General features: G+C 35.1%; 7 protein-coding genes and 2 pseudogenes across 7 annotated transcripts; 6 read left to right on the top strand and 3 right to left on the bottom strand.

Annotated features, from left to right (window-relative positions):
• Positions 1–15,394: 15,394 nt before the first annotated feature.
• Positions 15,395–16,206, top strand: LOC137826596 (phytohormone-binding protein). The gene is made up of 2 exons (XM_068632622.2): positions 15,395–15,585; positions 15,666–16,206. Exons 1-2 carry the CDS (start codon positions 15,405–15,407, stop codon positions 15,956–15,958), a joined length of 474 nt encoding a protein of 157 aa, XP_068488723.1. The 5' UTR covers positions 15,395–15,404; the 3' UTR covers positions 15,959–16,206.
• Positions 16,207–27,283: 11,077 nt separating this feature from the next.
• On the top strand, positions 27,284–36,288 carry LOC137808236 (sugar transport protein 10 pseudogene; annotated as a pseudogene).
• Positions 36,289–52,723: 16,435 nt separating this feature from the next.
• LOC137810732 (disease resistance protein RGA2) lies at positions 52,724–55,887 on the bottom strand. The gene has a single exon (XM_068612145.2). It carries the CDS (start codon positions 55,719–55,721, stop codon positions 52,770–52,772), a length of 2,952 nt encoding a protein of 983 aa, XP_068468246.2. The 5' UTR covers positions 55,722–55,887; the 3' UTR covers positions 52,724–52,769.
• A 96-nt stretch (positions 55,888–55,983) lies between these two features.
• LOC137810393 (uncharacterized) lies at positions 55,984–57,416 on the bottom strand. Its single transcript, XM_068611633.2, has 2 exons — positions 57,080–57,416; positions 55,984–56,945 (listed from the first exon to the last, which is right to left on the bottom strand). Exons 1-2 carry the CDS (start codon positions 57,309–57,311, stop codon positions 56,152–56,154), a joined length of 1,026 nt encoding a protein of 341 aa, XP_068467734.1. The 5' UTR covers positions 57,312–57,416; the 3' UTR covers positions 55,984–56,151.
• An 18,198-nt stretch (positions 57,417–75,614) lies between these two features.
• On the top strand, positions 75,615–77,124 carry LOC137832968 (uncharacterized). The gene is made up of 2 exons (XM_068641373.2): positions 75,615–76,033; positions 76,168–77,124. Exons 1-2 carry the CDS (start codon positions 75,802–75,804, stop codon positions 76,959–76,961), a joined length of 1,026 nt encoding a protein of 341 aa, XP_068497474.1. The 5' UTR covers positions 75,615–75,801; the 3' UTR covers positions 76,962–77,124.
• Positions 77,125–77,225: 101 nt separating this feature from the next.
• On the top strand, positions 77,226–80,387 carry LOC137832960 (disease resistance protein RGA2). Its single transcript, XM_068641367.2, has one exon. It carries the CDS (start codon positions 77,392–77,394, stop codon positions 80,341–80,343), a length of 2,952 nt encoding a protein of 983 aa, XP_068497468.2. The 5' UTR covers positions 77,226–77,391; the 3' UTR covers positions 80,344–80,387.
• Positions 80,388–101,061: 20,674 nt separating this feature from the next.
• On the bottom strand, positions 101,062–102,424 carry LOC137831751 (uncharacterized). The gene is made up of 2 exons (XM_068639559.2): positions 102,151–102,424; positions 101,062–101,975 (listed from the first exon to the last, which is right to left on the bottom strand). Exons 1-2 carry the CDS (start codon positions 102,380–102,382, stop codon positions 101,185–101,187), a joined length of 1,023 nt encoding a protein of 340 aa, XP_068495660.1. The 5' UTR covers positions 102,383–102,424; the 3' UTR covers positions 101,062–101,184.
• Positions 102,425–120,537: 18,113 nt separating this feature from the next.
• On the top strand, positions 120,538–122,592 carry LOC137821818 (phytohormone-binding protein CSBP). Its single transcript, XM_068626587.2, has 2 exons — positions 120,538–121,179; positions 122,187–122,592. Exons 1-2 carry the CDS (start codon positions 120,999–121,001, stop codon positions 122,471–122,473), a joined length of 468 nt encoding a protein of 155 aa, XP_068482688.1. The 5' UTR covers positions 120,538–120,998; the 3' UTR covers positions 122,474–122,592.
• A 15,352-nt stretch (positions 122,593–137,944) lies between these two features.
• LOC137825723 (G-type lectin S-receptor-like serine/threonine-protein kinase At4g27290) lies at positions 137,945–142,120 on the top strand (annotated as a pseudogene).
• Positions 142,121–144,179: the final 2,059 nt, after the last annotated feature.

The raw sequence follows: 144,179 nt of genomic DNA, 5'->3' as shown, positions 1-144,179 counted from the left end.
CACAAATGCCCAAAGCTAAATGCGTAAAAAATATTTGGATGCGCTATACGATAATATGAGAAGAACATTTAAAGCATGAGCATTACATAGGGCAAACGATGATCAAATGAACGTGGCAGACGATGATTATGTGTTGGGCGATTAAATGTCAGGGAAGTTTCCAAACTTAATCATTTCACTTTATATGTGCTTAAATGTTTATCAAATGTTTTCTGAACTCGTTTTGACTAAGCTAAATCATATAAATTATATTTGCATCAAAGCGCAACTTTTAAGTAAGATCTAAAAGGTTTTCAAATGAACTTCATCGAATATATCATGTGACTAAATTGTCTAAATATTGAAAAAATTCTTTGAAACACACTGAGCAAAATTAATTTGTCTTGAATGTTAGATGAAGAATATTTTGTACAAACACATGTGTGCTTAATTAGATATTCCAAATCTATGTTTGAAAAAGACTTCAAAAAAACAGAGCACACACGTGTCCTATTCATTTAATGTTTTTTTGAAATACATTTTATGGAATTTATTCAAGAAAAGTTGTGATTATATTTGTTCTTAGTAAACTTGAATATAGTGAATTGAATTAATATCTAAGAACGGAAAGTATTGATGGTACATTTGCTCTCACATATTGAAAATATTAATAATCACAAAGGTTTCAAAATATGATTTTAGGAACCATAAAGACGTAAAGGAGAATGTGCACAAGTTTTCTTATAGAGCATCCAACGGGCTTAATGAAGTTATTGCAGAGCATTCAAAGTTGTTGCAAATAACGAAGAGAAAGAGAATTTCTAAGAAATACAATTAAAAGAATTCAAATAAGAAAAATCATTAAAGACACAAGCCAAAACCTTTCTTGATCAATGTCAAATGCAACAGAGCTCAAGTGGAGATCGAGATTCAAAGCAAATCCAAGATTACATCCAATGTTCAAATTTACAACAAAGTTAGAAATAACTTAAGAGAACATTCTGGCAAATTACAGATGGCAGAGATGCATAGTTGATGACAAAGTCAAGAAAATTGTTGAATGATCGAAATCAATTACCGAAAAATGTGGTCACTATTAGTGACAAAATCAGTGACTGAAAAATGTGGTCACTATCCGTGACCAAATTAGTGACAAAAAGTTATTTTTATGATTTAATGACCAATATAACAACATTTTTAGTCATATAAAATATGTCAAAAAATCAGTCACCAAATCAGTCATAAAAGCAGTTACAAAATTGGTGACTTTACTAAGAATTTATTTCCAAAAAATTTATGTATACTTTTCTCTTCCAATTTCCACGCTAATATTAGCATTGTTGAATAGTACTAATATTAATAAAATTAATATTTATTACAATAATAATGATAATATTAATAATTATAATAATAAGTTTAATAATACTAAATATATTAATAATAATTATAGTTGTTATCGTCAGTTGTCTTGCTCGTCTATTGACTCTAGTGACAAACTCTAGCTCCGTCTGTCTCTTTAGGAATCTGTTCTATCTCTTGTTGCTATGGAACGTAGCTCCGTTGAAACAAAGGGGACCCTACCTGTTGATTTCACTCTGACGATCAAGTCAGTAAAGGGCTTACTAGAATTTAAGAAGTATTCAGTTTTAGTCTTGAAAACAACGTACCTTAATCTGGGGTCTCAAGCCCCTTTTATAGCCTACCTCTTATAACAACTTTCTATCACGAGAATCTAATCTCAACTAAAAGCACACTCAACAGGAGAAACAAATTCTGTTTAGGAGAAAATATTTACTTAACCTAGACCCCACATGCACTAAGCGTACCCCTAGATCCACAAATACCTTTTATTAACAACGTTATATTTATGTATAAAAGGTTACCTCAATTATACCAAAAATGAGTGTATTGTCCAAACTGAACTCAATCACATGGCCCATTATACTGGTCCAACAACCGAGCTGACCTGCCTGGGCCATACATCAAGATCTGAGCTCTGAGCGCTCTGGTCTAGTACAATAGCAATAATAATATTAATAATAATTATAGTAATATTAATAACAATATTAATAACAAATAATACTAATAATAATACTAATAATAATATTAATAACTATAATAAAAGTAATAATAATATTAATATTAATAAAATTAATAATAATTATAATAATAAAAATAATATTAATATCAATAATAATAATAATAATAATAGTAATATTATTAATATTAATATCAACATTAATAATATTAATAAATATAATAATAATAATAATGTTAGCATTAATAATATTAATAAATATAATAATAATAATAATATCAATAATATTAATATTAATAGTATTAATAATAATTAAAATAATATTAATAGTAACATTAATGATATTGTTATTATTATACTATTATTATTATTATTATTAATAATAATAATAATAATAATAATAATAATAATAATAATAATAATAATAATAATAATAATAATAATAGTTTCATTACTCAATGGACCTACGATCAACTCCTTCCTCCGTTAAAGCGTTAATATTAACTTTAATAGTTTTAATAATGATAAAATTATAATAATATTTTTTAAATAAAATTAGTGATCGATTTTGGTTATTTAATGAGTGATTTTTCAGTATTTTTTTTTTTTAAATAACAATTATTTCCATAATCAATGTCCAAGGCAATTATAGTGAAGCAATTGTGATAGAGATATGATTGAAGAATCAGTCACATACATTAAAGGGTTAATGTTCATATCAGAGAGGAAACAATTCAAATTTTTTCATATACTTAAAGACGTAGAGAATATAATCAAAGCAAAAGTTGCCATATTCAGCATCTGACATGAAAAAGAAAATGAACAATGCACGAAAATGACGGATACCCAAAGATTACAATATTAATGAATCAACGTTCACATTGGGACTGAAAGAAGAAACTGTACTAGACAGGAGTGCTCGGGACCTTGGTCCAAGCACTTTTGTATGGTCAGCTCAGTTTTTAGGCCAACTTGGGCCCAAAGGGTGGGCCATGAGCTCAGCCCAAGCGCTGGTAAGACAACTCAAAAAGATAGTTAAAATAAAAGAAATATTTTGTTTGTTTATAACACATACGCTAATTAAAATGCAAATAAAAGCTGTTGAGAATAATGTTGTTAGCACCTGAGAATAATGATGCACGTGTAAACAAAATATTTTCCTATTGTTAGCACCCGAATATAAGAGGTGCACGTTGACAGGTGGTTTTTCTTTCATGATTATATGCTTTGTGTTGAGATTGTGGTCTCATTAGTAGAAGCTATTGAAGGGAAATCTATAAAAGGGGCTTGAGACCCCGGTAAAGGAACGTTGTTTCTGAATACTTAAGACTGCAAATGAATACTTATTTTGTATGCTCTCATTGACTTGATCGTCGGAGTGTGATCAATAGGTAGAGACCCCTCTGTCCTAGCGGAGCGTTGTTCCAGTGCATCAAGAGGAGACATACCAAAAGCGAAGCTCTCCATCCAGTCCAACTGAGGTCAACCGGCGAGAACATTTGGCACCCACCGTGGGGTCCGATAAAGCTTGATCCCATCCGTATTCGTGATTGATCCTTCTGACGTGATGAGAAACACAAGGCAAGGCCCGCAAGGATCTGAAGGAAGTGATGCCCCCGTTTTACAACAACTCATGGATTCCATGAAGGCCCTCCAAGAGGTGAATGAGGTGCACAGATGAGAGCAAAAATGGATTCAAGAAGAAGGTCGTCTTACCTGACAACAAATAACCAATTTACACACAGGGCACCTACTCGGATCATCTTATCGGGACAATTCGTTTTACCTAACAACAGGTAATCAATTTACACGCAGGGCGCCTACTCGGGTCATCTTACTAAGACAGGTCATCTTACCTAACAACAGAAAATCAATTTACACACAAGGCACCTACTAAGTCAGGGGCTAACTGCAAATTGACTAAGGTCTCCCAAAACATCACGTTAGCCAAGCTCCCCTGGTCGATCAAAATTTTGTGTACCTTTCTTCCCACGGTGATAACAGATATGACCACTGGATCATCCTCGTGCGAAACCACATCTTCCAAGTCAGAGCTCACAAAGAAGAGATCGGGTTCTGATGGATGGTCAGGTCTGCTCGCCTCCAGGTACATCACTACCTGCGCATATCGCTTACGCTTGGAAGTAGAGCTCCTTCCTCCAGAAAATCCTCTCGAGATGGTGTTCATCTCTCCATGGATTGGTATCTCATGTCCTTGGTCCCTGAGGCCAACTGCTCCCTTTTTCTTTTCATGATCAGCCTCAAGGTACTCCTTCAACCCTCGTCGGTCACACTGCTGTAGAGTCTTACTTCTCTCGTCGGTCTTGCGCAATTCCTCATTGGCTACACAAGAAAACTCTATCTCTGCCATATGGAAAAACACATTAAATGGTGAAGATGATGCATATTAAGGAATTGAAACTCATGAAAGGAAACAAATGTAATGGAGGAAACCGAAATGGAAAAAGGAAGCAAAAGCAAGAACACAATTATAAAGAACAAAGGCGTAATGGAACAATGGAAGAAGAGATGAAGGAAAGAATGCTTATGGTGATGGACAAAAGAAGAACACACCACTTGGAGTGTGGATTCTCCAAGATAAGTGTGGAGGGCCGCCACTTGAAGAGCTCTCAACTCTCACAAGATAAGACCTAAGTTAAGAGAACATAAGCCTCACACAATTTGTGCAAAGTTTTACTTTTTATATCAAAATTCAACTTGAGGATACATGGAGTAAGGAACCCATTCCTATTTATAGGAATGGGTGCCTTGGAAAACAAGATAAGCAAGGGTATGATTATAAAAGAGTGATGGGTGGTTTTTAGGGTTTGACTAAGTCAAAACCGCACCTTAGGCTTGTTCTTCTAGAAGCTAAGTCAACTTTCCTAAACCTAGATGCCTTGTCTTGAAAAAGTGGGCTTGGAACAAGCCCATTTCACCAAGAACACTCCCTTTTATGCTATATGAACCTACTATAGCCTATCTTGCTATTTGGACCCCTAAAGTGAGCCTAAATTATTTACAACATGTTTTATTTTTAAGAAGACCAGAAGAAAAAACATTTGGTGTTCTGGTCTATGCCAAGTTCTTCCTCTGGTGAGGTTCGTTAGATCTTTGATGGAGTCTTCACTTGATTGTTGTGATGACTGCTTATAATGTGAATGGTCTCTTGAGTCCTTGGTCATCTTCTTGTCTACTTGGATTGTATCACCTCTCTTGCTCGGATCTAGCTTCTTGCTGGATTTGTTTATACTCTTGTCTATACTATTCATTGGCTTCCTAGAGAGCCCTCATGATCTCCATGAGTTGCTGTAAAAAGGGGGCGTCACTTCCTTCGAATCCCAACGGTCCATGTTTAGTGTTCCTTTTCACGTTACAAGGCTTTAAACACGAATGTGGGTGAGATCAGGTTTTATCGGGCCCCACGATGGGCGCCAAATGTTCTCGTCGATTGACTCTAGTGAGAAGCTCCACTTCTAATCTATCTCCTCTGGAATCTGTTCTACATCTTCTTGCTGCATTGGAACGTGGCTTTGTTGGGACAGATGAGGCTCTACCTGTTGATCACACTCCGACGATCAAGTCAGCAAGAACTTATTAAAATAAGATAAATATTCGGTTTCAGTCTAGTATTCAGAAACATCGTACCTTTACCGGGGGGACTCAAGCCCCTTTTATAACTACTTTTGTAACAACTTTCGCTCATGAGAATCTTATCTCTACTGAAAGCATAAAATAATAACAGAAAAACCACCTGCTAACGGGGCACCACTTATCTTCAGGTGCTAACAACAGGAAAATATTATGTTTATGTGTGCACCCTTACTCACGGTGCTTCTCTTATTTAACAACTTTATCCTTTCAACCAACAACTGTATGCATATATTTACGTAAATTAATAACCACACACACTTATCTTTTACATTAAAAAATATATTATACTAATAACAAATTTAAACAATAATAATTATATCTTTCATCTTCAGAATAATATGATAACAAATTTAAATAATAACAATTATATCTTTCATTTTAACTACCTTTTATGGGTTGACTAACATCTGGGCCGAGCTCACGACCCACCTCTTAGACCCAAACACCGAGCTTACCTCCCCCAAGTATTTGGACCGAGGTCTTGAGCATTCCTGTTCAAGACAAATTTTTAAAAAAAATATCAAGTAAAAAACTTTATAAATATTATTTTGAATTTATAAAATAATTACAAGTATAAAAAATATTTTAATTTTTGAAAATACTATTTTACAAATACTTTAGATATAATATTTAATTTTTTCTAAAAAATGAAGTAAAAAAGTTGATAAATATTATTGTGAATTTATAAAATAGTTATAAGTATAAAGAATATTATTTGGAATTTATAAATTAATTATAAGTATAAAAATACTACTGTACATATAATATTTTTTTGAAATGAAGTAAAAAGAACTTAAAATAAAAAACTTAGAAGTGAAGAAAGTACAATTTAAACTCTACAATAATTTTACGCTAAGATCTTATAAATTAATTATATACTTTAATTTTTTATTTTACAAACTATTATTTTTTTTTAAATATGGTTATTTAGACCTAATAGTTAAACTTATATGACTGTGAAGGTTTTGTGACCAGGGATAACGATAACCATTAATCTATGTATTTCAACATTGTGGAGATGTCTAGCACAATGACATAAATCCCGATGTTATGGGTGTTGATTTCACACTAATTTCACAAATACAAGAGTAAATAAATTTGCAAACGCAAGTAGCAGCAATGCCAATCCTTTGCATGATTGGATGTGTTACGTGTGTCAACGAAGACACATAGTGCTATGCCGGAGTTGGTTCCACAAAAGGAGCGTCGTCAACAAGAATTGACGTCGTACTTGGTCCATAATGAAAGATATCGTTGTTGAACATGAGAGCTTTGATGTGTCAAATCCATATGAAGCCTGAAGCTGTGTTGCTTTTTGGTTTGGGTTTATATTAGGTTGTTTAGAATCTTTGTTAAGATCAGTTTTAATTCCTACACAAAGCTTGATCAATCAGTTTTAAAAGAAACAAAGTGTTTTTCCAAGCAAAGGAAAAACAACCGGTTGAATCATCGGGATAATCAGTTGTTTGTCACATAGTTGGCTTGAGGTTTTTTGAAACTAATTTTTGAATTAGTTATGCAACTGCTAGACTCATTCAACCGGTTAAATTGTGGTTTCAATCGGTTAAATATGTGTTTTCATAATAGTTTTTTGAAAACTTATTTTAACCGATTCAGTGATTAAAACTGCAATAAACAACTACATTTCAGAGTTATAAATATAGTCTCTCTTTCAAAGCAAAATATACATTCAAATACAACAAGTATTGATACATGGATTGCGGGAAGGGTATTGCTCCAGAGTCATCTGCAGGTATCCATGAACACAAAAAATGGACTACCGACATGGATTTCCGATTGCTGAATGCCATGATTGATGAGGCATCTATGGGTAATCGCATTAACGGTAGTGGGACGACCTTGGGTTACACAAACATCGTTAAATCCCTACATCAAAGTGGATTGGTAGAGATTACAAAAAATCATGTGAAGAACAGGTAGAAAAGCCTTAAGGACAGATGCCATGAGATCCATGATCTATTTAGTGGACTAAGTCGTTTCGCTTGGAATCAAAGCTAAAATATTTTTTAGGCTGATGATGAAGTGTGGGATGCGTTGATAAAGGTAACGTATTCAACCTGATGTTGACTTATCGTATATATTAAACAGTAATTATGAATATCAATGTATTTTTTTCATTAATGAACAGGAAAAACCCACAACTACAAAGTGGCGCATAAACCCATCAAGCACTACAACTTGATGGAAGACTTATGGAGGCTTGATCATGCTAGCAGCCACGGTGGGAGAACAACACTACAGTCATCAACTTAAACTTAATCTCATCATTTTAATGTAGACCATAACGATCACAATATGGAGTACATCCTAAAGGAGCCGGATATTGATGCGACCCAATGTGAAACTCCTCGCTCAGCTAGTCCTAATGTCGATTCATACAGTCCTGACCCTAATCTGAGACCCCCATTGATGCCACCTCAGTCATCCCAACCATCAGGTAGTACTTCTTCTTCTAGGGGATGAAAAAGAAAAGCCCCCATGGTAGACGTCATTGATATGCAATTGGAAAGGCTTAATACAAGGTTTGAAGGATTAACTAATATCCTTGAGAGGGGTAGCGATCAGTCACATAGGTTATGTCATATTGCTGAGTGACAAGCCATTCTGAGGTTATCGTTTTGTCATCAGAGCGAGTGACTAATGCTACAGAAGAAAACCTACAATATAACAGATGCCATGTTGTTGCAGAAAAAGAACGAAACTCCATATTTCGTGAACATAGACGCACACTCCGCCGTACATCGACTTTTTAGTACTCTGAATCTTATATTTGGGAAATGTTTGTGGAGATGAACATACAGGATAAAGATCTGTTGGAAAACTGTTATGACTTCCTGTGTGGTCATTCTAATGAGGTGAAACAACTCTTTGTTGGCCTACCTCTCGAACGACGAATGAGAAAGTTTGTGAAGATAATGACTATGAATTCCTAAACTATGTAAAAATTTGGTTGTCTTTTATTATGCATATGTGTTTTTCTTTTCGGATTTGTAATCTTAATTATGATACAAATTCTATGCACATTTATAATATTTGTTATGCATGGACTTTATCCATAAATTTTGCTTTAAATTATAATTTATTGCATTAATATTTATTTTATTAATATTTTTTGCTTTATCAAATTTTAGCTCCAACACATTATCGAAAATAATATGCTCCAACACACTAACAAAAATAATCTTTTAATTACATACAACTATAATTAAAAAATAATTTTTAATTGCATACAACTATAATTAAAAAATAAATAAATCACAATTACAACTTTTTTCTAAACAAAGTTTCTGACAATCATAGACATGGTATGAAAATTTTACATCATTTATATTTTTCTGAAGTTATCTCTAATAAAATACTGAAAATAATATTTCAATTACCAAAAATAATATTTTAATTCAAACAATTATAATTCACAAATAATCAATCAAATTATTTTTTCAACAATTTTTAAATATAAGGACAAATATATAAACTTACATTTTTATCAATTAAAAAAAATCAATTTTAATCACACCATCACTTGTAAACTTTCATCAACTTTTCTTAAACTTTTCATTTTATTTATTTTAATTTAAACACTCTAACTTTTTTGTATTTTTTCTTGAAATCATCTCAAAATCACTTTCTCAATTCCTCTCTCTAATTCAAATAAAACATAAAAGAGGACTTTGCTAAAAAAAAACATTCATAGATGACCACCACGTTGATTAGACTAATGGTGATACTTAAACAAAGTATATTGTTCACGACTTTTATTACTTTTTATTTATAATAATAATATATAATATAACAAATTCATAATAATATGAAGTAATGTACCAAATCTTTTTTCCAAACTTTTCATGACTTCACTCTAGTAAGTTTAAAGAGCTGCAGATATCACTATTTTTACAATAAAACAAACCTTCAAAAATTAAAACATGTATCTCTCTTTCTTTTCCTAGTCATTGAAACCTAACAAAATACACATTTATTTATTCAATAATATTCACAAATTATATTTATGCATTTATTTTTTCACTTGTGTTTATTCCACTCTTGCTCCATCTCGGTATACTTATTTTAAATAACTGTTCCACAATCATCATGCGCTGTTACAACATGTTTTATCCACTTTCCTAAAATGGTAAAGAAGTCACATCCTTACTAAACACAATTTCAATACAAAAATAAGATAACTAAAGTCTTATTTGTCATATATAATTTCATTTTTTTTAATATAAAACTATCTTTTCCAGTACATCACTTTCCTTTAATATAAAAATTAATTTAAGAGTAATGATACTTTGACAAGAGTATTTAACCTGTGATTGATGATATGAAGAAAGAGTATTTGTTTAATAAAAAAAATTGAATTTAAAAAAAAATGAAATTGTAAACTAATATAAGTTGTCCAAATATCATTTCTCTTATAAAAAATGTTAACATCTTGTTGGATTTTAAGGTAAATTTTTTTAAAAAAAGTCGATAACTTATTTTTTTTTATCAGCAAAGAATTAAAATAAATTAAAGATGATATTTCAGGGATATCTCAACCCTTATACAAACACCAACAGCTAGTCTAAAAAGCATGATAAAAACAAAAACTAAAAAAAAAACCTGCATAATAACTAGCCAAGCCTAAGCTTTTATCCAAAACTTGGGCACAAATCAAACATAAAAGTGTAGAGACCAAAGTCCACTTCCTCAGCGTAGCAGAGTCGATAACTGTTAGTCTTAAAACAAAACAAATATTTGATTGATCAACTAAGATGATATATTAAAGCTAGAAAGCTATGTATATGTACAGGAATGAACAAAGTTGTACGAGAATGAACAAAGTTGTTCTAAAAAACAGGAAATAAATATGGTAACAAACCAACCAGTGGTTAAAACAGAATAATTAAATCCCTAAAAATATGGAGACTTATTCAATAACAGAAAAAGCTAACTTGCAGGATGTTAAACAGATTATTCTAACACTCCTCCTTGTTTAAATGCTGCAAACTCCCAGTTTAGCTGTGAAATCTTCGAACTTGCTGACTGGAAGAGGCTTGGTAAAGACATCTGCAATTTGATTCTCAGATTTGCAATAACAAAGAATTATGTCACCGTTTTTCTGGACTTCTCGAACAAAGAAAAGCTTGATGTTGAAATGCTTTGTCTTTCCATGAAAGACTGGATTATTTGAGATTGCAATTGCAGCTTGATTATCAACATGTATTTCAGTGCTTTGCTTTTGTTCCAGATTTAGATCAAAGAGAATCTTTCTTAACCATAAGGCCTGATTAACAACAACTGTTGCAGCAATAAATTCTGCTTCAGTAGTGGATTGAGCAACAGTTTCTTGTTTCTTTGAGCTCCAAGAGAACATGCCTGATCCAAGGGAGAAACAGTAACCAGATGTGCTCTTCATGTCATCAATTGATCCACCCCAGTCACTGTCAGAGAAACCACCAATCAGCTTCATTTCTTTTAGCTTCAAAAACTTCACACCAAAATTCCAAGTTCCTTTGATGTATCTGATAACTCTTTTTGCAGCTATCATATGTGTTTCGTTTGGACAATGCATGAACCTTGAAAGAATACTCACAACATTTAGGATGTCAGGTCTGGTTGCTGTTAAGTACATCAGACAACCTATCAAACTTCTAAACTCAGATTCATTAACCTTGTCAGAACCATCATCTTTGATTAGCTTCTCCTTTTGATTCATGGGAGTGTTCACAGTTTTGCAATTTTCCATAAGAAATTTCTTGAGTATCTCCTTTGCATATTTTCTTTGACTTAAGAAAACTTCATCTTGATTCTGTTTGATCTCAATGCCAAGAAAGTATGACATAAGACCAAGATCTGTCATTTCGAAGACCTTTTTCATTTCCAGTTTGAACCAATTGATTTCTTCAACATTGCTTCCTGTAACTAACATGTCATCCACATAAAGAGAAATGACCAAAATATTTGTACCTTGATGTTTGACATACAATGTGAGTTCAGATTGGCTTTTATGAAAGCCAAGGTGCACCAGATGATCATCAACCTTACTGTACCAGGCTCGTGGAGCCTGCTTTAATCCATATAAAGCCTTTTTCAGAAAGTAGACTTTATTTTCATTGCCCTCATTCACAAAGCCTTCAGGTTGTTCAACAAAAATTTCTTCTTGTAAATCTCCATTTAAGAATGCAGATTTAACATCCAAATGGTATACTTTCCAGCTCCTTTGAGCAGCAAGAGCAAGCAACAATCTTACAGTGTCAAGCCGGGCAACAGGTGCAAATGTCTCTGAATAATCAACACCAAAAACTTGTGCATATCCTTTCACAACAAGTCTTGCTTTGAATTTGTTGATAGAACCATCAAGACTTAGCTTGGTTCTGAAAACCCATCTTACTCCAATTATTTTTCTCAATCATAGAAAGCTCCTCCTGCATTGCAGCCATCCAGTGTTGACTGTTTTTTGCATCATGAAATCCTGCAGGCTCACAAACAGCTACATTGCACCTTTGATAGATGTCAGACAACAGTCTTGTTCCTCTGACAGGTGCATCATCAACTGCAGCATCATCTTCAGATTCTTTAGTCATGCTCTCAAGGGTTGAACTGTTTGGAGCATTTGGACTTTGATTCACCTTAGTTGAACTTTCCCAATCCCATTGCTCATTTTCAACAAAATGAACATCTCTGCTTACAATCACACGACCAGTTTGTGGCTGAAATTTTTTGTAAGCTTTGGATACAGTGCTATATCCAACAAAGATGCCTGCTTATGCTTTTTTTTATCAAGCTTATCACGCTTGACCTGTGGAATATATGTGAAGCAAAGACAACCAAATATTTTAAGAAATTTCAAAGAAGGTTTGTAGCCATACCAAGCTTCATATGGTGTTAGATCTTTCAAGGCTTTTGTAGAAATTCGATTTTGTAGGAATACAGCAGTGTTTGCTGCCTCCCCCCAAAATTCTTTTGGAAGATTCTTTTCATGGTGCATACACCTTGTCATCTCCATAATGAATCTGTTCTTCCTTTCACTAACACCATTCTGTTGAGGAGTATATGGTGTTGTTAATTGATGTTGAATTCCAGCTTCTTCACAAAATTTGTTGAAAGCATCAGAGGTGTATTCTTTGCCATTGTCAGACCTTATAATCTGAATTGAGCATCCACTTTCATTTTCAACTCTGGTTTTGAATTTCCAGAATATATTGGGAACCTCTGACTTTTGTTTCAACATGAAAATCCAGCACATTCTTGTTAGATCATCAATAAAAATAATGTAGTAGAGGTTACCATTTAATGAAGGTGTTCTCTGAGGACCACACAAATCAGTGTGCACCAACTGCAGCTATTTTGAAGCTCTCCAAGCTTGTTTAGGGAAAGGTTGCCTGTGTTGCTTCCCAAAATTGCAGGCATGACAAGGAGGAATATTATCATCAATGTCTGCAAGTCCTTCAACCAGCTTCTTTGATTGCATCTGAAACAATCCTTGATGATGAAAGTGCCCAAGTCTTTTGTGTCAAATCTCAGTGGCACTAGCTCTGGACTTGAAGGCCATTTGTTCTTTCTCCATTGGATTTAAAGCAAAGCTTTTTCCTTTCATTTTGACATTGAACAAGTCTTTGCCACTAGCATCTCTAATCAAGCACTGTTTATTCTCAAACAACACTTTATAGCCTTTATCAAGTAGCTGGCCAACACTTAAGAGATTTTGATCAATTTTAGGTACAAATAAAACATCTGAAACAAATTTTGTACCTTCATAGCTTGCTATTGCTACTGTGCCTTTTCCCTTGACTTCCAAGAGTTTACCATTTCCAATTCTCACTCTCTTAACTTCAGTGTTTTTTAATTCTTCGAAAAGCTCCTTGTCATATGTCATATGATTTGTGCACCCACTGTCAATCAACCAGCTCTCACTTGATTCTCTACTTAAGAAACAAGTGACCACGAACAATTGATCTTCTTCTTGACCAACAACCTGTGCATCTACTTCTTGCACTTGACCTTTGACTTTGCAGATCACAGCTTCATGTCCAAGTTGATTGCATTTGGAGCATTTGGCATCGGGTCTTCTCCAACACTTGTATGGTGGATGACCTTTCTTCTCACAGTGGCGGCAAGGTGGGTAGGATTTTTTGGAACCTCCTTCCTTTTTGAAGTTTTTCTTCTTTTTGTACCAGTTGTTGTCTTGATGCTTGACAGGTAAAGCTCCTTCAATCACCCCTTCTTGCCTCATAGACCTTCTTTGCTCTTGTGCTTGTAAAGCATTCAAGAGCTCTGTAAGAGAGATTTTTGACAGGTCTTTGGTGTTCTCCAGAGTAGTAATGGTGGCTTCAAACTTCTCAGGAACAGTGACCAGCAGCTTTTCAACAATCCTAGAGTCAATAAACACAGAACCAAGTAATCTCACCTTATTGGCAATGCTGAGAAGTCTGTCAGAGTACTCCTTCACTGACTCGGATTCCTTCATCTTCTGCAACTCGAAATCCCGAATTAAATTCAGAACTTTCATTCCACGAATCCTCTCATCTCCTGCAAATTCATCCTTGAGGTAATCCCAAATTTCCTTTGCTGTTTTGAGGGACATTATTCGTGTGAAGATCATTTGAGATACAACTGCAAATAGACAAGCTTTTGCCTTTGATTTTCTGGTTTTTTTCTCCTTCTGTGCTTTGATTTGTGCAACAGTAGGATTTGTTGGAAGTGGAGGAACTTCGTAATCCTCTTCTACTGCTTCCCAAAGATCCAAAGCCTCCAGATAAGTCTCCATACGAATTGCCCACATTTGATAATTTTCTCCATCGAAGACTGGTGGTGCAATAGCTGAAAAACTTGATTCTCCTTCCATTTTGACCTCACGGATCCCTTAAGAAAAGTGCTCTTAGATACCAATTTGTTAGTCTTAAAACAAAACAAATATTTGATTGATCAACTAAGATGATATATTAAAGCTAGAAAGCTATGTATTTGTACAAGAACGAACAAAGTTGTACGAGAATGAACAAAGTTGTTCTAAAAAACAGGAAATAAATATGGTAACAAACCAACCAGTGGTTAAAACAGAATAATTAAATCCCTAAAAATATGGAGACTTATTCAATAACAGAAAAAGCTAACTTGCAGGATGTTAAACACACCTAAACCCTAAATCCTAAAATTTTTAAAAAAGTCGATAACTTATTTTTTTTTTATCAGCAAAGAATTAAAATAAATGAAAGATGATATTTCAGAGATATCTCAATCCTGATACAAACACCAACCGCTAGTCTAAAAAGCATGATAAAAACAAAAACTAAAAAAAACCCTGCATAATAACTAACCAAGCCTAAGCTTTTATCCAAAACTTGGGCACAAATCAAACATAAAAGTGTAGAGACCAAAGTCCACTTCTTTTATGCAAAACTTGGGCACAAATCAAACATAAAAGTGTAGAGACCAAAGTCCACTTCCTCAGCGTAGCAGAGTCGATAACTTGTACTTTAATTTTATCAGATCTATCAGTTCTGATAATTTTGGGATAAAATTACTCAAAAAAACTACACTACTACTAATATATATATATATATATATATATATATATAAATTTATTTGACACTTTTCATACTTTCATTTTATAAACTCTTTTATTAATAAAACATTATATTTCATTTTCGAGTTAACGTGATGCCAACTAAAGTGTCTATATATATATACAAACGACCTTCCTTGTACAGAATCGACATTGAGAAGAGACATGAGAAAGGAATTGAGCGAGAAAACCGAGGTGAGTGTAGGGTTGGAAGCCCTGTGGCAAGGGTTGTCAAAGGATTTGGAAGAGACAATTGTGAAGGTTATCCCAAATATTGTGAAAGATGCGAAAGTGGTGGAAGGTGATGGAGGGATAGGAACAATCTTTCTCTTCACTTTTTTCCCTGGTGAGATTTTTCTTTCAAGCTTTTCTTTAATCATAAAAATTTCATGCATTATTCAACTGTGGCACTCAAACTCTTTGTAGGTGTGACCCCAGTGAGTTACCAGAAGGAGAAGATGACAGAGCTTGATGAAAATTGTCATGAAATTGTGTTGGAAGTGGTTGAGGGAGGGTATCTGGAGCAAGGTTTTTCATACTATAAAATAAGTTTTCAACTATCTGCAATGGGAGAGGACAAGACTTTGGTGAAGGTGAAGATCTCTTTTGAGTGTGAGTCGGAGACAGAAGAAAGTGCTAAACCAGTGAAGACAGCGGAGTCTGCTTTGTTCTTTCTGCGATGCCTAGAATCATATTTGTTGAATGATGCTTCAACATGATGATCAATGTTATGTTATGCTTTCTACTATTTCAATGTTTTCTGTAACCAAAATAAACTTTGTTGGCTCTTTTCTTACTAGAATCACAGTTCATGATGCCACAAACCTTGATTTATTAGTGGATGGTTATGCATGACAGTTTTACATGAATAAGAAACTATAGAAAATGGTGGAAGAAAAATAAGCATATAAACATGGGAAGAAGAGTTGAAATATATACAAGTGAAAGTACTACTTTATCAATAAAATACATCTATCCAATAGAAAATGTGGTTGGTCACCAACTAGAAGTCTAATATACATGTTTCCTTATATTAGAGACAAATGAAAAATACTCATTTCCGTCTTAAGTAAATTGTGTATACAAACTTTTCCTACCATATTCAAAATCTCAATCCCACTATATTGATTTACATGTAATTGGTGCTGTTTTTTTTACATGTTATAACCTTATATTTTTTTATAAGTATTTATGAACACAATATTAATAAATATGAAAATATAAATTGATTGTTAGTTAATATTCCTTAAATTATAAGTAGATTACATCACTAATTAATGGTCAAAATAAACTATTTTTTATAAAACATGTCTTAAATTCTTAAAATAACATATTAGTTCTAACTGAACCAACAATACACATAAATTAGGATATTAATAGCATGATAGATAATTAAATTACTTAAAAGATATAATATTGTTGGAGAAGTTATTTCATTGATATAACTCATTGATATTATTAGCATATTTTATATTATAAAATAAGTTATTACTGAACATGAGAATGTAGAAAAAGAAAGGAAAGTTGAGACATATAAATATCCACTTAAAATATAAAATTTTAAGAGATGGCTGGTGGAACTTTTGCTACTTTAGAAAATGGAAGACAATACGAAAGTAAGATAACAATGTATGTGTTGGTGACATGTTTTGTAGCAGCCATGGACGGTTTACTCTCACTAGTACAAAATATGAAAACAACGACCCCTTATTTAGTGCGGCTTTGCGCTTAAACGCATTTGTAAAAAATGCGGTGGCATTTTTGTAATTAAATTGATTTACAAATGCGGTTCTATGGTAAGACCGCATTTGTAATTCAATTCGAATAATTTACAAATGCGGTCTTTACTATGACCGCATTTGTAAATCATTTTAATTGATTTACAAATGCGGTCTTACCCTAGAACCGCATTTGTAAATCAATTTTACCCTAAAAATTGAAGCGCGCCACTAGTTTTCACTTTCACTTTCGTCTTCTCCGCTCTTCGTTTCAACGTTTCGTCTTCTGTTTCAGCTCTCCCTTTGCATTGTAAGTTTCAGCTTCTCCGCTCTTCCGCTCCAACGTTTGTTTTCGTTTTCGTTTTTGTCATTGTCATTATTCACTTCCTTGGCATTGTCATTTCGTTTCCTAACTCGTTTTTGTCATATAGGTGGTTACTGTTCTATTGGGTTCGCCGGTTTTTTCAGCTCCGCCACTGCCACTGTCATAGTCGAAAACTTCCGCCACCGCTGCGCCTTCGTCTTCGTCTTCGTCCTCGTCTTCGTTTTGTGCCTCTCCGATCACCGCCTGCGCCACTCCGATCACCATCAACCTAAAGGTTGGTGTTGTATTTAATTTATATTTAATATTTTGAATTTATATTTAATATTTTAAATTTATATTTAATATTTTAAATTTATATTTAATATTTTGAATTGTTATTTTTCTGTATTATAATATATATTTAATTAATAACTAATACAACTTGGAATTTATAACTAATAACTAATAATTTATATATTTGTGTGTATTTTGAATTTTTGTATTATATAATTTCTATTTTCTTAAATTTATATTATATATTTAGTTAGTTGTTAATTACATTTTAATAAAAGTTTTATGTTATGTTAGTTATTGTTACTTTTAGAATAGAAATATCGTGTTTGGATTGAGTCCGGGGGTGTTCGACCCTCGGCAAATGTGTGAGATTGAATAGAATACTAATTATTAGAAAATCCTAACTATATTCCAGAATATATAATGGATCGAAGTTGGATTAATGCTGTTCGTATAAGTGATGAGTACGAAAGGGGAGTAGAGGAATTTATACAATTTGTGCAGCGTAACGCGATTATTAGTGGTCATGATGGAGCAAAGATCAGGTGTCCGTGCGTTAACTGTTTGAATGGAAGGATACTGGATGTGAATATCATGAGGGAACACCTGCTGTGTGATGGGTTTCTTCGATCTTATACAACTTGGACATGGCATGGTGAATTATTAAATTTACCACGTGTTTCCGTAACTGAGGAATATGTGGGTTCTACCATGGATGAAACAGTACACGATGATGGAGATGATGATCGATTGGAGGACATGATTCGTGATGTGGGAGCTGAGTGTTTTGCAAAAGCGCATGGATATGAAAGTATGTCAAAAGATGCAGAAACTCCTTTGTATCCTGGATCAACTAACTTCACACGGTTGTCGGCGGTGTTAAGATTGATGAATTTGAAGGCAATAAACGGATGGACTGATAAAAGCTTCACGGAATTGCTCCAGCTGTTGAAGGATATGCTTCCAGAGGGAAATAGTCTACCTAATCGTAATTACGAGGCCAAAAAGATTCTTTGTCCAATGGGTATGGAGTACAAAAAGATACATGCATGTCCTAATGATTGTATATTATACCGGAAAGATTTTGAATTGTTGAAAAGTTGTCCGAGGTGTGGTTTATCACGTTATAAGTTGAAATAAAAAGATGATGATTCTATTGATGACATGGAAAAGCATGGACCCCCAATGAAGGTTATGTGGTATCTTCCCATCATTCCAAGGATGAAGCATTTGTTTGCAAACCCAGACGATGCTAAGAATCTTAGATGGCATGCAGATGAGAGGAAATGCGATGGCATGTACCGACATCCAGCTGATTCTATTCAATGGAAGAAATTTGATGATGACTTTCCAGAATTTGGTAAAGAATCAAGAAATATCCGACTTGGTTTAGTTACAGACGGAATGAATCCGTTTGGTAATATGAGTACAAATCACAGTTCATGGCCTGTATTACTAGTTATTTACAACTTACCTCCTGGATTGTGCATGAAGCGAAAATACATGATGTTGTCTATGATGATATCCGGTCCGAAACAACCAGGGAATGATATTGATGTTTATCTAAGTCCCCTAATTGAAGATTTGAAGTTAATGTGGGACCAGGGTGTCGAAGTATTTGACGGATTTGCTAATGAAACTTTCAAGCTTCATGCCATGTTATTTTGCACCATCAATGACTTTCCGGCATATGGTAACTTATCAGGTTATAGTGTTAAGGGTCACAAAGCGTGTCCAATATGCGAAGAAGACACTGCTTCTCAACAATTGAAACATGGAAGGAAAACAGTATATCTTCGGCATCGGAGGTTTCTTAGAAGTCATCATCCTTACCGGAGGTTGAAAAAAGCCTTTAATGGACACCAAGAGGGTAGTGGTCCACCAACTCCATTAACCGGTGTTGAGGTTTACCAAAAGGTAAATAACATAGACCACACCTTTGGTAAGTCCAAAAAAAAGTCATCCGTGACAAATATTTGGAAGAAGAAATCAATCTTCTTTGATCTTCCGTACTGGTCGAGGTTAGAAGTCAGACATTGTATAGATGTAATGCATGTTGAGAAGAATGTGTGTGATAGCTTAATTGGTACACTTCTTAACATTAACGGGAAGACGAAGGATGGTCTAAATGCTCGTTTAGATTTGATTGAGATGAACATACGCGGCGAGTTGGCACCCATAGAAATGGGTAAGCGTACATATTTGCCCCCAGCCTGTTACACAATGTCAAAAGATGAAAAAATTAGTTTTTGTCAATGTCTAAAGGGTGTGAAAGTGCCACAAGGACATTCCTCAAATGTGAAGAGCCTAGTGTCAATGCAAGATTTGAAGTTAATTGGGTTGAAGTCTCATGATTGTCACATCTTGATGCAACAGTTGTTGCCGGTAGCTATCCGTGGGATCTTACCAAAAAATGTTAGACACACCATAACCCGTTTGTGCTCATTCTTCTCTTCCATCTGTTGTAAAGTCATTGATCCCTCAAAACTAGATGAACTTCAAAATGAAATTGTTGTTATCTTGTGTGAATTGGAAATGTTTTTTCCTCCGTCTTTTTTTGACATCATGGTTCATCTAGTGGTGCATCTGGTAAGAGAGGTTAGATTGTGTGGACCAGTGTACTTAAGATGGATGTATCCTGTTGAGCGGTATATGAAAATTTTGAAAGGTTATGTGAAAAATCATTATCGTCCAGAGGCTTCAATGATTGAAAGGTACATAGCTGAAGAAAGTATTGAATTTTGTTCAGAGTACATGACAAAAGCAAATCCAATAGGTGTTCCAGCTAATTCATGGCACCACAGGCGTTCTACAACTAAATGTTTACGTGGTGTGAATATTGTAAGCAAATCTCGATCAGAAGTCTTGCAAGCACATTTGTACATATTGAATAACACAGATGAAGTTGTACCTTACATAGAAGCTCATAAAGTCATTGTGAAGGCAAATAACCCAAGACAAGCAGAGAAATGGGTCTTGATGGAACATAATAGAACTTTCATGCCTTGGTTTAAAGATGAGGTGTTCAAGGATTCAACGGCATCAGAGACCTTAACTTGGTTGGCTGCTGGATTGAAGTTTGATGTCATCTCATGTACAGCGTACGAAGTGAATAATTGTATATTTTACACGAAGTCCATGGATGAAAAGAGTACAATTCAAAATTCTGGTGTTACTCTTGAAGCCGAGTCAATGCAGTTTTTGACTTCGAAAGATACAAATCCAGTACTTGGATCAATGGCATACTATGGGTTTATAGAAGAGATATGGGAGATTGACTACACTAAGTTTTTCGTTCCAGTTTTCAAGTGTAAATGGGTTGACAATAAAAGTGGGGTTAAAATTGATGAATCAGGATTCACACTAGTGGACTTTCGAAAGATAGGGTATCGAGATGAGCCATTTATAATGGTTCAACAAGCATCTCAGGTTTTCTACGTGAAAGATCCTACGTCAGAACATTGGTATGTCGTTTTACACGGGAAAAAACAAGGGGAAGCCATAGATGATATTGAATATGGCGAAACTCGTTCATTCACACCAATGATAACTAATAAAGATGACGATGTACTTGATGATGTACATGCAACCCGTAAAGACCACAGTGAAGGAATTTACATATAAACATTCAACCCATATGCAACATGTAAATAAACATTTAGAATTTTTTGTATTATTTTTATATGATTTTAATTCGATTCACATTAACTAATGTTTGTTACCTAATTTTTTTAACAGAGACATGGATGACGACCAGACTCCAAACAGACCTCGATCTGGACGAGGCAATAGAGGACCTACTAGATTGAAGCGTCTTGCATTGAGACGTGCTGCTGGTGAGAAGACACATGTTGATATTGACGTCAACACTGGAGTGGCTTTTGGTCCTAAGGCAGATGAGTTTATGAGCTATCTTGGAGTTGTTTCTCGTGAGAGGCTCTCCATTTTGATTAATTCATGGGATGAGGTTTCAGAGGTTGATCGGAACATGCTATGGGAGGATGTTCTGGTAAGCTTTACATTATTATTGTTATCATATAATGCTTTTTAATATTGATTAATTAATTTTAATTTGATGATGTTATTTTCCAGGCAAACTTTGACATTCCTGATGTGGAACCGCTTCGATCAAAGATATTATCCAATATCGCACTTAAATTTTGTACCTTTAAGTCAAGACTGACTTCGAGAAACATTTTTGGCGACCTTAAAGACGAAAATCCATGTTTAAAGTACCAACATATTGATGAAGAGACATGGCGTCTTTTTAGAGAAAGCCGTGAAAATGAGGCTTGGATGGTAAGTGAAGTAACTTTTTTGATTATATAACATTAATAAGTTTATCTTATTTACTTCAGTTTGTTTATTTCAATTATGACAGGATCGTCGGAAGAAAGCTCAAGAGATAGCTTTGAAGAATCTTACCCCGCACGTTATGTCTCGTTCGGGGTATAGAAAACTTGAGCAAACACTGATGGTGGAAAAGGAGAAATCTCAACAGGGGTCACTTCTCCTCCATCACCACCTTTTCGCCATGTAAAATGGAAGAGGGCCCGAATTAAGAAGTCGGGTGCACCAAGTTCTGAGCAATCCGGGGTTATAATCGAAAAAATTGTAAGTTATTTTTGTTATTTTCAATTTTTTTAAAGCATTAATTATATTAATGATTGAAAATATGGTTTTTGTGTACTCTTGCAGGATTCCTTGGAATCCGATGGTAAATTTGTTGCTGAAGGTCGTCACGATATCCTGGTTGAAGCAATTGGACGACCTGAACACTCTGGTCGTGTTCGTGCCGCTGGACAAGGGGTCGGAATTAAACTTTATTTTGGAGTTTCAGAACGACAGCCATCCTCCTCCTCCAAGAAGGAAACTCAAATGAAGAGTAAGTTACGTGAAGAAATAATGGAGGAGATGAGAAAGGAGACTGATTTGATGTGGCTGGAGATGAAAAAGGAGAATGATCGAATGCGACAAGAGTTTCTATCGCAACAAGTTTGTGCTGAGCCGATTGAACCCCTTGTTAGTCCCACTCCCAAGAGCACAAAGGGGAGTTGTGCGGCTCCTCCAACATCAGGGGATGATATCAATGGGCAGACAGAGGATTGTGAGCTACTGGTAGTGGGCGGCAAACTTCCTCGGGTGGTGGCACTTGGAAAAGTCTATACAAACGCCACCACCTTACATAACGTTCCTCTGTCCCCTGATGTGGCGAAGGTAACAGTTGAAAAAGTACGATTTCCTGATGCTCGTGTTCCACTACCTTCAGATGAGGTAACCACTGTGGCCGATGCATTTCAGACATTCGTTGCCTGGCCCAGAGAGCTCATTCGATCTATGCCCGAACCTCATGTAATAATTTCGTTTCATTATATTATTTTTTATTTATATTTATATATTACATATAATTTAATACAAATGTTGTTTATCTTGTAGAAACCTTTTCAGCCACCAAGTCCGAAAAAGAAGCGTGAGGTTCCAGTTGACGATCCTATGGCTTCCCTACGTCTCATTGCTAGTCAGATTGGCAATGATCCTTTTCCAGTTCCGTGGGATAATACATTTTTTCAAATCAACACTGAACTGCCACTGATGATTTACAACACAGATTTATCAGAATTTATATCTGGGAAACAGGAGCTCAATATAAGTATAATTCAATTTTTTATGATGTAAGTATCTTTACCTATTATTCAATTTACTTTATGTTAAATCATTATTGATTATGCTTTAACTAAAAACTTGTAGGTTTTTGCATAGAGTCTGTATCACTGAGGGGAAAGAAAATATGTATGGATTCGTAGATCCTACATATACTAATCCCGTTGGACCAAACTCAACTGAGACTCAAGCATACATCACTAACATCCTGGAAAAAGAGGGAAAACAAATTTATTTATGCCCTTATTTTAATGAGTAAGTTTAATTATATGTCATCAATTATTATTATTTCATGTTTTAAATATTTACTAACTCTTTTCAATGATCATATAGGCATCATTGGCAGTTACTTGTCTTATCAATGGTTGATAAGACTGCTGTGTGGTTCTGTTCCCTACACAAGAAGATGCCCACAAAATTTAAGGATATCATTGATACGTAAGTATAGTATAAACTTAACTTTGTATGTTACTAATTAACCATCTACTAACGAGGTTTTTTGTATTAACCAGTTCATGGCGTGGATATAACATCCTAAAAGGTCGATCCAGTTCAAATAATTTGAACTACATAAGAGTAAAGGTTTGTAATTTTTTTCTTTCTCTATTATCATTGTTTATCAATATACTAACATATTACTTTTTATTGAATTATAGTGTAATAAACAACCAGGAAGCTATGAGTGTGGCTATTACATTATGCAATGGATGATTACCATTATAAGACTAGGTGTTAAAACTGGTTGGAAAGAGGTATATGTTAAATCATTTTTATAATTCTTGAACATATATATATCTAGAAACTAATTTATGTCAACTTTGCAATGCAGTTATTCACAGAAGAAACACCATTGAGTGAGGAAGGCATTTCATATGTTAGAGATTCTTGGTCCACATATTTCATTAATTTTTATAACTCTAGCATAGGTAAACAATAGTGGTTTTATTATATGTAATTTGATCACTTGTAAATGTACATTTTGATGATTTCAATTGATCACTACATTTCTGTATTTGTCTGGCTGGGTTTGATCATTATGCAGGTTATTTAAATATATGGTTTCTGCACAAAACAGAGTGTATTTTAAAAAAAAAATCACTATTTACAAATGCGGTCATTTACCAAGACCGCATTTGTAAATAGTGAATTCGCATTTACAAATGCGGTCTTGGTAAATGACCGCATTTGTAAATAGTGATTTATGAATGCGGTCTTTACCAAGACCGCATTCATAAATCCTAAACCCCAAACCCACTCCCTAATTCAGAATAATATACAAATGCGGTTACCTAAAATGACCGCATTTGTAAATGTGATTTATGAATGCGGTCATAGGACCGCATTTGTAAATTCCAGATTTACGAATACGTGCTGATCAAATGCGGTTCTATGACCGCATTTGTAAATTGAAAATAGCCGCATTTGTTTTACATATCTGCACTAGTGTCTTTGGTTATGATCTTGGAATTACGGGAGGAGTCACTTCTATGGAACCATTCTTGATAAAATTCTTTCCAAGTGTTTACAGACAAATGAAAGATGAGTCCAACCATGAGAGTCAATATTGCAAATTCAACAACCAGATCCTTACTTTATTTACCTCTTCTTTATATCTTGCTGCATTAGTAGCTTCTTTCTTTGCTTCCACCACCTCAAGAATGATGGGACGCAAGACCTCAATGTTGGCAGGTGGTTTATTTTTCCTTCTTGGTGCATTGATTAATGGTTTTGCAATCAATATTCAAATGTGTTGGGTTTAATAGTGCCAAAGTTCAAGAGGGGGGGTGAATTGACCTATTAAAACTTTCTCACAAAAACAGTGTTTAACACAGTTTACAGAAAATAAATTGCTTTATGAGAAAATGAACAGATTTATTTCAGCACTGTTTTTGTTTGAAAAGCGTTTATACAGCAAGGTTAATCACAAGATTATGCAGATAGATTTTCCAGATGCACACACATTGATATTAGATTTGAAAAACAGTGAAACACAAAACAACAAACTTCAATTTCAAGCAAATGATTAAGGTTCGATTGATAGCATGCCAATTAATTGAGTAACCTTTACAATCAACCTGTTCCAGTGACTTTTAACAAATTATAAGTGTTCTTCTTGAAAGACACAGTTTTCCAGAAATTAAGAACAATGAATCACAGAACAACAAGCTTCAATTTTAAGCAATTGTTTAAGGTTCAATTAATAGCTTTGACAATTTCTTGAGCAACCTATCACAATCAATCTGTTCCAGTAGCTTTTAACAAATTTTATATGTTCTTATCTGACTCAAACAACTTTTCCTGAAATTAAGAACAGGATGAAACGAGCCCAGAAAAAAACAGATTTATTAATGAATGAACAGATTTATTTCTTTGCTGTTTTATCAATTATGCAGAAACTTAATTGCAGAGATTGAGAGAGAATGAACACATGTCAGTTATACTGGTTCACTCAACTGAGCTACATCCAGTCTTCACCTAAAACCAAGGTGAAATTCACTAAATCACAATACAAACAAACACAATTCCCACTGTTCTTGAAACCTACAAGAACTTAGGTACTCTTGCTGAAAAAACCTATTTAAGCTGACACACACTCTTCAAGAAAACCTATCAAGAAGAGTGTTCAACCAAACTATTACAAGAAATGAGAAGTGAAACGACTACACCTGATTGAGGATACAAAGATCTGCCTTAAACCAGTAGGCAAGATTTCTAGAACAGTAGCAACACCTCACACCAAGCTTTTGGAACCAAACCAAGAACAAGCACTTTGTGATTTTCGAAATCTTTGAAGAACAAATGCTAATCCTTTGTAAACTCTTAATTCTCTGCTGTAAAACTTGTTTTTACAAATGTATGAACGATGTTTAAACTCAGAAACAAGTTTTCATTTTATAGAAAACCAACTTATAACAGAATTTTAAAAAAACAGTTAAAGCTGTTATAAAATGAACAGATTGAAAATAAAATGAACAGATTTATTTTCAAAAGCAGTTAGAGAATTTGTTAAGTGAGGAGACTTAGTCAACCATTCTGGTGCAGAGATAAAACTGAAAAACGCTTAAGCTAGATATGGCACCAGAGAGAAAAAGAATGTATTCATTTACAGATGAACAGATTTATTTTTCAAAACGAAAACAGAAAAGCTTAACTATTTGAAACACAGTCGTTTTGAAAGATAGAAGACTTAGTCAAAATACATGATGCACAAAATCTAATTTTCACAAGACTTAGACAAGGCATCAGTGTAAAAATGAATCTGTTTATTTAGAAAAGAACAGATTTATTTTTATGCAGTAAACGTGGTTTTTGTAAAACATGTGAAAAACAGTTTAAGAAAACTTATGCTTGTTCTTATCACATGGCCAGTGGTTATGAGGTGAGTTACTCAACAAAAAGCCCACTCTTAGACAACCTCTAAGCACTACCTAAGACACACTTAAAGCAAAGCAAAATACACATGAAATGTACATAAAAGTCTTCATCAAACACAATCTTGAAGGGGCAACAACCATCTTCAACAATCTCCCCTGTTTGATGGAGACAAATCCCCATAGCTAACCTCATAGCTTTGTTGCTTTAAGCACCTGCACTGCACCAGATTTTAAACCAGAAAAAAACAGCAACATTGCATAGCATGAGAAATGGTTTTAAGGTGCAGAATTAACTCCCTGTTTCTGCTAGCTTCACCTCGCATGGTGAGCTATTTTTCAGCTATTTTTCTCCCCCTTTGGATTCATCAAACAGCATAGAAGCATAGGGAAAAAAATATAAAACAGAAACCATAACCATAATAGTCCAGAAAGAAAACCATATTGTTCAGCATTACAGACATTTGAAAGCTGATAAAGAAAGCATTAAAAACAGATGACTACTGATCCTTGTAGTAAAGCTCTGCAAGTTGTGCCTGAACCCCTTCAATCTGATCATTAAGGTGTTGAAACCTTGCATGAGTAGTCTCAAAGTATGCCCTTTGTTCTGCAGACATTACATCAAGACGATACAACACTTGCCTTTCAAACATAGACATTGGTTCTCCTCGGTATTTTGGAGCTTGATAGGCAACTATGGCATTTGCAGCAACTTCCTCATGCACAGACTGGGTAGCAGGTGAGTCATCATCCATAGGAACAGCTTCATCTTCATCCTCATTGTGGAGGTTTGATGCCTCATGTTCTGCTTGAGGGTCCTTCCCTTTGAGAACCACCCACTTGTCCTCAATTTTGTGAAAACCCATTTTGGTGAGAGTTGAAGTATCAATCTCACTTACAACCTTGATAGGGTCGTTTCTCTCATTTGTAACATCAATACCAAAGTAATCAATCAATTTGGAAACAATTATAGCATAGGGAAATCGGTAATCAGCCAACCTTTTTGATTTGAGCATGTGTTCATTGATAATGAAAACCCAGTTTACCTTAATCTGGTTCATGATGCAATATAGGAGAATTAGATCCTCTTCATGTAAGACAGCATGGTTTGTTCCTCTTGGAATAAGTTGCCATGCTATGATGTAGGCAACTAGGCGTGGAGTGAGGTTCAAGTGCCCTGCATGGAACCTGTTTATACTCTCTGTAGGATTCCTCATGCAGCTTTTATAGTATTGCAGCTTGTTGAATTCTTGGATTCCACTGGTGTTTCCCTTTCCTACTTTTAGTCCAGCATACTTTATTCCAGCCACAGAATTCCACACCTCACTTGTGATCTTCATCTTGGTCCCTTTCACATAAGAGACATCATTCTTTCCATCCAATGTGAGGTTAGTGTAAAACACCTTAACCAAGTCAGGATATACATTACCCGTTAATTCCAGCAGCTTTTTCAGTTTCTGGTGCTTCAACACAGCCCTTGTTTCTTCCAGTTTTTCAGATTTCAGCCAGTTGAAGTCCAGCACCTTGGGTATATTAATCTGCTTTCTGCTTGTTTCGTGGATGTAGGCATTGTTTGCTTCTTCATTTCCAGCGAACCAACCTTCTAGCACACCTTGAAAGGTGGTTTGCTTGCCCTTATTTTTCTGTTTCTTTGAAGAAGAAGCCATGGTTGAACCAGAATTTTTCTCTTGTTTCAAATGGTGAGAACAGAAAATGGGTAGCCAATGTGGGTAGCAGATATTCACACAGGTTTATATAGAAATGAATGGGTTGATATGGCAGTTATGAGTGGATATGCATGAAGATTTTATGCTCTGAATTTATGCAGAGAATCTTTGAAAATATGCAGCAAATATTTAGGGTCACGATGCACACAATTCATACCTTTATTGAGCACCCAAACCATCAAATCGGTTACATAACCATGACCAAAACCGTCAAAGGTACATAGGTTAATGCTCACTAGGTCAGTCAAGCAGTCAAAAATCACAATTTCTCTTTCCTAGTCATAAATGCGTATCAGTACAAAAAATAAACACATTCAATTAGGAATAAACAGATTTAATTTTTCACTGCTAGGCACAATTGACATTTATAATACCCAATTCATTAAGCAGAAAATTAAACCTATCTTTGGCTAATGGTTTTGTGAACAAATCAGCAAGTTGTAAATCAGTACCAATGAACTTAATATCACATGTTCCATTAGATATGTGTTCCCTTAGAAAATGATGCCTAATTTCAATGTGTTTGGTTCTTGAATGCATGACAGGATTTTTGGTTAAGTTGATTGCACTTGTATTATCACACAGCAGAGGTATATGGTTAAGTAAGATACCAAAATCATTCAATTGCTGTCTTAGCCATATGGTTTGAGCACAGCAACTCCCTACTGCAATGTATTCTGCTTCAGCAGTGGAGAGAGCTACACAAGCCTGCTTTTTGCATTGCCATGAGATCAAGCTTGATCCTAGCAAATGACAGGTTCCACTTGTGCTCTTCCTATCAATTTTGCAACCTGCAAAATCTGAATCAGAATATCCAGTTAAACTTAATGAAATATTACCTGGATACCACAAGCCAACTTCTTTAGTTCCTTGCAAATACTTCAAAATCCTTTTGACAGCATTGTAGTGTGATTCTTTAGGAGCAGATTGAAATCTTGCACACATGCACACTGCAAACATTATATCTGGCCTGCTGGCAGTGAGATACAGTAGTGATCCTATGAGTCCTCTGTATTTGGTTTCATCAACAGAAATTCCAGCTTCATCATGATCCAAATGACAGCTTGTTAAGAAGGGTGTGCTGATTGGTTTACACTTGTCCATTTCAAATTTCTTCAGCAGATCCTTGCAGTACTTAGCTTGATTCAAGAAAATGCCATCCTTGAGTTGTTTGACCTGCAAGCCTAGAAAATAGTTCAACTCATCCATCATTGACATTTCAAACTCGTTCTTCATGATTTCCACAAAAGTTTCACACAATTCTTCATTGTTTGATCCAAAAATGATATCATCCACATATACTTGTTTTAGAATTGAGTCATCCCCTTTCTTCTTGATGAACAAGGTCTTATCTAATGTGCCTCTGTCATAGCCTTGTGAGGTGAGAAAATCACTTAGCCTCTCATAACATTGCCTAGGAGCTTGCTTGAGCCCATAGAGAGCCTTTTTGAGTTTGAACACGTATTCTGGATGCTGATGGTCTTCAAAACCTGGTGGTTGTGAAACAAATACCTCTTCATTTATATAACCATTCAAGAATGCACTCTTCACATCCATTTGAAATAGCTTGAACCCTTTGATGCAGGAGAAGGCAAGTAACAATCTGACAGCTTCTAGTCGTGCCACTGGTGTATATGTCTCATCATAGTCTATTCATTCTTCTTGATTGTACCCTTTAGCCACTAGCCTAACCTTATTTCTGGTAATCACCCCGTGCTCATCCATTTTGTTTCTGAATACCCATTTTGTTCCAATTATATTCATCTCAGGTATTCTAGGAACAAGAGTCCAGACCTCATTAAGAGCAAATTGATTCAGTTCATCTTGCATGGCTAAATTCCAGTTGCTGTCCTTGAGAGCTTCATTCAGATTCTTAGGTTCCACTTGAGATACAAAAGCCATTGCTTCACAGATGTTGTTCAAGGATTTCCTAGTTGATACTTCTTTCTCAATGTTCCCAATGACATTATCAAGGGTTAAATCTCTTGGGGTTTTCCACTCTTTTGGCAAACCTGCAGCTGCAGTACATTCTTGTATAGCATGTGTATCAACAGTATCAAAATGAATCGATTCATTTTGATTTAAAACAGATTTAAATTCATTAATGTCAAGGTCATCAACAACAGTTTTAGATATGCTATGATCAGTTTCATAAAATACAACATGCATTGATTCTTCTACTATAAGCAACCTTTTATTGAAGACTCTATATGCATGACCATTCAAAGCATAACCAATGTGCACACCTTCATCAGATTTAACATCAAACTTACCAAGATTTTCTTTGCCATTATTCAATACAAAACATTTACACCCAAATACTCTAAGGTGGCTCACACTAGGTTTTCTGCCCTTATACAATTCATATGGGGTTTTCTTAAGAATAGGTCTTATTAAGGTCCTATTTAACACATAAGCTGCAGTATAAACTGCATCAGCCCAAAAATACTTAGGAAGCTTAGATTCATTTAACATAGTTCTAGCTAGTTCCTCTAATCATCTATTTTTCCTTTCAACTACTCCATTTTGTTAGGGTGTCCTAGGGGCTGAAAAGGTATGTGCTATCCCATGCTTCTCACATAACCTCTCAAACTTAGCATTTTGAAACTCTCCCCCATGATCACTTCGAATTGATTTTATGCAGCAACCATTTTCATTTTGCAGAATCTTTGCTAATTTCTTAAAGGCAGTGTAAGCATCATGTTTATGTGCAAGAAATAAAGTCCATGTAAATCTAGAGTAATCATCCACAACAACTAAAGCATACAAATTTCCAGCCAAGCTAGCAACTCTAGATGGTCCAAATAAATCCATGTGCAGTACATCCAAAGGCTTTTTTGTAGAGACAATATCCTTTAACTTGAAAGAGGATTTGATTTGTTTACCTTTCACACAAGCATCACAAAGCCTGTTGTCCTAAAATTTAATGTTAGGCAAACCAGAAACTAAATCTTTATATTTCAATTTATTCAAGTGATTTGTGTGTATGTGAGCTAACCTCCTGTGCCACAGCCAAGACTCATCACTTCTGGACAGCAAGCACTCATTTGAAGAGTTAGTTTCCATGATATTCAACAGATAAATGTTATTCACTCTCTTACCAGTAAACAGTACCTTACTAGATGAATTACTTGAGATTATGCAGCCTTTTGACTCAAAATTCACTTTGTATCCTTTGTCACAAAGCTGACTTATGCCGAGAAGACTATGCTTGAGTCCTTCTACATAGAGCACATTCTCAATGGTTGTTGAGTTCCCTGTTCCAACAGTGCCTCTGCCCAAAATCCTCCCTCGGTTATTATCACCATAGGTTACATGTCCTTCTGCTTTGAGCTTCAAGCTAGTAAACTTTGTAAGATCTCCAGTCATATGCTTGGAACAACCATTGTCCAAGTACCACTGATTTTTCTTGCTGCCAATCTGCAAAACAGAATAAAAATGATACAAATGGTACCCTTTTCAGTATAGGGTCCAACACAGATTAAAACCTTCTCTTTGGTAGCCATTTTGCTAAGTTCTTAGGCACAAGATGCTTTCTAGCAATGCAAGACCTAAAGGTATGACCAGATTTCATGCAGTAAAAACAGGTTACATGAGATGCCTTTTTGCCACTGTTAAAAGGTGAAAAAAACTGATTTTGCTGGAACAAAAAAACTTGAAAGCTTTTTGACATTGGTTACATTTCCAGGGGTATAACCAAGACCATTCTTATTGAAAACAACATTCTGTGATCCAAGGAGAGACTCAAGGTTTTCTCTTCCCTTGGTGAAATTGGAAAGGGTTTTCAGCAAATATTCCACTTGTTTTTCCAATTTTTTGCAGTTTTCACAGGTTTTAATAGAGGCATGCAAGCATGTTAGTTCAAGGCTTACCAAATCTGTTTTGGCTTTATGAAATTCTTCCTCAAGTGTTTTTACTTTAGGTGCAAGCACATTATTTACCTTTTGCAGCTTATTGCATATTACAGCTAGCCTATTTGCTTCATCATGAGTTTCCTTGAAAGCAGCAAGCAATTGATCATAGTTATCTGAATCCACAGAGAAATCACTTACTGAATCAGAGATTGACTCCTCATCCTTCATCATGAAGCACAAATTGTTTTCCTCATCTTCTGTTGAAGAGCAGCTGGTTGAAGATACTTCATTTTCCTCCCATGAGATGTAAGCTCTTCTTCCCTTGTTCCTTTCAAATTTCTTGCTGACAGATTTGTCCTTTGTTTGATTGTCTGGACAATCTGTTTTGATATGCCCTGTTTTGCCACAGCCAAAGCAAGTATATTTAGAGGAATTTGAATCATTGGGTTTAGGATACCTTCTTTTCTGCTGGTTCCTATTTCTGCTTTTCTTCCTCAGGAATTTGCTGAATCTTTTTGTAAGAAGGCTGATTGTGTCATCATCTTCAGCATCTTCTTTTTCCTCCTTGATCTCATCCAGTTCAGTTGCTTTCAGTGCAAGACCTTTGGGTTTTCTCTCTGTTGTTTCCTGCTCTTTGAGTCTTTTGAGCTCTAGCTCATGCTCCCTTAGCTTTCCAAACAGTGCAGAAGTTCCCAGCTTTGACAGATCACGGCTTTCAGATATGGCAGTCACCTTTGGTTGCCAGCTTCTGTCGAGGCACTTCAATATCTTTATGTTGAGTTCCTCTCTGTCAAATTTTTTTCCCAAACCAGTGAGGTGATTCACAATATGGGTGAACCTTTTCTGCACATCAGCAATGCTCTCCTCGGGTTGCATTCTGAACAGTTCATATTCTTGGATGAGAGCATGTTTTCTTGACCTCTTCACATCTTCAGTACCCTCATGAGTGACTTCTAAGACTTCCTACATCTCCTTAGCTGACTTACATTGGGATATCCTGAAGAACTCATCCATTGTCAATGCAGAGGTTATGATGTTCTTGGCCACATGATCATGTTGAGCCTTCCTTCTTTCGGTCTCATTCCATTCTGATCTTGACTTTACCACTTCTTCATCCTTGACAACCTGCATTGGCACATAAGGTACATTGACCACAGCTTCCCAAATTAATGCATCAATAGATTCCATGAAAATTCTCATTCTAACTTTCCAAAATGCATAATTCATTCCATTGAACATAGGTGGTCTATTAACAGCAGATCCTTCAGCAAAAAGCACATTAAACTCAGACATTATTACAAACAAACTTGATTAAAATACAAGTCCTAGCTCTTAATACCAATTGTTGGGTTTAATAGTGCCAAAGTTCAAGAGGGGGGGTGAATTGACCTATTAAAACTTTCTCGTAGAAACAGTGTTTAACACAGTTTACAGAAAATAAATCGATTTATGTGAAAATGAACAGATTTATTTCAGACCTGTTTTTGTTTGAAAAGCGTTTATACAGCAAGGTTAATTACAAGATTATGCAGATAGATTTTCCAGATGCACACACATTGATATTAGATTTGAAAAACAGTGAAACACAAAACAACAAACTTCAATTTCAAGCAAATGATTAAGGTTCGATTGATAGCATGCCAATTAATTGAGTAACCTTTACAATCAACCTGTTCCAGTGACTTTTAACAAATTATAAGTGTTCTTCTTGAAAGACACAGTTTTCCAGAAATTAAGAACAATGAATCACAGAACAACAAGCTTCAATTTTAAGCAATTGTTTAAGGTTCAATTAATAGCTTTGACAATTTCTTGAGCAACCTATCACAATCAATCTGTTCCAGTAGCTTTTAACAAATTTTATATGTTCTTATCTGACTCAAACAACTTTTCCTGAAATTAAGAACAGGATGAAACGAGCCCAGAAAAAAACAGATTTATTAATGAGTGAACAGATTTATTTCTTTGCTGTTTTATCAATTATGCAGAAACTTAATTGCAGAGATTGAGAGAGAATGAACACATGGCAGTTATACTGGTTCACTCAACTGAGCTACATCCAGTCTTCACCTAAAACCAAGGTGAAATTCACTAAATCACAATACAAACAAACACAATTCCCACTGTTCTTGAAACCTACAAGAACTTAGGTACTCTTGCTGAAAAAACCTATTTAAGCTGACACACACTCTTCAAGAAAACCTATCAAGAAGGGTGTTCAACCAAACTATTACAAGAAATGAGAAGTGAAACGACTACACCTGATTGAGGATACAAAGATCTGCCTTAAACCAGTAGGCAAGATTGCTAGAACCGTAACAGCACCTCACACCAAGCTTTTGGAACCAAACCAAGAACAAGCACTTTGTGATTTTCGAAATCTTTGAAGAACAAATGCTAATCCTTTGTAAACTCTTAATTCTCTGCTATAAAACTTATTTTTACAAATGTATGAACGATGTTTAAACTCAGAAACAAGTTTTCATTTTATAGAAAACCAACTTATAACAGAATTTTAAAAAAACTGTTAAAGCTGTTATAAAATGAACAAATTGAAAATAAAATGAACAAATTTATTTTCAAAAGCAGTTAGAGAATTTGTTCAGTGAGGAGACTTAGTCAACCATTCTGGTGCGGAGATAAAACTGAAAAACGCTTAAGCTAGATATGGCACCAGAGACAAAAAGAATCTATTCATTTACAGATGAACAGATTTATTTTTCAAAACGAAAACAGAAAAGCTTAACTATTTGAAACACAGTCGTTTTGAAAGATAGAAGACTTAGTCAAAATACATGATGCACAAAATCTAATTTTCACAAGACTTAGCCAAGGCATCAGTGTAAAAATGAATCTGTTTATTTAGAAAAGAACAGATTTATTTTTATGCAGTAAACATGTTTTTTGTAAAACATGTGAAAAACAGTTTAAGAAAACTTATGCTTGTTCTTATCACATGGCCAGTGGTTATGAGGTGAGTTACTCAACAAAAAGCCCACTCTTAGACAACCTCTAAGCACTACCTAAGACACACTTAAAGCAAAGCAAAATACACATGAAATGTACATAAAAGTCTTCATCAAACACAATCTTGAAGGGGCAGCAACCATCTTCAACAAAATGTTCATCATAGGTCCATAATTGAAAGAGGTAAGAAAGAAGCAGCTAAGAAAATGTTGCAAAAGATTCGTGGTATGGATAATGTTGACGAGGAGTTTCAAGCCCTTGTTGATGCCACTGAAATAGCCAAAGATGTGGAACACCCATGGAAGAACATTACACAACCAAAATATAGACCTCAACTCACATTTTGCTCTATCATTCCATTTTTCCAACAATTCACCGACATCAATGTGATAATGTTTTATGCACCTGTACTATTTAAAACTTTAGGATTTGGTAACGATACTTCCCTTATGTCTTCTGTTATCACTGAAGGTGTTAACGTGGTTGCCACTTTTGTTTCTATTTTCTCAGTGGATAAGTTTGGAAGAAGGATATTGTTCCTCGAAGGTGGCATTCAAATGCTTATTTATCAGGTAAAAACCTTATCTTAATCGATAAACAATGTATGTTATTTTAATATTTAAGAATAACATTTTTATGTCTTAAGTCATTTGTTAACATGAACAAATAATTTGAAGGCCATAAAAATTGTTTGTAGCTTGCTGTTGGAGTCATGATTGCTTTGAAGTTTGGAGTGAGTGGTGAAGGACATTTCAGTAATGGAGAAGCTACTGTTCTCTTATTTTTTATATGTGCATATGTTGCAGCATATGCATGGTCATGGGGTCCACTAGGGTGGTTGGTTCCGAGTGAAATATGTTCTCTTGAGGTTCGATCTGCAGGTTAAGGCACCAATGTTGCTGTAAACATGTTATTTACCTTTGTTATTGCTCAAGTTTTCCTAACCATGCTTTGTCACTTGAAGTTTGGTATTTTCTTTTTCTTTGCTGGATTTGTGCTCATCATGACCATTTTTGTCGCCTTGTTCCTGCCCGAGACAAGAAATGTTGGGATTGAAGAAATGAATAAAGTTTGGAAGTCACACTGGTTTTGAGGTAAGTTCATTCCGGATGATGTAGTCATAAATGCACATCCTCATATGGCCGCAGCTTGAATTGACCAAGAACGCATTTAATCTTACAAATAAAATTTGTCTCATTTTCCAAATAATTCATTGTAATTAAGTAATTCCTATGGTTTGTAACAATTATATTTATTCATAATTTGTACCAAATCCATCAAAGAGTTATTTATTATATATTTAGATATATTCTCTTAAAACATTGCTTGGATTTTGCTCGATTATTGTATTAAAATCTACATTACTCATCAATTATTCTGACATAAGCGTATTTCAACCTTGACCTAACTACATGTCCAATACAGTGCGCACTTTTACCATAGTTTTGTGCAAAAGGTTTTGTTACCGAGGAAGATATGTACGTTCAACTATCAAGGATGTTGCATGAAGAAGAGAAGAACAATTAATGTTTCATGAAGTGCATGTAATGCTTCTTAACGTTCAAACTTGATAGAAGATAGAAGAAGAATATAGTCAAATGAGTTCAAAGCTACTAAAAATTATAAAAGAGATTGCAACGACAACACTCTTCAAGCCTATATAAAGACATGTTTCAAAGAGAAGAAGAGAAAAGAGTCATTACTTGCAAGTGCTAAAACTCTACTAAATTTCTTTACATCCTTAAAATCTTTGTAAGAACTCATTTTGTGTTTAACCATTAGCAAACTAGAAGAAAACATATATAGATCATGGAATTAACTCTTATCAAGACAACATAGCAGGTTGTATGCTTTTGGGAATGGATTAAAATCCTTTCCTCAATAATCGAGTCATTAGCTATTGAGGACATTGTCGCCAATCAAAGTTTCCCACTAGCAAAAAGGTATATTTTTATACTCCAAATTACCTAATACAAATCAACTTTAGTGTCCAACTTTAATACATTTTTTGTTTATACAAGGTGGTCTCATGCACCATGAAAAAGGTACCACCCACCTACGAATATAGTTAGTTTGATACGAAAGACATTAAATGATTTAAGAATAGTCAAAATTCCAAAACCAAAATTCAAGAAATAAACATGTTCACGCTAGTTAACCTCGGTCGGACTAGATGGTGAGCTCCGCTTGATTTGTCTTCAATGGATGCTCTGAGATGTTGTTGATTTGTGACAGAAGGGGGCTCTATCTATTGATCACACTCCGACGATCAAGTCAGTGAGAGCATTCAAACTATAAAATTTGTTTCAGTCTAAAGTATTCAGAAAGAGCGTACCTTTACCCGGGGTCTTAAACCCCTTTTATAGACATTCCTTCAACAATTTTCATCAAGCAGAATATTATTTCAACCACAAGAATATAATCTTAACAATATAAGTCAACAATAAGAACATTTTGTTAATGTGCATCTTTATCTTCGAGTGCCATGTCATTCCAACAACTTTTATTTGTTTTAAAAATATATATATGCTTTAACTAATTCAGTTATTCCTTCTTTAATTATCTTTTTCGTATAGACTACCAAACATTTTGGTCGACCTCGCAACATGTCGTTGGGCCCATACTTGCACCAGGCTGAGATAAGTATAACTTATCTAATCGAGCTTACTACACTTGAGTGCTTGGGCCGAAGAGCCGAGCACGTCCAACCAGTACGAAACACATATTAGAATATATGAGTAGTTTATTGTATCTTAGTTTATGTTTCCATGTGATGTGAGTTGATTTTAGATTGCACATTTTAAAGGTTTCTCTTTTGTTTAGATTTTGGATTTTAGCAATTTAAAGGTGAGAACCCTAAGAAGATCCTCACTGGACACGAACTTAACCAAGTGGTTAAGTAAGTGTGAAGGTTCACTTCTCAAGGGCAAAGAGAAAAACACAATAATATGGTGACAATGATGCAAAGGTGCAGAATTGAAGAGAATATAAAAGAGGAAACAAAACAAGACTAAAATGATAAAGAAGACCGAATGGAAGGTACATTAAAGATCATGAAATGGAAATGGATAATGGCACAAATAAAGATGGAAAAAGATAAGGGATCAAAAGAACTTATGGATTAGAAAGAGAATTCACGCCACTTAGAGCATAAGGATTCCAAGATGAGTGATGCAAGAGTCGCCACCTGAGATGTCACTCACTCAAGATAAGACCCAAAGTCGCCACTTAGGATACTACCCACTCAAGATAAGACTCAGAGAAAAAGGAGTACTGAGACTCTCAACTCACTCAAGCAGTGTTTCTTTACTTAAAATTTCAATGTGTCAATACATGGAGGAAGACACCCTTTATATAGGAATGAGTGACTTGGAGGGCAAGATGAGTGAGGGTAGAAAAGAATGGGGAAAAAGGGATACCTAGGATGTTAACCATGGTCAAAACCATCCCTTAGGCATAGCTTCTAGAAGCTAGGGCTACATTCTAACCCTAATGGACTAGACACAAGCTAAAATGATAAATACACCCCCTATTATGCTAAATGAACCTACTCTAGCATATTCTTATTATTTGGACCCCCAAAGTGAGCCCAAATTATTTACAACATGTTTTTATTTTGAAGAAGACCTGAAGAAAGAACAATTGATGTTTTGGTGTATGCCCCGTTCTTCTTCTGGTAATGTTTGTCGAATCTTTGGTGGGGCCTTGACTTGATTGCAGAGATGACTGCTCACTGTGTGAATTGTGTCTTGAGTCCTTGGTCATTTGTTTGTCTTCTTGGATTATATTATGCCCTCCAAGTTGGAGAGAATTCGACCTCAAATTTAGAACTCCTGCAGATAACATAGTTAGTTTGTTCACATATAAGATATTGCGAATTGTGGTATGTGAAGTAAACTGATGTTCCAAAAGCGTGGGGAGTTCAAAAGAGGAAGTTCTAGATACAAGCCAAGTTGGGAAAGAATATTTGGGGATGAAAGAACTTTTTGATGAAAATCCTCTTAGAAGGTGAGAACCTTTAGGAAGGGTTTGAATTTCATCCCAAAACTTCAATGTCCCAGATGTCAAGTATTTAGATTTATTGGGTAATGAAAAAGAGAAGGAAGAAGAACACCTTAGAGGTGCAGTTCGGCACGGGTCAACATGATTGTTTTTGCAATGTAAGGTGATATATTGTGACCCGATTTATCTATTTTTTTCGTTGTCTTTTTCATTTTCTCTTTTGTTTTTCATTTTTATTTGGTCCTCATGAACTTCTTTGGGAGAAAGGGGTTTTAAGATAAACTTGTGCCCTTGGAAGTTAAAAGACATTTTGTTGGTCAAACCATCATGTAGAACTCGTCTATCATATTGCCTAGGCCTTCCCAAAAGAATATGTGTTGCTTCCATTGGCACAACATCGCATAAAACCTCATCTTGATACTTTCCTATATCAAAAGTTATGAGGACTTGTTTATTTACCATGATTTCTCCTTCGTCACTAAGCCACTGAAGTTTATAGGGCTTTGTATGAGAGATAACAGGTAATCCAAGCTTCTCCACTACTCTTGTACTTGCCACATTAGCATAACTACCCCTGTCTATTATCATGGGACATAACTTGTTGTTTATAAGGCAGTAGGTGTGGAAAATATTTTCTCATTGTGTGTCATCTAAATGTTTTGGAATTGTTCCCAACATTCACCTTATCACCAATAAGTCACATTCACAAGAAAATTCACATTCATTTTCACTAGGGGATTTTGAAGGGGAAGGGGAGTTATATCGAGAAGATTGATCACTATGGTCACTTATGACTATCTCCCCCTTAACCATCATGGTTCGTTTTATTGGACAATTGGAAACTATGTGCCGAAAACCTAAGCATTTAAAACATTTAGTACTTGAGGTTTTGGTTGGCGATTTTGTCCTAGAAGGAGAAGGATGTTCTTTTTTGTGGACTGGATTCTAGAAGAGTTGGAAGGATTATCTTGTTTTGAAAATTAATTTTTACCCTTCCAAGTTGAGTTATAGAAGCCATCATTATGAGTATTTTTGAAAGATGTTTTCTTTAAAAGTTGTGATTCAACCTTGGGGTCACATTCTCCGCTAAAGCTAGGTAATTTTACAAACGTAAAAGAAGGTTGTGGTGGTTGGTGTTGATGACGCCTCTCTTCAAAGTGATGCACTCTCCAATATTAGTCGTATTCTTGACTCCCATAGTGCTTGTAGTTTCTAGTAGCTCTACGCGACTCCCATCTCCTTTCTCGAGTTTGTCTCACTTGAGCCTCTTCTAATCTTTGCAACCTTTTCGCTAGTTGCCTTATTTCCTCGTTGTTGTGGGCCATTCGTCTTCTAGCATCCGCAAGCTCTCCCAAAAGATGTGCCTTTTGAGGTGATTGCAGCTTTGAAGATTCACCTGAAGACAAATTAGCCATAATTTTACACAAGGAAACAAACAATTAGTGAAAAATTACAAGTTAAACTCTCACTCTCATGTATCACTCAAGAAAGATTCGCACTCAAAAGGGTTTACACTTGCAGCAACACCTCAAGTGAAAGATGACAAAGCTCTTACACTTGCTCACCAACGTACCCCCAAAAAACACTTAAAAAACAAAGAAAGACAAGCAAGAAAAGATAAGTTCTTTTTGTCCTAGATTGACGGATTCAAGTTTTCAGTTGATTTTGTGCATGTAGATGAGATTCACTTTTCAATTTTCAAAAAAAGATAAGATACTGGATTCAAGCTATATGAACGCTTGGAATTAAATCAACCGTTACTCTAACAACTTCTAATTTGGTTTTAGTTCTTCACAATTAAAATAAAAATAAGCAAAAAGATGAAAGACTCCTAAAACACTAAGAACATCATACGCAAGCAAAAGCGATAAGAGAAAAAAAAATTGACAGAAAATGTAATTCACAAAGCGGAATTTAAAGTGCTTAATGAATAAAAATACGAAAATTGTAAATGACAGGAATTTAGAGGCGAAATTTAAATTGCTTGAATATAAAAGCGAGAATTTAAAATGTGCAGAAATATAAAGGCAGAATATCTACTCAGCAATATAAGCACAAGTTGAACCATGCTTTGATACCACATGATGTGAGTTGATTTTAGATTGCACATTTTAAAGGTTTCACTTTTGTTTAGATTTTGGATTTTAGCAATTTAAAGGTGAGAACCCTAATAAGATCTCCACTGGACACGAACTTAACCAAGTGGTTAAGTAAGTGTGAAAGTTCACTTCACAAGGGCAAAGAGAAAAATACAATAATATGGTGACAATGATAAAAAAGTGCGGAATTGAAGAGAACATAAAAAAGGAAACGAAACAAGTCTAAAATGATTAAGAATGACCGAATGGAAGGTACATTAAAAAACATGAAATGGAAATGGATAATGGTGCAAATAAAGAAGGAAAAAATGAAGGGATGAAAAGAACTTATGGATTAGAAAGGGGAATTCACGCCACTTGGAGCAAAGGGACTCCAAGATGCGTGGCGCAAGAGCCGCCACTTGAGATGTCACTCACTCAAGATAAGACCCAGAGTCGCCACTTAGGATACTACCCACCTAAGATAAGACCCAGATAAAAAGAGTACTCAGACTCTCAATTCACTCAAGCAGAGTTTCTTTACTTAAAATTTCAATGTGTCAATACATGGAGGAAGGATCCCTTTATATAGGAAGGAGTGATTTGGAGGGCAAGATGAGTGAGGGGTAGAAAAGGAAGGGGAGAGGGGTTGCCTACGGTGTTAACCTTGGTCAAAACCATCCCTTAAGCATAGTTTCTAGAAGCTAGGGCTACATTCTAACCCTAATGGACTAGGCACAAGCTAAAACGATAAATACACCCTCCTATTATGCTAAATGAACCTACTCTAGCCTATTATACTATTTGGAACCCCAATGTGAGCCCAAATTATTTACAACATGTTTTTATTTTTAAGAAGACTAGAAGAAAGAACAGTTGATGTTCTGGTGTATGTCGTGTTCTTCTTCGGATAAGGTTTGTCGGATCTTTGGTGGGGTCTTGACTTGTTTGCTGAGATGATTGCTCACTGTGTGAATTGTCTCTTGAGTCCTTGGTCATTTTTTTGTGTTCTTGGACTATATCACCTTGGATGGGAGTTTCATGTGTTTGATCCAAGGCTATAGCTTCTTCTTTTGGTTCCTCATGGTTGGTCTCGAGATATTCCTTCAAGAAACCCTCTTTGACTAAACTAGTCAGTTGGTAACTTAGGGCTATGCATCATTCGATGCTATGCCCAAATGCCATGTGAAAATCGCACCAAGCATCTCTACATGATCCCAATAATCGATTTGTCTTTTGGGGAAATTTTAGCTTATCTGCCACCCCTGGCATGCTTAACAGCTTTTTATAGTATACTCAGAATCTAGGTCTAATCATCGTCTCCTCACTGGCCTTTGTCTTAGATTCATCCTTCTTTGAGACATACGAGACATACCTCATATCCGTTCTCTTCTCGGTGGATGCTTCATTGCTCCTGATGGAACGATCTTGACTATTTTCCTTGTGACTGGGCTTCTTTGACAAGAGTTGCCATTTTTCCTGAGCACGACCTCTTCAGCCTCGATATGGAGGGTAACTCATTCACGCACCTCTGATAACGTCTCTGTCGGATTCCTAATTAGTGAATCGCTGAACGAGCTTGTTGTCATCCCTTGTACGAAAGTGACGACCACCATCTTTTCATCTTGAGTTCAAAGTCTTATTGAGATTGCACAAAATCTATTCAAGTAAGCGACTGCCCTTCATTGTGTCTGACATTGAATAGATCACACAATCGTGGAGGGTTGACCTTATTGGCCGAGAACTACTCTTTAAACATTTTAGATAATTTAGGGAAAGAGGTTATGTGTCCATCTAGGATCCCCTTAAACCATTGCAGAGTTTTCCCTGTGAATTTTCCCATGAGCATCTTACATCGAATTGCATCAGACCCCCCATAGATGATCATTTGAGCCCTGAACGCCTTTAGATGACTTTCAAGATCTTCTACACCAAAGAAAAAGACAGTCTTGGGTGTTATGTAATGGGGTGGCACAGGCTCGTCCATGATTTGCTGAGAGAACGACTTGGGGTCATCCCTTGATGACAAATTTGGGGAACGTTCCCAGGCGGGACGTCGACATTGTCGGTGCAAGCTCCTCCGCAATTCCTCATTGGTCTTGTGCAACTCCTCATTGATTTGTGCATGCTCTTCCATAGTTATTTGGCAGGCCTCAATCTCTGCCAAAAGGTGAGCCTGAAGGCGCTCTTGGTCAGCTCGGGCTTCTACTTGTAGTCATTCTTACTATGCCTTGGCTTCTTCTCGAATTCGTTCATGCTCTCGTCGAATTGTTCAGCCCTCATGCCTCGATGATTTGTTGCAAGGCGGGGGCCTCGCTTCCTTCATATTCCAACGGTTCTTGCCTCGTTCTTCTCATCTCGTAGGATGCTCAATCGCAAATGTGGGTGGGATGAAGTTTTATTAGGCCCCACGGTGGGCGCCAAATGTTCTTGCTAGTTGACCTCGATCGGACTAGATGGTGAGCTCCGCTTCATTTGTCTTCAATGGATGTTATGAGATGTTAGTGCTTTGTGATAGAAAGGGGCTCTACCTGTTGATCACACTCCGACGATCAAGTCAGTGAGAACATTCAAACTATAAAATTTGTTTCAGTCTAAAGTATTAAAAAAAATGTACCTTTACTCGGGGTCTTAAACCCCTTTTATAGACATTCCTTCAATAATTTTCATCAAGCAGAATATTATTTCAACAACATTAATATAATATTAACACTATAAGTCAACAATAAGAACATTCTGTTAACGTGAACAATTCAAGTGCAATGCCATGTCCCTAACAACTTTTATTTTTATTTAAAATATATATATATATATATATATATATATATATATATATATGATTTAACTAATTCAGTTATTCCTTCTTTAATTATCTTTTTCGTATAGACTACCAAACATCTGGGCTGACCTCGCAACGTGTCGTTGGGCCCATACCTGCACCAGGTCGAGCTGAATATAACTTATCTAATCGAGCTTACTACACTTTAGTGCTTGGGCAGAAGACCCGAGCACGTCCAGCCAGTACGAAACATATATTAGAATATATGAGTAGTTTATTGTATCTTAGTTTATGTTTCCATTTTGATAGGAAAGAAAAAGTAAATTTCAAATTGTAATAGTTTATGTAGTAGTATAATTGTATTGTTGGAGACTCAATTATATTAGTTACTCTTTAACTAACTAAGTAATTGTATTGTTGGAAAATAATAAAATATTTTGGTAATAGATTATTCTTGTAGCAAATTTTAGAATAAGAGAACTTCATAATTCTATCTTCATCGCATAATTCTCTATTCCCTTCCGTAACTCTTCAATAGTGAGAAATTCTTAAAATTATTGTAACACCCATGTCAATTTGAATTGGAATCACTTGTCGAGGTTGTCAACATTTTAACTCCTAAGGATAGTGTTATGATAGGACTCAAGTATTAACCAAGTCCCATATAGAGTACTACGAGTTGTTGAGTAGAGTATTTAAGTATTTGATTCTTCCCCATCAACAGGTGGCTTTTCAAGACGGTTTTCCAACTTCTTGGTACTTAACAATAACTCCTTAATTGCATTAATTCTAATGAAGGACCATGATAACCACCTAAACCTTTTATAGAAAAATCTCCTTCTGAAGCGTTGTAAAAATTGTATAGAGTAGATAGTTTTTAATTTCAGTCATTAAATTTTGTATAGGAATTTTGGGTCTTCTATTTGGGCCATTTTAATGTAGGATTGTAGTACTCTGGAGAGGTCAAGAGGGGGTGCCTACATGGCACACACAAGGCGCCACAAAAGCTTCCAAGATGGTGCCTTCCATTTCCCTTCCTTCCTTCTTTACAAATGACTTTTCCTCTTCTTCTTGGAACATATCAGGTGCCTCCTTCCTTGTCTTCTTCTCTCCCTTGTGCCATATGTCAAATTGTTAATGGAGAGATTTTGTTGACATGGATTGCCACATGGAAATCCACCAATGGAGAGTTTTTGAGGTGCCACATATCACTCCATGAATGGAGAGTTTTTGATAGTTCTAATAGTCACTTTAGAGACTTCTAGCTTTATAAATAGAGAACTTTTCTTGTGTAGTTCTTAGACTTGAATTGTGTAATGAATTTTTGACTGTTTGCTTTTAAAATTTCTCTCAAGTCTCTCTTTTCTCTTACTCTCACTCTTTAGTGTAGAAGCCTTAGAGATAGCTAGAAGGTTGGCTAACTTCCTTCATAACACCATTCTTCTACAACACCCATTCTTCCAAACCCATTTTGTCATGCATTTTTTTATCCTATATCTCATTGTATGTCTTCGCCATTCAACAAAATCATTCCAAACCGGAGAACTGTAGAAGGAGCCAAGGAGAACTCCATTAGTTGATAGTCATTTCTTCAACAAAAATAAAAAAGAGAATAGTTATTTGGTTGTTCTTTGTGTTCTTTTTGGCTGAACCATCCCCATTATGTCTCTTGAGTTTTGTTTCAATTTATACCATTTATTTTTGTGTTTCCAATGTTTAATCTTGATGTTTTTAATTTTAATCGGTTAAAATCTTTGCTAATTCATTCATTGAACCGAATAATCAAACCCATTTTAGTGTTCTTGTGTTCTTAATGTTGTACTATTTTGTTATTGCTGTTTTGGTCTTTTATATCATTTTAATTGTTGGGTTTTTGTGTTCTTTTGATTTAAAAATCTGATTTGGTTTTGTTTTGTCATATTTCTCCTTTTAATTGTTCAAATTCATTGGATTTTATAGGTTTCTTTTCGTTTCCAGTTTTCTGTGTAGATGTTCTGGATTGAAAAAATTATTGTGACCAAAATACGTATCCAAATAAAGTAAAATTTTATATTTGGGTTCTTCAATATGTTCTTGATTTTGGGTTATAAAGGCCCATCCTAATTTGAAAAAAAATGATAAATCTCAAAAGCTAGGACGTTTAGTGCTAAAAATAGAGGTTGAACGAGAACATTTTGCTCTCGGTTTTTGAATTTTTAAAAATAACTTTGTGATCTGTTTGAGTTGAAATCTTGGGATCATGATTATTCATATGTTAGTTGTATCCTATTAGAATTTTAGAGCAAAACTATATCTAGAACATTTTACATAAATCTGGGACACTTTCTTGCCAAATGTTGATCTAGTCCTTTTGTTGTTCCATCCATTTTTCTTGTGCTTTAATTTTTGCTTGTAATCTTTTGGAATTTATTTTTTGTATTATCGTAATATAAATCTGAGTTTTGAGTATAGTCTTTTCAAAAATTAGCTTTTCTTGATTGTGTTTCTTGGAATTCTTAGAGAAAAGTGTAATACACAATATGAAAAAGTTGAACCAAAATTTCAGCTAGCTATTGTTTTTTATGCTTGCTTGTGACTATTAGCGTATTATTAAGATGAGAGTCCAAAGAGGAGCTGAATAGTTTGGATGCAAAGCACATCAAGAGTCATCCGAAAAGTTCAAGAAAAAGTGTTAAAATTTGAGTTGGTGTATACTAGGAAACATTTGAAGTTTATTTTTCTTTGATTTATTTTTCTAGTCTTTCAAGTGTTTGAAAAAGTTCTTCTTGGGCAATTCCATTGAACAATTTCTTAATAATTTCATATTAGTCTAGAAGTGTGTAATTGTCTGATAATTAGCAAGGAATATACGTCTTTCTACTAAACAGGATGTATTGAATTCATAAATCATTAGATACTTTTTATCATTTGCATTTCTATTAGGAAACACCTAGTTTACCTCACTTTCATTTACTTTGCTTTACTATTTCAATTTTGTTATTGTTTAATAGGTCTCCATGGTATTAGGAGAGTTTCCTTTCTTAGTATATTTTAAACCTTTCTTTGGTTTAATAGGTTCATTTGCATCTTCACCAACACACAATTAGTAGTTTTTGAAAATTGTTTTGGAAGTTACTTGAAGGGCCTTTTGTGAAGACTGTTTAAGGAACACTCTGGCTAGCAAAGGCATGGTACTTAACTAGTCTTAATGACTTACCTGTCTTTCCTGGGAGTCTACTTGGAGCTAGTCTCTCTTTAGAATCTTTAGGTGACTACCACAAAAAAATATTAGCTTTTGTAAATTTCATTTCCTTTATGAAAATGTATAAACATATTTGTGAAAACCTTTCATTAATCTTGTTGGGCTTTAAAATCTTTTTGTAAAAATATTTGAGTATTCTTTGAGTCCACCATGAGTAATCATTTGTATATGACAAAAGATTCCAAGGTTAGTAGGCGTAAAAAGCTTAAAATGGAAATGCAAGATACTAGGAGAGAAATCTCTAATCTCAAAAATATGTTTGTTCAATTTTTGGAAAACCAAGATAAACCTACGAGCAAACAAGGGAAAGGGTATGATAAAAATAAAGAATCGTATAGGAAACCCTATTCTCCATATTTCCAAGTAAAAAGGTTTTCCATGAGCACCACAATATATATAATTACCCCAGTTTAGATTATTCTTGTTGAAGAGGGAGGGTTACCCATCCAAGTGAAACTCTAGGGTCTCACAAAATAAAGAAAATAAAGAGAAATATAGAAATAAGTATAGGGAAGAGTTTAGTAGAGAGAAAGAAAATTTCTCTAGGGCTAGTCAGCTCTCTAAAAAATAAGTATAGGGAACAAGTTTAATATAGTATGTTTCAAACTCTCATGATCATTGAAATGGATACTGCATTTTTGAGTATCCAAAAGAAGTTTTTTTTTAAAAAAGAACATGATGATGAAAGTTTGAATAATACTTGTTCTCGCCGGTTGACCCCGACTTGACTAGATGGGCAAACTCTGTTTCTAGTCTGTCTCCTCCTGGTGCACTAGAACAACGCTCCGTTGAAATAGAGGGGGCTCTACCTATTGATCACACTTCGACGACTAAGTCAGTAAGAGCATACAAAATAATAATCAATTTTAATCTCTAGTACTCAGAAACAACATACATTTACTGGGGGTCTCAAGCCCTTTTTATAATTATCTCTAACAGCTTTCTCTAACGAGAATATAATCTCAACTGAAAGCATAACAAAAACAATATTTTGCCTATAGGCACATTTACTCAGATGTTAACAGCAGAAAAAAAAATCTCGTGCACCCTTATTCTCGAGTGCTCACCATATATTCAATGTAACAACTTTATGCGTATATTTATTTAACTAACAACTCTGTATGTATGCACATATATTCTATTCAAACAGCTTAATACATATCGACATATATATTTAACTAACAACTTTATATTAACATGTGATCAAATTTATTATTTTCCCTATTTTAATTATTTTCCACCAGGTTTACCGATGAAACTGGGTCGGGCTCATGATCCGCTCTTTGGGCCCAACAACCGAGCTAACCATACCCACGCCCTTGGACCGAGGTCCCGAGCACATGAGTACTCTGTCTAGTACACAAGACCCCATGCTCGAGCCAAGCTTGACTAGGCAAAGAGGCTTTCTAGTGCTTTGGTGGCTGACACGATGGTTTCCCCAGAAGGTAGGTGAGGCACGATACACGAAGCGTTTCTGAGGTAACGTCTCACTACACTTTACGCAAAGCGTACACGTGGCATCCTTATCAACAGTGGGAAAGTGTTACCACTTAGCATTCCCATACTAGTATAAGCCAACATTTGAAAACGTATTCTCATTTAACTGTTTCATTTCTCTTAAACCTCTAAAATCCTTTCAGACTTCTAAACTTCTTCTCCACGCTTCCACTTCCTCACTCCAGAAACTCTCGCGCACTCGAGATTTTCCGTAGCAAAGAAACTCCGTCCTCTTACTCACTTATCGTAATAAGTATTTTCTCTTTACCTTTCTCCATCATCGAGCATTCATCTTTCCGATTATACTGCCTGAGCTCATCATCGAGCATTCATATTATTATCATATTGCTTGAGTTGGGATTCTCTCTGTATTTATCATTTTCTGTCGATGATTGTTGCTTACTTGCTGATTGCATTGTATGACTTTAGAATGTGCCCTTGTTTTACTCTTAAATTGCTCATACTGCTTGGTTTGAACAATGCTTGTGTTTGTTTTGTGTTTGTGCTTGTTCTAGATATAATCTGCAATGGATTACAAAACCTTGTACCCTTGGGCACCCCAAAACCTTTTAGATGAAACCTCCTCCTATATCTCCCGTGAAAATGTTGTAGCTTTAAGAAAAAAATGGTTGTCATTTTGGTAAAGAACATGATAGATTTATAAGAATAATTCAGTGTAAGGAGGATGAGCCAGTATGTTGTGATGAATCCCTAGACCCCGATGGTCTATTATGTTATTTTTATGTAACCGTTTTCAAAAAGGTCCTTTTGCGCCTCCCTTTATCTATTTTTGAAAAAGAGTTGTTAACTGAGCTCAATATAACTCCTGTCGAGCTACACCCGAATAGGTGGAATTCATTCGTGCTTTCACCATTCTTTGTTCTTAGCTCGGCCTTTCGCCAATTGTGGAAGTTTTTCTTTATTTCTTTGAGGCCAAACACTTTGGTCGCAAAATGTGGGTATCCTTAAACGGTGTCTCCGGAAGAGCTTTGCTCGCCCTCTTCCAGTCTTCTTATAAAAACTTTAAAGGTAAATTCCTTAAAATTCGAGCCATCAAAGGAGATCCAATCCTTTTGGATGAGTTTCCTTTGTATTGGACCAAAGAACCTCGATTCCAGAGTGCTCGACACCTAGAAGACCTGCCCCCACCAGATCAGAAGATCTGCAAATTCCTAATGAACTTGAAGGTTGTCTTCGACACCGGTTTCCTTCTTAGCAAAAAGTTCACTCCTGGCGCTTTAAAGGTTTATACTGGTACTCCTCATTCCCTACCCATGGTGTGACTTATTTAACTATGGTTATTAACCATCTCTTGTTTTCTTTGCAGGAAGGATGCTGTCCAAGATCAATAAGAAATAGCTAGAATAGATGCCTAAGAGGATGAGGGCAGCTGCCAAGATGCCCAAGGATTCCTTAACTTAAAAACTAAAAGCTCCCGCCACCGCTACCCAAACCCCAACTAATGAAGAGGACAAGGAAACTACCTCGGGGTTTGTCTTCATAAGAAAAAGGAAGGCAATTGCTGCCTTTACTGAGCACTCTCACTTGGATGGGCGAGCTCCCTCTCACCATGCTGCTCCTTCCGAAGGCCAAACTCCGCCCCGCGATATGATGATCATCCAAGAAGGCAAAGCAGAGAGCTCCAAGGGGAAGAGCCTGTGGAATCCAAGCCTTAACGTTCCCACATACCTTGAGAAGGCCCTTCTGCCCAATGAAGATAGGGAAAGGCTCATGGCTTATGATGAAAACCATTTGGTTCGTGAAGCCATAAAGCAATTTGGACAAGCCTTCGCCACAAGTTGCTTGCCTCTAACAAGAAAGAAAAATCGGAGGGTGGCGGAGGAGTTGAAGGCTCAAGAGAATGTTGAGCTTCGCAAGGAAGTGGAATGCTTACAAAATGAGCTCAAGCATTCCAAAGGCTTGTAACAAGAAAATGAGCGACTTTTAGCCGACAAGGCTAAGGAGGCAACAAAGCAAACCCAAGAGGTTGCACGTCTAACTGAAGAAAGGGCAAGCTCTTGTTGAAGTCGATAAACTTAAAGGAGAGCTAGCCCGAAAAGATGAAGATTTTGCCAATGAAACTGAGGCATTCAAGTTAGACGCTGTCTAATCCTACCTTGTGGGATTTGAGGCAGCCATTGAACAAGTGTCAGGACTCCACCCCGAGATTGACTACTCCCAACTCGACCCGGGTAAAACCGTGGTCGATGGTCAATTAAGGGATGAATAATTTGAACATTGAATGATCTGTACATGTTAACTTTCCTGATCATTTGAACGCCTTTATGTTTATCTGCTATTTACTCGTTATCCTTCGATTGATTTATCATATATAGCTACTTTACAATCTTTGTAAATGCATGCCACAATTTTAACACAGTAAACTTCAACTAGCTTAAGTTACTTATGATATAGCAAACCTCGACTAGCTTAAGTATAGCTACCATTGTTAGAATTTAACACTTAAGCTAACTCATTTCTATGTCTTGAGTAATAAAGATACAAGAATCCGGTTTAGGCAAATCTAGCATGACAAACAAAAAAAATTCTCATTTAACAAAGAATTAACCTTTTGATGAACAACACACCTACAACCACGAGAAGCCTATGCTCAATCTCAACGTGCATAGATGTATTTCACCAACTTGGCCAAGGGCCATATATATTGATATCGTCAAGCTTTGGTTTGCAGAGCGCCTACCTGGATAGTTGCACCTTTCTGAGCTTGATCGTCTTACTCTGTGCCAAGAATGGTTCATTCATCTCTTAGGGTGCCTAAACTCGGGTACTCACTTGGGCTCCGAGTTAACCCCAATTATCGTAAGCGTAGGCAGACAATTCCACTACGCATCATTTAATCATTTCACAGAGCGCCTGAACTCGGGCGATCGTGCTCTCACCGAGTTAGCCCGACTTACCATGCACTTAAACAACTTAGTTACAACACTTACTTGCAAAGCGCCTAGACTCGAGTGATCATTCTTACACCAAGTTAGGTCGTCTTACCTTGCTTCGAGTCAAACAACTTAGCCACTAGTATCATGGTATTCTTACAATGAAGTTTTGGAATCAAGGAGAGCTCTCTTAAATTTCCACTGGTATCATGGTATCTGACCCATATACCAAACTGAAGGGAGTCTCCTTTGTTGTTGATTAAGGAGTGGTGTGGTAAGCCCACATAATTTTGGAAAATTCTACTGACCAGGTCCCCTTTGCTTTTTCTAACATCCTCTTCAATCCTCTCAACAAAACTTTGTTAGCTTATTTAACCTACAATTGTAGTAAATAAGGCTTTAGGACACGAACAATGTTGATTTCTTGAGGCGTGGGTAATCACTGTTTGTAAGGACTTATCTGCAGTGTATTGCGCAAGTTTCCCAAGATACAACAAGAACTTATCCAATAATCTGAGGATATCAGAACCAACAAGTAAATATTGAAGAGTAAAAACAGAAATGCCGTTGAAAAGTTTGCCGGAAAAGGAGGAAGACAATCCTTTGATCTAGGTGGCGCCAAACCTAGACCATCTTGAAACTGCAAAGAAAATTGTCCAACTTCCATTTCTTTTTTGGGTGCACAAAACTCTCCCCTGATCTGAAACCGAACAGGCATGTTCACTGTGTAATCTCAACAACTCTTACTTAATTTCCACAACACTCTATTTTAATATCTTTGGCGATATCTGAAGGGTTCCAACAATCTGTGGTTATATAAGAAGATAATCATATGCTACAAAGAAACGGCCGAAATGGATCATGCAAGAGATTTACGGAACTTCCAAACATCACAATTTGTAATTATATCAATTTATCACATTCATCCTTCCGTAATTAATTCATCTAGTATGATCAACATGTTCTTACGAATTGATAAAGCGAAAACAGGAAAATGGTGACTAATTTTATCAATCAAAGACACACTTTAAACAAAGTTTACTTTATACAGTACAAGAACCTTATTTTAATTTAAAAAAAAAAGATTTGACCTATGGATGGTTATTTGATCGATGACTTTAATTTCTGAAAGGAGATGGATTTTTAAGGTGTGATCTGGTGTTCCCTTCTCAGAAATAAAGAAGGGCAATGGTAAATCTCCACTTTCTCCAAACTTTTGAGGTTCAGGCTCGTAGGAAGACACGTCAACTTGGAACAGTCACCAATAACCAATTCACGAAGCAAGCCAAAGTTCCCGAAGCAGTCAGGCAAGGATTCCACGTTCGGAAGATCCCGCAGTATTAAACTCCGAAGCAAGGGAAGGTCTCCAAAGCAGTCAGGCAAGGATTTGAGGTTCGGAAGATGAAGTAACGATAAACTCCGAAGCAAGGGAAGGTTCGCAAAGCACCCAGACAAGGTTTCGACGTTAGGAAGATCCCATAATCTCAACGACTGCAAGGAAGTCATACGTTGTAAAGGCTCATGCAAATGTTCCACCTCTTTGCATCGGTAAACCAACAAATCCTCAAGGCATTCAAAACCTGATGACACATTGAATTTACGACACCCCACAATTGCTAATTCCTTGAGGGAACAAGAACTTGACAGCCACAGTGGAAATTTTGCACCTTTGTATCCTTGCAATGTCAAACTTTGGAGTTGTTGGGTATCAGGTTGAAGGGCTCCAAGAATCTCCTCAACGTTTTCTTGTAATTCCGATTCTTCATTTTCATCCCATGACAAGTACAACTTCTTCAGTTCCTTATTTGACAACTTGGCTTCTTTGGCATCTCTTACACTTTTCACCTTCTCCAGATGCTTTATCTGAAGATATCCTTTCAGCTTTAGTGACCCTAGTTCTGCTAAATGGAACCTTCTTTCCCTACCAACCAAATACGTGCTTAGTTTCTTTAGGCAACTTAACTTCCCTAAATGAGGAGGCAAGCTTGATAGGTTGTAGCAATCCTTCAAAGAGAGTTGTTCTAGAGCTTTTAAGCCTGTTAATCTGTTAGGCAACTCTTTGAGACGATAGCAATAATCTAGTTTCAGTATATGCAAATTCCATAGTTTTCCTAATGATTCTGGAAGAGTTTTGAAGTTACCCTGTGAGAGATTTAAGTATCTTAGATGTTTTAAATCACAAATTGAATTTGATACTTCTTTAACCGCTGTGCACCATAGCACACGCAAAGAGTAGCATTTGAATACAACAGGATAAAGTTGGCCAATGTAGGTTCTCAAAGATTTGACTTGATGCAACTGCATTGAATTAATGGATTCCTCGGATACATCCCACGCAGCCCTATGATCTTGGACATGGTGGATTTTGTCAGACAAGGTAGTTACATCACTGTCATATGTAATGCAACAAACATCTTCTGCAAGAAATTGTGCAAGATCGTGAACAAGATCATGCATCTTGAAACTTTTAACTTTGCCAACTTCATCTGTCTCGATATCTTGGAAAAATGATCTACAGTATAATTCATTCCACATAGAATCACCAGTATCTTCATCATCTACCGTTTCACTAGATGGAATGAATCCATTAGCCATCCAATGTTCAATTAAATCTTGCTTACTTATTGTCTCACCTTTGCGAAACCTTGCACAATATGCAAAACATTGTCTGAGTTTCATTGGTAAGTCTAGGTAACTTAATCTCAAGACAGGTATTACAGAGTTTTTTTCATGTTGTGCTAAACTCCACAGGTTGCTTTCCTTAACAGAGAGCCACTCTTTTTCCTCTCTTTTGAAACTTAACATACCTCCCATTGCTTTCACTGCAAGAGGCACTCCCCTACATTTCCTTACTATCTCCTTCCCTGTTGACACAAGCCCTACCTGTTCTACCTCGTTTTGTCCAAAGGCACGATGTTTAAAAATTTCCCAACAATCATTATCAGATAGCACTGGTAATTCATGAGGAGGCACTGTTCCCATGCTAGCGGCAACTGTCTTTGGGAGGCGTGTAGTTACCAAGATAAAAGAACCCTTTGCATCATCACAAGACAATAATACATATTTCAGCTGTGACCAACTCTCTGGTTCGTCAATCCACACGTCATCCAAAACAAGCAAATATCTTTTTCTTCGAAGCAGATCTCGTAGTCTTACTTGTAGAGGTTCTAGATCCATATCCTCACAGGGATGCCTAGATGCTGCTTCAATGATAGCCTTTATCACTCTCTTCAATCTGAAATCTTCTGAAACACGGACCCAAATTCTTAACTCAAAGTAGTTGACTATCCTCTCATCCTTGAAGATAAGCTGGGCAAGTGTTGTTTTTCCAAGTCCACCTTCACCTACAATTGTATAGACTGATGCATTCTCAGAATGAGAATCATAACCAGTCAAAAAGTCTACAATTTTGTCTCTATCTCCTTCTCTCCCGTAGACTTTTGATTCAGTGACGAATAACGTTTTTTGACGCCATTCAGTTACTCCACTCTCTCTCCGAGGAACCATCTCTATCTCAGTCAAGTGAAACTTAGTACTTTCTTCAGCAATTGCTTCCAATCTCTCACTAATTTTTTTCATTTTCTTAGCATTTTTGCAGCGAAAAGCAACATTCTTGGGATGAAAAGAGGATAAGCAAGAGCTTTGTACCTTGTTTGATGGACCACACTTGACTCCTTGACCCTCCAATCTCAATGATTCAGAGGCAAACTCATCCAAGATGTCATCGAGGACGTGAGCTGCATCTTTTAGCTTTCCCAGCCAATCTTTTACAGGTCTATTAGAGAGCTGTTTCTGCTCAGCATCCTCAAGAGTACCCCTGATTGTAGTAAGCAAACTGGCAAGCCTTTTCGTGTCTTGATTGAAACCCAAGCATAGTTCCAGCTCGAGTGAGTTCAAATTCTCAAGCACAGTTTCAAGGATAGCCCCAGCCATGTTGCAACTCTGAAAGATGGAGATTGAAGAGGGGGGGCTGTATGAAGCAAGAGGGAAGAAGATTAACAAAGAACAAGTTTTATTTGCACTTAACATGTGGTTGCCTACCAAAAAATCATTGTAAGCAAGCCAAGGTTTCTCAAACAGTAAGGCAGGAATCATTTAATGCAACAATCTCGGAATAGTTTAAAGCAGTTGCATGCACAAGTCACCAGGATTCCCTTAACCACTGATGACATTTCAGTCTTCTATAGATGAGATTTGGAGTGTACACAAAGCCTTTCCTTTTTCTCCTTATGTTTCTGAGATTATAGAACTAGACTTATTATCTGCTACATTAATTTTCATCAGCTTTTTCTTTATTCCTTTTCCCAAAGGGCTTCTATTTGAGATTCCTACACCACAAGAGCTATTGGGTTGGGTGGAAAATAAACAGAAAATAATTTTTTTATTCAAATATTCAATACACGTTAATACAAGACTTGCACAACATTGAAATACAGGAAAGATTTAACAACTTTTAAGACATTAATTTTAGAAGGTTACAGACTTTCACCTCAAGTAGGCATATTAAGTTTTTGAATGAGATTTTTCATTTCTTGCAAACGATTCCCAAGCCATAAGAAAACTTGGAGCAATCAAGGGTGCCCATTAACTCTGCACTCACTTCAGTGGCCTCAATGTGATGGGAAGTAGGTGGTGAGAAGACACAAGAAGCACAGTTTGGAGAAAGCAAGGAGGTAGTCCTGTATTTGTCCTCTCCTCCAACAACAGGCATTGCCACACCAACCTTTGCAGGGTTCTCAAAATCTTCCCTGTAAGTCCTCCCAAGCACACCATCCACCTTAGGGGACAACCCGAAGAATCTGAATTGAACTTCCAAGTGGGCAAAGCAATCATCCTGAGGCACTTGGTAGTTGTGAACTGCATCATCTTCTTTGGTCACTGGCACCACATTCACCAAAATTTCAGCAACATCCTCTAGCGTGACTATGACACTGTTCCTGGCAGCTACTCTCTCCACTTTCACATCTTTTTGTGGAGAGTGCCAAGTGGAGAGAGGGCCCTGAGGGAGAAGTAGACGGTTTCCATTGTATGTGAATTTGAGATGGTCAACATCTTCATTCCATTGGGATGTTTTGGGAGCTTCAAGTGATAAGGTTTTGGAGTTGAAAAGGACTCCAAGGGCTTGAATCCATGTGTAGTCTCTGGCTCTACCTGCTGGCCTGTGTCCAATGAAGCGAGCATTGATTTGAAGGGAGGAGTCAGAGACTAAGGCGAAGTGTTCATTGGTCTTTCCGTGGAAGTAGAACACTCTCCCATCCCCACCAATGAAACGAGGGTCATAGCAACCTGATCCTGGTGCATTGCAGTTTGGTTTGCGACCTTCAAATCACAAAAACCAATTTTATCAAGCATGTTATAATGTATCTTCTAACTCAATTCTAGTTGAAATAAGTAGCAAAGAGAAATTGTTTGAAGGGTAGAAAGAGGAAGAATGAAAGGATGGTTTGTCTTACTTCTGCATACAGCCCTGCATATGGGTTTGTCACAATCAATTTGACAAACCTTAGCCTTAGGATCTGTTGATTCACTGCTGGGGCACTCATTTGGACATCTAATGTATTTTCCATAGCATCTAGTTCCTTTGGTGCTACATTGCCTGTAATAATATGCATTGGCCTGCAGACTCAAACATGACACAAACAATAACACAGCAATTATGATGGAACTGCCTTTAGTGATCTCCATACTTAAACCTCTTAGTTGATGAAATATGAGAAAGAAACAAGAGAGTTAGAGCCAATTTATAGATGCAACATCCACCATGTTGCTTGCTTATTGTGAAGGTGGCTTTTGCAAACTTGCAGCCTAATCTATTGCTGGATCAAATTTAAAGCACGAACATGGGTTTGGATGATTGAATAAAGAATCATCAAAGGGATTCACATAATTGTTGTCTTCTTATAGAAGGGTATATGAATTTCAAGGTGTTAACTCATTCCTTCAACTGCAAAATTGGTGTATGAACTCCTCATCAATGCACCTGCCAAGCTTATGGGAGAGGTAAGGGTGAAGTAATATATTAATTATAAATTTAGGATGTTTTCGTGTACAACTTAATTGCAATTTTAGTTCCGACATTTTATGAATTTTGTATTTTTTAAGTTTAGTTTCTTAATTTTTAATTATTCATAATTTTGATCCTGAATTTTTATTTATAAAATTGTGATCATTTAATGTTTAATTATTTATAAATTTTTATTTGATGTTCAGTTTAGTCATCCGTAATTTTTATTATTTTGGATATAGTAAAAATGAAAATTGTAAACAATATTGGTATAAGACTTAGGGTATATGACACACTACAAATAGAAGGAATACATTATAGTTATGGTCTTTTCATCACGTAATTTTAAAATAAAAACTAAATAAATAATTAAAAATTGAGAAACTAAAATTACATAAAATAAATTAAGGAATTAAAATAATAAACAATAAGAGACACAAAAGTGAAAGCAAAATAAAAACGAAACTTACGCAGTTCCTTGACAAAAGAAAGGATGAAGAAAACATAATTTTACCGTCCATAAGGTATATGTTTATATTTTTTTTCTAAGCGCACAATTTATTTATTTATTTATCATAAACACTGCGTTTCCATTAAGCATAAAAGAAAGTCTCAACTTTTACTTTTTCATATTTACTTAACTTAATTCTGCAAAAATGCATGTATGATGTATCTTCATGCACGTTAAACATCCAAGCAAAACTGCAGTTATATGAAAAGGATGTATACAAATGCACTCAAAATACTAAATCAGATCTAAAGAAAGAAATATATACTAAATTATTTTTTTGATTAGATATTATTTATGGTAACAAATACATCTTTTACTTTTAACAAATGATTATCCTTTTATAGTTTTATTTTAATTGATAAGTCGATTATTTCATAACAATTATATAGGAGAAATATTAATGTTAAAAAAAGTAAAAAGTTCACGTTTCAAAATTACAAAAGTTTGATGTTGAGTATAACTTCATAATGTTTATTATTCTGTTATATTATTTTTTTATTATTTTTATATAAATAAATAATTTTATGTGTGTATTTTATACAAGGATTTGTCTTATTTCTCTTTTTTTTTTTAAATTTTAATATGGCATGAGAGTTAGGTTAATATCATTGCCTTTCAGTGGACCCACTATTCATTGTTTTTTATTTTATTACCGTTGTTGTTTTACACGGAAAAAAAATAAGGGGAGGTTATAAATGATATTGAAAATGGTAACCCCGTTCATTCACACCAATGACTATTAATGAAGATGACGATGTAGTTGATGATGTATATGCAACCCGTAAACACCACAGTGAAGGAATTTACATATGAGCACTCAACCCACTATGGTAATAAATTTAGAAATTTTTTTATAATACGCATTTACAATTTTATGTATTTATTTTATATGATTTTCTTTCGATGCAAATTAATTAATGTTTGTTACCTAATTTTTTAACACAGATATGACTGACGATTAGACTCCAATCAGACCCTGATCCGGACGAGGCAACAAAGGACCTACTAGATTGAAACATCTCTCATTGAGACGTGTTGTTGGTCAAAAGACACCAGTTGACATTAACGTCAACACTGGAGTGGCTTATGGTCCTAATGCTGAGAAGTTTAGCAGCTATCTTGGAGTTGTTTCTCGTGAGAGACTCTCCATTTTGATTAATTCATAGGATGATGTGTCAAAGGTTGATCGGAACATGCTTTGGGAGGATGTTCAGGTAAGCTTTACATTATTATCGTTATCATATAATGCTTTTTAATATTCATTGATAAATTTTAATTTGATATTATTTTGCAGGAAAATTTTGAAATCCCTAATGTGGAACCGCTACGATCAAAGATCATATCCAATATCGAAATTAAATTTCGTCACTACACCGACGACGAAATATATTTTTTGCAAGTATAAAGGCGAAAGTTCTTGTTTAAAGTACAAACGTATTGATGAAGCGACATGACATCTTTTTGTTCAAAGCCGTGATTGTAAAGCGTGTAAGTAAGTGAAGTTACTTAACTGTTTTTATTTATATAACATTAATAACTTAATATTATTTAATTCACTTTCTTTATTTCATTTATGACAGGATCGTCGCAAGAAAGCTCAAGACATAGCATTAAAGAATGTTACCCCACACGTACTGTCTCGTTTGGGGTATCAAAAGCTTGAGTAATCACTGATGGTGGAAAAGGAGCAATCCAAACAGGAGACTGGGTATGACATTGATACAGGGGTCACTTCTCTTCCATCACCACCTTTGATCCATGTAAAATGGAAGCCCGAATTAAAAAGTCGGGTGCATTTAGTTATGAGCAATCAAAGAGAGTCTGAGAAAAAAATTTGTAAGTTATTTTTATCTTGTTTTGCATTTATTTTAAAACATTAATTATATTAAAAACTTATATGATTTTGGTCTCTTTCAGGATTCCTTGGTTGAGCAAAGCTCCCAAAGTCATTTTGTACCTGAAGGTCGCCGTGATATCTTGGTTGAAGGAATTGGACGACCTGAGCATTGTGGTCGTGTTCGTGCAGCTGGAAAAGGGGTTGGAATTAAACTATATTTTGGAGTTGCACCATAACACTCATCCTCCTCCCTCGCAACAGAGACCAAAGCAGAAATGATGAGTAAGATACGTCAAGAATTAATGGAGGAAATGAGAAAGGAAGCTGAACGAATGCAGCTAGAGTTGCGACACGAGTTTCTAACACAACAAGTTTGTGTTGAGCCGGCTGAGGCACTTGTTAGTCCCGCTCCCAAGAGCACCAAGGGGAGTTGTGCAGCTCCTACAACATCAGGGAGGATATCATTGGCCAGACAAGCCAATGTGAGCTACTTGTAGAGGGTGACATGCTTCCTCAAGTGGTGGCCATTGGAAAAGTCTATCAAGAGGCCCAAACACCTGATGTGGCAAAGGTAACACTGGAAAGAGTACAAGTAAATGATGTTTGTGTTCCACTACCTTCAGATGAGGTAACAACTGTGGTTAATGCATTTCAGACATTCGTAGCTTGGCCCAGACACCTCATTCGAATTATACTAGAACCTCCGGTAATAATTTCATTTCATTATATTAATTTATATTTATATATTACATCTAATTTAATACAAATGTTCTTTATTTTATAGAAACCTTATCGGAAACCAAGTCCGAAAAGGAAGCAGGAGGTTCTGATTGATGACCCTATAACTTCCTTAGTTGCAACTGTTAGAGAGATTGGTCATAACCCTATGGACATTCCATGGGATGATACATTTTTTTGAAATAAACACTAACATTCCATTATACACATACATGTCAAATTTGTTAGAATTTGTAGCTGGAGATCTGAAGCTCAATATAAATATAATTCAATTTTTTATGATGTAAGTGTCTTTACCTATATTTCAATTTACTTTATGTTAAATTATTATTGATTATGCTTTAACTAATAACTTGTAGGTTTTTGCAACGATTTTCTATCAATGAAGGGAATGAAGATGTGTATGGATTCTTAGATCCCTCATATACTAACCCCACTAGAACAAAGAAAAGTCAAACCCAATCATACATCACTAACACCCAGGAAAAAGAGGGAAAACAAATTTATTTATGCCTTTATATTAATAAGTAAGTTTAATTATAAGTCGTCAATTATTACTATTTCATGTTTTTAATATTTACTAACTCTTTTCATGGATGATATAGGGGTCATTGACAGTTACTTGTCTTATCCACAGTTGATAAGACTGTTGTGCGGTTTTGTTCCCTACACAAGAAGTCATCCACACATCTGAAGAATATGATTGATAAGTAAGTACAATATAAACTTAACTTCGTATGTTACTAATTAAACATCTACTAACGTGGTTTTTTGTATTAATTAGTTCATGACATTGATATAACATCCTAAAAGGTTGATCCAATTTAAATTTTCAAATTCTGAAGTGGATGACACTAAAGGTTTGCAATTTTTGTCTTTCTCTTTTCATTGTTTATCAATATTGACTTTTATTTTTTATTGAATTATAGTGTAATAGACAACCAGGAAGGTATGAGTGTGACTATTACGTTATGCAATGGATGGTTATCATTGTAAGACTAGGCCTTAAAAGTGATTGGGATCAGGTAACATGATGGTAAATTATTTTTATAATTCTTTAACATATATGTATCTTAACACTAATTTATGTGAACCTTATTTTGTAATGCAGTTTTTCACAAATGAGCAACCAATGTCTTTGGTTGCCATAGAATATGTTAGACATTCTTGGTCCACATATTTCCTAAGTTTTTATAACTATAGGATAGTTAATCAATAGTGTAGGAATTAGATAGATAGATAGGAATATAGGAAAAGATATTATTAATGTTTGTAATACATTTTTATCAATATATATAATTTGATTCTCTGAATTTTTGTATTTGTCTGGTTGGGTTATAATTGAGCAGATCAATTTAGATAGGAATTAGCATTAAACACAATGTACTAAAAACAATAACCATTTACAAGGGCAACTATTTACCATAGCTACCCTCTTATATGCAGTGCAAAGATTTATAAGGGCGGCTATGGTAAATAGCAGCCTTCTTATATGCTTTAGAATGATTTATAAAAGGGAGATGTAAAAGGGTGGCTTTTACCATAACCGCCCTCTTTGTTTGAATGCGTACAACTTATAAGGACGGCTTTTACCATAGTCTCCAGCCGCCTTCTTCTCTTTTGGACATAAGACTACACGTACATCAAAGGCGACTAGAAAGTCAGCATTTTACAATGAAAATAGTCGCCCTCTTTAAACCTTTTTATACCAGTGGTTGTTTATTTATAGATAGCAATAATAACATAATACCATAACAAAATGACAAAAACTATGGGCTAAGCCCGTTACATTTAACACTCTCCTTCAAGCTTGTGCATATAAATCGTATGTACCAAACTTGTTACAAATATAATCAATTTTATGTACTTATATATTTAGGGAAAATATTTGTTAACTAATCATTTGAATTAACAAACTCAGTGTTGATGTCTCCAAATACAATCTTTTCTCTAATGAAATGACAAACAATCTCAATGTGTTTGGTTCTTTCATGAAAGACAAGATTTGAGTTAATATGAAGAGCAATTTAATTATCACATATGAGTGTGGTTTGAGTGACCACTCCGAATTGAAATTCTTTAAGTAAGTTTTTAAGTCAAATTAGTTAGTTCACAAGTAGTTAAGGCCATAAGTCCATATTCTGCTTCAACACTAGATCTTGCCACATTATTTTGTTTCATGCTTTTCCAAGAAATCAAATTGTAACCAATAAATACACAATATTTAGAAGTGGGTCTTCTTTCAAAAAGAGATCATGTCCAATTAGCATATAAATAATATACAACTCTCGTATAATTATTATGACCATATAACAAGACTTTTCCAAGAGAACCTTTAATGTACTTCAATATACGAAGGATTGCATTCCAATGATCAACACGCGGTGAATTAGTGAATTGCTCACCACACTAACTGCAAATGAAATATTAGGATGAGTAATGGTGAGATAGTTCAATTTTCCAACTAATCTTCTATACTTCTCAGGATCTGTAAAATGGTTCAAATTCCTAAATTAGGGGTTGAATTATAGTTATATTATAAATAAAAATCCATGAATGTCTATCTTTTAATATGAAATATTACTGAAATATGGCACTTATCTATAATCGATGGTAGATGAAAGCAATATAATAGGGATAGGGATTATGAGTAGAACGTATGCCTTTACAAAGGGCAATGGAAAGATCAGGTTCAACCATTGTAGTCAGAAGAAGCAAAGGAGATGACATTAGAAAAGAGCCATCCGGTGGAGGAGGGGAATCTTTAGATACACTAGACATAACAAGAGGATCCCAAACAACATGAATATTAACTTGATTAGATGAAGACATAGGAGGAGAAGAAGACTTAAACTAAAGGGAAAACTAATTGAATGTAACATCTATTGAAATAAAATAGCGATTAAGAGAATGTGAGAAACATTTGTTGTGATCGAGTGAACCCTAAAAAGACACATTTGTGTAACCTAAGAGATAATTTATCATGATCAAGACTAAAATAACAAAGCATATGGACCCAAAAACTTTGGGAGGTAAAGGGTGTTGGGGTCTATTAATGTCTAAGTTCAAGAGGGGAGGGGTGAATAGAAGTTATAAAATTTTCGCAAACACAAACTGTTTTTCAGTTTATCAGAGGAAAAAGAACAGATTGATTTTAGAATGAACAAATTGATTCATCACAACACTTTAACACAAACAAAACCTTTTCAGATCAGAATTGAGATCAGACAGTGAAATATGGCAAAAGCATATTGGTTCAGTTTTAACAGTTTTGAAGAACACAAAATATGCCAAAAGAGCAATCAAGAGTATTCCACTCAAGGTTTTAAAGACAATGAATCTTTATCAAGGATTTAATGAAGAAAACTATTCTTCCCCTAATCAATTACAAACTTATGTTCAAAAGCTTTGTTTATGTCTTGAAGAACTTTTCCAGATCACAAAGAACAGTTTTTATTAAGCCCAGAATTAACAGGTTTATTCTCAAGTAAACAGATTTCATTCTTGACAGATTAAACAAAAAAACAGAAATTAATGCAGGGTTAAGAAGATTTATGCAAGCACGGTTTATACTGGTTCACTCATAATGAGCTACATCCAGTTTCACCTCACTCCAAGGTGTAATCCACTAAAAACCAATTCCAAACAATTACAACACAACAGTTTTTGAAACCTACAAGAACAATACTAACAAAGCTGAAAAACCCTATTTCAGCACACCTTGCACTCCAAGAAATCCTATCAAAGACACTTACACCTTTACAAACAAAAATAAAGGAAAGATAACACCTGAAAAGAAGATGCAAGAACTCAAAATCAGTAGTTCAATTGCTGCAGAACTGCACCAGCACCTTCACCAAAATCAAGGTTCCCCTAGAACAAGCACACTGGAAGATCACTTTGGAAAACCTTTCAAAAACTCAATTAAATCATTCTTCTCATACAGAAAGTGTTTAATCTGTGTCAAAATCGTGATTGCTCAACAACCTTTCATGTGAGAGAAGCTTTTCTTTATATAGAAAACAGTTTCTAACTACTTTTCAAAAACCAGTTGAAAAGCTGTTATGAAAACAATAGATTCAGTTTAAACTAAACAGATTTATTTTAGGAAAACTGCCAACTCAGTTAACTGAAATAACTGACTGAGTTGTACCTTTGGTGCCTTAACCAACTTTCGAAAAGCCTTTCAGCAAACCAAAAATAAACCTATTCTTTTACAGAGAAACAAATTTATTTTTGTGCAATATCCTTATTTTTGAGAAAACTCTAAAAAGCTTTTTGGAAAAACCTTTGACCACTTCAAATGCTTGATCAAAGCTTGACTAGGCATCTAGGACAGGTTATGTAGCAAAAGGCAACCTTACACATACACAAGCCTAAATACAAGATCATCTAAACCCAGTACAATCTTCAAAGCAAACTAGCTATTTTCCTACATCAAACACACTAAGACTGGATAGAGAAGAAGCTTCATCCATCTTCAACAATCTCCCCCTTTTTGATGGAGACAAATCCCCTTTGCTTTGCATAGCTTTGAAGGAAAGTCATGATCAATACTTGCATTGCACTTGGCTCCAATATATGCACAAAAATTTGTTAGGTGTAAAACAGAACTTAACAGATTTGAGTATTGTGCTACCTCTCTGCAAGTTTAATACTTGAACCACATCAGCATCATTTATGAGTAATTCTTCAACTATCATAACCTGTGTCAAGCTATTTTTCTCCCCCTTTGGATTCAACAAACAGAATGGGAGCATGGGATAAAAGAAATACAGCATAGCCATTCATAATAGTTCGAAATAAAGCTAGCATAAAGTTCTATTACAAACCAGAAAACAAACATAGCCAGTGCAGAAAATTAGAAACTAAATTGATCAACAAGACATAACAGAAATAGATTTGGAGAGGATCACATGTGCTTATAGTGCAACTCAGCTAGTTGCTCTTGGAACCCTTCAATTTGATAGTCTAAGTGTTGAAGTCTTGCTTGTGTCATTTCGAAATATGTCTTTTGATCATCTGTGAATGTGTCCAGCCTGTTCAGAACCTGTCTTTCAAACATTGATAGAGGTTCACCTCTATATTCAGGTGCTTGATATGCAACCAAAGCGTTGTAATTTGTGGCAGCAACATCTTCATTCATGAACGAGTGGATTGGTGATTCGTCCATGTGCTGAGTTGGTGATTCAACCCTGTGAGATGATGAATGATGCATCCTATGGAATGATGCTTCTGCAGCTTGCACAGTTTCATCTTCCCTATGTATTCCAGCATTCTCTTCCTCTCCATCTCCATGATTAGAGGCTTTATGGTCAGCCCTATGGGCAGCATTTCTTCTGAAAATCCAGCCATCATCCTCCTTGTGAAATCCCATTTTCATGAGTGTAAAATTATCTATCTCACTTGCTGCTTTAATAGTATCATTCCTTTCATTTGTAGTATCCAGTTCAAAGTAATCAATTAGTTTGGACACAAATATTGCAAATGGAAAGCGATAATCAGGGAGCCTTGTGGATTTGAGTATGTGTTCCACCATAGTGCTTACCTAATTTACCTTAAGCTGATTCATTATGCAGTGCAACAATATCAGGTCTTCCTTATGAAGAACATCATGATTGCTTCCTCTAGGAGTGAGTTGCCAAGTAATGATGTGAGTTGAGAGTCTTGGGATTAAAGTCAAGTTACCTGCATGAAACCTAGCCACTGGTTCAGTAGGGTTCCTCACACAGCTTCTATAGAATTGCATCTTGTTGAACCCTTGCATTTCAGCAGTGTTCCCTTTGCTCACTTTCAATCCTGAGTATTTGATTCCACCAACACTGCTCCAGATTTCTCTAGTGATTTTCAGCTTTACTCCTTTCACATACAACACAAGATTCTTACCATCTTGTTCAAGATTGCTATAGAACACCTTCACTAGGTCTGGATAAACATTTCCAGTCATCTCCATAAAACTTTTCAGTTTTTTATGCTTGAGAAGAGTTCTTTCTTCTGTTAGATTTTCTTCTCTCAGCCATGAGAATTCCAGCACCTTAGGTACATTGATTTGCTTTCTGCTTGTCTCATGTATGAACCTTGTCATAGCTTCAGAATCTCCAGCAAACCAATTTTCCAGAATACCTTGGCTCCTGTTAGGTTGCTCTTTGGATTTCTTCTTTCTGTGTGAAGAGGATGTCATTGCTTAGTCTGTTGTTACCTGCACCTAATCACCAATAGGTAGTTCCAACTAGAAAGCGATTTAGTATAGCAGTTTATATGAGCAATAATATCAGAATCAAAACTCATAGAGGATCAGATTTGAACCTGGACAGCTTATAGCAAAGATGAGAGACTGTGAAATGTAATTGATATAAACCAGATTTATATAGAACTCAATTCAGATTCTAAGGATCACGAGTTTTGAAAATAAAATCAATGAAAACAGATGCAGTACAAATTTGATTCTTTATTTAGTACAGCAGGTGCATTTTTGAATGATGTAAGAATATATTGGAAACATATTTCAGCTTAACAAATCAAATCTGTTGCACAATCAAGATATCAAATCAGTTAGGATATCCACACATGAATTTCATAAACCTGCTGGTCAATAACCATAAAAGCAATCAATGGTCAAGGAGAGAGAAAAAGATAATTATTTCTCTTTCCTAGTCACAATTGTGATTCTGAAACAGAAAAAAAAAACACGTTTAAGCATAAAGTAACATATTGAAATTGTTACTGCAGGGGACAATTTAAGCTAATGATACCCAATTCATTTAGTAGAAAGTAAAACCTAAGCAAGAGGTTTAGTAAAGAGATCAGCCAATTGAAATTCAGTGCCAATGAATTTAATATCACAAGTTCCATTAGCTATATGCTCTCTTAGGAAATGATGTCTAATTTCAATATGTTTTGTTCTTGAATGCATGACAGGATTCTTAGACAGATTTATAGCACTAGTGTTATCACAATTTATAGGTATCTTGTTTAAGAGAATCCCAAAGTCACTTAGTTGTTGCCTTAGCCATAATGTTTGAGCACAACAACTTCCAGCTGCTATGTATTCTGCCTCTGCTGTAGAAAGTGCAACACAGGCTTGTTTCTTGCAATGCCATGAGATTAGACTTGACCCAAGCATGTGACAAGTCGCACTTGTGCTCTTCCTATCAACCTTGCAACCTGCAAAGTCAGAATCTGAAAAACCAGTCAAGTTTAAGGAAACATTGTTTGGATACCATAGTCCAACATCTTTAGTCCCTTGCAAGTATTTCAGAATCCTCTTAGCTGCATTGTAATGTGATTCCTTTGGATCAGATTGATATCTAGAACATAAGCATACAACAAACATAATGTCAGGCCTGCTAGCAGTTAAGTATAATAAAGAACCAATTAAACCCCTGTATTTTGATTGATCCACTGATTTTCCTGCACAATCCTGATCCAGCTGGCAACTTGTTGAAATAAGAGTGTTGATTGCTTTGCATTGATCCATATCAAACTTCTTAAGCAACTCCTTGCAGTACTTTGCTTGATTTATGAAGATTCCATCCTTGAGCTGTTTTACTTGTAGTTCAAGGAAGAAATTCATTTCCCCTAGCATTGACATCTCAAATTCACTCTTCATTGCAGCAACAAAAGCTTCACACATTTCTTCATTTGTAAGATGATATCATCCACATAGATTTGCACAAGTATAATGTCTTCTCGTTTCTTCTTTATGAACAAAGTTTTATCAGAATTGCCACGGTCATATCCTTGAGAAAGCAGAAACTCACTTAGCCTCTCATACCATTGTCTAGGTGCCTGTTTTAATCCATATAATGCCTTCTTGAGCTTGTACACATGTTCTGGATTTTTGTAGTCTTCAAACCCTAGAGGCTGAGATATAAACACCTTTTCATTAATGTAACCATTTAAGAATGCACTATTAACATCCATTTGAAATAACTTCAATCCTTGTATGCTGGAAAATGCTAAGAGTAATCTGACAGCTTCAAGACGTGCTACTGGTGCATAGGTTTCACCAAAATCTATTCCCTCTTCTTGGTTGTAGCCTTTGGCAACTAGCCTTGCTTTATTTATGGTGATAGCCCCATGTTCATCCATCTTGTTCTTGTACACCCATTTGGTTCCTATGATATTCATCTAATGTGTTCTTGGAACTAAGGACCATACTTCATTGTATTCAAACTGATTCAGTTCTTCCTGCATTGCTGCTATCCAGTTGTTGTCTTGTAGAGCTTCCTCCAGATTTTTAGGCTCTACTTGTGAGACAAATGTCATTGTCTTGCAGAAATTGTTGAGAGAATTTCTGGTTGAGACTCCTTTCTCAATTTTCCCAATCACATTGTCAAGTGTGAGATTCCTGGGAGTCTTCCATTCTTTAGGCAATCCTGCATTTACAATAGATTCTTTGACAATATTTGGATTAGTTGCATCAAGATCACTAGATTGATTCTTTTGCAAAATGGTTCTTAAATCATCCACACCAGGTTCATCCAGAACAAATTTAGGCACAATACAATCTGTTTCATCAAACACAACATGTATATATTCTTCCACAGCAAGCAATCTTTTGTTATACACTCTATAAGCATGTCCATTTATAGCATATCCAATATGTATCCTTCATCAGATTTAGGGTCAAATTTTCCCAGATTATCTTTACCATTATTCAAAATTAAACATTTGCAACCAAAGACCCTAAGATGACTAATGCTAGGCTTCCTACCTTTATACAATTCATAGGGAGTTTTCTTAAGAATAAGTCTAATCAAGGTTCTGTTAAGCACATAAGAGGCAGTGTATACTGCATCTGCCCAAAAATATTTAGGTAAATCAGATTCATTTAACATGGTCCTAGCTAATTCCTCTAATGATCTATTCTTCCTTTCAACTACACCATTTTGTTGGGGTGTCCTAGGAGCAGAATAGCTATGTGTGATCCCATGTTTATCACAAAATCTATCAAACTTTGCATTTTGAAATTCCCCTCCCCCCCCCCATGATCACTACGAATCTATTTTATGCTATTTTCATTTTCATTATGCAGAACCTTAGCTAGTTTCTTTAAGGCTTTATATGCATCATTTTTAGAAGCAAGAAACAAAGTCCATGTATATCTTGAGAAGTCATCAACAATTACCAAAGCATAGTAATTTCCAGCTAAACTAGCAGTCCTAGATGGCCCAAACAAGTCCATATGCAAAACATCTAAAGCTTTATTTGTAGAAACCACATCTTTTAATTTAAAGGAAGTTCTTATCTGTTTTCCCTTTACACAAGCATCACACAATCTGTTATTTTGAAACTTTATATTTGGTAAACCAGACACAAGATCTTTAGACTTCAACTTATTCAAGTGATTAGTATGGATATGAGCTAATCTCCTGTGCCACATTCAAGATTCATCACTTTTTGATAACAAGCATTCATTTTCAGAGCTGTTATTCATGATATCTAAGAGGTAGATGTTATTTACCCTTCTACTTGTGAACAACACCTTACCAGAAGTTTCACTTGAGATTGTACATGTGTTGGTTTAAAAATTGACCTTGTAGCCCTTGTCACACAGTTACCAGATGCTTTAGTCCCTCCACATATAGGACATTCTCAATTGTGGTTGACTCTACAGTACCAACATCTCCTCTTCCAAGAATTCTTCCTCTATTATTATCTCCATATGTGACGTGTCCTTCAACTTTAAGTTTCAGACTTGTGAATTGAGTAACATCACCAGTCATGCCCTTTGAGCACCCGCTATCCAAGTACCACTAATTTTTCCTGCTGTTTTTCTACAAAACAAAACAGATTTAACACATATGGTACCCCTTTCTAGTTTAGGGTCCAGCATGATTAATACCCTTCCTTAGGAAGCCATTTGGCTAACCCTTTGGGAACAAGGTACCTTCTAGCTTTACATGTTCTAGAGATATGCCCATTTTTCATACAGTAAAAGCAAGATGCAGTATGCATAGTATTTGAACTGCTAAAAGAAGAAAAACCTGTTTTGGAAGGAACAAAAAAACTGGATAGCTTTTTAACATTGTTCTTCATTCCAGGATTGTATCCTAGACCATTCTTATTAAAAACAACATTTTGTGAACCCAACAGTGTTTCAAGATTTTCTCTTCCTTTGGTGAAACTTGATAATGTTTTTAATAGATATTCAACTTGTTTTTCCAGTTTCTTACAATTTTCACAAGTTTTTATTGATGCATGCAGACAAGTTAATTCAAGGCTAACCAAGTCAATTTTAGCGTTGTGTAATTCTTCTTCAAGAGCCTTAAATTTAGGTTCCAGTACCCTATTTACTTTGTTCAGTTTGTTACATATAACAACCAATCTATTTGCTTCATCATGTGTTTCCTTAAAGGCAATTAATAGTTGATCAAAATTTTCAGAATCAGTTGAATAGTCACTTACTGAATCAGATGCTGATCCTTCATCATTCACCATGAAGCACAGATTTGCTTCTTCACTTCTAGTTGAAGAGTCACTTGTTGAGGATACATCATTCTCTTCTCAAGAGATATAATCTCTTTTTCCTTTGCCTCTTTCACTCTTCCTGCTTGCTGATTTTTCTTTGTTTTGATTGTTTGGACAATCAACCTTTATATGACCTGGTTTGCCACAACCAAAGCAAGTATAACTAGAAGAATTTGAGTCATTGGATTTAGAATACCTTTTTCTTTGTTGAGTTCTGTCTCGGTTCTTCCTTTTAAGGAACCTGCTGAATTTTCTGGTGAGCAGACTCAAGGTCTCATCATGTTCAGAATTCTTCTCTTCCTCACTTGTATCATGTTCCATGGTAGTCTTTAAGGCAGTTCCTTTGGCCCTTTTCTCTATTGTTTCTTGTTCTTTCAATCTTTTGAGTTCTAACTCATGTTCAATCAATTTTCCAAAGAGTGCAACAGTAGACATCTTGGATAAATCTCTGGATTCAGAGATTGCTGTTACCTTAGGCTTCCAGCTCCTATCAAGGCATTTCAGCACCTTTATGTTGAGCTCTTCCTTGTCAAAGACCTTACCAAGACCAGTGAGTTGATTCACAATATGTGTAAACCGTTTCTGCACATCTACAATGCTTTCTTCTAATTGCATCCCAAACAACTCATACTCTTGAATGAGTGAATGCTTCCTCGAACGTTTCACATCATTTGTGCCCTCATGGGTTACCTCTAGTACTTCCCACATCTCTTTAGCTGAGTTGCATTGGGACACTCTAAAGAATTCATCCATATTCAATGCAGAGGTGATGATGTTCTTGGCTAAGGAGTCATATTGAGCCTTCTTCCTTTCAGTTTCACTCCATTCAGACCAAGGCTTCTTCACAGTTTCTTCTTTGACAACCGGCATAGGTATAAAAGGTCCACTGACCACTGCATCCCAAACACCCATGTCAATAGATTCTATGAAGATCTTCATTCTTATTTTCCATAAAGCATAATTCACACCACCAAACATAGGAGGTCTATTAATAGACGCACCTTCAGCAAAAGGCATTTTAAACTCAGACATAATGCATACACTTGAGCAAAATACAAGCCCTAGCTCTCGATACCAATTGTTGGGTCTATTAATGTCTAAGTTCAATTGGGGAGGGGCGAATCGAAGTTATAAAATTTTCGCAAACACAAACTGTTTTTCAATTTATCAGAGGAAAAAGAACAAATTGATTTTAAAATGAACAGATTGATTCTTCACAACACTTTAACACAAACAAAACCTATTCAGATCAGAATTGAGATCAAACAGTGAAATATGGCAAAAGCATATTGGTTCAGTTTTAACAGTTTTGAAGAACACAAAATATGCCAAAAGAGCAATCAAGAGTATTCAACTCAAGGTTTTAAAGACAATGAATCTTTATCAAGGATTTAATGAAGAAAACTATTCTTCCCCTAATCAATTACAAACTTATGTTCAAAAGCTTTGTTTATGTCTTGAAGAACTTTTCCAAATCACAAAGAACAGTTTTTATTAAGCCCAGAATTAACAGGTTTATTCTCAAGTAAACAGATTTCATTCTTGACAGATTAAACAAAAAAACAGAAATTAATGCAGGGTTAAGAAGATTTATGCAAGCACGGTTTATACTGGTTCCATCATAATGAGCTACATCCAGTTTCACCTCACTCCAAGGTGCAATCCACTAAAAACCAAATCCAAACAATTACAACACAACAGTTCTTGAAATCTACAAGAACAATACTAACAAAGTTGAAAAATCCTATTTCAGCACACATTGCACTCCAAGAAATCCTATCAAAGACACTTACACATTTACAAACAAAAATAAAGGAAAGATAACACCTGAAAAGAAGATGCAAGAACTCAAAACCAGTAGCTCAATTGCTGCAGAACTGCACCAGCACCTTCACCAAAATCAAGGTTCCCTAGAACAAGCACACTTGAAGATCACTTTGGAAAATCTTTCAAAAACTCAATTAAATCATTCTTCTCATACAGAAAGTGTTTAATCTCTGTCAAAATCGTGATTGCTCACCAACCTTTCATGTGAGAGAAGCTTTTCTTTATATAGAAAACAGTTTCTAACTACTTTTCAAAAACCAGTTGAAAAGCTGTTATGAAAACAATAGATTCAGTTTAAACTAAACAGATTTGTTTTAGGAAAACTGCCAACTCAGTTAACTAAAATAACTGACTGAGTTGTACCTTTGGTGCCCTAACCAACTTTCGAAAAGCCTTTCAGCAAACCAAAAATAAACCTATTCTTTTACAGAGAAACAGATTTATTTTTGTGCAATATCCTTATTTTTGAGAACACTCTAAAAAGCTTTTTGGAAAAACCTTTGACCACTTCAAATGCTTGATCTAAGCTTGACTAGGCATCTAGGACAGGTTATGTAGCAAAAGGCAACCTTACACATACACAAGCCTAAATACAAGATAATCTAAACCCATTACAATCTTCAAAACAAACTAGCTATTTTCCTACATCAAACACACTAAGACTGGATAGAGAAGAAGCTTCATCCATCTTCAACAATCTCCCCCTGTTTGATGGAGACAAATCCCCTTTGCTTTGCATAGCTTTGAAGGAAAGTCATGATCAATACTTGCATTGCACTTGGTTCCAGTATATGCACAAAAATTTGTTAGGTGTAAAACAAAACTTAACAGATTTGAGTATTGTGCTACCTCTCTGCAAGTTTAATACTTGAACCACATCAGTGTTGACGTTAATGTCAATAGGTGTCTTTTGACCAACAACACGTCTCAATGAGAGATGTTTCAATCTAGTAGGTCCTTTGTTGCCTCGTCCGGATCAGGGTCTGATTGGAGTCTAATCGTCATTCATATCTGTGTTAAAAAATTAGGTAACAAACATTAATTAATTTGCATCGAAAGAAAATCATATAAAATAAATACATAAAATTGTAAATGCGTATTATAAAAAAATTTCTAAATTTATTACCATAGTGGGTTGAGTGCTCATATGTAAATTCCTTCACTGTGGTGTTTACGGGTTGCATATACATCATCAACTACATCGTCATCTTCATTAATAGTCATTGGTGTGAATGAACGGGGTTACCATTTTCAATATCATTTATAACCTCCCCTTATTTTTTTTCCGTGTAAAACAACAACGGTAATAAAATAAAAAACAATGAATAGTGGGTCCACTGAAAGGCAATGATATTAACCTAACTCTCATGCCATATTAAAATTTAAAAAAAAAAGAGAAATAAGACAAATCCTTGTATAAAATACACACATAAAATTATTTATTTATATAAAAATAATAAAAAAATAATATAACAGAATAATAAACATTATGAAGTTATACTCAACATCAAACTTTTGTAATTTTGAAACGTGAACTTTTTACTTTTTTTAACATTAATATTTCTCCTATATAATTGTTATGAAATAATCGACTTATCAATTAAAATAAAACTATAAAAGGATAATCATTTGTTAAAAGTAAAAGATGTATTTGTTACCATAAATAATATCTAATCAAAAAAATAATTTAGTATATATTTCTTTCTTTAGATCTGATTTAGTATTTTGAGTGCATTTGTATACATCCTTTTCATATAACTGCAGTTTTGCTTGGATGTTTAACGTGCATGAAGATACATCATACATGCATTTTTGCAGAATTAAGTTAAGTAAATATGAAAAAGTAAAAGTTGAGACTTTCTTTTATGCTTAATGGAAACGCAGTGTTTATGATAAATAAATAAATAAATTGTGCGCTTAGAAAAAAAATATAAACATATACCTTATGGACGGTAAAATTATGTTTTCTTCATCCTTTCTTTTGTCAAGGAACTGCGTAAGTTTCGTTTTTATTTTGCTTTCACTTTTGTGTCTCTTATTGTTTATTATTTTAATTCCTTAATTTATTTTATGTAATTTTAGTTTCTCAATTTTTAATTATTTATTTAGTTTTTATTTTAAAATTACGTGATGAAAAGACCATAACTATAATGTATTCCTTCTATTTGTAGTGTGTCATATACCCTAAGTCTTATACCAATATTGTTTACAATTTTCATTTTTACTATATCCAAAATAATAAAAATTACGGATGACTAAACTGAACATCAAATAAAAATTTATAAATAATTAAACATTAAATGATCACAATTTTATAAATAAAAATTCAGGATCAAAATTATGAATAATTAAAAATTAAGAAACTAAACTTAAAAAATACAAAATTCATAAAATGTCGGAACTAAAATTGCAATTAAGTTGTACACGAAAACATCCTAAATTTATAATTAATATATTACTTCACCCTTACCTCTCCCATAAGCTTGGCAGGTGCATTGATGAGGAGTTCATACACCAATTTTGCAGTTGAAGGAATGAGTTAACACCTTGAAATTCATATACCCTTCTATAAGAAGACAACAATTATGTGAATCCCTTTGATGATTCTTTATTCAATCATCCAAACCCATGTTCGTGCTTTAAATTTGATCCAGCAATAGATTAGGCTGCAAGTTTGCAAAAGCCACCTTCACAATAAGCAAGCAACATGGTGGATGTTGCATCTATAAATTGGCTCTAACTCTCTTGTTTCTTTCTCATATTTCATCAACTAAGAGGTTTAAGTATGGAGATCACTAAAGGCAGTTCCATCATAATTGCTGTGTTATTGTTTGTGTCATGTTTGAGTCTGCAGGCCAATGCATATTATTACAGGCAATGTAGCACCAAAGGAACTAGATGCTATGGAAAATACATTAGATGTCCAAATGAGTGCCCCAGCAGTGAATCAACAGATCCTAAGGCTAAGGTTTGTCAAATTGATTGTGACAAACCCATATGCAGGGCTGTATGCAGAAGTAAGACAAACCATCCTTTCATTCTTCCTCTTTCTACCCTTCAAACAATTTCTCTTTGCTACTTATTTCAACTAGAATTGAGTTAGAAGATACATTATAACATGCTTGATAAAATTGGTTTTTGTGATTTGAAGGTCGCAAACCAAACTGCAATGCACCAGGATCAGGTTGCTATGACCCTCGTTTCATTGGTGGGGATGGGAGAGTGTTCTACTTCCACGGAAAGACCAATGAACACTTCGCCTTAGTCTCTGACTCCTCCCTTCAAATCAATGCTCGCTTCATTGGACACAGGCCAGCAGGTAGAGCCAGAGACTACACATGGATTCAAGCCCTTGGAGTCCTTTTCAACTCCAAAACCTTATCACTTGAAGCTCCCAAAACATCCCAATGGAATGAAGATGTTGACCATCTCAAATTCACATACAATGGAAACCGTCTACTTCTCCCTCAGGGCCCTCTCTCCACTTGGCACTCTCCACAAAAAGATGTGAAAGTGGAGAGAGTAGCTGCCAGGAACAGTGTCATAGTCACGCTAGAGGATGTTGCTGAAATTTTGGTGAATGTGGTGCCAGTGACCAAAGAAGATGATGCAGTTCACAACTACCAAGTGCCTCAGGATGATTGCTTTGCCCACTTGGAAGTTCAATTCAGATTCTTCGGGTTGTCCCCTAAGGTGGATGGTGTGCTTGGGAGGACTTACAGGGAAGATTTTGAGAACCCTGCAAAGGTTGGTGTGGCAATGCCTGTTGTTGGAGGAGAGGACAAATACAGGACTACCTCCTTGCTTTCTCCAAACTGTGCTTCTTGTGTCTTCTCACCACCTACTTCCCATCACATTGAGGCCACTGAAGTGAGTGCAGAGTTAATGGGCACCCTTGATTGCTCCAAGTTTTCTTATGGCTTGGGAATCGTTTGCAAGAAATGAAAAATCTCATTCAAAAACTTAATATGCCTACTTGAGGTGAAAGTCTGTAACCTTCTAAAATTAATGTCTTAAAAGTTGTTAAATCTTTCCTGTATTTCAATGTTGTGCAAGTCTTGTATTAACGTGTATTGAATATTTGAATAAAAAAATTATTTTCTGTTTATTTTCCACCCAACCCAATAGCTCTTGTGGTGTAGGAATCTCAAATAGAAGCCCTTTGGGAAAAGGAATAAAGAAAAAGCTGATGAAAATTAATGTAGCAGATAATAAGTCTAGTTCTATAATCTCAGAAACATAAGGAGAAAAAGGAAAGGCTTTGTGTACACTCCAAATCTCATCTATAGAAGACTGAAATGTCATCAGTGGTTAAGGGAATCCTGGTGACTTGTGCATGCAACTGCTTTAAACTATTCCGAGATTGTTGCATTAAATGATTCCTGCCTTACTGTTTGAGAAACCTTGGCTTGCTTACAATGATTTTTTGGTAGGCAACCACATGTTAAGTGCAAATAAAACTTGTTCTTTGTTAATCTTCTTCCCTCTTGCTTCATACAGCCCCCCCTCTTCAATCTCCATCTTTCAGAGTTGCAACATGGCTGGGGCTATCCTTGAAACTGTGCTTGAGAATTTGAACTCACTCGAGCTGGAACTATGCTTGGGTTTCAATCAAGACACGAAAAGGCTTGCCAGTTTGCTTACTACAATCAGGGGTACTCTTGAGGATGCTGAGCAGAAACAGCTCTCTAATAGACCTGTAAAAGATTGGCTGGGAAAGCTAAAAGATGCAGCTCACGTCCTCGATGACATCTTGGATGAGTTTGCCTCTGAATCATTGAGATTGGAGGGTCAAGGAGTCAAGTGTGGTCCATCAAACAAGGTACAAAGCTCTTGCTTATCCTCTTTTCATCCCAAGAATGTTGCTTTTCGCTGCAAAAATGCTAAGAAAATGAAAAAAATTAGTGAGAGATTGGAAGCAATTGCTGAAGAAAGTACTAAGTTTCACTTGACTGAGATAGAGATGGTTCCTCGGAGAGAGAGTGGAGTAACTGAATGGCGTCAAAAAACGTTATTCGTCACTGAATCAAAAGTCTACGGGAGAGAAGGAGATAGAGACAAAATTGTAGACTTTTTGACTGGTTATGATTCTCATTCTGAGAATGCATCAGTCTATACAATTGTAGGTGAAGGTGGACTTGGAAAAACAACACTTGCCCAGCTTATCTTCAAGGATGAGAGGATAGTCAACTACTTTGAGTTAAGAATTTGGGTCCGTGTTTCAGAAGATTTCAGATTGAAGAGAGTGATAAAGGCTATCATTGAAGCAGCATCTAGGCATCCCTGTGAGGATATGGATCTAGAACCTCTACAAGTAAGACTACGAGATCTGCTTCGAAGAAAAAGATATTTGCTTGTTTTGGATGACGTGTGGATTGACGAACCAGAGAGTTGGTCACAGCTGAAATATGTATTATTGTCTTGTGATGATGCAAAGGGTTCTTTTATCTTGGTAACTACACGCCTCCCAAAGACAGTTGCCGCTAGCATGGGAACAGTGCCTCCTCATGAATTACCAGTGCTATCTGATAATGATTGTTGGGAAATTTTTAAACATCGTGCCTTTGGACAAAACGAGGTAGAACAGGTAGGGCTTGTGTCAACAGGGAAGGAGATAGTAAGGAAATGTAGGGGAGTGCCTCTTGCAGTGAAAGCAATGGGAGGTATGTTAAGTTTCAAAAGAGAGGAAAAAGAGTGGCTCTCTGTTAAGGAAAGCAACCTGTGGAGTTTAGCACAACATGAAAAAAACTCTGTAATACCTGTCTTGAGATTAAGTTACCTAGACTTACCAATGAAACTCAGACAATGTTTTGCATATTGTGCAAGGTTTCGCAAAGGTGAGACAATAAGTAAGCAAGATTTAATTGAACATTGGATGGCTAATGGATTCATTCCATCTAGTGAAACGGTAGATGATGAAGATACTGGTGATTCTATGTGGAATGAATTATACTGTAGATCATTTTTCCAAGATATCGAGACAGATGAAGTTGGCAAAGTTAAAAGTTTCAAGATGCATGATCTTGTTCACGATCTTGCACAATTTCTTGCAGAAGATGTTTGTTGCATTACATATGACAGTGATGTAACTACCTTGTCTGACAAAATCCACCATGTCCAAGATCATAGGGCTGCGTGGGATGTATCCGAGGAATCCATTAATTCAATGCAGTTGCATCAAGTCAAATCTTTGAGAACCTACATTGGCCAACTTTATCCTGTTGTATTCAAATGCTACTCTTTGCGTGTGCTATGGTGCACAGCGGTTAAAGAAGTATCAAATTCAATTTGTGATTTAAAACATCTAAGATACTTAAATCTCTCACAGGGTAACTTCAAAACTCTTCCAGAATCATTAGGAAAACTATGGAATTTGCATATACTGAAACTAGATTATTGCTATCGTCTCAAAGAGTTGCCTAACAGATTAACAGGCTTAAAAGCTCTAGAACAACTCTCTTTGAAGGATTGCTACAACCTATCAAGCTTGCCTCCTCATTTAGGGAAGTTAAGTTGCCTAAAGAAACTAAGCACGTATTTGGTTGGTAGGGAAAGAAGGTTCCATTTAGCAGAACTAGGGTCACTAAAGCTGAAAGGATATCTTCAGATAAAGCATCTGGAGAAGGTGAAAAGTGTAAGAGATGCCAAAGAAGCCAAGTTGTCAAATAAGGAACTGAAGAAGTTGTACTTGTCATGGGATGAAAATGAAGAATCGGAATTACAAGAAAACGTTGAGGAGATTCTTGGAGCCCTTCAACCTGATACCCAACAACTCCAAAGTTTGACATTGCAAGGATACAAAGGTGCAAAATTTCCACTGTGGCTGTCAAGTTCTTGTTCCCTCAAGGAATTAGCAATTGTGGGGTGTCGTAAATTCAATGTGTCATCAGGTTTTGAATGCCTTGAGGATTTGTTGGTTTACCGATGCAAAGAGGTGGAACATTTGCATGAGCCTTTACAACGTATGACTTCCTTGCAGTCGTTGAGATTATGGGATCTTCCTAACGTCGAAACCTTGTCTGGGTGCTTTGCGAACCTTCCCTTGCTTCGGAGTTTATCGTTACTTCATCTTCCGAACCTCAAATCCTTGCCTGACTGCTTTGGAGACCTTCCCTTGCTTCGGAGTTTAATACTGCGGGATCTTCCGAACGTGGAATCCTTGCCTGACTGCTTCGGGAACTTTGGCTTGCTTCGTGAATTGGTTATTGGTGACTGTTCCAAGTTGACGTGTCTTCCTACGAGCCTGAACCTCAAAAGTTTGGAGAAAGTGGAGATTTACCATTGCCCTTCTTTATTTCTGAGAAGGGAACACCAGATCACACCTTAAAAATCCATCTCCTTTCAGAAATTAAAGTCATCGATCAAATAACCATCCATAGGTCAAATCTTTTTTTTTTAAATTAAAATAAGGTTCTTGTACTGTATAAAGTAAACTTTGTCTAAAGTGTGTCTTTGATTGATAAAATTAATCACCATTTTACTGTTTTCGCTTTATCAATTCGTAAGAACATGTTGATCATGTAAGAACTAATTGAAGGAAATAAGAGAAGACAAAAGATTGTAACAACTGATTGAACGTAATTGCACAGAATTGCAAAACTGATCTTATTCATTTTGATTCACTCAATCATATATATAATAATTACAATTACTGAAAGCTATAAACTAGGAATACTAACAGTCTGTAAATTGACCATTAATGCAATATAACGGTAAAATAGTTTAAGGGTAATAAAATCTGAATTAATAATAATAAAATCTGAATTAATAACCAACATCCTCCCTTAATTCTGATTTAGAACAATCTTCCCAATTTGAGTTATGATATTATTTTTCTCAATCACCATCAATTCTTCATTCATAGCCTTTTGCCATTTGGGGGTGTTGAATGGCATCGACAAGTCTCACAGGTTCTGATTCTGCAAGAAAAGCAAAGTGAACCAAATCTCCATTGTCATCAACTTCATCATCAAGATTTACTTTGCAATCTTGAAGATGTACAGGTTGTCATTGTTGCCTTCTTGGTCGCTCCATCATAGTTGCAATTGCAACTTCAGGTTGAATTACAACTTCAGGTTGAACTACAGGTGCTTCAAGAGTGACTCTATCTTCCACATCATCGTTCAAAAAGTAAATATATCGTTTTTTCTAATCCATTTCAGCTGTTGCATTCCATTGCCATTCCTCATCTTCGGCAAATGTAACATCACGACTAACAATCACCTTTTTTGTCATTGGATTGTACAATTTGTATCCCCCATGCTTATATCCAATGAAAATGGTCTTCACTGCCTTATCATCCAACTTTGATCTTGTTGCATTGGGAACATGAGCATAAGTAATCGACCCAAATGCCTTCAAGTGTTGCACATTGGGTTTGAATCCACTCCATGCCTCAATTGGAGTTGTGTTAGGAACACTCCGAGTGGGTGATCTGTTTATCAAATATACCGCACATGTTACGGCCTCAGCCCAAAAATAATTTGGCATACCTTTCGCTTTAAGCATGCTCCTCACCATGTCCATGATTGTTCTATTCTTTTTCTCAACAACTCCGTTGTGTTGAGGTGTGTAGGGGCAAGTTATGTTATGTTGCAACCCAAGTTCTTCACAGTGCCTCTTGAATTCATTAGACTTGTACTCACCTCCTCCATCACTACGCACCATCTTAATTTGTCTGTCACTCTCTCTTTCAACAAATGCTTTAAATATTTTAAAGTAGTGGAATACCTCATCCTTGCTTTTCAATACATAAATCCAGGTTTTCCTTGAAAAATCATCAATAAAGGTTAAAACATACTTATTACCTCCAACTGATGATATGTTCATCGGGCCACAAACATCTATATGAACAAGCTCCAAAGGAAATTTTGCACGCCAAGGCTCCTTAACAAATGGTGTCCTGTTATTCTTTCCAAAAATGCAAGCCTCACACAATTGATCAGGGTGATGAATATGGGGTAAACCATTCACTAAATTTCTTTTGGAAAGATTTTCCAAACTCTTGAAATTTAAGTGCCCAAAGCGTAAATGCCATAACCACGATTCATTATTCACTATTGCATTCAAACACTTGAAATCACCCATTTGAATATCTACTGGAAACATGCGGTTTTTTGATAAAAAGGTTTTAAGAATCAAATTACCTTTTTTATCAAAAATTGATAATTTATTTTCAACTATGTGCATCTCATAACCCTTCTCAGCCAGTTGCCCCATACTCAACAAATTACTTTTCATATCAGGTACATAGAAAACATCATAGATGTACCTGTGATCACCATTCTTCAATGTGATAAGAATTTTCCCTTTTCCAGTCACCGGAACGAACCTGCCATCACCGAATTTCACTTTTGTGCGAAATGAGTCATCCAAATCTTCAAACAACTCCTTCTGACCACACATATGATTTGTGAAACCTGTATCCAAATACCAAGTCTGATTGTTTGGGTTTCATTTGATGTGGCTATCATTAGTACTGTATGATCCTCTTCATCTTGTACGTGATTACTGTCTTCTTGAGCACAATTGGCAGCATGATTATCACCTTTTGATTTGCACTCATTTGCGTAATGGCCACGTTTATGGCAATTATAACACTCAACATTTGATTTATTATAAATGCCTCCTCGTCCTCCACGACCACGTTCCCCGTGCCAAGCGCCTCCATGATTCTGGCCACCACGACCTTTGCTGAAATAGCTACCATGTTTATGATAGGAGCTACCAATTGAGGCTTGTGCTTGTAAAGCCTGTTCAATTGGTTTTTCAATCTTATTATCATTCATCCGCTGCTCATGCGCTCGTAGAGAACCAGACAATAACCTTACTGTCATTTTTGAAATGTCATTGGCCTCTTCAATTGCGGCAACAACATGTTCAAATCTGGGAGTTAAAGACCTCAAAATCTTTTCCACCTTTGCCTGCTCCGAATGTGTTTCACCATTGGTCTTCATTTGATTTGTCAAGGCAATAACTTTATTTATATAGACATCAATAGTCTCTATGGTTTCCATCTGCAGCAGTTCATATTGGCGTCTTAGGGTTTGAAGACGCACCCTCTTGATCTTATCATCACCTTTATAATTGGTTGACAAAATTGTCCAAGCCTCACTAGCAGTTGTTGCTCCTTCTATCTACTCAAACGTCTCGTCATTCATCCCTTGATGAATGAGATACAAAGCCTTATTGTCCTTCTTCTTCTGGTCACGTACTCGTTGCGCCTCAGTTGCATTAGCAGCTAATGCAAACACTCCACTTTCAACGACATCCCATAACTCATGATAATCAAACAAAACTCTCATTTGCACACACCACCGATTGTAATTTTTTTCATCAAGGATAGAGACTGATAATTTGGTAGAGTTCATGATAACAGACTAGCTCTTGATACCAGTTGTAGGAACTAATTGAAGGAAATAAGAGAAGACAAAAGATTGTAGCAATTGATTGAACGTAATTGCACAGAATTGCAAAACTGATCTTATTCATTTTGATTCACTCAATCATATATATAATAATTACAATTACTGGAAGCTATAAACTAGGAATACTAACAGGCCTGTAAATTGACCATTAATGCAATATAACGGTAAAATAGTTTAAGGGTAATAAAATATGAATTAATAATAATAAAATCTGAATTAATAACCAACAGATCATACTAGATGAATTAATTACAGAAGGATAAATGTGATAAATTGATATAATTACAAATTGTGATGTTTGGAAGTTCCGTTTTCCATGATCCATTTCCACCATTTTTTTAGCATACGTGGATTGTGAATTTATTGGAACCTTCAGATATTGCCAAATATATTAAAATAGAGTGATGCAGAAATTAAGTAGGAATTGTGGAGATTACACAGTGAACATGCCTGTTCGATTTTAGATCTAGGGGAGAATTTTGCGGATCCGAAAAACAAATGTTTGCAATTTTAAGATGGTCGCGCCACCTAGATCTTCTTCCTCCTTTTCCAACAATCTTTTTGACGACACTTCTGATCTTGCAAAACAGCTTTCCTTCTTATCTGTATTTTTTTAGCTTTCTCCTTTGTCTATAAATAGAGGCACAAGAATGCTCCAACATCATCCAAACTTCTTTATATTTTTTTCCATTACTCTTCAAAATAGAATATTTTTAGTGATCTTCACTATACTTCCATTTTCCGATATTCTGGTTTTTACTCTTCAATAGTTAGTTGCTGGTTCTGATATCCTCGAATTATTCAAGAAGTTCCCGTTGTATCTTAGGGGACTTGCACAATACACCACGGATAAGTCCTTACGACCAGTGATTACCCATCTCAGGAAATCAACATTGTTCGTGTCCTAAAGTCTTATTTACTACAATTGTAAGGACTTATTGCTGACAATACGGACAACAACAACTCTACATTGCAAACGTCAAACATTGTTTCCGCAACTCAAACCATTTTTGCGAAACCATTTCCAAACGTCTCGAATATTGAAATTTTCATCGGTCAAAATTTCCAACGTTGGCAAGAACGTGTGTCCACCCTCTCAGACATGTACGAAGTCGCCTTTGCACTTACGACTTCTAAACCCGATTCAAGCATGCCCGCAAAACAAATTGATGTTTGGACCCATTCAAATAAGGCATGTCGTCACACCTTACTCAGTGCGTTATCTAACGATTTGTTCGATGTCTATTGTTCTTACAAGGAAGCAAAAGATATTTGAGATTCCCTTATCCTCAAATACAATGTTGATGACGTCGATAGACAAAGGTTCGTGATCGGAAACTACTATCGCTTGGAGATAATAAAAGAAAAAGACATAGAAATTCAAATAAAGTAATACCACAAGTTGCTTGAAGATATCAAATTAGAGAGAATAGCCTTGCCTGATGAACTCGTGTCGGAACTATTGATCAAAAAGTTTTTGCAATCTTAGACTAATTACAAAGAGCAACTGAAGCACAGACACAAACAAATGTCACTACCAGATTTGATCACCCACATCATTATTGAAGACACAAACAGAAAAAAAGTGTGTTGTTGCAAGGGCCAAAACTTTGTTTACCAAAGCAAACATGGTAGATGACAAACCAACTCCAAAATGGTACGAGAAAAACGAAAATTGCTTTGTTTGTGGAAAGGCAAGTCATCATGCACCTCAGTGCAAACATAGGGCCAAAAACGACAACCCTTCTAAGGTAGATATAGCAAAAGGAGAATATACCATTATTGTAGTCGTTTCACAAGTAAATATTGTGACCAATGTGAATAAATTAGTGGTAGACTCTAGAGCTACCAAACTCATATGTGCAAACAGAAACGCGTTTACCTTCTACACAAATGTGGGGGATGGAGAAGAAAAAGTTTATCTCGATGATAAACAAGCATGATATTCGATTTTTTAGAAGAAAAAAAAATTACATTAAGATAGAATCTCATTTCGAGGATTAAATGCTAGCTAGTAACACAAAGAAATGAAAAAGATATTCCAACGAAAACATTGGCATTTGGTAGTATATGGAGGGATATTTTTGCGATAATCCAAGTAGTGAATTTGTGTTGTTTGGAAGTTCGTAAATCTCTTCCATGACCCATTTCAGCGATTTCTTTGTAGCATATGATTATTGTATGGGCAGGAATGTTCGGGATCTCGGTCCAAGCATTTCGCTATGGTCAGCTCGGCTTTGGACCCAAAAGGCGGGTCATGGGCTCGATCCAGTTTTAATGGTAAGCTCGGTGTTCTCGCCGGTTGGCTACGACGGATGCTTTGGCGCTTCTATCTTCGCCTGAGAACCGTGCCTTCTCGGTTAAGAAACCTTTCACCTGAAAAGACAAAGAGGCCCCCTAGCGACCGTTTGCACTCCGACGCTCAAGTCAGTATTAGGGCAGAGAACACTAAGTGTATAGAATAACTTCAGTCTTAAAAATTGCGTACCTTACTAGGGTTCTTGGCACCCTTTATATAGCCTGAAACTAGGGTTTACCTTTGCGTTATCGCCCTTGACTAGTGTTCCTTGGGAATGTCCTTGCGCCGCTATTCGTAGAATCTTAGCGTATCTGGCACATGGACTTCCCTTAATTGAAGTGCAACGACTGACAAAGTGGCCGCTTGGATACCAACTCGTGCACCTAATCTCTCACGCCATCTGCTTCGTGGGTGCCCTAAGTATTCACGTGCCATGCATGCAGCTTTCCCTGGAAACCCTAACCTTAATGGGCCTTAACGCCTCCTAGGATTATTCACACATGCTGCGCCTTCATGCGTCATACACACCACGTGCATGGATCCCTCGTGACTTAGGCTTCCCACATATCTCATGTCTTTAACTGTTATCTTAACGAAACTCTAAGGCCCACCTTACGGGGCCTTCCACTACGTCCTGATGGCCAATGTCCGAACTTCTCCCTCTACTGGCAAGGTCCGATATCGATCTTCAACATCGGGCTTAGGGTAGCAACCTCAAAGACTAACCAACTCCCGGGTATGTGTCTGGGGCCCACTTCACGTGGTTCCCCTCCATTACCATGTACCGATGCGCGATGTCTTAGGTCAGCCTCTGAGTCGATGACCGAGGACTGGTCGGGACACAAGCCCCCCAGTCTCGAGCTGTAACTTGTTTCAGTGAAGAGACTAAGTGATCGCGCTGCGCGACCTACATGGCACTGGGTTGCGGGTGTGAACAGTACACTGAAGTGACATCCCATCATTCTCCGCGTAATTGTTATACACGTGTCAAGATCGACGGTTGGGACTTATTGGCGCTTGAACTGCCTCGTTCACTGTTCAAACATTTTAACCATTGCGCTCCCACCACTGTTTCATCACTTTCACTTATCGAGCCTCCACTTAGCTTTCTGCGCAGAAAAACGCTCTCTTATCTTGCTTTCGAAATTCAAGCCTTCGAACTTTAATACTCGAAAGGTATGATTTTTATTCCCCGATTGCCTTGCCACTTACGATTTTATTGTTTGCAACATGATTATACCTTCCTGGGACTGTTCATGATTTCTACATTTCTCTGTGCGTTTATTTCTACTATCCATGCTTCGGGTCTCTGTTTTCTGGGTTTCTTCTAATGCTATCGAGTCGCGCCGCCTTCCTCCTTTCTTTTCCTTTTTAGCTTTCTTATCAATATGACTAAACGAACGAAGCGAGTTCCCGAAACGGCTTCTCCTTCGGAATCTAACTCTGCTTCAACTTCGTCATCGTCCTCCGCTCCTCCTTCTACCTCAGTTCCCCCCCCTCCTGCCTCTTTCTATGAGTCTCTATACCTCTTGGCTCCGACGGACCTTTTAGGGGAGACATCCACCTTCACTACCCTGAAAAGCATAGCAGCTTACAAAAAGAAACAATAGTGCCATCCGTCGCGCGTCTTTAGTAAAGACCATGATAAGTTTGTGTGGCTGGTAGCTTGCCGCGAGGGGGAAACGGTGTGTTCCGATGAGGCCTCTGACCCCGAGGGTCCTTTCTGCTTCGTTTACTCAACGCTCTTCCGAAGGCTGGGGTTTCGGTTGCCCTTCACCTCCTTCGAACGTAAAAACATGTTGCTCACGCTAGATGAATTAATTAACGGAATGATGAATGTGATGAATTGATATAATTACTAATTGTGATGTTTGGAAGTTCCATTTTCCATGATCCATTTCGGCCATTTTTTTTAGCATGTGTGGATTGTGAATTTATTGGAACCTTCAGATATCGCCAAATATATTAAAATAGAGTGCTGCAGAAATTAAGTAGGAGTTGTGGAGATTACACAGTGAACATGCCTGTTCGATTTTAGATCTAGGGGAGAATTTTGCGGACCCGAAAAACAAATGTTTGCTATTTTAAGGTGGTCCAGGTCTGGCGCCACCTAGGACCGTCTTTCTCCTTTTCTGACGAACTTTTCGACGAGATTTTGCGAAACAACTTTTCTTTTCTTTTTGTAGTTTTTTAGCTTTTCCCTGTCTATAAATAGAGGCACGAGAATTCTCCAAAACACATCATCCAAACTTCTTTATTTTTTCTTTCTATTACTCTTCAAAATAGAATATTTTTAGTGATCTTCACTATACTTCCATTTTCCGATATTCTGGTTTTTACTCTTTAATAGTTACTTGTTGATTCTGATAACCTCGGATTATTCGAGAAGTTCCTGTTGTATCTTGGGGGATTTGTGCAATACACCGCGGATAAGTCCTAATGACCAGGGATTACCCGCCTCAGGAAATCAACATTGTCCGTGTCCTAAAGTCTTATTTACTACAATTGTAAGGACTTATTGCTGACAATACGGACAACAACAACAACCTACATTGCAAACGTCAAACATTGTTTCCACAACTCAAACAATTTTTGCGAAACCATTTCCAAACCTCTTGAATATTGAAATTTTCATCGATCAAATATTCCAATGCTGGTAAGAACGTGTGTCCACCCTCTCAGACATGTACGAAGTCGTTTTTGCACTTACGACTTCTAAACCCGACTCAAGCATGTCTGTGAAACAAATTGATGTTTGGACCCATTCAAATAAGGTATGTCATCACACCTTACTCAGTGCGTTATCTAACGATTTTTTCGATGTCTATTGTTCTTACAAGGAAGCAAAAGATATTTGGGATTCCCTTATCCTCAAATACATTGTTGATGATGTCGATAGACAAAGGTTCGTTTGAAGAAAAAGACATAAAAATTTAGATAAACTAATACCACAAGTTGTTTGAAGATATCAAATTAGAGAGAATAGCCTTGCCTGATTAATTTGGGTCGAACTATTGATCGAAAAGTTTCTGCAATCTTAGAGTAATTACAAAGAACAACTGAAGCACAGACACAAACAAATGTCACTACCAGATTTGATCACCCACATCATTATTGAAGACACAAACAGAAAAAAGTGTGTTGTTGCAAGGGTCAAAACTTTGTCTACCAAAGCAAACATGGTAGATGAAAAACCAACTGGTACGAGAAAAAACTTGATCACAAAAAGAAATATAATTATAAATTTTCTCATCCTAATGGAACTAACTCCACCTTCAAGAAAAATGGAAATTTCTTTGTTTGTGGAAAGCCAAGTCCTAATGCACCTTAGTGCAAACATAGGGCCAAAAATGACAACCCTTCTAAGGTAGATATAGCAGAAGGAGAAGATACCATTATTGTAGTTGTTTCACAAGTAAATATTGTGACCAATGTGAATAAATCGCTGGTAGACTCTAGAGCTACCAAACTCATGTGCAAACAGAAACGTGTTTACCTTCTACACAAATGTGGGGGGCGGAGAAGAAAAAGTTTATCTTGATGATAAACAAGCATGATATTCAATTTCTTAGAAGAAAAAAAAATTACATTAAGATAGAATCTCATTTCGAGGAGCAAATGCTAGCTAGTAACACAAAGAAATGAAAAAGAGATTCCAATGAAAACATTGGCTTTAGGTAGTATATGGAGGGATTTTTTTGCAATAATCCAAGTAGTGAATTTTTATTGTTTGGAAGTTTGTAAATCTCTTCCATGATCCATTTCGGCGATTTCTTTGTAGCATATGATTATTGTATGGGAAGGAATGCTCGGGACCTCGGTCCAAGCATTTTGCTATGGTCAGCTCGGCTTTAGACCCAAAAGGTGGGTCATGGACTCAGCCTAATTTTAATGGTAAGCTCGGTAAAGAATAATTAAAGAACATAAAATATTAAGTTTGGTCACATGTTATTATAATGCATACTTTAGTTAAATATATATATATATATATATATGTGTGTGTGTGTGTGTGTGTGTGTGTGAATATAAAGTTGTTAGTTGAATATATAAGTTGATTGAATATATATGTTAATAAAGCTGATAATTAAGTAGCAAGTACCCATGAATAAAGGTGCACGAGATTCTTTTCTGTTGTTAGCACCGTGAGTAAAAGTGTTCGTAGACAGAATATCTTTCTGTTAATATGCTTTCAGTTGAGATTATATTCTCGTGAGTGAAAGTTGTTAAAGGGATACCTATAAAAGGGGCTTGAGACCCCCGGAAAAGGTAAGTTGTTTCTGAATACTTAAGACTGAAACTGATTACTTATTTTGTATGCTCTCACTGACTTGATCATTGGACTGTGATCAACAGGTAGAGCCCCATTTTCCCCAGTGGAGCAGCATCTCAGAGAACCAAATGGAGACAAGTCAGTAGCGGAGCTCGCCCATCCAGTCAACCCATGGTCAACCAGCAAGAACATTTGGCGGCCACCGTGGGACCCGATAAAAGTTGATCTCATTCGCATTCGTGATTAAGCCTTATGACGTGATGAGAAACACAAGGCAAGGCCCGTAGGAATCTGAAGGAAGCGATGCCCCCGTCTTACTCCAATTCATGGATGCCATGAGGGCCCTCCAAGAGGCCAATGAGGAGCACAGACAAAAGCAAGAACGGATCCAAGAAGAAGCCAGGGCTGAGCAGGAGAGGCTACAAGCGGAAGCCCGACCTGAACAAGAGCTTTTGCAAGACTGCCTAATGGAAGAAATTGAGGCCACCAGGGTAGCTATGGAGGAGCACACACAAATCAATGAGGAGTTGTGCAAAACTAATGAGGAATTACGCAAGAACCTGCACCAACGTGCCCAACCATTTCTACAAACGGGCTGACTTGGTCGAATCCTAAGATCAGACCAACTTGGCCGTCATGACATCTACAAACGGAATGACTTGGCCAAATCCTATTATTGGACCAACTTGGCCGTCACGGTTTCTACAAACGGACTGACTTGGCCAAATCCTAAGATTGGACCAATTCGGGCGTCATGACTTCTACAAACGGACCAACTTGCCAAATCTTATGATCAAACCAATTTAGCCATCACGGTTTCTACAAACGGACAGACTTGGTCGAACCTTAAGGTCGAACGAACTCGATAATTTCGTTATTTACAAATCTACTTGGTCGGACCCCAAGGTCGGACCAACTCAGTAATTTCGTTATCTACAAATCTACATGGACAAACACTAAGGTCGGACCAACTCAGTAATTTCGTTTCCTACAAATCTACTTGGTCGAACCAACTCGTTAATTTCGTTATCTACAAATCTACTTGGTCGAACCCTAAGGTCGGACCAACTCAGTAATTTCGTTATCTACAAATCTACTTGGACAAACACTAAGGTCGGACCAACTTAGTAATTTCGTTTTCTACAAATCTACTTGATCGAACCAACTCGTTAATTTCGTTTTCTACAAATCTATTTGGTCGAACCCTAATGTTGGACTAACTCGGTAATTTAATTTTCTACAAATCTACTTGGTTGAACCCTAAGGTCGGACCAACTCGGTAATTTCGTTTTCTACAAATTTACTTGGCTAAATCCTAAGGTCAGACCAACTAGAAAATTTCATTTTCTTCAAATCGATCTGGCCGAACCCTAATGCCATACCAACTCGGTAAATTTTTTTTCCACAAACCCACTTGGTCAAACCCTAAGGTCAGACAAACCCGGTAACTTTGTCTCTACAATTCTAAAAGGGCGACTTAGCCAGGACATGTATATGCACCATAAACGCTGGGATAAAACTGTCCCATCGGGTGACTCTTAGAAATTCGTGAACCAACCACCCACTATGCTAACGTCTTTTCATGTCAGACACGAATAAATCTCTTCACCTCTTCTTGCTCGGCTCAAGGCTAGGGGGCTACGTACCTTTCGGTCATGATCGAGTCATGACCTGATCACTTAAAGCATGTCTTCGCGACCCACTTAGCTCGGACCCAACAGATAGTGTTTGACCCAAATGAGGGCAGACCCAATGGCCTTAAAAGAGGTCAATTTTTATAGATAGTGAATACGTTAACATTACGTGCTAAAGTAACGAAAAACAGAAAACAACTTAAGTAATTAAAATAAAAACTTAATATGTTAAAGTTATATTCTTTCTTAGCACAAACTTAACAAAAGTAAATAGTCAGAGACGATACTCTGTATATCAACACCCCTAAAATAAAAAATATATATATTAACAAATTATTATGTGGTTACTAAGTCCTAAAGAAGGATCTACGAGTGTTATAAAAGGGCTTTAAGACCCCAAATAAAAGGTAAGCAGTTTTCCATGAAATACACACTACACTCATATTTTTTAAACTCTCACTGACTTGATCGTCGGAATCTTATCAACAGGTGAAGCTCCTTTCACTGTGATCTTCAAGCATCCCAAAGTTGCGATCTTGAAAAGATTGACCCGAAAACCACCTCCAGAATTCAACCCAAAATTGTTGACGAGAACAAGTTTTATTTAATAATGAAAGAATTTCCTTCTAAAAAAAAAGTTGAAACTAAATAGTAGAGAAGAGATAAACCTTTTCAAAAGCTTGAAAGAATAAATTACAATATATACAAATTGGATATATCCTTTAGTTATAGTATGAAAAAGAATTTTAATTTGTAATTCTATTTTATGTAATTTTTAAAAGTTTGTAGAGAATATTTTTCTCTAAATAAATGGGTGATGGGTTAAAAAGTTATAGTTAGTTAATTTTAAAAAAAAAAATTAAAAAAAAGTATTTTGTCTAATCACGAACAAATCTTTAATTGTGTCATAACATAAATCTCTATAGTCTATTCTACCATTTTTAAAAATAATTTTTTTTTTTTCAAATCTCTCCTATTAGAATGACCCCCCTACTTCTCCACACTCTATTTAAGGTAACTTGAACAATCTAAAGTGTTGAAATAAAGTGATTAACCCAAATCTCATCAATTCATAGATAGTGTATACTCCATAATAGTCAAGCCACCCTACACTTCAAAAATAGATGGCTAGTTTGTCTCCTCTTCATCACTACACATTACACTTAATGTACTCTCCATAACCATCTCTCGCCAAAGTAAGTTATCCTTTGTTGCTATTTTACTTTATAACACCCTTCAGGCTACTACCTAAAGGTAAAGTTTTGACCTTCCAAAATTACTAAAAAAAACTAAAAATAAAAGCCCAACTATCCTGAAATCAGGCTCCCAAGGTTAAGGATCTTGTGTACTAACCAATATAAAAATGCACAAAGTTCCTAAAAATTTATTAATTCCTCAATATTGTTTTCATTCCCATGGTTATGAAATCCGAGTAATATTTAGTACGAGAATATTTATTGTTTAATAAAAGAGATCCTTTATTTTAAATTATTTAATATTATTATTTTTGTTTTTTATCAGAATTTCTATTTATAGTTGATTATTCCTGTCAAAATTATAATTAACTTTAAATCATGTATTCATAATCTCTGGTTACCTTCTAAATATAATTTATGAATTTGATTTATTTTATGTTGATTTTGTTACTTCAAAAGCACTAACTTAAACGTTTTCCAATTAAAATAAAGAAGGATATTATGTTTACAATCTCTGCAGATTTGATATTCAAATACATTGGTCTCTGCATAAACCATTCGAAATAGCTTTCTACTATCACTTTCATGCCTGATTTATGAGAGTGCAAACATTTATTATATTTTTTATATATTTATGTTAGACATCATTATAGAACCTGGACTCTTAGTTAAACTGATATCCTAAGATCTAACGATCATTTACTATTATATGAAAAAAGTATTATTAAAGAAAAAAAAAACAGAACAAACAAGTATAGGAGACTAGACCAAAATCCACACAAAAGGAGGAAAAAAAAACCTAAAACAGAGGTAAAAATCTCCAAAATGAAATTATGAGGCTAACAAAAAATCCAAGCCCAGATAATCATTTCTTCTTAGTTTGACCTTTCTTAATACCCTTTTTAGGATGCTCTTAATACCCATTTTAGGATGCATATTGCATTGGAATCTAGAAATTTGCTTTAAATGATAAACCTGATTCACCTAATTTTTCTTCAATAATTTTGGATAACTCTTCTATCATAGATGGAGAAAAATAATTTATCCAATCTCCTATTTCACCTTTAGATTTATTCATTGTGCAATCAACTAGGATCCTAGAAAAAAAATCCTCTAGATTTATTCATTGTGCAATCATCAAGGGATAGTGGAGTACCAATCCCTCAACAATACAAAAAATAGCTTTTGGCTGCGAATATTCTAAAGAGAGACCATGAATCATAATCCAACATTGAGTTTTGGTAAGCTTCAAGGAAGCATGAACAAAATCTTAGTCCAATGAAAGACTCTTAAAATCCCTGAATTGAGATTCCAATGCTCCCCAACAAAGAATCTTCTCATATCTCAAGGGAATCAAAAGCAAACTCATAAAACTCTTTTCCAAGGGGAATAACCCTCCATTGGCCTTACAAATTCCGATCAATATTAATTTTTCTGCAAAAGTCTAGATGACACCTTTAACTAGAATAATTCTATCATGAAGGTGAATTTTGCAATATTTTAGACCAGCTAGATAAACATCTTTAGAAATTTGAATAACAATTAACTTATCTTGAATTGCATAATAATCTTTGTATTTGAAGAAGAATCTTAATCTCTCTTTAAGGCACTCCCATAAATCTTTCCATCTCACAACATTCCAAACTCCATACAAAACCACGCGGAAGAATGTGAAGACAAGAGTGCACAACGCTCCAAGAACGTATATTATATCTATTTACTTAAAATAACATTAAAAAATATTAGGTAAACTTTAAACAATGGTTTTTATTTATTGAATTGTAATGATCTATTAGGGATAATAATATGGGTTGGCCCGTCCCACATTTGGCTCGCCCCACATAGAATATGCGGGTTGATTTTACCTCTGCGAGTTAGCCCACATAAAATATACACTACAAGAAAATTATGAAATAAAAATCAATTTTAGAGATAAAAAATATTTAGTTGCTATAGTGACTAAAGTATAAACCATTTTAGAGACTACAAAAATTTTTGGTTTCTAAATTAATTTTTATTATTGTTAAATGTTTTCTAAATTGGTATCTAATTAGCAACCCAGGTTTTTGCTACCAAATTTAGAATCTAAATAATTGGTAGTTAAAATCTTGGTTGCTAATTAGATACCAATTTAGAAACCATTTAACAATAATAGAAACTAATTTAGAAACCAAAACTTTTTTTAGTCTCTAAAATGTTTTCTAATTTAGTCACTATAGCAACTAATTATTTTTTGTTTCTAAAATTAGTTTCTATTTCATGATTTTCTTGTAGTGATATTTTTCTTAAAATTAATGAAAAATAATTTTTTTAAATATAAATTTTAAATAAATTAGTTTTTTAATTAGATAAATTAGGTAAATGGTCAAAGAATATTATTCTCATGAGACATGTGGAATAAGATATGAGTAAAATTTTTGGAATGTGAAATTTAGAGACTTTTGAAGTTATAAAATCTATAAGTTATAATTTGTGTTTTGGATTGTACAATATGTCAGATTACACAGTTCAAACTACAAATTTATATTCTAGATTCTAGAATTTGAAATGAATAATTTTAGAATATGAGACTGCATGAAGAAAATATGGGATGTAAAATGTAATTTCTAGATTTCTAAGTTATGCGGGTTATGCAGGTCAGTCGTTTTGCCATGCACTTGGTATGTGTAGATTGTGGATTATGCGGGGTGGGCAACGGATTGGAATGGGCAGCCTGTCTCGCGTTTTTCTCAGTGGACTGTGATCCGAGCTTTTCCATCTCTATCATGTATTACATGGTTTCTAATTAATGTGAAAAGTTGTGTAAATAGTTAATGTTGGTCTAAACCCTAGTTAAAACATTTACTAATTAACGGGTTTGTTTTAATTATATTGCGTCGATTTAAAATAAAGTGTAATATAGAACAATGAGCAATTCTTAATGGAGAATTCGAGAGTCATGGTTAAAAGAAATGTAAGAGACAAGAAGATGGAAGGTAGAAAAAAATATTTCTTTTTTATCGGTTGAAAGCTATAAAAACATAGTTCTTCATTTTTCAAAAGCGTAAAAGCACATCTTTATTTAGGAAAAGCAAAGATCAAATATCATTTGATCTACACAATACAACATGTTGGCTCTTATTTAGTTGCATATTGCATTGGAATCTAGAAATTTATCTTAAATGATAGATCTGATTCACCTAATTTTTCTTCAACAATTTTGGATAACTTTTCTATCATAGATGGAGAAAAGTAATTTAGGTAATAAAACAAAAACGCAATAAAACAAACAAACGAATACCCACCTCTACAAAATCTGACGACACAAGAAAATCCCAATCACACTTCAATTTGTACTCCAAATCATATAAGTGACCCAAATCGCTCTCGAACTCAAAATCACACTCTAAAGAAAGCTGAAAATGAATTTTTGAAAATCTATTGTATATTTCAATTCTCAAATTTCAAATTTCTCCACCTTAACATATTATTATGATGAGCAGGTGACCATTATAGAAAGCAGAAAAAGTATTATTTATGAATATAAAACTGTATGTGTTTATAAAAGGGCAAAAGGATATATATATAGGTATATCCATGTAGAAACAGAATACATAAAGCAGTTACATAACTGCTGGCCTAACACCCTCCCTTAAACTCATGGTTGGATTGGGGACAACTTTGAGTTTATGACGAACATGAAGAAAGGTTGAACCGGAGACAGGCTTGGTGAGAGGATCGGCCACTTGAAAACGTCCAGGAATATGAACAAGTTGAACCACATGATTCTGTACATTGTCTCTAACAAAGTGGAGATCAAGCTCAAAAATGCTTGGACTTGGAGTGTATGATTGGGTTTGCACTTAAAAGCACAACTCCAAGATTGTCAGAAAAAATCTGAGGAGGTGGTGTTTGTATGTGGAGTTCCTGTAAAAGAGATTTAAGCCATAGAATCTCAGTCATGACAGCTGCAATTGCTCTATATTCAGCCTCTGTACTACTTCGAGAAACAATTTTTTGTTTGTGTGTTGATCAGGAGATGAGATTTGAACCCAAATAGACACAAAAACCAGAGGTGGACTTTCGATCATCAGGATCTGCACCCCAATCAGCATTAGAGAAGGCTTTGATGAAGGAAGAAGATTGTTGATGTAAAAGAAGACCATGATCAATTGTTCCAGCTAAATATCGAAGGATACATTAACAAATTGCCAATGATGAAGTTGAGGAGAATGCATAAACTGAGCAACCTTATTGACGAAGTACACAAGTTCAGGACGTGTGACAAGCAGATACTGAAGAGTACCCACGACAGAGTGATAAAGAGTTGGATCACTGAATATTTCTGAGGAATTTTGTCGGAGGCGAGTGTTGGAAACCATAGGAGTGGGATAAGGTTTAGAAGCCAACATGTTTGTACGTTGTAGAAGCTCACGTATGTATTGAGATTGGGACAAATGCATGTTCCCACTTGCTGTGCGAGTAATTTGGATGCCTAAAAAATGATGTAGGGGACCCAAATCCTTCAAAGGAAAAAAGGAATGAAGGTTAGAAATAAGAGAGGAGATTTCAGTGTCAGAAGATCCAGTGATTAGAATGTCATCAACATAAACTAATACAAAAAGAGATGAGGTAGGAGTATATTTAACAAAAAGAGATGTATCACTCTTAGTGGGTTTAAAACCAAGATGAAAAAAATTAGTACTTAACTTAAGGAACCAAGATCGAGGCGCTTGTTTCAAACCATAGATGGCTTTGTTAAGTTGACAGACAAGGTGCGGTGTAGTGGTGTTAAAACCTGGTGGTTGTTGCATGAAGACACATTCTTGTAGGTCACCATTTAGGAAGGCATTATTGATGTCAATCTGTTGTATAGACCAACGAGAGGACACGACATGCGCCAAAACAAGCCGAATGGTGGAATGACGGACAACCGGGCTGAAGGTTTTTGCATAATCTATACCAGCTGTTTGATGGAATCCTTTGGCAACAAGACGAGCTTTGCACCGTAGAAGAGAGCCATCTGCATTAAGCTTTGTTTTGAAAATCCATTTACAGCCCACAAGAGGAGCTCCAGGTGGTGGAGGAGTTAACGTCCATGTCTTGTTTGAAAGAAGAGCAAAATATTTTTCACGCATGGCTTGGAGCCAGACAGGAGATGCAATAACTTCTTTGAGAGAGGTGGAAATAAGGGGAAGAGAGGTGACTGCAGCATGGTAAACCTTTGGTTTGTGAACACTTACCTTTGCACGGGTGACCATAGGGTGTGTATTGGTTGGATGAGCAACAACAGGAATAGAAGGAGGTTCAGAGTGTGTAGTGTGAGGAGAGAGTCCAGAGGCCCTAAGAGGAAGGTTAGTGGAGGGTGCAGAAGACAAAATAGAAGGAGTAATAAAAGAGGCATGAGTGACAGAATGAGTATCATTATCAAATAAAATATTATCAGTATGTGGAGAATGAATAACTGAAAGAGTTAGAGCAATAGGGGTGGGTACCTGAGCATTACCTGAGGAAACCACAAATTTACCAGCATGATCTTTGTATGGAAAAGTCTTTTCATTGAACACAACATGGCGTGAGACAATAGTCTTTCCATCTTGAGTAAGACAAATGTAACTTGCATGACATATACTATATCCAAGAAACAAGCAACAAGTAGAACGAAAAGCAAATTTATATTGATTGTAAGGACGCAAGTTAGGATAACATGCACACCCAAACACCTTGAATTTCTTGTAATTTGGTTGACGTTTAAACAACATATTATAAGGATTATCACCTTTAAGAATATCCATAGGAAGGACATTGATGGTATGAACCGCAGCAACAAAAGCCTCAGCCCAAAACTTAAGTGGAAGAGAGGCAGTGCTAAGCAAAGTGAGCCCAATATCAACAATATGTAGATGTTTCCTTTCTACTGATCCGTTTTGCTCATGAGTGTAAGGACATGAAAGACGGTGATTAATTCCACATTCTTGAAGATATGAGGTTAAAGAGAGATATTCTTTTGCATTGTCAGATTGTAAAGCATGAATCTTATATCCAGTTTGATTTTCAACAAGGTTTTTAAAAATTTTAAACACATTTTTAAACTGAGACTTATGATGAATAAGGTATAGCCAAGTAAATTTTGAATACGCATCAACAAACGAGACATAATATCTAGCTCCATTGGAAGCCAAGACAGAAGCAGGAACCCACACATCAGTGTAAATTAATTGTAAGGGTTGAGAATAGGTATGAGCAGAACTATAAAAAGGAAGTTGGTGGCACTTACCACCCACACAGGAAGAACAAAACACAATATTATTTGAAACAGATATATCACAAGATGCCAAAATCTTTTTGAGAACATTAAAACTACAATGTCCAAAATGTTTGTGCCATTGATTTACATAGATAGGTTCAGCAATAAAAGACATTGAATGAATAGAACAGGAGGACAAAGAATGAAGATCAGGGAAAATGTACAATCCGTCTTTAAGATAACCTTGTAGAAGAACACGCTTGGTTTCCTGATCAAGAACATAACAACTGTTAGAATGAAACTAAAAAATAACATTGTTATCACAGCAAAACTTTGAAACACTAAGAAGATTCTTCATAATTGTTGGAACATGGAGCAAATCAGTTAAAAACAGAGGTTTATTTGTCGTAAAGGAACCAAAATTCGCAGAACCTATGTGAGATATTAACAAACCTTTTCCATTACCCATTTTGACAAGATCAGTTCCATCATAGGGTTGCTTGTCAGAGTAAACTGAAGAATTATTTGTTATGTGATGCGTAGCACCGCTGTCCAGGTACAAGAGAGGGTCATCAACAGAGGAAGGAGCACCCAAAAGAGAGGCAGTGCTTGACGCATTTTCAGAGAAGGATAGTTGAGAGAAGTTGGCACTAGGAAATTGAGATGCGGATTGATCATACCTGTGCCAACAATGTTCGGCAGAGTGACCAGTCTTTTGCAGATTTGGCAAGTAATAGAAGTCGTGGACCAAGAATTCGAGGATTGGGTTTGAGTGAAAGGGGTTCGAAACGAAGAACGTGAGTCTGTGGAGTAAGAGGGACAGGAATGACTGCGACCGCCACGAGAGGAAGAAAATCGGGAATTTTGTTTTCCGTTTCTGGCATGTGACGGACGCCAAGTAACAATAACGATAGCAGGAGAATAGGAAAGTGGATCCACAGAGCGAGGATTGGCCAGTCTTTCTTCTTGAGCTAACAGTAAAGCCTCTATTTCATTGATGGTGTAGGGTTCAGACCGTGACATAATGGAAGCTACAAAAGGATCATAATGCTTCGAAAGTCCGTCAAGAATCGCTTCAATCTGGTCTTCAATGGACACAGGGGCACCAATGGCGGCAAGAGAATCAATGGTGATCTTTATCTCCAAAAGATATGCACTGACGGAGCGATCTTGTTTAGGGGTCTTGAGTCGCAAACAAATTTTTTTGATCTGAGCACGCGTGTTAGAGTGAAATGCGTTTGAAGGGTTTGCTAGATCTCAGACGCAGATTGGAGGCCAACCATCTTGGACAAGAAAGGATATGACATGGATGCCAACATCCAGGCTACTATCAAATTATCCTGTTGTCGATAGAAAAGAAAATCTGGGTTGATTTTGGAAGATTTACCTTCTGTGAGTGGGAGAAAATAAGGAGGTAGTTGAGAACCATCCAAATATTTTGATAGCAGAAGACCATCAAGAGTGGCAAGGATCTGTTATTTCCATAGCAAGAAATTGTCCTCAGCGAGCTTTAAGAAGATGGGAGTGGAGAACTGATGCACAAAAGGGGAAGCGGTGGTTGCTGCCATGGTGACCAAAGAGGCATGCGTAGGAGAGGAAGGATGAGTGGGGGACGTGGCAGAAGACATGAGTGACAAAAAAAAAAAAAACTTGTTCTTGATACATGTTATGATGAGCAGGTGGCCATTATAGAAACAGAAAAAGTATTTTATTTATGAATATAAAACTGTATGTGTTTACAGAAGGACAAAAGGATATACATAGGTATATCCATGTAGAAAGGATATATATAGGTATATCCTTAGATAAAGCAGTTACATAACTGCTGGCCTAACACATATCGGCCACATATTCAAATATAAAATTATTTCTCACACCACCACATATGAAACATATGAAGTTGTAATTTGAGGCAACCACGTAAGTCAGGCAAAATATCAATACTCTAATATTAATGACTTGAAATGAGATAACCTCTCATAATTCCACCATATTTTCAAGTTAAACAAATGAAAAGATTGCACTTTTTATTCAATAGGAGCAGATAATTCAACAAAACAAATCATTACATCACAATTTCAAACACTGAATCATTCTATTGGTGACTTCAGAAATTTCATCTTCTGCAAACTATGCCATTCCCACTGTTGGCCGCAGCAGTGCAATCCAGCAAACCATATTCACTCACTGAGTTAATTTTCTCTGAAGATTCTTTTCCACCATCAAACAAACAAACCCCACAATCTGCAGAAACAAGTGATGGGGTTCTGTACTTGTCTTCCCCTCCAACCACTGCCATTGCCACCCCCAACTTTGCTGGATTCTGAAAATCTGGCTGGTAAGTCCTTCCAAGAATCCCTTCAACTTTTGAAGACAAACCATGGAATTTGAACTGCACCTCCAAATGGGCAAAGCAATCCTCCTTCGGAATCTGGTAGTTGTGGATTCTACTATCTTCGTTAGTGACAGGCACAACATTGACAAATATCTCAGCAACTTCTGGGAGTGTAATGGTAACACTGTTCTTGCTTGATGTTCTCTCTATTCTAAGTTGATTTTGTGGGGACTGCCATGTGGAGAGGTAACCATCTGGGATGGCAAGTTCTTTGCCACTGTGAGAAAACTTCAAGTGGTCAACTTCATCGTTCCATGATGCTGCTGGGATGGCTTCAATGGTGAACTTGTGAGAACCAAAGAGGAGTCCCAGTGCTTGGATCCAAGTGTAGTCCCTTGTTCTAGTTGCTGGTCTGAGGCCAATGAAACGTGCATTGATTTGGAGGTTCACATCGGATACTAAGGCGAAATGCTCATTTCTCCTTCCATGGAAGTAGAAAACAATTCCATCTGCTCCAACAAAACGAGGGTCCAGGCATGCAGATCCACGATCATTGCAATTTGGTTTGCGAGCTGTTGTCATCAAACATAGATGAAAACCTTTTTAGCTTCCACAAAATAGGAAATGTTTGTATATAATCATCTCACATAGTGAAAATTTGTACCACTTTTTATCATGAGATCTCTAGTACCAGTTCACTAATTATATGTTTTCTTTAGAATCGAATTCTAGAATGAATGATCTTACTTTTGCATTGAGCTTGGCAAATGGGACTATCACAGTCAAGATAGCATACTTTGGCTTTTGGATCGGAAGGTGATTTCAGAGGGCATTCATCTGGGCATGGCACTTTCTTCCCAAAGCATGGACTCTTGCGGGGGATGCAGGTCTGAGTGTCCTTTCTTGCAATGATTTGCATTTCACAGAATGCAAACAACACCAAGAGATAGATCAAGCTGTTTCTACTTGAGATACTCATGGCTTTCCTCTTATACACAACAACAAGGAGATACCAATTTGATGTGAATACAAGGAGATCACTATTTATAGAAAAACTCATCAGGATTGCTCATTTTTCAATAGTTGCTAGCATTAACAAGATAATCATGAAATAAAAATCATTTTTAGAGACAAAAAATAATTAGTTGTAGTGACTAAATTAGAGACCATTTTATATATTAGAAAAATTTTGATTTCTAAATTAGTTTCTATTATTATTAAATGATTTCTAAATGGGTGTTTAATTAGCAACCAAAGTTTTTGCTATCAATTATTTAGATTCTAAATTTGGTAGCAAAACCTTGTTTGCTAATTAGACACCAGTTTAGAAACCATTTAACAATAATAGAAACTAATTTATAAACCAAAATTTTTTTAATCTCTAAAACGGTTTTTAATTTAATTATTATAGTAACTAATTATTTTTTGTTTTTTTTTATAATTAATTTTTTTTTTCTCTTCATAGTGTAGCAATTGGCAACTTGGCATCTGTTATTGCTTTCTTAAAGTTTCATCAAATGAAAATGATTCACAGAATGTGCACAGGATCACTTTGGCTAATTTTTATTTTTTTTTATGTTGTTAATGCATTTTACATTCACGTTATTATATGAATATGGCAAGTGATGGTTGACCGATGTGGCTTTCACTGAAGGCAAACTCACGAGTTGCGTGAAGGGTGGTTGATCCACCGTTAAGTCTGGTCTAGCCATGAGAGATGGACGGAATAATGAATTAATATATTCACATTGGAAAATTATTTCAGTAATGTTGAAAACATAATACATTATATGGGTGTTTTGTTTGCTTTTTGAAGTTTGGAATCTACCTATGTAAAAAATAGAAGTCAAGTCGTTGAATTTGAACAAATATATTATTATAAAAAAATTAATAAATAAAAATCAATTATAAAAATAATAAATAATTAGTTACTATAAATTAAATTATATAATATTTTAAAACTTAAATTTTTTTAATATGTAGAGTAATTTTTATTGATAATAAAATTTATAAATTTGTTTTTAAAATTGATATTTAATTAGTTACTAAAGTTTTAGCTATCAACTTTAAAATATAAATTAATTAATAACTAAAATTTTAATAACTAATTAGAAGATATTAATTTTGAAACTAATTTATAATTTTTATTAATAATATAAACTATTTTAGATAATAATAATTTTTTTAGTTTTTAAAATAATATCTAATTTAGATAAAATAGAAACTAATTATTTTTATCTCTACAATTAATTTCTATTTAATGATTTGTTTAGAATATGGTACCTTCTTTATAATTATGAAATTTTAAAAATCATATGTTTATTCTAACCATAATAATTTCATTTATAATTAAAAATCAAATATTCAATCAGTTGTTTAAATAAAATTGGTAAATACATATTTTTTTTAAATGAAAACTTTCATGTTAGGCGTCATTATGCAACTTGACATCATCTCAACCAACAACAATCATTTGTCATCCTATGAAAAAAAATATTATTAAAAAAATAAAAATAAATAAAATAAAAAAATATGGGGGATTAGACCAAAATCCATATGTTAACAAAAACGATACATAGATCGACTATATTTATTCATAAAGAACTCTAAGAATAGACTAGATGGTAACCTATTATACCAATGAAAAGATTTTCTATAAATAAATCATAAATTAGTCAGCTTATAATCACACGCATTTCCTTCACGGAAAATATGAGTAACGTTAAACCTGATTTTTCTACCGTAATTAAGACAAATATTTCATCGATTACAAGTATTACGAAACATCTAAGAAAATTAACAAACATTTTGTTAGCACTGAAAATATTACATTTTTTCTGTTAGATAAAATTTTGAAAAGGTACAAAAATGAAAGAGAGAATTTTTATTAGGAAATTATTCGGACCTCTAAAATTTGACATACTCCCCCAACTGTGAATTTCTGCACGTAACTATGTTATGTTAACCTTACAAAAACATCTTTTATATTTTGTACGTGCGCATAAAATTGATGGGTGATAATACGTTGATACCCTCTTCACCTTACACCAACAATAAAATATTAATATTTAAAATAAAAAAAATTAAAAGAAAAATTATTTTTAATAAAAATATAAGTAAAATATAAAATATTAAAATAATTTTTAAAATTAAATAAAAATGATTAAAAAACCATTTTTCAGAATTGATTGATTCAAAATTTGGAATGTTTGCTGCAGGAACTTAACTGTTATTGTAAAATTTTAACTATAGGATAATATGAGTTTGAATCTGATCTAATAAATACTAATAATATTTGAATAAAACTAGATTAATTCGACCTTTTAACACGTTATTAATCTTAATATTATAATAATTAAATAGTACAAAATTTTAAAAGGTATATCAACATTTTAATATATTTTTAAGTAAATGTGTGAATTAAAATGTCTACTCTAAAAGATGGGTTGAATATAGTTTCTTAGTCAAATACTTTATGGTGCATGTAATAGTTTAGAAAATATTGAAATATTTTGAAATGTTTATAAAAATTTCAAGGATTTATACGCATTTAATAAAAGTAGCGGTGCACACTTTTATTTATTTTTATATTAATTCATCTGAATTCAACCTATGTCCAATTTTTTTTCTCAAGTCCACTAATTAATGGAAAATACAGATATTCTTTTTATCACTTTTGATTTATAATTATAAATAAAATTACTCTTATTATATTTTTATTTTTTTCCTAAAATAGTAAACACTACAAGAAAATTATTAAATAAAAATTAGTTTTAGAGACAAAATATAATTAGACACTATATTGACTAAATTAGGTACTATTTTATAGACTAAAAAGTTATGGGTATCTAAAGTATAAATTTTCTTAATAATATAAACTACTTTAGATACTCATAATTCTTTTAATCTCTAAAATATTATCTAATTTAATCAATATAATGACTAATTATTCTTTATCTTTAAAATTGATTTTCATTTAATGACTTTTGTAGTAAAATGAGTACATTATGTCATTCTTGTCTGAGTTCATAATACTATTTTTCACAATACAACAAAAGTTGTTTGAAATGTTTGCAAGGAAACTCTCACACTAAGAAGGATACCAAAATATACTAGTTATCTAAAAATGTATAAGCTTTGAATATTTTTTATGCGCATAATTAATTTGCATAGATTCTTGTATCTAACATTAATATTTTTTTCATGGGATGAATCCTTTTATATAAATGTCAAGTTAAGGACATTTAGAGATTGCATGTTTATTTTAGGCCTTCGATTGGTGCTTTTTAGAGCATGACAACCTTTACACTAACTTGTGCCTATAACACTTAATGTTGTTAAGCATAAGACAACGTTCTCTCCGCCCTTTGTAATGCTGATAACTCCATGAGTATACAAACTCAAGAAGTTCGTTTGTTGTGTGATGGATGGTTATTTCTTGGCAAGTGGACCGAGTCAACTATAGTACAAAGGGGTTGTCGTATCCATAGGGACTAGTAATAAGCATAGTATAAAATCAACCGTTTGTAAATAAGTTGCTTGATTTAGGCAAAGGACCTTACAAGGTGAACACAAATATTTTCAAAGAAGGTCTAAGTTTTTCACATGAAACATTTTACAAAGATAAAAGATCATCTTTTAACATTTGCATTGTGACAATGTTTGCTATATTTTACATACATGATCTTAGTGGAGAAAATAATATTTTAAGGAAATGGTCCATTCTAGGTGGTAATGAATACAATGATAAATTTGATCTAAGGACAAATCCTTTTCCAGAGGAAGGGTATGATGGAGGAACATCTGGAAGGACTAATATTGGACATCTGACCATGGCTAGAAGATTGGAAGAAGAAGAAGAAGGAGCTCAAAAGACTCTCTTTTATGGAGAATTAATTGTTGTCTATTCTTCCAATTTTTCTAGTTTTGTAAAAATTGTACAAAGTAGTATAGGCTTTATTTTGGGCTTGTATTTGGACAATTTTCTTGGGCCATGTTTTAGGCCAATTTTCATGGGTCATGTATTGAGCCAATTGGAATATGGTGTAAATAGGAAAAAAGAGTCTAGCTAGAGTTACTTTTGGGCTTGCTTGAACCAAATGCAAATCTAGACCATCTAGGGTGCATAAATTAATTACTAGAGTGCAAATAGAAAGCATGGAGTGGCAAGGAAGGCATGAAGGTCCACATGTCGTCCCCTCAATGAAGAGGATTTCCACCAACTAAGAAGGGCCACTTGTCAACCTCTAATTTGAGATGATTTTCTCCAATGAGAGAAAGCATATTGTCATAATGAGAATGGAGATGATTCTCTCCAATTAGAGGAGGACACTTGTCAAGTATGAGTGGACAATTTTTAGGTTAAATTTTTCTGAATTTTGGAACCTCTTAGCACTATAAATACATGTGTTAGTCATCTTGTGTGATGTGTTAGTCCTCTTGGAAATTGTGGCTTTTATCTATGAGGACTATAATGATGATGTCTAAATATATCTCTTGTGTTTATGACATCTGTTTTATAATAAATGGAGTCTTGAATGATTTAGTCTTTGTCTGATATTTATTTCGTTAAGGTAAATTCCCTTAATCTTAATATGATTTACAAAAATGATTTTGCTAAGTTGGTTTTGTTATAACTTCACTTGTGGTGGTTCTTTCCTTGTATAATTTTAGGGTAATAAACTTAGGATCAACACAATTTTAAAATATATAATCAAATTTACTACCATCTTTTTGGATGTTACCTTTAGTTTTTTATGCTTCCATACATATAGTGGACGTGATGTATAATAGTTAATCATAATATCTTTGTAGTTAGGTTTATGTTCACGTCTTTATGTTTGGTTAGAGACGGATCTATTTAAAACAAATTGTTTGCTATTCGGCCAAACTTCAAGTCATTCCTTTGACACAAGAACCCTATCAATCCTGTTTTTCACTAACTCATTTGGTTTATACCAAGTAAACTTTCTGCCAACCATCGGGATATCCACCAATTCAGAATCTTCAATAAAGGCATTAAATTCGATTATTTATCTACTATAGTCAGACACTGAGATCAGACTCTTCCTCTCCTCTTGCCTTCTAATAGAATTAAAATCCCCAACTACGCACCAAACCTTAGCAATTTGATTCTTCCTGTAGTCGCTAATCTCATTCCAAATCAACATTCACTATTGGGACTTGTGCCCCAATCCCAACCTTCCAAAACCCTTCAATAATAGTGAAATTCCTTCTATTAAAGAAACTAGACATCTGAAAATAATTTTTCCTCCACATTGTAATAATCCTACCTGCATTATTGCAAGCACCATTTTCAACCCAATCTATTTCATTAGAACCTCAAAGAAGATAATAACTCTCGTTGTTTAACTCAGAACATTTTGTCTCTTGTAAACAACCATATCTACCTGTTCCTTGGTAATCATATCTCTCACAAATTTTCTTTTAATGTTGCCTCCTAACCCTCAAATATTCATACTAATTATTTTCGTCATCAGAAACACTCTTCTCCTCCCTAAAATTCCTCACCTTTCAGTTGTCCCACTCTTCCAAACACTGTAAACTCCTTATGACAATGTCTTCCTTTACAGAATAAGTGAACCCCAATTCCTTGCCAATACTCCAAATTCTATTGGCCTCAGCAAAATCTTTTTTTTAGCCAATATAATCTATTACAATTTTTAACTTCACTTTCCAAACACAAAGATATTTTCTAACGTTGACACCGGTTGTCGATCCAGAGTGCCTGACTGAACCGTCCTCGCACCTTTGGGTTTATTACCTGTTAACGGGGACACTCCTACCTCTGGCCCTTCCACTCCAAAATGCAAACCAAATCCATAAGCTTTCCATTTCTCAGGGATGGACATGCACGAACACCACCCTTCGGAGCGCACTCCACACTTATTCCTCTATCTCCTCTTTTCCCCTCCAACACGAGCGACCCCCTACCATCAACCTCTACCTTCTCACCGTCCCCCTACGAACCACTGAACAACCCGCCTCTGTTCCCCAAACCTCCACCAATGACCAGACGCCGCTCCCCTCCATCTTTCACGAACGACGACAGCGTCTTTTTGCCAACAAAGACTACTCCGACCGCACACTCACTAGCCTGTGGCTCCCGTAGAGGTTCACCCTTTGTCGCTGCTTGTTAGGCAGTTAATCGGTTAGTTATGTATATGGTTAATAGGTTAGTTACGTATATGTATTTATATACGTAAGTCTTCTTTGTATCATTACACAAAATGATATTCTACTATGCATTTCACTTTTACAGCGATCTGGCAACGCCTCTCACACTCGTGTCATGATCAAGAAGCTATGTCTCCTTCTCAAAACATCCTCCATATCAACCTATATTCTTGATATTAAGAAAATGGTAGACTCGTTAGCCGTCGTTGGTGCTCCAGTTTCTATAAATGAACATGTGGATGCTCTTCTGGATGACCTCATCGAAGATTACGATGGCTTTATTACTTCCATCACAACAAGAAAAACATGAAATAGAAACCAATTTTAGAGACAAAAAATATTAGTTGCTATAGCAACCAAATTAGAGATCATTTTAGAAACTAAAAAAAAAAATTGGTTTCTAAATTAGTTTATATTATTGTTAAATGGTTTCTAAATTGGTATCTAATTAGCTACCAAGGTTTTAACTACCAATTATTTAGTTTCTAAATTTGGTAGCAAAAATCTTGGTTGCTAATTAGATACCAATTTAGAAACCATCTAACAATAATAGAAACTAATTTAGAAACCACAATTTTTTTTAGTCTCTAAAATAGTCTCTAATTTAGTCATTATAGCAACTAATTATTTTTGGTTTCTAAATTTGGTTTCTATTTCATGATTTTCTTGTAGTGCATTCTGTCTCGCAATGATCCTTACAATGTGGATGAGATTGAAGCTCTTCTCCTTGCCCAAGAAGAATGGTTCAAAGAAACACGGGTTGGCTCAATCCTCTGTTCTTCAAGTTCATAATACTACCACAACTTGGTCTTCCAATAAATCCTTCAAACACAAGCCCAGTCATAATACTTTTCGTGGTGGTCGTTCCCAACATCGCTTTGCTGGTTCTCGAACACCCTCTCTACCTCCGTATTCTCACCACTTTTCTTGGCAACCTCACAAACCCTACTGTTAAATTTGCCATAAATCTGGCCATACCGCAGATATGTGTTGGCATAGGTATGATCCTTCTCCCTCAAGTTCTTTCAATGCTAACATTACAGTGTATGCACCTTCAGTTAATTTCGATCCACGCCATTCATTCTTAGTGCCCCATCAACTATTGAGGATCCTTTATGGTATCCCGACAATGGAGCAACACATCACGTCACCCATAATCCAAACCTCTTCACCAATAAGCAGAGTCATCATGGCAGTGCAACCTTAAAATTAGGTAATAATCAAGGTATGAAAATTTTACATACGGGTTCTGCACATTATACTGTTCCGTACTCAACTACCACCTTTGTTCTTCACAACCTTTTGCATGTTCCTAATATTACAAAGAACATAATCAGTGTTGCCCAATTTGCAAAAGATAATCACGTATACTTTGAATTTTTTGCTAATGCTGGCTATGTTAAACACCAGGACACTCATTAGATTTTACTCTAAGGAACTGTTAAAGATGGTCTCTATGTGTTCCCTCCTTCACATGCACCTCATGCTTATATTGTTAATCACGTTGCCTATAAACCCACGCTTCCCACATTACAACTATGGCATAATAGATTTGGTCACTATAGCTTTGATGTTGTTAAACATATTCTGAATGCATGTAAAGTTACCTATAAACCTAAAAATAAAATAAAATTGTAATGCGTGTATGTGTGGTAGATCTCATCAACTTTCATTTTCTAGTTCTCACACCCACTACACTGCACCTTTACAATTAATATACATTGATATTTGGGGCCCCTTTCCAGTGAGTGCTTCTAATGGCACAAGATATTACATATATTTCATGGATGTATATACTAAATGCACTTGGTTATTTGTTTTACACAATAAGTCACAAGCGTTTACTGCTCTTACACGTTTTAAACGTTTTGCTGAAACACAAACTGGTCACACACTTAAAGTTATCCAAACTGACAATGCCAAAGAATTTTTATGTTTCAAACAGTTTACAAATGACTTTGGCATTCATCATCGTCTTATTTGCCCACATACGCATGAACATAATGGGTCTATTAAACGTAAACATCGTCATATTACTAAAATGGGTCTAACCTTGTTTTCTGCTGCCTCTTTACCCATTCAGTTTTGGGGTGAAGCTTTTACCACTGGCATGCATATCATCAATGCACTCCCTTCCCCTATTATTTCTAATAAATCACCTTATGAAATGCTTTTTAATGTTAAACCTGATTATGCCACCTTCAAAACTTTTGGATGTGCCTGTTTTCCGTTGCTTCGTCCTTATAATAAACACAAGCTGGACTTTCGTTCTGCATGTTGCATTTTTCTTGGCTACAGTTTACACAACAAAGGTTACCTTTGTCTCTCCTCCAATGGTAAAACTTATGTTTCTCGCCATGTAATTTTTCATGAAGAAGTGTTTCCTTATAATCTCCCTAAGTACAACTTTACTTCATCTGCATCTCCTCATACTGGCTCTGCCATTCCCACTCCTTCTCTACCCATTCTTAAGCCACCCACCTATGATTTATCTCATAACATTTCCATTTCTTCCCTGTCACCTACTCACATTACTACTCCATCTTATACTACCTCTTCTCACACACCATCTTCTCTTATTTCTTCTCCATCACCCCCTCCTCTTGTGCCTAATACTAAAAATAACCATCCCATGGTGACTAGATCCAAAGCTGGAATTTTAAACCAAAAACCTTTCACACTAACCTACATTCTCCCATTCCCACTATTGTCCATGAGGCTATGCTATCCCCTAACTGGTTACAAGCCATGCGTGAAGAATATTCTGCTCTTCTACGCAATCACACTTGGACTCTTACTTCTCTTCCAAATGGTGCCATAGCGATTGGTTGCAAATGGTTATTTTAAAATAAGTACAATGCAGATGGTACTTTTCAACGTCACAAAGCGCGTCTTGTTGCACAGGGTTTCAATCAAGTTGCAGAATATGACTACAACGAAACTTACAGTCCAGTTGTTAAGCCATCCACCATCTGTGTTCTCCTTTCACATGCTGTCTCCTCTGCATGGCCTATTCATTAAATTGATGTCAACAACTCCTTCCTCAAAGGCGACCTCAAAGAAGATGTGTACATGAAGCAACCACCAGGGTTTGGCTCCTCATCTTCTAACATTGTTTGCAAACTTCAAAAAGCTCTTTATGGCCTAAAGCAGGCTCCACGGTCCTAGTTCCAAAAGCTAAGTTCCACTCTTCATTCTCTTGGTTTCAATTCAACTAAAAGTGATACATCTTTGTTTGTTAAGTTTATGCCTTCATATACCATTTTTGTGTTAATCTATGTTGACGATATTATCATCACAGGATCTTCCGAACACGAAGTTAACACTCTTATATCCAAACTAAGCACCTGTTTTGCTCTAAAGGATCTCGGCTCCATACACTATTTTCTTGGCATTGAAGTCTACCGTCTCAAGAATGGAGATCTCCTTCTATCACAAACCAAATACATCACCGACCTTTTACGCCATACAAACATGCTCTCCGCAAACTCTCTTCCAACGCTAATGCATTCCACCATTCGCCTTCAGCAGGATGCTTTACCAGCCATGACAGTTCCCACCTCATATCGATCTGTTGTTAGTACTCAGCAATACATTCTAATAACTCATCCTGAACTATCGTTTGTTGTCAATAAAGTTTTCCAGTTTATGCATAATCCTCAAGAACATCAGTGAAACGTATTCTTCGTTATCTTGCGGGTTCCACCTCACATGGGTTACTCATTAAACACAATTCCTCCTCCAGTATTCTTGCATTTAGTGATGCTGACTCGGGAAGTGATGTGGATGATTGCAAATATATCACAGGATATTGTGTTTATCTTGGTTCCAATCTGGTTGCCTGGTCCTAACATAAACAACGTGTGGTATCTCATAGTAGTACTGAAGCGGAATACAGAAGCATTGTTGTTGTAATTACTGAGGTACTTTGGTTGCAATCTTTGCTCCAGGAACTCCACATATCAACTATGAAGCCTCAGCTCTTTTCAGACAACCTCGGTGCAGTTTTACTCAGTGTCAACCTGTTATGCACACACGAACCAAGCATTTTGAGCTTGATTTGCATTTTGTTAGAGATCATGTTCAACAGAAGCATGTCAGTCTTGTGCATCTTCCAATGCAGTTTCAAGTTGCTGATATTTTGACAAAACCCACTTCTGGATCTTCGTGCACTATGTTTAGAACTAAACTTATGGTTATATCTCCACCACCATAAGTTTAAAGGGAGGATGTTAGACAGTTAATCGATTAGCTATGTATATGGTTAATAGGTTAGTTACGTATATGTATTTATATACGTAAGTCTTCTCTGTATCATTACACAAAATGATATTCTACTATGCATTTCACTTTTACATCTCTTCTCTCTCTTCTCTCCATCTCTTCTAACATTATTCCTGGACCCGCACCACCGGCAACGCCAACCTAACCCATCACGACCTCAGCCCCAGCCGCACATACTCTAGCGTGTTCTTCCTCATCAAACCTTGGATCTCCTCTGCTGGCCAGACGTCGCGCCCCACCAACTTTTGCAAATGGCGATGACAACCCACCATCGAGAACGACGCCTCCAGTCTCCTTATGTGCACCTTCGGCCGCACACGCTGAGACGCTTGCCTGTGTGTCCCCTGGAGAGTCGCCATTCGCTGGTGCTCCTTGGATCGCACGTCAGGCGTTGCCAACCTGGGTCGTTGCAACCTCTGCCCCAATCGCACGTTCGTAAGTGTTCCTCCTTCCCACACCTTCATATGTTCTTCTCCCACCTTCATAAATTTTCGTTTTTCTAAAATTGTCCCTTTATAATATTTTGGATTACATAATTCAGAAGTCATTTTTCACATTCATAATTAGTGTCTGGATTACATAATCTGGATGTTTGTTCTAACTTTCGAATTATGTAATCCGAAAGCCTTTTTTCAAATGCGTGTCCGGATTACATAATCTGGAAGCTAGTATCAAATTCAAACTTCCAAATTATATAATTTGGAATACCATTCTGGATTATGTAATCTGAAATATGGAGGGGGCACAAGAAGGATAAAAAAGTATTTTCATATTTTGTATGGAGGTGCCAGAAGAACATATGGAGGTGCAGGAAGAAAAATCTCCTCTTCATCAAACCCTGGGCCAAAACCTAATCTAGGCCCAACAAATTCGCCAACCCAACTCAACTCAGGCTTCTTCTTTCTACACCCCCACGTTTTTCTTCCTGCACCCCCACAATTTTAAATATCCCAAAATTAACATTGACCTATAATTTGAAAAGGGGCGTCGTGTTGGACTTCCTTTGTCATTGTTCATCTTCATCATTGAATATCAACCGCTGGTGGAGGGTCTTTGTAGTTGTTCGGAGCAAGGTGGAGGAGTACGTTACGTTGTCAAAGTGTTGTTTGGGTTGTAGAGGTAAGAGTTAAGTTTTTTTTAGGAACATGGTGGTTATGGAGATTTCGGGGTTACGGGATATCAGGATCCGGTAGTATATTATGGATTCATGAACCTGGAATTGATTAAATTGTGTTTTCCGGATGAGGGGGTGTTCTGGAATCAAATTTTGCATAAATTGTTGATTTCCGGATTGCTGAATCTGGAAGCCTAATTCTGTTACGGATTGGTAATTCAGAATGCTCTTTTTTTGAATTATGGATACCTGAATCCAGAATGCATATTTTTGTTAGGGATTGGTGGATCCAGAATGCTTTTTTTGAATGATGGGTTTCAGAATGTGGAATGTATATTTTGAATTATGGATTAGTGGATTCAAAAGTTTACCGAAAGTGTCAATCCAAAATTTTTCTGGATTCCATAATCCGGAATGTAAAAAAATAAGTACAGTTTAAGTGCATTTTGGGGTTTTTAAAAATAATAAGAACAATATGGTATTTGCACAACATCGTTGGGTGCAGGAAGAAAAATGTAGGGGTGCAGGAAGAAACTGCCCTCAACTCACTCAAGGGTGTTTCTTCCTGCACCCCCACATTTTTCTTCCTGCACCCCCACAGTCTTGTGCAAAGACAAAATTGCCCTTTAAAATTTTTGAAATTACCCTTGATGTAATAAAACCCTAAAAAGTTAAAATGATGGTCATTTGTGCGTGGTGGCCGGCCGTCTTCTTCGATAGCACAGGTCTTCTTCAGCAGCAATCTCTTGCAATAGCTTTTTCTTCCAAATCTCATCCATCTCTCATTCATAAAGGTACATTCATGTGTTTCGGATTTTGGTATCCGTTTTTTTCATGGATTGTTGTTTCCGTAAATATTATTTCACATTCCAAATCACAGAATCCGGTAAGTTTTCGAATTTGGGGATCCGGTAGTTTCCCGGATTTGTGGATCCGTTAGTTTCCCGGATGTAAGGATCCGATAGTATTCCGGATTTAGGAATCCGGTAGTGTTCCGGATTTAGGTGAAGTTTAACACCCTTTTTTCTTTCATTTTCACCCATGTCACTCCTTAGTACTAATTCTTCAAGCTGTAAGAGAGGCATCCACTAGTCTTGGAGTTGAAATTAGTAAAGTCTTGTAGTTATTGTTATAACATCTTTACCATATATGCTTATTCCTTGTATATTTTTCTCTGGTTAGTTTGAAGTTTTAATATTTATTTCACTTTCCAGTTTTTATATTCCTTTCAAGGAATGAATCTGTGTTCTTTTTAACTTCTTTCACTCCCTCATTGTTAAGTCTTCCGATGTGCTCCAAGGATGCTTCCATCACTCATTCTTTTTTATTTCTCTACCACATAATATATTTTCCTGAAATTGTATACTCTGGGTGTTTGTGTTGATCTTAATTGCAAGTATTTAATGCTAATTCTGTAAAGTATATTCAATGGCAAGATGTGAATTCGTGGTTATCAGTTTTACAATTTGAATGCAAATTGGAATCTGATGCATCAAAGCCACTAATTAATAGTTGTACAAAATGTTATTTCACATTGATACAGAATCCGTAAATGACGATACCGGACTACCCCGAGCTTCATTAACTGTAATAACATTTAGGAATCCGGTAGTGTTCCGGATTTAGGAATCCGGTAGTGTTTTTTGCTTCATTTTCGGCAACCAAGGAAAGGTTCATCAAATGTTTATGTATACTTTATAAAAGATTAGAATTAGATGACATGTACACTGTTAGTGCAAGGTACCACATGCAAATTTCTACAGGTTTATTAATATAAGTTGAATCTAACTTGAATGGTGTAATTGAACAGAAATGGTGAAGACTAGGGGAGGAGGTTCACAAGGTGATCGTCTACGTCCCACAGCCTCTGTTAGAAGAAGAAGAAGACATGTTAATGAAGATGAAGAACATGTTGAACATGAAGATGCAGAAAATGTTGATGTTGAACTTGAAGAAGCTGAACCCCAAATGGAGGTGGAGGATGAAGGCCCACCTGAAATAGAAGGTGAAGGTTATCCTGGAGGTCCACGGGATGGGACACTATTGACAGGTTTTGAAGACCATGTGGCCATGCAATTATGAAATGGTGTGGTAAGTAAATATGTTGTAATATGATACTTGTTCATTGTTAATTTGATATGACTTTCGTTCATTAAACTGTATATGATTTTGGTTGGTTAAATTAGGATCGAGGAGAGTTAAAATTGGTGTCTCATGGCCGAAAAATGAGTAAGATGGGTGTTCCTCATCCTCGGATACTACCTACAGTGGAGTTGTCAGGTTTAGCTGCACTTATTGGGGCAAGCTATGACACGATAGACAAAGGACTGTTGTGTGCCTTTGTAGAAAGGTGGCACCCAGAGACAAATTCATTTCATCTGCCTGTAGGTGAGTTGACCATCACATTGGATGATGTGTCGAATTTGTTGCACCTCCCAATTATGGGGCAATTCTACACGTATCCGAGCTTGGATACAGCTACGACGACCGATTTGCTTGTTGATTCACTTCGTGTAGATCGGGGAGTAGCAGCTGCTGAGACTCGTCATTGTCGGGGTGGACATGTGCGTCTAAGCTGGTTGAGGGAGATGTATGAGGATGCATGTACCAGGAGACAATGGACTGTTGCTGCACGGGCATATTTGCTCCACCTAGTAGGTTGCACCATCTTTGCAGATAAGAGTGCTACGTCGGTTGGTGTATCCTACTTGGGATTATTTGTAGATTTAAGGCACACCGGAGGATACTCGTGGGCAGCAGCTACTTTGACACACATGTATGAGCAGTTGGGAGATGGTTCCTATGCAAATACTAGACAGTTAGCTGGGTATGTCACGTTATTTTCATCATGGATATATGAGCACTTTCCGAGTATTGGACACCGACAGCTTCGGGATGCCTATGTTGAGGATGAGCCGCGGTGTATGAAATATGTGGTCGGGAGTAGGTTGTCCACACTTGCCTCAGTTCGAATGCAATTAGATAGCCTCTGTGTTGGTGTTGTTCAATGGATGCCCTATGAAGAGCATAGAGCGGTGCGTCCTTTTGAGTGGATTTCATTATTTTCAGGGTACATTCGGTTGAGGGGTTGTAGGCAGATGCATTTGGATGAACAATCATTTTACATTTAGCTTTAACATTTTTATCAATGTGAAAACGACATAACAAATTAGCAGCTTCAGGAAACACAACATTTATTGCATTCATTAGAGCAATATCTCTATCACTAACCACAACCTTCGGGTATGAATCAAATCTAAAAAACAAACCTTTCAGCTTCTCAAGGGCCCATACAAAGTTATGATGACGTTCTGATGCGAGTAACATAAATGCAGCACTGAAGGTCACTCCCGTTGAGGTTACACCAACAACTTCAAACAAGGGCATCCTATACCTATTAGTTTTATAGGTACTGTCCATCATCAATACAATGTTAAAGGCATTCAATAGCTTCACTACATGTGAACCTACCAGCATATGGATGACCAACCAATGTATTTGCCAACTCATGATTATGAGACCCACAAATTAATTTCAATATCCACCCTTCACCACTCTTTACTGGATACCCTCGTAATCTGAAAGGACAACCACATTTCCTAGTTCCACTCTCAGTAACCCGTAAATCCTTCTTATATCGTCTGTATTGACCTCCTCTCTCACAACCTAATAACACAAATGTTTTTCTTCCTCGTTGGCCAGTTGAAGTATCCGATCTCAATATCACAATACAAAAACCAAAGTCAAACGCAACTTTTCTAACCCACTTTAGGAGCTCATCCCGAGTACGAAATACCTACAAAAGTTATCATAACAAATTATTTACTAATTAACAAACAACTTAAAAATACTTTACAAACTTAACTTTACCTCATCTGTAGTAAACGCATCTGTACATTCATATCCCTTCGATTTAGATAATGACTTCTCAATATCATCATCATCCCACACATTCACACCATCATATAATTGTTGTTCAAATTCTTCACTACTATCCATGCTTCTACGAATAAAAAAAATAAAACAAAGTTATTGAATTCCGAATCAATGAATCCATAAGTGAAAAAAATCATACCGGATCCAACAATCCATAACTCAAAAAGACTATTCCGGATTCAGGAATCCATAACACAAAAAAACCATTCCGGATTCATGAATCCGGAATGCATCATAACACAAAATACAATTCCGGATTCATAACTTCATAATGCAAGTAAAGCATTCCGGATTCATGAATCCATAACACAAAATACTGTACCGGATCAACCCATCCGTAATGAAATTTTAGCTTCCGGATTCACAAATCCGGAGAACAACATATTATTGCATTTTACTTCCGGAACACCCCCTCATCCGGAACACATTATTTCATTTATTCTGGATTCATGAATCCGGAAGGTATTACCGGATTCCGATATCCGGTAATCCCGAAATTTCCATAACCACCGTGTTTCTTAAAAAAAACTTTTACTCTTACCTCTATAACCCAGACAACACTTCGACAACGTTGTGTACTCCTCCGCCTTGCTTCCAACAATTATGAAGAACCTCCACAACACTTGAAACCCAAGGATGAAGATGAGCAGTGACTGTGGAAGTGCTAAACGTTGCCCTTTTCAAATTTTTGCTCAAGGTTAATGTTGGAATATTGAAAATTGTGGGGGTGCAGGAAGAAAAACGTGGGGGTGCAGGAAGAACAAGCCCTCACTCAAATAGGCCTGAAGAGGCCCAGCACCACCAAACTCTTCAAACCACTCCACTTGCTCGAAAATAACACCCTCATTAACGCCTTGCTCTTTAAATGCAACCTCTTTTAAAGCCTTGTTGGCTGATTGCATGCGCACCATTTAAACTGCACAACGCCTTCAATTCCAAAGCGCCCTTTTGGCCTTCCAACAGAGAATTAATAACACTGCTTTGGCGTGCGCCAACTTTTACAGATTTCTCCAACACCTCCAGAAATTGAACGCTTTTCTCTTCATCACCTCTTACACCTGCCCCTACTCCAAAATCGGAGCCCACAGAATCCGAAAATACTCTCCCGCACCATCCTCCGAACTTATTTTTTACTCCATCTCCAAGCTAGCACCCGCTTAAAATGACAACATTGTTAGAGATCCCACATCCACTAAAGATTAGAGCCTTTCATTGTATATAAGTGGGTGTAAACCTCAATCTCATGAACCGGTTTTATAGGGTTGAGTTAAACTTAAAGTTCACTCATAATATGGTATCAAAGTCATTTTCGAGTCTATCCTAACGAGTGTTTGTGTTGGGTCTATCGTGTCACTCGCTATCGAACCGCTATCGGACCAACCATAATATATAGTACTACGCACGAGTTGATAATCTTGGCGTGAGGAGGTGTTGTCTCATAATAAACATCTTGACGTGTTGTCTGAATAACATAGCTCCTTTTCAAAAGACACCTCATCCCATGCAACAACCGTCCGTCAAACCAATCATTACTATCTTCAATTAGTTTTCCGATTGCAACTCGTATCCTTTCTTTTAACTACCTGAGAAATTGCGTTCAACCATATATAAAAAATGTGTTTGTATATAATTTCGAATAAAGTTTCTTATTTAGTGTCTTGTCAATTTGATTTGGATTGATTGTATCAACTTTAATTTTAAAATTTTGTTGTTGTTAATTGAATTTAATTTTAAGTTTTACAGTGACATTTTGAATTAAAATTATTTTGAATTAGAATTTATTGTTTACTCAAACAAATAACAATTTAATTTTTTTTTCTTTGAACCATTTGTTTTTTCTCTTTATGTTAAAGTTAGCGTTCATGTAACCCATTTAAAGTTTTATTTTTCGTCCACTAAACCGTCTCAAATGGATTAATATTTTCTCTCCAAATTAGCATGGACTTGAGCACGCAATAATATTAGCGTCAGCTAAATCTATTTTAAAATTTTATATTTAAATATTTTGTTGGTTCCCTATTAGTGTATACTTTAAGGGTTGATGGTAAATTGTAGTTTTTAGTCTTTTAGTGTGAATTTTTTTGCAAACGTTTGTATGAAGGAAGTTATGCATTAAAGTCCATTTTTATTTTATTGAGTCTGTTTTTTATCGATTCTAGTGCGTGTGTGAACGAGTTTCTCTTCCTTTTACATATATACTGTATAATTTTTTATCAGTTGAAAAATAATTAATTAAATTATTTAAGAGATGTTCTAATCCTATATAAAAAATAGAAAAAAAAAGGATATATTAGTATCTCAAAACACCTTCCAACACTTTATATTAGTATCTCAAAACAACTAATAAAAAGACTAGAACATCCCTACACTACCCCAACCAACCAAAAGAAACTAAAACATCTCTACACTACCCAAACCAAAGGTTCTATACTTTACCTTGAAAGAAGCTGTTTCAAGTCTAAATTACCACCATTTACATTTAAGAGTATACACAATGATCACCTTAAACATAACAAATGATACAGAATAAACAAACCCTCCTTAATCATCAATAACACTACTCCTTAAACATAACAAATGATACAGAACAAAAAAACCCTCCTTAATCATCAATAACACTACTCCTTGTCTCTGTTCTTGAGGAAGAACTGTCGGAAGCGATGAATTTAACGATAGGATTGCCACGGCTTCTCCACCTCCTTTTAAGATCCACCATGTGGACGGCTAATATGTGTAGAGCATATCTTATATTTGATTATGCCCACCTCCTTTTAAGATCTACCACTGCTAATATTTGCAGAGCATATCTTATATTTTATTACGATTTCCAGGGATATTGTTTTTTAGTTTCACAACCGACAATATTTTCTTAGACGGCATCGAATCTCAATAATGTGTCCGACCAAACTCTCTTTATAATACACGTTGTTTGAAAGAACATATCCTTCACATAAAGACAGAAGCATATTTCATATTCAGATATGAATGAGATGATAAAGATTCCCCATCATGGTACTACATATACAAACATATACCAGTGAGTGAAAGCACGTAGATAAGAACCATGATAAAGGAATTCAACACCCAAACAGAGCTTAGTGTGAGATTGGAAGCCCTCTGGGCAGTGCTATCCAAGGATTTCATAACAGTGGCTCCAAAGGTCCTTCCTCATATTGTGAAAGATGTGCAAGTGATTGAAGGTGATGGAGGGGTTGGTACACTCCTCATCTTTAACTTTTTGCCTGGTGAGTTTTCCTCTACTATTTCTACTACTTCATCATATAGATTGTTTTGTTCTACCAATGAATCAAAAATCAAATTTCTATTTAACTTTTGAAATCATTTTATGTAAAAATATTATTCTTTTCAGCCTTTTAGATTTTTATTTTTACAATCTACTCAAGATTGAGTCCTCCATTCTCGGAACTTTATTTCTTTCCAACCCTGAAGAAAATAAATTGTAGATTGAAAAATGACTACCATGGAAGAATAAATTTTATTTAATAACAATGAAGAATGTCATTTTTTTATTAGACTCTACGTGTTTTATTTTTCTATATTAACAAGAGAAGAAAAAGAAAATAAAAACAGTGACAAAAATTAATATTTTTTCAAAATCAGTCATTTATATATATATATATATATATATATATATCAGTGACTTTATAGTCATACAATTTTAATTAAGTAATTAATTTAATATTCTTTCAAATAATAGTTTTCTTTCATTTTTATGAATTTCAGTTGAAAATAACAAATACATAATTTTCAATTTATTTTATTTTAATATTTTTACAATTTCTTTCATTTGTTTTCTTTACAAAATGTCTGGTGACTATCATGTGTAACTTTGTATGTATAAATTTTGTTTTAGCCATTAGTAACTAGTTTGATATCATGAAGTGATATGAATGTATAAAGTATTAAAATTACATAAAATATATTCTGTTAAATTTCCATATTAGATTGTATAATATGTTATATGTTGTAAATTAATTACAAAAGTAAAAACTAAAAACTAAAACTGGTTATATTTTAATTAAAAACAAAATAAATATAAATTAATGACAAAAAATAGTATTAAACCTTTGTAAAAAAGTAACAAAACCTATCTGCCAACAAAAACTGTTTTTTCTATTTTGAATCATATTGATTTTAAGTTTTCCATATACATATTTCAAAGTTTTATTTAGTATTCTAAATTTTCTTATAACTTCTAAATTGTCTTGTAACTTTTGGGAATTAATCTTAGATGTGTCCCCAAGTTACCAGAGGGAGAAGATCACAGAGTTTGATGAGGGTTCACATGAAATAGGTTTGGAAGTGATTGAAGGAGGTTATCTAAGTCAAGGATTGTCATACTACAAAACAACTTTTAAATTATCTGCAATGGAGGAGGAGAAGACTTTGGTCAACGTGAAAATCTCTTATGACCATGAATCCGACATAGAAGAAAAGGTCAAGCCTACCAAGACATCACAGTCCACTTTATTATATCTTAGACGTCTAGAGAGATACCTGCTCACTGGCACTGCTTAATGGAAAACTATTTAATAAAGTGTTATATTTTAAATACTTTATAGAAAAATAGACAAATAATGTGTTGTTCGTTTTATTATTTTTCTATTGTATTTAAAATAAGGATTAAATATGTTTTTAGTTTATGTATTACGATATTGATTTTTATTTTTGATTTAAACATTACATTAATAATGTGTTTGTAGTATGTTTTATATGTGAAATTGATTTAATTTGAGATTTTACTTAATTAATTCATTGAAAGTAGTTATAGTGAAGGTTAATCTGCAATCAAAATAATAACGAGTTTTAAAAAAAATTATCAATCAGTTCACATATATTAAGACTCATTCTAATTATTTTCATATTATAATTATCTACATGTCAAAGATGAAAATAATTTTGTGTTATAATTAATAAAAAGAAAAAAAACATATTTAACTCTTAAAATAATATTATGTTACTAATATAAGTACGTAAAACTAAAATTATAAATTCAATCTATTTTCCAAACCAAATATTTCCTAATGTTGTAATATATGTGGAGTATAGTAGTCGTATCTTTGGTTTTTGAATAATATTTTACTATTTTCAGTCCGGTAATAAAAATAATGTTAGTTGGTCTCTAGAACAGAATTTGATAGCTATTTGGTAGGAATTGATTTTCTTATGAGTTTTAGGCACTTTTATAATTAAGAGTGGATAGTGATTAGAAATCACTATAACCTTTTAACATTTGTTTAAATTAAAAGTTACTTTTGATATTGTTTCTTATTGAAATTTATCTTCAAAAACTAGTAATTTTGGTTATCACGAAATGTAAAGTTCAATCTTTTCAAAAGATGCGTCTTATACAGGAAGTCACTCAAAAAATAAATAAATTATTATCATGGGTCGAACATAAAAAGTTATAGGAATTAATTAGAGTATACTTCTTTTTATTTAATTTTTATTTAAGAATATAGTAATCCAAACTTTGTCATTCACCTCATATTGTCAGGGAGGAGATATTGTTTTTACATTAGTGGAAATGTATATATATAATATTATTTTAGTATTCTCATCAAATATCCTCATTAATCTAATTATCATTTTTTTTCTTTACTATTAATTTCATTATTTATTGGTAACTCATATGTCTCTTATATAAGACATTAAACTTTATTAGGTAGGCATGTTTACTAGATATTTTTGAAACCACGATTTTTTTTTAAGTCGAAGAGAAGGATCATGATTCCTTCACAACAAAAACATTAAATAGAAACAAATTTTAAAAATTAAAAATAATTATTTATTATATTAACTAAGTTATATACTATTTTAGAGATTAAAAAATTTATTGATATCTAAATTAGTTTATATTATTGATAAATAGTTTCTAAATTGATATCTAATTAGCAACCAAAGTTTTAGCTACCAATTTTAAAATCTAAATAATTGGTACAACCTTGGTAGCTAATTAGATACTAATTTAGAAACTATTTGTCAATAATAAAACTAATTTAGATACCAATAATTTTTGTAATCTCTAAAATAATATATAATTTAGTCAATATTAGAATTAATTATTTTTGTTTATAAAATTGATTTTTATTTAATGATTTTTTTGGTAGTACTTAAACAATATTTTCTCATTTGGAGGAAAAGACTCGGTAATGTGCTAGATTTAATAGTAATTACTATGAAATCAAGGAGCTGGAAAATAATTAGTGAATGAAACAAAAGGCAAAAGTGAAAAGAAATTCTTCATGGGAAATTAAGTGAAAACTCCAATGGAAGTAGTCCGGATTTATCCTTTAATCTTTGATACTAAACATAAATTAAATTTAATGGAAACTTTTATTGTACATCACTTATTTAGGAATATGGTTTCATTGTCTAAACTTAATATTATTGGATATTCCTTTAATTTTGGTAATGCATGTTTCAGTTTGTTTAAGCACAAGCGTCTCACTAGTACTAGTATTTTTTGTGATGGTTTATGTAAATTGAATTTGGATGGTTTATACATTGAAACAATTATGAATTTGCATTATCATGTTGACACAAAATGTAATTTAGTGAATGAACAATGCACTTTCTTCTCGCTTAACCTGAATTGTGCTCAACCCATCTTAGGTTAATTTAGGTCTTACCCATCTTGACAAAACATGCCCAACTTGGGCTTAGCCTAGTTCAGCCTAACATGGGCCTACCCCGACTCGGGCTAACATGGACTTGGTTGACTCAACCCGGCCTAAGACCTAGTCGATCGAGTCGACATGGACTTAGGATGACTCGACCTACTTGTGGCATGGTTGGATCAACCTGACTTGGGTCTAAACCAAATCAACTCTGGCAGTTTCTTCTGCACCCCTACATTTTTCTTCCTGCACCCCCACAATATCATGCAAAGACCATATTGTCCCTATTATTTTTTACAAACCCTAAAATGCACTTAAACTGTACTTATTTTTATACATTCCAGATTATGGAATCCGAAAAATTTTCGGATTGACATTTTCGGTAAATTTTCGGATCCACCAATCCGTAATTCAAAATATATATTCCACATTCAGAAATCCATCATTCAAAAAAAGCATTCCGGATTCACCAATCCGTAACAGAAATAGACTTCCGGATTCAGCATTCTGGAAATCAACAATTTATGCAAAAATTGTTTCCGGAACACCCCCTTATCCAGAAAACACAATTTAATCAATTATGGATTCATGAATCCGGAATATATTACCGGATCCCGATATTAAGTAACCCCAAAATCTCCATAACCACCAGGCTCCTAAAAAAACTTTACTCTACAACCCAAACAACACTTCGGCAACATAGCGTACTCCTCCATCTTGCCTTGAACAACTACAAAAATCCTCCACCAGTGATTGATATTCAATAATGAAGATGATTAGTGACAAAGAAGTCCAGCATGGTGCTCCTTTTCAAATTAGAGGTTAAGGTTAATCTTGGGATATTATAAATTGTGGGGGTGCAGGAAGAAAAACGTGGGGGTGCAGAAAGAAGAAGCCATCAACTCAACTCGATTTAAGCCTAAGTCAACTCGATCTAAGGCTAGGTGGACTCAACCTATGGTGGAAGCTCAATTCAACTTAACAAGGGTCCACCCATCTTGGCTTCAAGTTGACTAAAGCTAACCTAGGCCAACTAAAGCCAATCTAAGCCAAGTCGTCATGATCTTGTTGTAAGGTGACTTAACCCGTTATGGAGCAGGTTGACCCAAACCTTCATGTTTCCTTCTCGATCTGACTTTTCCCAACCTGTACCTAGCTCGACTTAGGTGTCACTCAACTTGGCTTAAATCTATTGTGTTGCACTAGGCTCGATATGGTCTAACCTTAACTTGACTCTTAACTTCATCTAGGTACGGTAAGATCCAACCTAACCTAAACCTAACATGACCAACTTAACATGGTTGTGGCTTAACCTAACTTGACTTGGACTCGACCCAGCTAGGCTTATCTACATTTGACCTAACCTAGTTTGACTTAGGCCTTACTTGACATGAAATTGGGTCTAACATTGTGAATCATGACCTAGGTCTAGCTTGGTATGTGATAAATGTCACAATTCAGTAATATTTTATACAAAAAGATAGGCACTTATGGACTTGAATTGATAAAATAATTATAATTCAGTAATATTTTATACAAAAAAATAGACATTTATGCATCTTTAGTGGCTGTGGGGATAATGCTCAGTTAGAAGAACCATCCACTTTTGTTCTTCAACAAGAAGATGTGTTCATGATTCCAAGCGTCATCCGTGTATGCGAGAGAGATGTATGCAATAACAGAGGCAGTAAAGAAATGACCTTAGTACTTATTAGGCCAACACTTCAAAATATTCACAAATCAGAAAAACTTGCATACATTACTTTCACAGATAATCAAACACCTGAACAACAAAAATGGACAATAAATACACCAATTTTTTGGCTCTCCCTACACACTTCACGACGCAACAACTTGCCAAGCGCTTCTCGATGGAAATCTACCGCCTTCAAGGAATGTTGAAAACCATCATTTCCGATTGTGATCCGCTCTTTGCTATCACGTTTCAAAGACAACTGTTCAAAGCCCAAGGTACAACATTAAAGTTTAGCGTCGCCTATCACCCACAAACATCAGGCAAACAGAGGTTCTAAACAGAAGGCTAGAAGCATAACTGCGATGTTTTGTTGGGGACCATCCCCACACATGGTACCAATACCTCCACCTCGCAGAGTTATGGCACAATACAATGCAATACTTGACTATCGGCACCTCCTCCTTCCATGCATCATACAGTCGTCCATGTCCTACCATCCTCAATGTGTTACATACTCCTTGCACTGACACCACCATCTTGGAACTGCTACACCAACATACTTTAGTGTTACACGCCCTCAAACATAACCTTCTTAGAACTTGCCAACACATGTTTGATCAAACCAATCGGCACTGCTCATACCGCTCCTTCAACGTAGATGATTGGATCTCGGTCCACCTCCGGCCATACTATCAACATTCGGTGGAGCATCGTCCATGTTCGAAATTAGCCCCTTGCTACTCAAGATCGTACCAAATCAGTCATCGTAAAGGCTTCGGTGCGTATGAACTCCGATTACCTCCCTTATCTTGCATTCACGCAATGTTTCACGTTTCACTCCTTCACCTTTTCAGAGAACCAATACCTTCCTCTCCCTCAAACCCAAACTCTATCACACAACATAACTCAACTATACCCTTAAGTTCTCTAATACAACCCTCACATGACTTTCTGACTACACTGCCCTTCCCAACCACTCAAAACGTGCCAACTCATCTATCCTCAGTTGTTTCCCCTGCCCAAATATCAAGCCCCACGCCTCACCCAATCTCTAGAAACCCCCAATTACATGTAACCATATTCCTAACCCATTAACACATGCCCCAAACCAAGGTAGTTAAACCCCAATGGTCCCCTCATAGAACCTCGTGCCTCAGTCACTCCCCATCCATTAACACATGCCCCCAAACCAAACCAATTAAACCCAACTATCCACTCATAGAGCCTTGTGCCTCACCCACTCCCCATAATACCCCAAACATACTTAGTCCTAACCCAAGCCCAATAATACATGCACGTGAGGCCAATCCATTAAACCCACACATTCAACAAATTCCAATGATAGCCAAGCCCAATCAATCAACCAATTCATGCAATAACTCCACTCAATCCAACACGACCATCAGACTCACTTTGAGGACAAAGTGCCTAAACCAACATATGGTAATGTTATACCACGGTCCAACAACACCAACTTGCCCAAACATCATATTAATAAACCTAAATGGATGGAAGACTTCTTAGTTTAATGGGCCTACGTGATTGTTTAGTTTAATTGCTTTTAGTTTTTAATGTAATGTTTTTTACAAGGGTAAGGCACACTATTGCCCTAACAAACCCTATTTCAGTACAGCTACCTTCAATGAATATCAGAGAAGAATTTTGTTACCCTAAAATCTTATCTTCCTTAGCTTTTAGGTTTTACTATGACTGTAGTGAAAGCATATCACAGTGTATTGATAACTTTTTTTACGGCAAGTGTACCGAGTCAGAAGTAATATTTTTTTTGCTAAAGATGAATATCGAACCCACAAGAAACATTTATCAAAGGAATTCTACCCACAGATCTAAATTCGTAAGTAAATTCAGCATTACCTATGGATATTAATCATGAATCTGAATTTGTAGGTAAATTTAACATTATCTATGAAATATTATCCACCGATCTAAATCCGTAGGTAAAATCAGCATTGCCTATAGATTATTACCCACAAATCTTTATCCGTAGGTAACTTTTACATATCCAGAAATTTTACCCACGCATCTATATCCATAAGTAAATTCAATATTATTATTAGTATAAATATTTTTATCAACAATAATAATATTATTAGCTAGCCTCCCTTATTTTCTTGTTTTTCCTTCCTTTTTTTAATAATACATTTTTTTATGTAGTGACACGTGATTGTTGTTACTTGACCTAGTCGAGGTGTCAAGTTTCATAGTGATGCCTAACATGAGAGCTTTTATAAAAAAATATTAATAATATTAAGAATATAAATAATCTTAATAGTTTTAATAATATAAATAATATTAATCATAATAATTATATACTTAATATTAAAAATATTATTATAATATGAATAATTATAAATAATAATCATAACTAATATTCATAAATAGTAATAGTAAATAATAATTATAAATAATAACCGTAAATAATAAGAAAAGATAAAAATGATAAATAAAAACTAAAAAAATATATGCAAAATTTTACGGACTCAAGTTGGTGGTATTACCTACAGACTTTGGTTGGTAGGTAATATCTACACACTGAAATTGATGATATTACCTACGAATTAGAGTTAGTGAGAGTACCTACGAACTGAAATTGGTGAATATTATCTAAAGACTAAAATAAATAGGTATGCATACTATTAACACTATAAAATTAATAATATTAATATATTTTTTTATCGGCAATAACAAATAAATAAATTAGAACCACTTCAGGGGTGGTTCAACCCTTATACACATAACTCAATACCAGTCCCATCTACTTACTGCCAAAACCAACAAGACAAACCCTGCCCTTGTATGAACTAGCAAAAAGAACAACTTCAGGAAACTAACCTCATACACTCCATTGGTTCCAAACACCAATTAGAATAGGAGAAAGAAACTGACGGGAATTTGTAGACACCCAGGACCAAACCTTTACTTATATCAATGCAAAAACTTCAGATGCATCCGCCACTCCTCTTTTGAAAATTAGGCGATTCCTGTGACTCCAGATTTCGTTAACTACCCCTACCCAGATTGTGTTCCAAACTACAAGACTCGTCTCAGAAGAAAAATCATCCTAAACTGGTCAAAGTTCAGCTTCGACCCAATGTGAGACACAAACAGGATCCCAAGCCATCTGTAGCATAAACACCAAACACGCCAAACAAAACTGCATCCAAAGAACAAATGGATACCAGGCTCTTCCTCTTTCTCGCATAAAACGCACCTCAAGCTTTGAAACTGCACCCCTCTTCTACTAAGATTAACCCTAGTAGCAAGCTTGTTTTCCAACACCCTCCAAGCCATAAGCTCTGCAAAAGGAATTGCCTTGGACCTCCATAACTTACTGAAAACCGGCGAAGAATCCTCCTCATTATCCTTCCTGACAAGGTTGTCCGCAGAGTTGACTGTAAAAAATTGGAGATCCCCAACCTTCCACATCCATCTATCAACCTCATCTGGGACAACCTCAGCCCCAAGTAGGAGTTGGCTCAACTGATCCGCCATCGGAAACTCCCATTCGAAAAACGTCCTCCTCCAATCTAGCTGCCAAACCCATCTTCCATTAGTCCAAGACCCCATCTCCTGCAAAGTTGAATCTTTGTTGGAGCTAATAGAGAAAAGTCTTGGAAAAACACTCTTCAACGCCTCACCCTTCAACCATCTATCCTTCTAGAAAAGGATATCCTTCCCATCACCTACTTTCCACTCAAAACTGTCTTCGAAACATCTCCCCCAACCCTCTGAAAATGAACTTCCTTCAAATATTTCCACCAAAGAGAGCAACTTCTACCTTTACTCCCTCCCCCAGACCTCTTCACCCGCCATACTTAGAAATAAGGACTTCCTTCCAAAGACCTACCTCAACCGAGCCCAGTCTCCATCCACTTCCCCATCAAAGCCAAGTTGAAAAGGTTTGGATCTATGATTCCAAGCCCCCCGAATTCACGAGGCTTACAAACCAGGTTCCAGGAAGCCCAAGCAATCTTCCTTCCGTCTGTACCCCATCCCCAGAGAAAATCTCTTTGTATATTGATGAACTTCCTTGTCACCCCAGAAGGCAATCTGAATAACGACACAAAGAATAACAAAATAGCAGAAAGCACAGACCTTATCAAACAAATCCTCCCAGCCATCGACAAAATTCTTCCCTTCCACCTGCTTAATCTGGACTGCACTTTCTCAAGCACTCCGTTCCAAAAAGCACCGCGCTTATGACTTCCTCCAACTGGCATACCCAAATATATGAAAGGAGAAACCATCGTATCACAGTTAAGAATCGTTGCGAAACGCTGAAGTGTGACCTGGTCCATCCCCGTCCCTCCAATCCTACTTTTCGCAAAATTAACCCTTAACCCGGAAGAGAGCTCGAAACACTGCATATTAAACTAGCAACAAGAAAAGAGAAGTACACACAAACTTATATCGATTCACCTTAACACTTGGACTACGTCCAGTCTCCTTAAGAAAACCACTTAGGAGCTTTTCACTAACCGAACACAATTTGACTACAATGAGTTTCAACACCTCTCTAGGAACAAGTATTCTAACCACTCCAGGTAAACAAGAATGCAAACTATTTTTTAACAAATAGGGAATCATGAGATCTAAACTAATGAGAGATAAGGAAGATCCTCTAGTCAATCTCTTGAAAGCCAAAAGTGGAAGTTAAGTTATCATATTATGCGGAAAACAACACTTAGATTGTTTAATCAATAGTTCAAAAGTAAAATATGAAAGCTAAATTCTATATATGGAGTGGAGAACAATTGCAACAACAATTCATGCAATTGTACTTTGGGAGAAATTTTGTTAGTCTTTTAGATTGACTTTTTTTTATTGACAAAGAATAAATAAATTGAAAGATGTTCTAACCCATATAAAAGAAATACATATGATACATGATATTCTTAATATGCAATCTAAATGCAAAAAATCTCCCCTTTTATCATAGTTATACCTTGTATTCTCCCAAGGTACCAACTCCTAGACACCAGATAAAATCTAAATCAACAAACAAATTGATGATTGAGGCTGTACAAAAATTGAACAATTCTCAGATGATACATCTGTTAAACTAAGATAGGAACAAAACGTTTCTACTATATTACTTCTGCTATATGTCTGATCTGCCACCACCCATCAGATGTGTTCATCCTTCAAATGGTGAATAATGTTAACTTGTGGAGCTTTTGCTAACTCTAAAGACAAACAAAAAGCCTTCAGCTTGCCAAAGATGCAACATATATAGCTGAAAAGGTCCATAAAAAAACTAAGCTCTATAATAGCTCCAAACTTCAGGTTGGCTGGACTTTTGGATTGATGTTTAATATTAAATTTCACACGTGAAAATCACGTACTTTTTATTATAAAATAGAAATATTATTATATGGATTATATGATATCATATTTTATAATATTTTCTTAATAAATTGAACCGTCAATGACCATTAATTGTAAAAATAAAATACAAATTGACACTCAAAAGAATAAAAAATAAAACCTAACATCTAAATGATATTTAAAAGAAGCATAGAGACGAAAATATAATTTTGATTGTTGACTGATGTAATCTGAAAAAATTAAATATATAATGATATAAGAAATAGTGAAATATTCAATTTACAGTTATTGACTTGGAAATTGTGTTATGATGAACTGAATCGTAGAAATCAGGCATCTCAACTTCAGCTAAATTTTTTACAAGTGATGACTATAACCAGACTTTCGTCATAATTAATTTTGATTTTATAATCTCATTAGTCAAATTAGAAGAATAAACTAATCCTATCAATTTTTTTTCATGTACAGAACTTAAAAAGTAAAGACTTTACAATGAACAACATTAAAGTAAACATTTTTTTTGACGTTGTTGTCTAGATTGGATAACGAACAATACAAAAGTAAAAAAAAAAAAAATTAAAAAATATCCAAAATTTTTACATGAAAAGTTTTACAAAAATAAAGTACCATATTTTAACATTCTTCAATTAACATTTGCATTTTGATAATATTTGTTGTATTTTATATATGGATGGTGGATAAAGAAAATATTTTTTTTAGGAAGGAGATTGAGTTTTTGACTACATATAAGAAAAAAAAGATTTTCAAATCAAAGAAAGTAGAAACTCAATTCCAAGGGAGATGGTCTATTTCAGGTGGTGATGACTACAATGGTGAATTGGATTTGAAGACAAATTATTTTTAAGATGAAGGGTTTTATAAAGGACCATTTGGAAGGATTCATATTGGGCATCTGACACGAGTCATAACTAGAAGATTGGAAGAAGTTCAAAAGACTATCTTTTTATGGAGAATTAACTGAAGTTATGTTCTTCCAATTTCTCTAGTCTTGTAAAAATTGTACAAAGTAGTGTAGAGTTTATTTTGGACAATTTGGGTTTGAATAAGCCATGGAGAGTGTAAGTCCCAATTAGAAGGCTTAGGGACATTCCCTGTAAGTGGGCACCTCTCAAATTTCTCTTCTAAAGCTTAGGGAAAAATTTGAACTTCTTTTGAGTCTTCCACTAATGATTGAAGGGTGCTTACATAAGTTAGGGTTCAGATTCTAAGAAATAGATTTGGCAGTTGGGTACATAATGCAAAGGGAAGTGTAAGGATGTTTTAAAATATAAATATGGTGGTTGGAGAGCTTTAGAGGAGAACAAGGGTAGTAGGGAATCTAGATGGTGGAGAGATATGAAGAAGATAACATTTAAAATTTATGCGAATTGGTTCTATGATAATTTCTCTTGGGTACTTGAGAATGGTGAGGTATTTAGTTTTTGTTAGATCGGTGGTTAGGGGAAAGATGGACTATAAATTATTCTAATACTATTGAGAAATCAATGAGATTGTGTGAAATATGTCAATGGGAAAATGGTAAGTGGGAATGAAAGATAGATTGGAGGTGACCATGGTTTGAGTGGGAAAAACTGATGATTGATAGTTTCTTAAAAGGGTTAAAACTTAATTATCCAAACAAAGAAGAGACGGATAATTGGAAGTGTATAAAATATTGTGGGAATATATTTTTTCGGAGTTATGACATATTAAAGCGTATAAAATATTTTGCTTGGAGACTGTTGAAACATAGATTAGCCACAAAAATTTGAATTACAAAACAAAGGAATAATTGTTTCGGGTTAAATGTGTCCTACATGTTTAGAATGTTTGGAAACTATTGACCACCAGCTCTTTAAGTGTAAGATAGCATTAAAAGTTTGGAATATGTGCGAAAACTAGGTGTGTATATCTAATGAAATTCTTTTTAATCCCATTGAAAACTTCAATCAATTTGGTGTGTATATCTAATGAAATTCTTTTTAATCCCATTGAAAACTTCAATCAATTTGGTATGTGCTTTCTAGGTAAGAAAGGTAACCTTGTCTAGAGAGGGGTTTGGTATGGGCTATATAGAAACAAAGAAACCAAGTGATATTTAATTTTGCATGTCCTGAAGCACAAGAAATTTTCTGCACAACACAAAGATATGTGTGGGCTTGGGTAAGGAACTTTTATCCTAAATCATCTTTTTCCTATTCTGACTGGTACTTTGATCTATTGTATGTATCAAATGGTTGATTTAGCAATTATCTGTATTTAAGATAGAGGAAGCATATGAAGGGATCAAGTAAACTATGTTGTCATCTGTGAAATAAAAATATATGGCTTTTGTATTCTGGGTGCCCTTTTTTATGTTGTGTTGTATAGGTACTTGTCGTGCACGCCTATTGTCCAGATTGGGATGGATATACAATCATGATATGAAGGATGTCTGTTAATGGATAAATATGGAAAAAGGAACCCTTGGGTGGAGTAGTTACAATGGAGTTTTGAGGTCCTGCCTAACTTAATCATAAACTATTGAAGGACTCTACAAATACATAAATCTAGGATCAGTTACAGTTTGGGCATCAACCACTACGGTCATTGTTTCCATGCTATTACCTGTTAGTAATTATGTGTAGTAGCATAGGTTGGACTTAGTATGGGTAGTTGAGTTAGTGGATGAGTCATAAGTTATCTTTAAAGGTTCATGTTGGTAAATTTGGTGGGTTCATGAATACTTTTTGGGCATGATTTGTATGACTTTTGTGAGTTTGTTTGGATCTGAACTTTTAATTTTTTGTGTATAAGGGTTGGAGTATCCCTTAAATTTCCCTATTAATTTATTTATTCTTTGATAATTAAAAAGATCTTCTGGACATGTAGGTATACAATTTCAAAATATATTTCTATATGTGAATAATACCACTTTTGTTCATGAAATAATTCACGTTGTTTACTAGTTTTAATATGGAAACTAAACATGATGAATTTTGGCTTTCTTATCACTTTATGGAGACTTTGGATTGAAAAAAGCCAACAAAGCTTATAAATGACTTGGTAGATGGATTTGTGGTTCCATCAAACACATTAAGGTATATTCATATTGGTTTATTATATGTACAAGAAAAACCAGAAGATAGGCCAAATATGTCATAAGTGGTTTTAATGTTGAATGGTGAGAAGTTATTGTCTGAGCCAAGTCAACTTGGATTCTTCACAAGAAAAGATCATTACAATCACAAATTATTTTCAAGTAAATTTTGATGTGAATTCTCCCATTGAAATGTGTAACTCAATGTTGGAGCAAGATGAAAAGGTCCCTAACTTTAAGTCAACAAGTACTACTTTCATGTAGAAAGAAATAATAATTGACTTGATTTTATTAAATTTATTATTAAATTGAAGTCCCTCTTTCTTCTTCTCTTTTAATTGTTGAGTTCCTAAACTTTCAACAAGCTATATTTATATATGCATATTGTGTACATGAGTTAAATGATTATAATAAGAAATATCATATTTTATTTTTAATTATTTGTTTTCTAAAAGCATGGTTTGTTTTTAGAAGTTGTGATAATTCAATTAGAGTATGAGATACTTTTAGTTTCGTATCATACAGTTATTTTTTAATTACTTTTTTTTTATCTTTCTTCTTATTTTTTTCCATAATTTATGATTAAGAAAATTTATTAACTAGATATAAACTTGATGGAAATTTGTGTGTTGCACAAGTATTTCAATTATGCATGTAAAAAAGAGTTAAAATTGTTATAGAGTATCCAAGCAAAATTCTTTCATCACTTTAAAATCAAAAATTTCCAAATTATCCTTTGTGTTCAATATGAAACATTGGACTTCAAAAGGGTGTAAATAAGAAATAATGGGTTTTTTTTTCTTCCACAATTCATAGCAAGTCTTATTTCTTAAGGTTCTAATGTAAATTCGGTTTAGCAAATAGCAAGTTGTGTTTAAGATAACACTTTGAAGTGGAATTGACATTTAACATCGTTCGGGGCATTTCATGTTGAAATTTGTTCGTCCTTTATACAACACAATTTTTGTGTGGTGTCCTTGGAGTAGAAAAGTTATGGTTAACAACATAGTTTTCGCAAAAGACTCGCTTGTTTTAGTTTTAAAATTTTTCACCATGATCACTTATAATAGCTATAATAGACAAACCCTTCTCATTTTGAACTTGTTTGAAGTATTTACATAAGACTTTGAAAGTCTCATCATTGTGACTTAAGAATTTACTCCATGTTCATCTTGTAAAGCCATAAACAATTACTAGACCATATCTTTTCCTCCAATAGACTTAATTCTAGTAGGTCTAAAAGGTGTAAGTGTATCAAATCTTGAGTAGATACACCATGTTTTCTCTTGAATGAATTTTTTACTTGTTTCCCCTTAACACATGCCTTGTAAAGAAGATTATCATTGAATGACATAATTGACAAACCTCTTACGAGATTATGTTTCTCTAGTTTTGAGATTAATAAGTTAGCATGGTCACACTTCGTGTGTCAAAGTCAATGATCTTTCTTTTCTGTCATGAGACAAGAAACCTTTTGATCTAATAACTCATCCATATTAATTTTATAAAGATTACCTTATGTATTTGCAACAAACATTATTCCCACTGTCCCACAATTGACTTATGGTCAACATTGTGACCGTCTACTAACAAAACATTATTAATAAATATATAAGGTTTCAAACTTACCTAAACCACCACCAATCACCATACCATGTTGGTTTCCCCCAAAGATTACTTTTCCTGCTTTCCTTATTTAAAGGCTTCAGAATATAGACTTTTCTCCTTTCATTTGTTGTGAGTAACCACTGTCCAGGTACTATGATAGGTGTCTTCTTGCTTGAGTTAAGAAGATTTGTAAAAACTATTATTTTATTCTTAAGTACCCTCAAAGATTTGGGTCCTTTATGGTTAACTTTTTCTCTGTTGTTCTCTTTTAGAGGTACTATACGATGCACGTGTAGAGGAACTAATATGATGTGTTTTCTTTTCTTTTGAAAATGGTTCCTTGTATCTTATACTACTATAAAATCATTAAATACAAACCAATTTTAGAGATAAAAAATAATTAGTTGCTCTAATTTAGAAACTAATTTAAATATTAATAATTTTTTTACTCTATAAAATAGTATTTAATTTAGTTAATATTTAATTTAGTTAATATAACAATTAAAGTTTTTAAAATTGATTTTTATTTAATGATTTTTTTTGTATTGTTATCTCGACTTTGTCACGAGACTTGTTTGAATTTCTTACGAGAAATCCAAAAATAGTATATTATTTGATTATGATATCATTCCATTTTTCTTTTACCTATTTTTTCTTTGAACAAAAAGTTTCTACTATTATTATACTATATGTCTAATCTGTCACCACCCATCAGATGCTAAATGTGCTCATCCTTCGAATGTTGAACGATGTTAACTTGTGGAGCTCCTGCTTATTGAAAAGACAAACAAAACTAGAGTCCTCAACTTGTCCAATATACAATAGATTAAAAAGGTCCAAAAAAATTAAGCTCTAATAGTTGCAATCTTAAGGTTGCTTGGTCATTTGGATTAATGTAATCAGAATTTTATACAATGGATTATTTGTTTATTTTCCATTTGATTGTGTAGGAAAACTTCGAATCTAGTGTAGGAGGGACAAGAACAAAAGTTATAGATATATCAACAGAATTTCTTGTTCTACATAATATAAAGAGTAAATAAGTTATCTCAACTTTATTATAAATATTTTTCTGCTAAAGAAAACAACCATTTGAAGTCATAAAGATGAATAAATATTATTATGAATATTAAACATCAAACGTGAAAATCACGGTTAACCAACTAATTTTTATAATATGGATATGACATCATATTTTCAGAAAATATATATTGTTTTAATAGATTGAACCGTGGACGAATTATAAAGATAAAATCCAAATTGACACTCAAGAAATAAAATATAAAACCTAACATCTAAATGATATTTAAAAGAAGCAAAGAGACGAAAACATAATTTTGATAGTTGACTGATGTAATATGAACAAAATTAAATATACAATGATAAGAAATAGTGAAATATTCAATACACATGTTATTGACTTGGAAATTGTGTATGATGAACTGAATCATATAATTCAACTAATCGGATTGGTCAAATTAGAAGAATATATTAATCCTATCAAGTTTTTTCATGTACAGAACTAAAAATGTAATAAGACTTTATGATGAAAACATTAAAGTGTATTCCTGAATTCTAATACTGAATTTTCCATTTTGGCGTTTGTGATGATACATCTAGCATAGTCCCATATCATCATTATCAAAATCATACAAAAGTTGTGACTCAATGAACATTCTTACTTACGTGATTTTATTTGCATGCATACTTGTTCCCTCTATCAAGATTTCCGTAGCAGATGATTCTATCAATGTGCCCCAATCGATGAGTGATGGAGAAACCTTGGTGTCAAAAGGTGGAAACTTCGAACTAGGGTTTTTCAGCACAAGTGATTCCCAGAAACGTTACGTGGGGATTTGGTTCAAAAAGGTCCCAGTTCAGACAATTGTTTGGGTTGCTAATGGGGTCAACCCCATCAATGGTTCCTCAGGAATCTTAACACTGAACACCACAGGCAATCTTGTTCTCACCCAAAATGGGTCTCTTGTTTGGCGCACCATCTCTCGCAAACTAGCACAGAATCCAGTGGCAGTGCTCTTGGACAGTGGCAATCTTGTGATAAGAAATGAAGGAGAAACAAACCCAGAGGAGTATTTGTGGCAAAGCTTTGATCATCCATCAAATACACTCTTGCCAGGGATGAAGGTGGGGTGGAACCTCCGAACAGGTCTGGAACGGAAAATAACATCTTGGAAAAGCCCAGATGATCCATCCCCAGGTGACATTTCATGGAGTTTAAAACCCTATAATTATCCTGAGTTTTATCTAATGCAGGGAACAAAAAAGTTATATCGACAGGGACCTTGGAATGGACTCTTTTATAGTGGAATACCAGATCTACAGAATAACACTATCTTCGGAATCACTTTTGTGCATGATAACGATGAGATTTTCGGTAGGTTTACCCTTGCAAATACTTCTGTACTCTGCATAAATGTAATAAACCAAACAGGTAGAGCTACTAACCTTGTATGGGTCGAGGGTGATCGAAATTGGAGGATATACATGTCACTGCCGAAAGACTTTTGTGATTCTTATGGCATCTTTGGAGCCTATGGGAAATGCATGAGTACGCTGACGCAAGTGTGCCAATGTTTGAAAGGGTTTAGTCCAAAGTCAGCACTAGCGTGGAGTTCATCTGACTGGAGTCAAGGATGTGTCCGCAATAAACCTTTGAGTTGCAAGGGTGAAGAGAAAGATGGGTTTGTGATTTTTTTTTTAATCAGTAAAGAATAAATAAAATAAAATGAGACACTTCAGGGTGTCTCAAGCCTTATACAAAACTTTAAAACAGGTTTCCTAGAGCCCTACCAACTAAGGATCCAACAAACATTGTACTACCTATCAAGCTAAAATCCCATACAAAGGTAAATAAACTCAACAAATACAGTTATATCACCCCACCAGAGAGGTCACACCCTCAAACATGAGCATACATCCAACAACTAAACAAGGTCTTTGCCATCAAGCTGGAGGACCTTACTCAAGAGACAAACTCAACAAACCAATACAATCCACACTATTCAACAACTAATTCATAACTATGAACCGACTAAGTTGTACCAAAAACCCAATTGCTAACAATGACAGACCGATCCTTATAAGAAAGAAACATAAGCCAAAAAGCTTTTGTCACATTCAAACACCGTAAAAAATCCAGCACAAAACCAAAAAGCATACAGCAAAGACACTGACTTGCTCAAAGTTCAAAGTTCCTGATACTGCACATACTTGGTTGGATGCAAGTATTGGTTTAGAGGAGTGCAGAGAGAAGTGCTTGAACAATTGTTCTTGTATGGCCTATGCTAATTCAGACATAAGAGGTGCAGGTAGCGGTTGTGTCTTGTGGTTTGAGGATCTCATTGACTTGAAGCAGATTCAAACTGGTGGGCAAGATCTATACATCAGAATGTCTGCTTCAGAGTTAGGTGATGAGCTCCATAATCTATTAACTTTTCCTTTCAAAATTGCAACTTTGAAAGGCCTCACTAACTTTATTCTTTGCAATCCTCCAGAACACAAGAACAACAAGCCAATGATAGTTGCTTCCACAGTTGCTGCAATTTGTGTGGTTCTGATACTTTGTTCTTATTTTATCTACAGAATTCACACGAATAAAGCTGGTAATTATTTGCTCACAATTTTACTAAACACTTTGTTGTTTATTTCTATGTATAACTATAACTAGTAAATAAGTAAATTTTGTAGTATAATATATAATATTTTTTATAGTCCAACCTCTAGTAGCACAAACCAGTTGGAGAGATAAATAGGCAACTATTTCTTAGTTGAACTTATTCTTTTTCCCTTTTTATCTTCCTATGTCATATATATTAATATAGTTACATACTATAAATTTTTTCGTCAAATACATTCATTACAAAAAAAATTATTAAATAAAAAATAATTAGTTATTATATTAACTAAATTAAATACAATTTTAGAGACTAACAAAATTATTAGTATATAAAATAATTTATATTATTGATAATAGTTTCTAAATTGATATCTAATTAGTTATCAAAGTTTTAACTACCAAATATAGAATCTAAATAATTGGTAACTAACACATTGATAGTGAATTAGATATCAAATTGAAAATTATTTAGCAATAATAAAAACCAATTTAGATACATATAATTTTTTTAGTCTATAAAATAATATCTAATTTAGTTAATATAACAATTGATTATTTTTTATCTCTAAAATTAGTTTATATTTAATGATTTTCTAATAATGGTATCTAAAGTAAAGAAATTGAAAACATTGTATCATTCTATTTTATTCATCACAAAATGTGATAGGTTGATCTCTGAATTTTAAATTTTACAAATTACAGAAAATTGAAATCTATTTATAACTTACTTTGGATAAATGTACTAATAATTTTCTTCCTAGCAGAGAAAGACAAGATCAAGAATGATGAAATTAGTGTACCAACATTTAATTTTTCATATATATCCAATGCCACAAATCACTTTTCACAAAACAACAAATTGGGACAAGGTGGCTTTGGAGCAGTGTACAAGTATGAAAAATAACTTGAACCAAGCATTCATCTTCATCAAAATAATTTGAAATGTTTCCATTATCATTCCTAGGGAATATTGCCAAATGGCTAAGAGATTGCAGTTAAGAGACATTCTCAAACTTCTACACAAGGTCTAGACGAATTAAAAAATGAAGTTATGTTGATAGCAAAACTTCAACATCGTAATCTTGTGACACTACTTGGTTTGGTCTATTCATCAAAATGAGAAATTGTTGATTTATGAATTCATGACTAATGGAAGTTTAGACTTCTTTATTTTCGGTAAGAGCTTTGTCACAATCTTGTATTTCCAACTTTATTTTTTGTTTATTTTTACATAATGTTGTGATGTCAAGTAGAATACATTTTGTCAGATTCATCAAGACGTGCACTATTAGGTTGGACTAAGCTACTTGAAATTATTGGTGGAATTGCACGAGGACTTCTCTATCTTCATCATGATTCTAGACTAAAAATTATTCAGAGAGATCTCAAAGCTAGTAATATTCTTCTTGATAGTAATATGATTCCAAAAATATCAGACTTTGGTATTGCTAGAACATTTGGACTTGATCAGGATGAAGCAAATACAAATAGATTAATGGGAACATAGTAAGATTTTCTATATTTATTTTTTCATTATGTTTCCTTAATTGGTTTTAGATTTTGATTGTTGGTTTTTTCTTTCATTGTAGTGGTTATATGGCTCTTGAATATGTTGTGCATGGATATTTCTCAGTCAAATCTGATGTCTTTGCCTTCGGTGTTATTGTGTTAGAGATAATTAGTGGAAGAAAGAATAGAGGATTTTGTGATCCATATCATCATCTAAATCTTCTTGGACATGTAGGTCTAAAATTTAGCAATTTTTATCTATATGTGAATAATATCACTTGTGTTCATGAAATAATTCACATTGTTAACCAACTTTAATATGAAAACTAAACTTGATAAACTTTGTCTTTCTTGTTCAGGCATGGAGACTTGGATTGAAAAAAATCCAACAGAACTTATGGATGACTTGGTAGATGGATTCGTGGATCCTTCAAACATATTAAGGTATATTCATATTGCTTTATTATGTGTACAAGAAAGACCAGAAGATAAGCCAAATATGTCATCAGTGGTTTTAATGTTGAATGGTGAGAAGATATTGTCTGAGCCAAGTCAACCTGGATTCTACACAGGAAAAGATCATTCAACAATTACAAATTATTTTCCTATAAACTTTTATGTGAATTCTCCCAATGAAATGTCTAACTCAATGTTGGAGGCAAGATGAAAAATTCCCCTATCTCTTACCTCAACAAGTACTTCTTTCATGTAGGAAGAAATAACAATTGACTTGTTTTTATTGAATTTATGATTAAATTTAAATCTCATTTTCTTATTCTCTTTTAATGTTAAGTTCCTAAACTTTCAACAAGCTAGATTTAAATATGCATTTTGTATAATTGGTTTATAATAGCATGAGTTTTGTTTTTCAAAAGTTGTGATAATTTAATTAGAGTATGAGATAGTTTTAGTACCATATCATACAATTATTTTTTAATTGCCTTTTTTTTAAATTTTCATCTAATTTGTTTGTATCTCTTTGAACCATCTTTTTTCCATAGTTTATGGTTAAGAAAATTTATTATAACTAGATATAAACTAGATGGAGATTTGTGTCACAAGTATTTCATTGTCCTTTGTGTTCAATATGAAACATTGGACTTCAAAATGATGGAAATAAGAAATATTAGGTTTCTTGCTCTTCCACAAATATATAGCGAGTCATATTTATCATGGGACTAATGTAACTTTGGTTTGGCAAATAACAATTTGTGTTCATTGCCTCTGTCCATAAGCACTTTGAAGTGGAATTGACATTTAACATCGTTCGAGTTATTTCTTGTAAAAAAATAAAATCTTCCTCTCAACAACACCATTTTTGTATGTTGTCCTTGGAATTGAAAAATTATGGTTAACAACATAGTTTTCACAAAAGACACGAATATTTTTGCTTTCAAATTCTCCACCATGATAACTTTTAATAGCTACAATAGACAAACCCTTTTCATTTTGAACTTGTTTGAAGTATTTATAGAAGACTTTGAAAGTCTCATCCTTGTGGCTTAAGAATTTAATCCATGTTCATCTTGTAAAGCCATGAACAATGACTAGACCATATCTTTTCCTCTAATATACTCAATTCTAGTAGTGCAAAAGGTGTAAGTGCCCGAGTACTATGATATTGGTTTTCTTGCTGGAGTTACGAAAATTTGTAAGAGGTATTATTTTATTCTTAGGTACCCTCACAGATCTAGGTCCTTTGTGGTTAGCTTTTCTCTGTGGTTCTGTTTTAGAGATACTATTAGACGATGCAGATGTAGAGGATTAATATGATGTGTTTTCTTTTCTTTTGAAAATTGTTCCATGTACCCTATATCGGTTTTGTCATGAGACTTCCTCAAATTTCTTACAAAGATATTCAAATATTTCCCATAAATATTAGATTGGGAAAAGATTTTTTGCAAAACAGAGTTTTCAGAATCTAGATCGTCTACTGTTTGATTATTACATGGTATCATTTGTCTTTTACCTATTCTCTCTTTGAGCAAAAGCAGTTCTTTCATTGCAACAAAAATGATTTTAGACAACAATAAAAATCTTGTCCTAAACTATAAAAATATTTGCCTAAGCTTTAGGAAACAAATTCATAGTCGTGGTCTAGGTGGTTGTGGCTAAAGTAATAGGCAACGATTTTTTTTCATTTAGCACCAAAATGTTAAAATAGATTGTAAACCAGTGGAATAGGCAACATTTTTTTGTCCATTGTTTTAGACTAATAGAATAGGTAACACTTTTTTGCCAACATGTAGGAGAAACTTTTATCGTAAACTTTAGGCAACGATATTTTAACAATTGCATTTATGTTTAGGTCACATTTGTAAAAGTGTTGCATTTTCCACTTTTATGTCACATTTATACGTCTGTGACCACTTTTAGACCACATTTATACGTTTGTGACCACTTTTAGGCTACAATTTTATGGTTTAGTCCACACATTCTAATGACATCACTTAAAAAAATATGATATAAATAAGCAATGATTTTACAAACGTGGTGTTTGATAGTCGTTAAATCATACTTGTAAAATTTTTATTACCTGCAAAAAGTTTAATTTTTTGCGCAAATGCAAAAAGGAGTGCAGAGTTTGTGATTGAAGGGACGCGCCAATAAAATGCGCAGCTGTGAATCTATCACATCTAATAAATTATAGAAGATCTCTGAAAACTCACTAAAGAGAAAAGATATTTGATAGAGGATTTTGAATTTGATGTATTGGAACAATACTA

The sequence above is a fragment of the Phaseolus vulgaris genome, chromosome 11 (genome assembly GCF_051622355.1).
Source record: "Phaseolus vulgaris cultivar YP4 chromosome 11, ASM5162235v1, whole genome shotgun sequence".
NCBI classification, from domain to species: Eukaryota; Viridiplantae; Streptophyta; class Magnoliopsida; order Fabales; family Fabaceae; genus Phaseolus; species Phaseolus vulgaris.
Note: the sequence above shows the minus strand (reverse complement) of the source record. Positions and strands in the feature narration are given on the sequence as shown.

Bases quoted from the DNA above. Each gene is read 5' to 3' on its own strand.
- LOC137826596 (XM_068632622.2), top strand. From the start codon at position 15,405: ATGAGAAAGGAATTGAGCGAGAAAACCGAGGTGAGTGTAGGGTTGGAA. The intron at 15,586-15,665 runs GTGAGATTTTTC...AACTCTTTGTAG, and splicing joins TCTCTTCACTTTTTTCCCTG to GTGTGACCCCAGTGAGTTAC.
- LOC137810732 (XM_068612145.2), bottom strand. From the start codon at position 55,721: ATGATTCCTGCCTTACTGTTTGAGAAACCTTGGCTTGCTTACAATGAT.
- LOC137810393 (XM_068611633.2), bottom strand. From the start codon at position 57,311: ATGGAGATCACTAAAGGCAGTTCCATCATAATTGCTGTGTTATTGTTT. The intron at 56,946-57,079 runs GTAAGACAAACC...TGTGATTTGAAG, and splicing joins ATGCAGGGCTGTATGCAGAA to GTCGCAAACCAAACTGCAAT.
- LOC137832968 (XM_068641373.2), top strand. From the start codon at position 75,802: ATGGAGATCACTAAAGGCAGTTCCATCATAATTGCTGTGTTATTGTTT. The intron at 76,034-76,167 runs GTAAGACAAACC...TGTGATTTGAAG, and splicing joins ATGCAGGGCTGTATGCAGAA to GTCGCAAACCAAACTGCAAT.
- LOC137832960 (XM_068641367.2), top strand. From the start codon at position 77,392: ATGATTCCTGCCTTACTGTTTGAGAAACCTTGGCTTGCTTACAATGAT.
- LOC137831751 (XM_068639559.2), bottom strand. From the start codon at position 102,382: ATGAGTATCTCAAGTAGAAACAGCTTGATCTATCTCTTGGTGTTGTTT. The intron at 101,976-102,150 runs GTAAGATCATTC...TGATGACAACAG, and splicing joins TTGCCAAGCTCAATGCAAAA to CTCGCAAACCAAATTGCAAT.
- LOC137821818 (XM_068626587.2), top strand. From the start codon at position 120,999: ATGATAAAGGAATTCAACACCCAAACAGAGCTTAGTGTGAGATTGGAA. The intron at 121,180-122,186 runs GTGAGTTTTCCT...AATTAATCTTAG, and splicing joins CATCTTTAACTTTTTGCCTG to ATGTGTCCCCAAGTTACCAG.